The 144,179-nt window shown below is 44.3% G+C and overlaps 1 protein-coding gene across 1 annotated transcript; it reads right to left on the bottom strand.

Annotated features, from left to right (window-relative positions):
- Positions 1-54,281: 54,281 nt before the first annotated feature.
- Positions 54,282-122,815, bottom strand: UBE2N (ubiquitin conjugating enzyme E2 N). Its single transcript, XM_073620177.1, has 4 exons — positions 122,664-122,815; positions 73,144-73,390; positions 65,005-65,145; positions 54,282-64,182 (listed from the first exon to the last, which is right to left on the bottom strand). Exons 1-4 carry the CDS (start codon positions 122,691-122,693, stop codon positions 64,142-64,144), a joined length of 459 nt encoding a protein of 152 aa, XP_073476278.1. The 5' UTR covers positions 122,694-122,815; the 3' UTR covers positions 54,282-64,141.
- Positions 122,816-144,179: the final 21,364 nt, after the last annotated feature.

Below are 144,179 nucleotides of genomic sequence, written 5' to 3'. Positions count from 1 at the left end.
CTGCGTCCCGTGATGTACTTCAAAGAAAAGGATTTTACAGGTAAGCTGTTATAAAAATCCTATTATTTGGATGAAACACCTGTTGCTTACAGATACCTTTTACAGATGACAGCCGCTCTATTATTATTATTATTATACAGGATTTATATAGCGCCAACAGTTTGCGCAGCACTTTACAACATGAGGGCAGACAGTACACTTACAATACAAATCCATACAGGAGGGATCAGATATCCCTGCTCGTTAGAGCTTACAATCTAGAAGGGCTATCTCCTTATGTTAAATATATTGGTCATCTGCGGTAACAACCAGGGCCACGGTGATATAAAAAGCGGCCATCTGTAAAATTAACTTACAGTGATATTTTTATTGCTCAAGCTTGTTTATAATAAGTTTTTGTTTTTACAGTCATATCCAGGTAGATTACATTTTATGTAATTAATGAATTGCATAACAACAGTTTTAAAATAACGCATTTTGCTCTTGACCTATTTTCCTGATGTAAATTAATAAGTGACATCACAGATCATATACTAAAATGCTTACGTTCCTCTCAGTTGTGTAACACATAGTTAGAATGTGTCGCATAGTTGCAAGTAAAAAGTGACTGCTCTTTAACTCTGACTGCCAAAAACTTATCTGGTAAGTCATGGCAGTGAAAGGCTCATGAAGTCACCATCTTTGTATACTGTCACAAAGGGGGGCTAGTTTCAGCACTTGGATTGTTTATTTAGACAACCACCATAGTATCAAGAAAGGGTGCTGGCAAGGGAGCGCTGTATTACCTTACCTGTTCCCCCAAGAGGGTGCCTTTCCCCTTCTTTGTGGGAGGATTCAATATGATAGCAGGTATGATATGATTAAAAGTAAAAAGTGAGCCCATTACAGGAAATTTGGGAGCTATCTTTGGTGAACGTTTTCTGAAAATACTACCTGTTTTTTTCTGAGTAACCACCTCTACCTCCAACAAGCTCTTCTTTTAGAAATACCTTTATTCTTAATGTAACCTAATTAAATTGTTCTTGCTTTATTAGAAAGGTTGAACTAGTTTGGGCTATAAGCTGATCTTACCTCTATTGCAGGGGTCTCCAAACTTTCTAAGCATAGGGCCAGTTTACTGTCCTGTGAACTTTAGGGGGACCAGACTGTGGCATGCAGGAGTAGAAAATGTCCTGGTGTCAGTGTGAGTAAGCAGTGTCCCCTCTTTTGTATTGGGTGGAGGAATAAAGCCCCCATCATTGGTGTCAGTGAGAGGAATTGTGCCCCATCGTTGGTGTCAGTGGGAGGAATAGTGCCCCATCGTTGGTGTCAGTGGGAAGAATAGTGCCCCATCGTTGGTGTTAGTGGGAAGAATAGTGCCCCATTGTTGGTGCTAATGAGAGGAATAGAGCCCCATCGTTGGTGTCAGTGGGATGAATAGAGCCCCATCGTTGGTGTCAGTGGGATGAATAGTGCCCCAACCTTGGTGTCAGTGGGAGGAATTGTGCCCCTTCTTTGGTGTCAGTGGGAGGAATAGTGCCCCATCTTTGGTGTCAGTGGGAAGAATATTGCCCCATCGTTGGTGTCAGTGGGAGGAATAGTGCCCCATCATTGGTGTCAGTGGGAGGAATAGTGCCCCACCCATCATTGGAGCACAGGTGTGTCAGGAGGAGGCTGTCTCTCTGGAGCTGCTGCAGATCCGTGTGAGAGGGGACTGGTGAGGAAATCTATCCCAGCTCTCCTGGCCCCTTTCTGGGGAAGCCATGGAGGCCAGCAGGGCCTCTCCTGCTGGAAGCTCTCAGCCATCTCCTGGGCCATCAGGTAACATGCCTTCCTCTGTACAAGCCATGGCTTGTGATCTCTCTGCCCCTGGTAAGGATGAAGGCTCAGAGGCAATTCAGGAGCGAGTGGTGGCCGGGATTAAAGCCCTGAATAGGGAAAGAGACAAGCTCTATAAACTGAGAGCGGAGCTGAAGCGCTTGAGAAGGCAGCGTGAGGGCTTACACAGCCAGAAACGAGGGTCCATGGATCCGGAGATCCAACTGGCCAAGGTCCGGGTGGAACATCAGGAGACCATTGTGTCCATCATGGAAGGAAGAGATGGGCCATTTAAGGAAAAGTTCTGCAATGACAGAAGGTTTGCCAGGATGACAAAAATGGAGGTGGAGGAGGAGACCCCCAGTTCTGACCCCCTGCCCCCTCAGGGAGAGGTAAGCAGCCCCATGCCTTCCCAGGACTCAGGAGGCATGCTCAGGGCCATCCAGGCAATGGAGTCTCCTATACGGGAAGATCAGTTGGTGTTCCATGAGGAGGACATTACTGATAACATGCCTGACAAGGTAAAGCCTGTCAAGCCCCATGTGGTGCATAAAACTGTTTTTGTGAACACTGTGACTGATACAGACAATGTGCCCAGTGACAATCAGGCTGCTAATCCCATTTGTAGCAATGCTGTACCTGCTGATGCTACAGTACAGCAAAGTTTGCATTTAAAAAATGACATTCCTGCAGATGAACTGCAGCATTCAGCAGAGCCAATTAGCCCCCCTTCAGCTGAGTCTAATGCTGTTTGCCCCACAGCTGCTGAGGACTCTACAGCACAGCTTCAGGAGACAGCTGGTATTGCAGCAGAAACTGTGATTATTCCTGATGGGAATGTGAATGTTTGTGTGACTGATAAAAATCATCCCAGTACAAGTGTGATGAATAATGGTCCCAGTTCAAGTGTGATGGACAGTCCTACCAACTCCGTTCCAGCAGATAATAATAATTGTAATGTACAGACTAATGTAACATCAGTGTGGGGCCTTGGCCCTGATAAGCCTACATTTGCCCAGGTGGTACGTTCTGCTCCTGGTAGCTCCGCCCCCAAGAGGGTTTTCCCCCTGCGACCTACCACCTTGAGCACCCTGGGATCTGGTCTTGGGTCTCTGGCTTCTGCTGGGGGTCCAAGAAGAAATGTAGTGATTCTTAAATGGGAAGGTGGTGCAACCCCTCCAGCACGGCGTGCAGTGGTGGACATGATTTTGGAGATGGGTTTTGGGGCAAACGATCTGTATGCCCTAATACATGTTGCTGGGAGCCGGGAATATACTATTAGTTTCACCAGGCCAGAGGGTCTTGACCTGTTCTGGGAGAGATATGAGGCTCGGTGCAGGTCAAGACCCGAATGGGAAGGTCTGACTCCAGTTGCAGTTTCACAAAGGTCTACAGTGAAAAAAATCACAATTATTCTCACTAATGAGAGTGTTCCTGCTCGAGATCTAGAGGTCTGGTTAAAGAATTATGGTGAGGTATTGACTAAGCCCGATAAAATACTTGATGAGCGTAACATCTGGACTGGGGGTTGGTCGGTTACAGTCAGGTTGGCCAGGGATGGGAATGTTGTCCGTCACCTGCCCTCCTCAGCTTTTATAGGGAGGGATAGGATGACTATTTTCTACCCTGGTCAGCCGAAGCTGTGTCACCGCTGTGGAGAAAAGGGACATTTGAGCTCCTCCTGTTCAACCTTGATATGTTCAGTGTGTCGGGGTCAGGGTCATATGGCCAAGGACTGCACCGAGATGATCAGGTGCAACCTGTGCCTGCGCCTTGGCCACCCCTATAGCAGATGTCCTGAAGCCTGGCACAATATGGAGAAGGAGGTAATTGATGACATGTCAAGGCTGGACAGGATGGAGGGTGATGCCCCTGGTGTACCATCCTCCTCTGTGGTGACCGACTCCCCTGGTCCTGCTCAGGATCCCTCTCCAGTTCCTGTGGCCACCCCTCCTGTGTCTGTAAGTATTCCTTCTGTATCTGTCTCTGTGTCCCCCCAGCCTACTGTATCCCCTCCTCTTGTGTCAGAACCTTCCAAGTCTGTGCCCCCCGAGTCAGTTACCCCCCAGGAGTCTACCCCTCCTAAGTCTGATTCAAAGGGAGCACCCCCCCCACCAGGAGTGGTAGCGGGTACTAAAAAGGTTGCTTCTTCCTCTATAAAGAAGTCTTCTGTAAAGACTTCACAGAAAAAAGTAAGAGATGAGGGCATCTCTGAAGCTGACCTGCAGTACCTGGAGGAGAGAAGGAAGGTTGGGAAGCGGAAGAAGCAGGTGGTGAGGACAGAACAGGCTCCAGTGCCTGTCTCCAACCGTTATAGGTCCTATAATTGGGAAATTTCTTCATCTGGAGCTTCTTCGGAGCGAAGTTCTGATTCTGAGATGGAGTTTGAGGCGGCCTCAAGAAAGAGAGAGGCTTCTGGTGATGAGCAGCAGAGGGGAGCTAAGAAGCAATCCACCCAATAACCCAAATGGCGGTTCCCCCTCCGTTAAAAGTGGTGACAATAAATGTCGCCAGCATTAAGTCAGTAAGAGCTCGTTCTATGGCCTTCTTTTTGTTCAGCCAATTAGATGCTGAAATTTTATTTTTGCAAGAGACTAGGCTCACCTCCTTGGCAGATATTCATATGGCCAAGAGAGAGTGGAGGTATGGTCCATCTTACTGGTCTCTTGCGGCCGAGCCTTACGGCGGTGTGGCGGTGTTGTTTAAAACCGGCATGGTAACTGTCCGGCGGGTTATTGAGGTGGAGATTGGGAGATGTATGGTCTTAGACGTCCTTGTGGGAGGGCAGGACCTGCGCCTAATTAATGTTTATGGGCCGCACACAAAGTGGGACAGGAAATGCCTTTTTACAAGGATCAAGCCATTTCTTTTTACATCCCGGCAAGTGGTCTTTGGAGGTGACTTTAATACAGTAACTAGGCCCAAGGACAGGAAGGACTTCAAGGACAGGCTGGGATATGATAGCGTTTTTTTAAATAGTATGGTTAGGGATGCTGGTCTTGTGGATGTGCACATTAAGCACCTCCCGGATGACACTGGGTTCACCTTTCATCGAGGTAATAGTCAGAGTAGAATAGATAGGTTTTTTTTGAAGGAGACCTCTGCTTTCTCACCCCCAGTGGTGCAGACAGTGGAGTTCTCTGATCACTGTATGCTATCTGTGGTCCTGAATGCTTCAGACGCCCCTCAGAGGGGTAAGGGCATCTGGAGATTGAATTCGACTCTACTCAAGGAAGAACATGTTAGACAATCCTTTGAGGAATTCTTTCAGGCACAGGTGACCATCCTGGACTTTTGTAGCAGCAAGGCTGAGTGGTGGGAGCTGACCAAAAAGAGGATTGCTGGATTCTTCAGGGGCCTAGCCAATAGAAAGCAGTTTAATAAATACATGACCTACCAACGTTTACGGAGGAAGCTGGATATTCTTGTCTCGAGAGGAGGAGATCCTGGGGCAATCTCCGAAGTGAAACTCCTTCTCAGGAAGTGTCAATATGACCGGCATGCCTCTTTGGTTCTGGAGAGGGACTATGGGAAGTACCACTCGCCTGACCCTTACCAGAACTGCAAACAAGGTGTAGCTGTTAAAACGGTCGTTGGCCTTAAGGACAGTACAGGTTCCTTGACAAAGTCCAGGTCAGGGATTCTGGAGGTCGTGAGGTCCTTTTATGCTGACCTTCTTGGGAGGAAAGAGCTTGACCGTGACAAGATGGAAAGCTTTTTGGACTCTACTCCAGGTCTAAATGATGAAGATGTCCCATTGATGAATTTGACAGAGGAGATCACAGTTGAAGAGGTGATGAGGGCAATTGAACAGCTTGCCATCAAAAAGTCACCTGGACCGGATGGCTTGACGGCTGAGTTTTACAAAGCTTTTAAGCCTATTCTGGCCCCACATTTGGTAGAGGTTTTTAACAGTTGCCTTGCAGAGGGGGTACTTCCCCCTTCCATGAGGCACTCAGCTGTGATTCTTCTTTCAAAGGGTAAAGATCCTTCGATGATTGAGAATTGGCGCCCCATCAGCCTTCTTAATGTCGATAGAAAGATACTGGCAAAGATCATTTTCTGGCGCCTATCGTCAGTAGCAGAGTCTTTGCTTTCTCGTCATCAGCACTGTTCGGTCCAGGGTAGGTGCACCTTCACAGCAGTTTTAGCTGTCCGGGAGGCCTTGGAGCGATGCAGGGCTGCAGGCTGGGGAAAGTATTTGCTGACATTGGATCAGGCAAAAGCTTTTGATCGTGTTAACCACGAGTACCTGTGGTTGCTCCTTAGTAAGTACGGTCTGCCGGGTGGTTTTGTCAATTGGTTAAAAGTCTTGTATAAGGGGGCAGAAAGCTTTCCTCTTGTTAATGGTTGGGTTGGGCAGTCCTTTGAGGTTGGCTCCGGGGTGCGCCAGGGTTGTCCCCTGAGTCCCTTGCTCTATGTGTTTGCAATCGACCCCTTCATCAGGAGGCTAGAGAGCGGCATGTTGTGTGGGGTGCCAGTGGGGCTCCCAGGTGAGCAGCCTTTGAGGGTTGTTGCCTATGCGGACGATGTGTCCGTGATTGTCACTGGGGCGGATGAAGCAGAGGAGGTGGTCTCTCTGACATCACGGTATTCTGAAGCATCAGGCTCCAAGATCAATCAGGAAAAGACTGAAGTTTTCTGGATGGGAAAGGAAGGTGAGGGTTTTGATCTCCCGGACACCTTTCCAGTGCCCCAGGAAAGAATTAAGATTCTAGGCATTGAATTTGGACCTGGTGATTATGGCCTCAAAAACTGGGAAGGCAGACTGGAAATTGCCAATACTAAGGTGGTCAGCTGGAAGAGATGGAAGTTATCTATGAGGGAAAGGGTTGATCTGATTAAGACTTACCTGATTCCGATCTTCTTGTATGTCAGCTTTGTCTGCATCTTGCCAGTGTCTCTCTATGCTAGGGTCAGTAGTGTGTTCTTCCAGATGTTGTGGGGGAACAGACTGAACCCCATCAAGAGGAATGTCACCTATCTATCCAGGAGGGAGGGTGGCTTAGGTATGGTCAACCCAGTTCTTTTCTTTTCACTGCTTTTTCTCAAGTTTAACATTGGTAATATGCTTGCAGTGGAACCTCCTGGATGGGTAGGCATCTTTAGATCTTGGTTTAGGCCTTTTCTGCGACTTTGGGAAGAGGGTGGCCAAGTGAAGAATCTCAGGGGTCATCGTGGTCAGCTACCAGCCTATGTCGCTCCGTGCCTGAAGTTACTACGGCAGTGGCGATTGTCGGCTGAAGATCTCAGATCGGTTCCGAGGAAAGTCCTTATGAGTCGAGTCTTGAGCGAAGTCTTTCATGACCCACTGGCCTTAAGGGATTGCCCAGGCCCAGTTTTGAGGGCAGGGTTAAGACTGATTAATTTGGACAGAGTACCTCCTAAATTTAGGGATCTGGCCTGGTTGTGCTTCCATGGGAGGCTCTATGTTAGGGGCAATTTGAAATTCCGCAGTGGGGTGGATCGTAGCTGTCCTCGGGAGGAGTGTGCAGGTGAGGAGGAGACTATGGACCATTTTCTGCTTCATTGCCCCTTTAACATAGAAGTGTACAAACAGGTGGGGCGGGCCCTCGGTGTCCCTTTCCTCTCCAGGCTGGGTTATGCTGAGTGGGTGTATGGAGCATTCAATACTGGTGGGCTTTTTTGTTTAGATACACTTTTTCTAGTTAGCCTAGTAGTCCGTTATTTCACTTGGAACGCACGGTGTCAGGTCTGCATTCGGCGTAAAATCCTTCCTGTTCAGGTGGTGGTGTATGACATTCTGCATGAGGTGGAGAAGATTCGGGTGCTCGAGAGAGACAAGCGGAGTCAGGGGGCTTGGTTGAAGGCGTGGAGGGGTTTCAAGCCTCCCTGACTGCCAGGAGTCTCTTTCCCGGGTGTGGCTGTCTGTCTCTTATCACCCTAGATTATTATTATTTGGATTTATTTTTTGATAAATGGCTGCGTACATAGGTGATGGGTTGTGCCTCTTAGGCCCTCTCTGCTGCTTTATGTAAATAATTTTGGTAGTGGATTATGTATATATTGTATATATTCTGAACATGGATGTGTATTCCTTGGATTTATGTTGAAGTTTTGTACTATGGTTTTGTTTTTTACTTTTGTATAAAATTGGTTGCTTGATTCTTTTTAATAAAAGATCAATAGTGCCCCATCGTTGGTGTCAGTGGGAAGAATAGTGCCCCATCGTTGGTGTTAGTGGGAAGAATAGTGCCCCATTGTTGGTGCTAATGAGAGGAATAGAGCCCCATCGTTGGTGTCAGTGGGATGAATAGAGCCCCATCGTTGGTGTCAGTGGGATGAATAGTGCCCCAACCTTGGTGTCAGTGGGAGGAATTGTGCCCCTTCTTTGGTGTCAGTGGGAGGAATAGTGCCCCATCTTTGGTGTCAGTGGGAAGAATATTGCCCCATCGTTGGTGTCAGTGGGAGGAATAGTGCCCCATCATTGGTGTCAGTGGGAGGAATAGTGCCCCACCCATCATTGGAGCACAGGTGTGTCAGGAGGAGGCTGTCTCTCTGGAGCTGCTGCAGATCCGTGTGAGAGGGGACTGGTGAGGAAATCTATCCCAGCTCTCCTGGCCCCTTTCTGGGGAAGCCATGGAGGCCAGCAGGGCCTCTCCTGCTGGAATCTCACAGCCATCTCCTGGGCCGTCGGGTGACATGCCTGCCCCTGTACAAGCTGATCTCTCTACCCCTGGTGGGGATGAAGGTTCCGAAGCCATTCGGGAGCGAGTGGTGGCCGGGATTAAGGTCCTAAATAGGGAGAGGGATAAGCTTTACAAGCTACGAGCGGAGCTGAAGCGTCTGCGAAGGCAGCGTGAGGGCTTACACAGCCAGAAGCGTGGATCCATGGATCCGGAGATCCAGTTGGCCAAAGTCCGTGTGGACCATCAGGAGACCATTGTGGCCATGATGGAAGGCAGAGATGGGCCATTTAAGGAGAAGTTTGGAAATGACAGGAGGTTTGGAAGGATGACAAAGATGGAGGTGGAGGAGGAGAAGGAGACCCCCAGTTCTGACCCCCTGCCCCCTCAGGGAGAGGTAAGCAGCCCCATGCCTTCCCAGGACTCAGGAGGCATGCTCAGGGCCATCCAGGTAATGGAGTCTCCTATGCGGAGGAATCAGTTAATGTTTAATGAGGAGGACATTACGGATGATGTACCTGATAAGGTAAAGACTGCCAAGTCCCATGTTGTGGATAAGACTGTTTTTGTGCCTTTCAACACCGACAATGTGCCTAATGACAATCAGGCTGCTGATCCTGTGTGCAGCAATGTTGTGCCTGCTGATGCTGCAATGCAGCAAGAGTTACTTTTAAAAAATGTCATTTCTGTAGAAGAACCACAGGTGTCAGCAGAGCCCATTAACCCTCCTTTAGCTGAGTCCAAAGCTGTTTGCCCCACAGCTGCTGAGGACTCTACAGCACAGCTTCAGGAGACAGCTGGTATTGCAGCAGAAACTGTGATTATTCCTGATGGGAATGTGAATGTTTGTGTGACTGATAACAATCACCCCAGTATCAGTGTGATGGACAATCGTCCTGCTATGGATTCTTCCAGTTCAGTTCAGAGAGTTGATAATGATGTACAGACTAATGTGACTTCAGTGTGGGGCCTTGGCCCTGATAAACCTACCTTTGCTCAGGTGGTACGCTCTGCTCCTGGTAGCTCTGCTCCCAAGCGGGGTTTTCCCCTACAGGCTACCACTTTGAGCACCCCAGGATCTGGTCTTGGGTCTCTGGCTTCTGCTGGGGGTCCCAGACGTAATGTTGTTATTCTGAAATGGGAAGGTGGTGCGATCCCTCCAGCACGGCGTGCAGTGGTGGATTTGATTTTGGAGATGGGTTTTGGGGCAAATGATCTGTATGCCTTTATACATGTAGCTGGGAGCCGGGATTATACAGTTAGCTTCACCAGGCCAGAGGGTCTTGACCTGTTCTGGGAGAGATATGAGGCTCGGTGCAGGTCAAGACCTGAATGGGAAGGTCTGGCCCCAGTTGCAGTTTCTCAGAGGTCTACAGTAAAAAAAATCACAATTATCCTCACTAATGAGAGTGTCCCTGCCCGGGATCTAGAGGTTTGGTTAAGGAACTATGGGGAGGTTTTGACCAAGCCCAATAAAATCCTTGATGAGCGTAACATCTGGACTGGGGGTTGGTCAGTTACAGTCAGGTTGGCCAGGGATGGGAATGTTGTCCGTCACCTGCCCTCCTCAGCTTTTATAGGGAGGGATAGGATGACTGTTTTTTACCCTGGTCAGCCGAAGCTGTGTCACCGCTGTGGAGAAAAGGGGCATTTGAGTTCCTCCTGTTCAGCCTTGATATGTTCAGTGTGTCGGGGTCAGGGTCATATGGCTAAGGACTGCACCGAAATGATCAGGTGCAACCTGTGCCTGCGCCTTGGCCACCCCTACAGCAGATGTCCTGAATCCTGGCACAATATGGAGAAGGAGGTAATTGATGACATGTCAAGGTTGGACAGGATGGAGGGTGAGGCCCCTGGTGTACCATCTTCCTCTGCGGTGACTGACTCCCCTGGTCCTGCTCAGGATCCCTCTCCAGTTCCTGTGGCCACCCCTCATGTGTCTGTAAGTATTCCTTCTGTATCTGTATCTGTCTCCCCCCAGCCTACTGTACCCTCTCCTCATGTGTCAGAACCTTCCAAGTCTGTGCCCCCCGAGTCAGTTCCCCCCCAGGAGTCTACCCCTCCTAAGTCTGATTCAAAGGGAGCACCCCCCCCACCAGCAGTGGTAATGGGTACTAAAAAGGTTGCTTCTTCCTCTGTAAAGAAGTCTTCTGTAAAGACTTCACAGAAAAAAGTAAGAGATGAGGGCATCTCTGAAGCTGACCTGCAGTACCTGGAGGAGAGAAGGAAGGTTGGGAAGCGGAAGAAGCAGGTGGTGAGGACAGAACAGGCTCCAGTGCCTGTCTCCAACCGGTATAGGTCCTCTAATTGGGATATCTCTTCATCTGGAGCTTCTTCGGAGCGAAGTTCTGATTCCGAAATGGAGTTTGAGGCGGCCTCAAGAAAGAGAGAGGCTTCTGGTGATGAGCAGCAGAGGGGAGCTAAGAAGCAATCCACCCAATAACCCAAATGGCGGTTCCCCCTCCGTTAAAAGTGGTGACAATAAATGTCGCTAGCATTAAGTCAGTAAGAGCTCGTTCTATGGCCTTCTTTTTGTTCAGCCAATTAGATGCTGAAATTTTATTTTTGCAAGAGACTAGGCTCACCTCCTTGGCAGATATTCATATGGCCAAGAGAGAGTGGAGGTATGGTCCATCTTACTGGTCTCTTGCGGCCGAGCCTTACGGCGGTGTGGCGGTGTTGTTTAAAACCGGCATGGTAACTGTCCGGCGGGTTATTGAGGTGGAGATTGGGAGATGTATGGTCTTAGACGTCCTTGTGGGAGGGCAGGACCTGCGCCTAATTAATGTTTATGGACCGCACACAAAGTGGGACAGGAAATGCCTTTTTACAAGGATCAAGCCATTTCTTTTTACATCCCGGCAAGTGGTCTTTGGAGGTGACTTTAATACAGTAACTAGGCCCAAGGACAGGAAGGACTTCAAGGACAGGCTGGGATATGATAGCGTTTTTTTAAATAGTATGGTTAGGGATGCTGGTCTTGTGGATGTGCACATTAAGCACCTCCCGGATGACACTGGGTTCACCTTTCATCGAGGTAATAGTCAGAGTAGAATAGATAGGTTTTTTTTGAAGGAGACCTCTGCTTTCTCACCCCCAGTGGTGCAGGCAGTAGAGTTCTCTGATCACTGTATGCTATCTGTGGTCCTGAATGCTTCAGACGCCCCTCAGAGGGGCAAGGGCATCTGGAGATTGAATTCGACTCTACTCAAGGAAGAACATGTTAGACAATCCTTTGAGGAATTCTTTCAGGCACAGGTGACCATCCTGGACTTTTGTAGCAGCAAGGCTGAGTGGTGGGAGCTGACCAAAAAGAGGATTGCTGGATTCTTCAGGGGCCTAGCCAATAGAAAGCAGTTTAATAAATACATGACCTACCAACGTTTACGGAGGAAGCTGGATATTCTTGTCTCGAGAGGAGGAGATCCTGGGGCAATCTCCGAAGTGAAACTCCTTCTCAGGAAGTGTCAATATGACCGGCATGCCTCTTTGGTTCTGGAGAGGGACTATGGGAAGTACCACTCGCCTGACCCTTACCAGAACTGCAAACAAGGTGTAGCTGTTAAAACGGTCGTTGGCCTTAAGGACAGTACAGGTTCCTTGACAAAGTCCAGGTCAGGGATTCTGGAGGTCGTGAGGTCCTTTTATGCTGACCTTCTTGGGAGGAAAGAGCTTGACCGTGACAAGATGGAAAGCTTTTTGGACTCTACTCCAGGTCTAAATGATGAAGATGTCCCATTGATGAATTTGACAGAGGAGATCACAGTTGAAGAGGTGATAAGGGCAATTGAACAGCTTGCCATCAAAAAGTCACCTGGACCGGATGGCTTGACGGCTGAGTTTTACAAAGCTTTTAAGTCTATTCTGGCCCCACATTTGGTAGAGGTTTTTAACAGTTGCCTTGCTGAGGGGGTACTTCCCTCTTCCATGAGGCACTCAGCTGTGATTCTTCTTTCAAAGGGTAAAGATCCTTCGATGATTGAGAATTGGCGCCCCATCAGCCTTCTTAATGTCGATAGAAAGATACTGGCAAAGATCATTTTCTGGCGCCTATCGTCAGTAGCAGAGTCTTTGCTTTCTCGCCATCAGCACTGTTCGGTCCAGGGTAGGTGCACCTTCACAGCAGTTTTAGCTGTCCGGGAGGCCTTGGAGCGGTGCAGGGCTGCAGGCTGGGGAAAGTATTTGCTGACATTGGATCAGGCAAAGGCTTTTGATCGTGTTAACCATGAGTACCTGTGGTTGCTCCTTAGTAAGTACGGTCTGCCGGGTGGTTTTGTCGATTGGTTAAAAGTCTTGTATGAGGGGGCAGAGAGCTTTCCTCTTGTTAATGGTTGGGTTGGGCAGTCCTTTGAGGTTGGCTCCGGGGTGCGCCAGGGTTGTCCCCTGAGTCCCCTGCTCTATGTGTTTGCAATCGACCCCTTCATCAGGAGGCTAGAGAGCGGCATGTTGTGTGGGGTGCCAGTGGGGCTTCCGGGTGAGCCGCCTTTGAGGGTTGTTGCCTATGCGGACGATGTGTCGGTGATTGTCACTGGGGCGGATGAAGCAGAGGAGGTGGTCTCTCTGACATCACGGTATTCTGAAGCATCAGGCTCCAAGATCAATCAGGAAAAGAGTGAAGTTTTCTGGATGGGAAAGGAAGGTGAGGGGTTTGATCTCCCGGACACCTTTCCAGTGCCCCAGGAAAGAATTAAGATTTTAGGCATTGAATTTGGACCTGGCGATTATGGCCTCAAAAACTGGGAAGGCAGACTGGAAATTGCCAATACTAAGGTGGTCAGCTGGAAGAGATGGAAGTTATCTATGAGGGAAAGGGTTGATCTGATTAAGACTTACCTGATTCCGATCTTCTTGTATGTCAGCTTTGTCTGCATCTTGCCAGTGTCTCTCTATGCTAGGGTCAGTAGTGTGTTCTTCCAGATGTTGTGGGGGAACAGACTGAACCCCATCAAGAGGAATGTCACCTATCTATCCAGGAGGGAGGGTGGCTTAGGTATGGTCAACCCAGTTCTTTTCTTTTCACTGCTTTTTCTCAAGTTTAATATTGGTAATATGCTTGCAGTGGAACCTCCTGGATGGGCAGGCATATTTAGATCTTGGTTTAGGCCTTTTCTACGACTTTGGGAAGAAGGTGGCCAAGTGAAGAATCTCAGGGGTCATCGTGGTCAGCTACCAGCCTATGTCGCTCCGTGCCTGAAGTTACTACGGCAGTGGCGATTGTCGGCTGAAGATCTCAGATCGGTTCCGAGGAAAGTCCTTATGAGTCGAGTCTTGAGCGAAGTCTTTCATGACCCACTGGCCTTAAGGGATTGCCCAGGCCCAGTTTTGAGGGCAGGGTTGAGACTTATTAATTTGGACAGAGTACCCCCTAAATTCAGGGATCTGGCCTGGTTGTGCTTCCATGGGAGACTCTATGTTAGGGGCAATTTGAAATTCCGCAGTGGGGTGGATCGTAGCTGTCCTCGGGAGGAGTGTGCAGGTGAGGAGGAGACTATGGACCATTTTCTGCTTCATTGCCCTTTTAACATAGAGGTGTACAAACAGGTGGGGCGGGCCCTCGGTGTCCCTTTCCTCTCCAGGCTGGGTTATGCTGAGTGGGTGTACGGAGCATTCAATACTGGTGGGGTTTTTTGTTTAGATACACTTTTTCTAGTTAGCCTAGTAGTCCGTTATTTCACTTGGAACGCACGGTGTCAGGTCTGCATTCGGCGTAAAATCCTTCCTGTTCAGGTGGTGGTGTATGACATTCTGCATGAGGTGGAGAAGATTCGGGTACTTGAGAGAGACAAGCGGAGTCAGGGGGCTTGGTTGAAGGCGTGGAGGGGTTTCAAGCCTCCCTGACTGCCAGGAGTCTCTTTCCCGGGTGTGGCTGTCTGTCTCTTATCACCCTAGATTATTATTTTTTTGGATTAATTTTTGATAAATGGCTGCGTACATAGGTGATGGGTTGTGCCTCTTAGGCCCTCTCTGCTGCTTTATGTAAATAATTTTGGTAGTGGATTATGTATATATTGTATATATTCTGAACATGAATGTGTATTCCTTGGATTTCTGTTGAAGTTTTGTACTTTGGTTTTGTTTTTTACTTTTGTATAAAATTGGTTGCTTGATTCTTTTAATAAAAGATCAATAGTGCCCCACCCATCATTGGAGCACAGGTGTGTCAGGAGGAGGCTGTCTCTCTGGAGCTGCTGCAGATCTGTGTGAGAGGGGACTGGTGAGGAAATCTCTCCCAGCTCTCCTGGCCCCTTTCTGGGGAAGCCATGGAGGCCAGCAGGGCCTCTCCTGCTGGAAGCTCACAGCCATCTCCTGGGCCGTCGGGTGACATGCCTGCCCCTGTACAAGCTGATCTCTCTACCCCTGGTGGGGATGAAGGTTCCGAAGCCATTCGGGAGCGAGTGGTGGCCGGGATTAAGGCCCTAAATAGGGAGAGGGATAAGCTTTACAAGCTACGAGCGGAGCTGAAGCGTCTGCGAAGGCAGCGTGAGGGCTTACACAGCCAGAAGCGTGGATCCATGGATCCGGAGATCCAGTTGGCCAAAGTCCGTGTGGACCATCAGGAGACCATTGTGGCCATGATGGAAGGCAGAGATGGGCCATTTAAGGAGAAGTTTGGAAATGACAGGAGGTTTGGAAGGATGACAAAGATGGAGGTGGAGGAGGAGACCCCCAGTTCTGACCCCCTGCCCCCTCAGGGAGAGGTAAGCAGCCCCATGCCTTCCCAGGACTCAGGAGGCATGCTCAGGGCCATCCAGGTAATGGAGTCTCCTATGCGGAGGAATCAGTTAATGTTTAATGTGGAGGACATTACAGATGATGTACCTGATAAGGTAAAGACTGCCAAGTCCCATGTTGTGGATAAGACTGTTTTTGTGTCTTTTAACACCGACAATGTGCCTAATGACAATCAGGCTGCTGATCCTGTGTGCAGCAATGTTGTGCCTGCTGATGCTGCAATGCAGCAAGAGTTACTTTTAAAAAATGTAATTTCTGTAGAAGAACCACAGGTGTCAGCAGAGCCCATTAACCCCCCTTTAGCTGAGTCCAAAGCTGTTTGCCCCACTGCTGCTGAGGACTCTACAGCGCAGCATCAGGAGACAGCTGGTATTGCAGCAGAAACTGTGACCTTTCCTGATGGGAAATTGAATATTGCTGTGACTGATAACAATCACCCCAGTATCAGTGTGATGGACAATCGTCCTGCTATGGATTCTTCCAGTTCAGTTCAGAGAGTTGATAATGATGTACAGACTAATGTGACTTCAGTGTGGGGCCTTGGCCCTGATAAACCTACCTTTGCTCAGGTGGTACGCTCTGCTCCTGGTAGCTCTGCTCCCAAGCGGGGTTTTCCCCTACAGGCTACCACTTTGAGCACCCCAGGATCTGGTCTTGGGTCTCTGGCTTCTGCTGGGGGTCCCAGACGTAATGTTGTTATTCTGAAATGGGAAGGTGGTGCGATCCCTCCAGCACGGCGTGCAGTGGTGGATTTGATTTTGGAGATGGGTTTTGGGGCAAATGATCTGTATGCCTTTATACATGTAGCTGGGAGCCGGGATTATACAGTTAGCTTCACCAGGCCAGAGGGTCTTGACCTGTTCTGGGAGAGATATGAGGCTCGGTGCAGGTCAAGACCTGAATGGGAAGGTCTGGCCCCAGTTGCAGTTTCTCAGAGGTCTACAGTAAAAAAAATCACAATTATCCTCACTAATGAGAGTGTCCCTGCCCGGGATCTAGAGGTTTGGTTAAGGAACTATGGGGAGGTTTTGACCAAGCCCAATAAAATCCTTGATGAGCGTAACATCTGGACTGGGGGTTGGTCAGTTACAGTCAGGTTGGCCAGGGATGGGAATGTTGTCCGTCACCTGCCCTCCTCAGCTTTTATAGGGAGGGATAGGATGACTGTTTTTTACCCTGGTCAGCCGAAGCTGTGTCACCGCTGTGGAGAAAAGGGGCATTTGAGTTCCTCCTGTTCAGCCTTGATATGTTCAGTGTGTCGGGGTCAGGGTCATATGGCTAAGGACTGCACCGAAATGATCAGGTGCAACCTGTGCCTGCGCCTTGGCCCCCCCTACAGCAGATGTCCTGAAGCCTGGCACAATATGGAGAAGGAGGTAATTGATGACATGTCAAGGTTGGACAGGATGGAGGGTGAGGCCCCTGGTGTACCATCCTCCTCTGCGGTGACCGACTCCCCTGGTCCTGCTCAGGATCCCTCTCCAGTTCCTGTGGCCACCCCTCATGTGTCTGTAAGTATTCCTTCTGTATCTGTATCTGTCTCCCCCCAGCCTACTGTACCCTCTCCTCATGTGTCAGAACCTTCCAAGTCTGTGCCCCCCGAGTCAGTTCCCCCCCAGGAGTCTACCCCTCCTAAGTCTGATTCAAAGGGAGCACCCCCCCCACCAGCAGTGGTAGTGGGTACTAAAAAGGTTGCTTCTTCCTCTGTAAAGAAGTCTTCTGTAAAGACTTCACAGAAAAAAGTAAGAGATGAGGGCATCTCTGAAGCTGACCTGCAGTACCTGGAGGAGAGAAGGAAGGTTGGGAAGCGGAAGAAGCAGGTGGTGAGGACAGAACAGGCTCCAGTGCCTGTCTCCAACCGGTATAGGTCCTCTAATTGGGATATCTCTTCATCTGGAGCTTCTTCGGAGCGAAGTTCTGATTCCGAAATGGAGTTTGAGGCGGCCTCAAGAAAGAGAGAGGCTTCTGGTGATGAGCAGCAGAGGGGAGCTAAGAAGCAATCCACCCAATAACCCAAATGGCGGTTCCCCCTCCGTTAAAAGTGGTGACAATAAATGTCGCTAGCATTAAGTCAGTAAGAGCTCGTTCTATGGCCTTCTTTTTGTTCAGCCAATTAGATGCTGAAATTTTATTTTTGCAAGAGACTAGGCTCACCTCCTTGGCAGATATTCATATGGCCAAGAGAGAGTGGAGGTATGGTCCATCTTACTGGTCTCTTGCGGCCGAGCCTTACGGCGGTGTGGCGGTGTTGTTTAAAACCGGCATGGTAACTGTCCGGCGGGTTATTGAGGTGGAGATTGGGAGATGTATGGTCTTAGACGTCCTTGTGGGAGGGCAGGACCTGCGCCTAATTAATGTTTATGGACCGCACACAAAGTGGGACAGGAAATGCCTTTTTACAAGGATCAAGCCATTTCTTTTTACATCCCGGCAAGTGGTCTTTGGAGGTGACTTTAATACAGTAACTAGGCCCAAGGACAGGAAGGACTTCAAGGACAGGCTGGGATATGATAGCGTTTTTTTAAATAGTATGGTTAGGGATGCTGGTCTTATGGATGTGCACATTAAGCACCTCCCGGATGACACTGGGTTCACCTTTCATCGAGGTAATAGTCAGAGTAGAATAGATAGGTTTTTTTTTAAGGAGACCTCTGCTTTCTCACCCCCAGTGGTGCAGGCAGTAGAGTTCTCTGATCACTGTATGCTATCTGTGGTCCTGAATGCTTCAGACGCCCCTCAGAGGGGCAAGGGCATCTGGAGATTGAATTCGACTCTACTCAAGGAAGAACATGTTAGACAATCCTTTGAGGAATTCTTTCAGGCACAGGTGACCATCCTGGACTTTTGTAGCAGCAAGGCTGAGTGGTGGGAGCTGACCAAAAAGAGGATTGCTGGATTCTTCAGGGGCCTAGCCAATAGAAAGCAGTTTAATAAATACATGACCTACCAACGTTTACGGAGGAAGCTGGATATTCTTGTCTCGAGAGGAGGAGATCCTGGGGCAATCTCCGAAGTGAAACTCCTTCTCAGGAAGTGTCAATATGACCGGCATGCCTCTTTGGTTCTGGAGAGGGACTATGGGAAGTACCACTCGCCTGACCCTTACCAGAACTGCAAACAAGGTGTAGCTGTTAAAACGGTCGTTGGCCTTAAGGACAGTACAGGTTCCTTGACAAAGTCCAGGTCAGGGATTCTGGAGGTCGTGAGGTCCTTTTATGCTGACCTTCTTGGGAGGAAAGAGCTTGACCGTGACAAGATGGAAAGCTTTTTGGACTCTACTCCAGGTCTAAATGATGAAGATGTCCCATTGATGAATTTGACAGAGGAGATCACAGTTGAAGAGGTGATAAGGGCAATTGAACAGCTTGCCATCAAAAAGTCACCTGGACCGGATGGCTTGACGGCTGAGTTTTACAAAGCTTTTAAGTCTATTCTGGCCCCACATTTGGTAGTGGTTTTTAACAGTTGCCTTGCTGAGGGGGTACTTCCCTCTTCCATGAGGCACTCAGCTGTGATTCTTCTTTCAAAGGGTAAAGATCCTTCGATGATTGAGAATTGGCGCCCCATCAGCCTTCTTAATGTCGATAGAAAGATACTGGCAAAGATCATTTTCTGGCGCCTATCGTCAGTAGCAGAGTCTTTGCTTTCTCGCCATCAGCACTGTTCGGTCCAGGGTAGGTGCACCTTCACAGCAGTTTTAGCTGTCCGGGAGGCCTTGGAGCGGTGCAGGGCTGCAGGCTGGGGAAAGTATTTGCTGACATTGGATCAGGCAAAGGCTTTTGATCGTGTTAACCATGAGTACCTGTGGTTGCTCCTTAGTAAGTACGGTCTGCCGGGTGGTTTTGTCGATTGGTTAAAAGTCTTGTATGAGGGGGCAGAGAGCTTTCCTCTTGTTAATGGTTGGGTTGGGCAGTCCTTTGAGGTTGGCTCCGGGGTGCGCCAGGGTTGTCCCCTGAGTCCCCTGCTCTATGTGTTTGCAATCGACCCCTTCATCAGGAGGCTAGAGAGCAGCATGTTGTGTGGGGTGCCAGTGGGGCTTCCGGGTGAGCCGCCTTTGAGGGTTGTTGCCTATGCGGACGATGTGTCGGTGATTGTCACTGGGGCGGATGAAGCAGAGGAGGTGGTCTCTCTGACATCACGGTATTCTGAAGCATCAGGCTCCAAGATCAATCAGGAAAAGAGTGAAGTTTTCTGGATGGGAAAGGAAGGTGAGGGGTTTGATCTCCCGGACACCTTTCCAGTGCCCCAGGAAAGAATTAAGATTTTAGGCATTGAATTTGGACCTGGCGATTATGGCCTCAAAAACTGGGAAGGCAGACTGGAAATTGCCAATACTAAGGTGGTCAGCTGGAAGAGATGGAAGTTATCTATGAGGGAAAGGGTTGATCTGATTAAGACTTACCTGATTCCGATCTTCTTGTATGTCAGCTTTGTCTGCATCTTGCCAGTGTCTCTCTATGCTAGGGTCAGTAGTGTGTTCTTCCAGATGTTGTGGGGGAACAGACTGAACCCCATCAAGAGGAATGTCACCTATCTATCCAGGAGGGAGGGTGGCTTAGGTATGGTCAACCCAGTTCTTTTCTTTTCACTGCTTTTTCTCAAGTTTAATATTGGTAATATGCTTGCAGTGGAACCTCCTGGATGGGCAGGCATATTTAGATCTTGGTTTAGGCCTTTTCTACGACTTTGGGAAGAAGGTGGCCAAGTGAAGAATCTCAGGGGTCATCGTGGTCAGCTACCAGCCTATGTCGCTCCGTGCCTGAAGTTACTACGGCAGTGGCGATTGTCGGCTGAAGATCTCAGATCGGTTCCGAGGAAAGTCCTTATGAGTCGAGTCTTGAGCGAAGTCTTTCATGACCCACTGGCCTTAAGGGATTGCCCAGGCCCAGTTTTGAGGGCAGGGTTGAGACTTATTAATTTGGACAGAGTACCCCCTAAATTCAGGGATCTGGCCTGGTTGTGCTTCCATGGGAGACTCTATGTTAGGGGCAATTTGAAATTCCGCAGTGGGGTGGATCGTAGCTGTCCTCGGGAGGAGTGTGCAGGTGAGGAGGAGACTATGGACCATTTTCTGCTTCATTGCCCTTTTAACATAGAGGTGTACAAACAGGTGGGGCGGGCCCTCGGTGTCCCTTTCCTCTCCAGGCTGGGTTATGCTGAGTGGGTGTACGGAGCATTCAATACTGGTGGGGTTTTTTGTTTAGATACACTTTTTCTAGTTAGCCTAGTAGTCCGTTATTTCACTTGGAACGCACGGTGTCAGGTCTGCATTCGGCGTAAAATCCTTCCTGTTCAGGTGGTGGTGTATGACATTCTGCATGAGGTGGAGAAGATTCGGGTACTTGAGAGAGACAAGCGGAGTCAGGGGGCTTGGTTGAAGGCGTGGAGGGGTTTCAAGCCTCCCTGACTGCCAGGAGTCTCTTTCCCGGGTGTGGCTGTCTGTCTCTTATCACCCTAGATTATTATTTTTTTGGATTAATTTTTGATAAATGGCTGCGTACATAGGTGATGGGTTGTGCCTCTTAGGCCCTCTCTGCTGCTTTATGTAAATAATTTTGGTAGTGGATTATGTATATATTGTATATATTCTGAACATGAATGTGTATTCCTTGGATTTCTGTTGAAGTTTTGTACTATGGTTTTGTTTTTTACTTTTGTATAAAATTGGTTGCTTGATTCTTTTAATAAAAGATCAATAGTGCCCCATTGTTGGTGTTAGTGGGAGGAATAGTGCCCCATTGTTGATGTTAGTGGGAGGAATAATGCCCCATCGTTGGTATTAGTGGGAGGAATAGTGCCCCATCTTTGATGTTAGCGGGAGGAATGGTTCCCCATCTTTGTTGTCAGTGGGGGGAATAGTGCCCCATTGTAGGTGTCAGTGGGAGGAATAGTGCCCCATCATTAGTATCAGTGGGAGGAATAGTGCCCCATCTTTGTTGTCAGTGGGAGGAATAGTGCCCCCTCATTGATAACAGTGGGAGAAATGGTGCCCTGTTGTTGGTGTCAGTGGCAGGAACTATGCTGAGCCAGATAAAGCAAGCAAAGGGCAGCATCTGGCCTCCGCGCCATAGTTTGGAGACCACTGCTCTAGTTGCTTGATACAGTTGCCTGACATTCACAGACTTCCACAATATAAACATGATGAAAGTGACCATTCAATCCTGTATAAATATGCTCCTTAGTGTATTTTGTTTGTTTATTGCACATTTTTTATTAACTTTTTAACAAGTAGTGTGATGCAAACAAAATCAAAAATTAAAATTCTTTCTATCCTATGCTATTTAGAATGGTATGGTTTGGGATAAGGTTATCAGTGAATTATCACTTCTACGGTGTGCATTACACTGTGCATGTAAAAAATGAAAACAAATTGCCCAGCAGCAGAAGCATAAATGCGTCATACACTGACAATGTGCAACTTGAAACGTCTACTACTTATGTAAATTAAAACAGATTAGTTGTAGTTCAATGTACATAAAGTCATAATTACATTTATCATATACTGTTTGTGAGTCATAAAACATGAATCATTTGAGATCTATGCCAAATGGGTGTAAAGCCACTGATACTGATACAGGTTGCAGCTGTCTTTCTTGTTCTTTGTGAATAAGTAGAGTATAGCAAAGGTGCTAGTGTGACACCTATATGTATGACATAGAACTGCAATTCCCAAAAATAATCTGTGATCACCTACTGCGCTACAGATGATACAAATGTACAGGTTATGTGTTTGAAACTGAAAAAACATAGCTCTCTTTGGGCTAGCTCTAAGCAGCAACACATAAATGTGTTCCTAAAAGATTTTGCAGGTAACCACTTGACCTACGGAAGATTTACCCCCCCCCCACCTTTATGACCAAGCCATTTTTTGGGATACTGCACTGTGTTGCTTTAACTGACAATTGCGTGGTCGTGCGATGCTGTACTCAAATAGAATGTATGTCCTTTTTCTCCACAAATAAAGCTTTCTTTTGGTGGTATTTGATCACCTCTGTGGTTTTTATTTTTTTGTGCTATAAACAAAAAAACCCTGACAATTTTGAAAAAAAGAAAAAAACATTTTCTACTTTCTGCTATAAAACATAGCCAATCAAAAAACTGAAAAAAATCAAACGTCCTCATAAATTTAGGCCAATATGTATTCTGCTACATATTTTTGGAAAAAAATCCCACTAAGGCTATATTGATTGGTTTGTGCAAAAGTTATAGCAAACACAAACTATGGGATATTTTTATGCATTTCTTTTTTGCTAGTAATCAGCAACTTATAGCGGGACTTTGATATTGCGGCGGACAGTTGGACACTAACTGACACTTTTGACACTTTTTGGGGACCAGTGATACTAATGCAATGTAATCAGTGCTAAAAAAAATATGCACTGTCTCTGTACTAATGACACTGGCTGGGAAGGGGTTAAACATCAGGGGCAATCAAAGGGTTAAATGTGTGCCTAGCCAGTGTTTTATTGTACTGTGGGGGGGTGCTTTTACTAGGGGAAGATGTGGATTCTAGTCCCTGCTTTGCAGAGACACAGAATCAATGCCTTCCCTCTTGTCAGAATGGACAGCTGCCTTATTTACATAGGCAGACCGCCGTTCTGGCTCTCTGCCGAACGATCGGCAGGTGCCGGCAGACATTGATCAGCTCCAGCTGCTGTATAATCACGGCAGGAGCTGGCCGCTGGTGGCGCGCATACATGTCCCTTACAAACTAGGTACATGATCTGGTGCAGCAGAGCCACCTTGCCACCATATATGTTAGCTATACGGTTGGCAAGTGCTTAAAAAAAATGTTTTAAATCTATATCTGCTGTATTTCACCGATACCTTCCTACAATTCTGATTGGAGACTGGCTTTCATAGTTACGTAGTTAGTCAGACTGAAAAAAAAAAACACACAAATGCATCTAGTAAAACCAATAGGGGACCCCCCCCCCCAAAAAAAAAACAACCTCTGTATATAAAAACTTATACCCACAGTTGATCTGTGGACATTATTTCACTCTACAGCTTGGTGTCATGTACAAACACAGAAATGGTACTTTTAATCCCAAACTCTATATATCATTTATAAATATGGTAAAAATTAAGTTTCCCAACACTAACAACTTTAGACCATTCAGAGTATTATTCAATAATACAGTGGCGGCCGGTGGTAATTTTTTTTTTTATTGGGTGGGGGGGGGGGGCAACAATGCTTTGCCCCCCGAGCCCACCCTATTTTGAAGCCTATTAAAGTCTCTGGCTCTAATCGGGAGCTTCAGAAAAACGCAACCCAACCAATTCCTTCCCCCCCCCTTGGAATTCATGTATCCGGCGTCCTACAAGTGGCCGGATGCATGGATAGACGGAGCGGCCGTGGCCATTTACAAACTGAATTTACACATTAGCTGTGTATGGGGAACTGTGTCAAACACTTTTACAAAGTCCAAGTATGCTATATCCACAGCCATTCCTTTGTCTACGTTTTTACTTCTTCAAAAAAGGAAATTACATTTGTTTGACAACTTCAGTGTTTCGTGAATCCATGCCGATTATTGCTCAAAATATTGTTTTCTAGCAAAAACTATTCTATGTGATCTTTTATCAAATTATCAAGTAGAGATGCCCTGATTATAGAAGTTAAACTAACCAGTCTGTAGTAACTAGGTAAAGACTTTGATCCCTTTTTAACCACTTCAAGTCTGGACTGTTTCACCCCGCCGTCCAATCCTGCCCATTTTTCAGATTTTGGTGCTATCACACTTTGAATGACAAATAACTCAGTCATGCAATATTGTACCAAATTAATTTTATATAATTTTGTAAAACCTATAGCATTTTCTTTTAGTTATATTTAATCACCATTTTTTTAAATATGTTGCTATATAAAGAAAATAAATTTTTCTTAGTTTTTGTTATAACATTTTGAAAAAAAATAATCTTTCTTTATAAATTTAAGCCAAAATGTATTCTGCTACATTTCTTTGGTAAAAAAAATAACCAAAATCAGCGTGTATTTGTGTGAAAGGTATACAAACAAGGTGCATCTCCACAAATGTAAATATCATCAAAAATGTAATTCATTTCAATAATTAAATTCAAAAAGGGAAACAAAGTGATATATTTCAAGCATTTTTTCTTTTAATTTTGATGATTATGGCTTACAGCTAGTAAAAACCCAAAATTCAGTATCTAGAGAATATTTTATATTACATAAGACCAAAAAACAAGGATTTTTATTACAGAAATGTTGGCTTACTGAAAAGTATGTCCATGTACAGTATAGTATGCACCCAATACTTGGTCGAGGCTCCTTTTGCCTTAATTACTGCATCAATGTGGCGTGGCATGGAGGCAATCAGCCTGTGGCACTGCTGAGGTGTTATGGAAGCCCAGGTTGCTTTGATAGTGGCCTTCAGCTTGTCTGCATTGTTGGGTCTTGTGTCTCTCATCTTCCTCTTCACAATACATGGCAGATTCTCTATGGGGTTTAGGTCAGACGTGTTTGCTGGCCAATCAAGCACAGTGATACCATGATCATTAAACCAGGTATTGGAACTTTTGGCAGTGTGGGCAGGTGCCAAGTCCTGCTGGAAAATGAAATCAGCATCTCCATAAAGCTGGTCAGCAGAGAGAAGCATGACGTGCTCTAGAATTTCCTGCTAGAGGGCTGCGCTAACTTTGGACTTGGTAAAACACAGTGGCCCTGTACCCCTATCTGTGATCCCCTGTGACTGAGAGGCACAGCAGTAAAAGAAGTATTACACCCGTGGGACTTTGAATGAGGTGAGCACAAAAGGGGTAATGAGAGTATACAATGTAAATATGGTTTATAAATTTATTAAAATTGTATAACATGACCAAGTGGCCACATACATATATATTTAGAATTGTTGATGTACAGTAAGGCCCCTTTCACACGGGACGGATCCGTGTTGATCCGCCCCGTGTTTATCCGCTGCTCAGCGGGGATCGCTCCGCTTTCCCCAGCTGAGCAGGCAGATGACAGGGCGGGACCCGCACACTGTGCAGGGACCGCCCTGTCAGATCTCCGCTCTCCCCTATGGGGGATCGGAGGAACACGGACCGTCTGTCCGTGTTCCTCCGATCCGCTCTGCAGACGGATAGAAAAATAGGATTTTCTTCCGTCCGCAGAATCGGACGAGAGCGGAGGCGGACGACATCGGGTGTTAGCGGATGTACATCCGCTGACACCCGCTATCCCATAGGGATGCATGTATGTCCGTATTTCATCCGAAAACGGATGGATGAAATACGGACATACGGTCCGCATGTGTGAAAGGGGCCTAATAGGCAGGCATCGTATAACTTGATGCGTTTCACGGGTCGCTGCTCACTTCTTTAGGAGTAGATGTAAATGCAGTGTATCTACAATAAAATAAAAATGTCAATGAGAAATATATAACATAAAAATTAATACCATACAGCAAATATGAGGGACTTTACACAAAGGAGATCCCATACTCACATATTGACTGAGCCAACGTCTCAAAAGCCTTTAAACCCAACAGTGGTCCCAGATTGCTCTGCATGAGCGGGCCGATGTGGGACAACTTATGTCCACTCGCATAAGCACTGCTCCTGTCCTGCCGTTTATCTACATGGGCCGTCTGGGACACAATTAAATATAGGCACTACATAGGCCCTGCATCGTTCTGTGGTACTGAGCCAGTCATTAAAGAGTCTTAAAAAGTTAATAACAATGCCGCTGAAATAACAGAGGTTAACTCTTTGAGGAAACAAAAGTGCAAGCCATTTGGATCAGGTGCTTTATTCACCTTTTTTTTTGTCTTAATTTTTCTTGACTATGTCAATTATGCGCCATTTGGGTCCTATTGGGGCTTTGCTAATACTACCCTCATTATGGACTTGAGACCCCCCCCCCCCCAAATTTCCTTTGTATACATAGAGCTAAAGAAGGTATTTAATACATTTGCTTACCAGATCGATAGACCTATCAAGGTCTGTACTCGCATTTGTGAGCTTTACCCCTCACACTATGTACAGTGGAAACTGATGATGGAAATCACCAAACATATATGCCTTTAAGGTATCCTCAGGAACCAGTCATGTGATATAACAATGAGAAAAGAGAAAACTCATTGCGCAGCGTCCAGCTAAAAAAAAACACCTCAATACAGGGCACTTTCACCCCCTTCCTGCCCAAACCATTTTTCAGCTTTCAGCACTGTTGCATTTTGAATGACAATTGCACGGTCATGTTACACTGCACCCTAATGAAATTTTTATCATTTTTTTCCCACAAATATAGCTTTCTTTTGGTGGTATTTGATCACCTCTGCGGTTTTTATTTATTGCGCTATAAACAAAAGAAGAGGGACAAGTTTAAAAAAAACACAATATTTTTTACTTTTTGCATTAATAAATATCCAATTTTTATTTATTTATTTTTTTAAATTTTTCCTCAGTTTAGGCAAATACGTATTCTTCTACATATTTTTGGTAAAAAAAAAAACGCAATAAGCGTATATTGATTGGTTTGCACAAAAGTTATAGCGTCTCCAAATAGGGGATAGATTTATAGCATTTTTATTATTTTTTTTTTACTAGTAATGGCGGCGATCTGCGATTTTTATTGTGACTGCGATATTGCGGCAGACATATCGGACACTTTTGACACATTTTTGAGACCATTCACATTTATACAGCGATCCGTGCTATAAAAATGCATTGATTACTGTGTAAGTGTGACTGGCAGGGAAGGGGTTAACACTAGGGGGTGATCGAGGGGTTAATGTGTGTCCTAGGGAGGTGATTCTAACTGTGGGGGGAGGGGACTGACTGGGGGAGGTGACCGATCGGTGTCCCTATGTACAAGAGACACACATCGGTCTCCTCTCTGACAGGATGTGGATCTGTGTGTTTACACACACAGATCCACGGTCCTGCTCAGTTGCTGGGCAACCGCGGGTGCCTGGTGGACATGGCGGCTGCCAGGCATGCACATCGGGTCACCAGTGAAGCGGCAGGCGCGCGCACGTCCCCTAGTGGCTCGGGAAGGTGGTCACATCATATGACGTCCGCCCAGAACGAGAGCTGCCTCGTCCCGCAGTCGTATGACAGTGGGCGGGCAGCTAGTAGTTAATAAAGGTTCTACTTAAAACAGCAAAGTAAAAACAGGCATTTGGAAATTGAACAATCGTCCCTCACCCACCATGGGCGTCACGGCATCACCGCTATTTCCTTGCCTTGCCTAATGTATGTTTCGTCTGAATGGACGTCTTCTGTTAGGCAGTAGGGTGACAGTCCCCCCCGCCTTTACACATGGCACAGAAAAAGGAACAATGCAGAGCTGTGTTGTGAATAGATAAGCTGTGTGATAAGCTCTCCTCCCCCGTCACCATTTTATTTCTGGTGTACTGACAACTTGTCAGAAGTGGCACATGCTGATAACAAAGAAACAAAGCAGCAGAGAGAAATTATATTTAGAGCTTTGGAGATAGACAAGTAAACACTACAGATATATGTGCTTTGTTCAGATTTCCTGACTGAGGTTTACAACCACTTTAAATGAAATCACGTTTATGGTCACTGCTACTCAGATGTTCTTTTATTTAAACATTAGTAATAAGCTTTGCATGGTTTGAGATAACCAGACACATCATTTCTAGTTGATGTTTGTATAAACTGTACCATAAAATTGTTATGTAAACGTTTTAGAAATGTCTGCCTTTTTACTGTTCCAGCAGTGTCATTACTCTAGTCAGTTTCAGAATAGTTAAATTCTGCTATTTATTACAATTGTACCAGCCCTTGCAGCCCTTTCTATCTCTGTAAGGAGCTGAGTTTCCACGTCCTCAACACTTAACACTAGGTGGCCTTTGTGACAGATCAATCGTGGGCCCTGGCATTTGGGGGAACGGTGCTTTTTGGGAGCTGTATTCCTGGGGACCCTTGAGGTGGTAGTACTGTGGATTCGGGTCCTGGTCCCCCAGGACACACAGACTCTGGGGACCCTGGGGTTGGTGTTACTTTGGATTCAGCTCCATGTCCCCCCAAGACACAAGACTCTGGGAACCCTTTATATGCCATATTAGAATAGTGACTGATTCATACCGTTAGGACTCCTACTGTTAAATGCTAATGTCATCAATTCCAGCTACCTGTCTGTTGTCTGCTAGAGCAGGAGGTATACACCTCCTCTTTTACTGTATAAAAGAGCCTGTATTTTGCAATAAAAGAGATTCCTGGTTGAACTTACATACAGCCTGCCTTGTGTTTGTTCTGAGCTACACAACTGGATTAGAATGGCACATAGCTGTAGTTCTAGTCCCGGAGCATCGGATGACCGAACCATCAGATGTTGCGATCTGCAATCTGATTCTATAGCAGCAGAGGAGTGTCGGGAGAGTGGAACCGAGCGAGCAAGGGGCTCGTTACAGCCTTTAACCACTTCAGCCCCGGAAGGATTTGCCCCTGACCAGGCCATTTTTTGTGATACGGCACTGCGTCGCTTTAACTGACAATTGCGCTTTCAATAGAGCTTTCTTTTGGTGACATTTGATCACCTCTGTGGTTTTTATTTTTTGCGCTATAAACAAAAAAAGAGCAGCCAATTTTACAAAAAACACAATATTTTGTAGTTTTTGCTGTAATAAATATCCCCAATTTAAAAAAAAAAAAACTAATTTTTTCCTCAGTTTAGGCCGATATGTATTCTTCTACATATTTTTGGTAAAAAAAATATCGCAATAAGCGTACATTGAGTGGTTTGCTCAAAAGTTATAGCGTCTATAAAATAGGGGATAGTTTTATGGCATTTTTATTATTTATTTATTTATTTTTTACTTTTTTAATTTTTAATTTTTTTTTTTTTTAGTATTGACGGTGATCTGCGATATTGATCAGGACTGACATTGGGGCAGACAGAACGGACACTTTTGACACTATTTTCGGACCATTGACATTTATACAGCGATCAGAGCTTAAAATAGCCATTGATTACTGTATAAATGACACTGGCATGGAAGGGGTAACTGTGTTCCCTCCATGTGTTCTAACTGTAGGGGGGATGGGACTGACTAGGGGAGGAGAGAGATCGGTGTTCATACGTAGTATGAACACACAATCTCTCTCCTCTTCCCTGAGAGAACCAGGATTTGTGTGTTTACACACACAGATACCGGTTCTCGCTCTGTCACAAGCGATCACGGGTGCCTGAAGACCAACGTGCCCGCCGGGCACGTGCATCGGCTCCGGGACGCTCGGCGGGTGTGTGCGTGCACCTGCTGCGTCGTCTTAAAGGAGTGACGTACAGCTACAGCGATTTGCCCAGCTGAGCCAACCTGCCGCAGTATAACTTTTTTTCCTTATTCATTATTTGTGAGTAATGACCTAAGACTCCTTTAAGGAACATTGGTTTCTCTCATAAATGCCTTTGTGCATCCTTCTAAAGTATAGGTTGCGCTTTCCACATTATGATGATATTTCACTGCTGTTTATTGTGGCATATCACAGTGGAAGCAGGTTCTTAATAAAGTACTGTTGTTGCCTGTTGTAACTGGGTTAAGTGTATTTTCTGCTGTGTCAATTGCACTGCATAGTTAATTTTGCCAAGCAGAAGTGGTGCAGAGAGGTAAGGGTTAACATGCTGTTCAGGTTTTCCCGGGCTTTTCTAAGAACTACCTCTCCTCTACATCAGCTGGACAAAACATAAAAGGGGTAGACTGTACCTGGGTCTAGGGTCCTTTACTCTCTGCATGGGAAGGGAAAGAGAGTGCTGCAGAGGATCAAATTACCACTTGCTTTCTCACCCAAATAAAGCATGACTACCCAATGAGCACAAGGGAGCACCAGGGACACACCAAAATGGCACTAAAAGGACTTGTGCAGGAATGTGTATGAAAGATGTTTCTGAGAACTGTTCTTCTGTATGACTTAACCACTTTGGTAAAAGAAACATGTTGTTCAGTCAATCTGAAGTCACTAAAGGGGTACATGCATGGCGTATCAAAGAACTAGGGCTTGAAACAGGGAATGAGGGGAGTGGAGGAAGGAACTGTATCTATGTCTAATAGGCAGAAAGCTATTCAGGAGTAGCTGCAGAAATGTTGCTAATGACAACCAGAACAGCTCTAGGTGCATATGCAGCCAGCCAGACAAGATTTGGCCCAGGTGATGGGTGCCCTTGTAATGAAGAATCTTATGAGCTTGGCTCCTTCCCTAGAGATGGATTCCCCACAAACCGAGCATGATATTGCGGCGTGGTGTGCCCTGTATGTCACGGTGAAATTCAGGAGTGAGGTTTGGTGCACGCTCAGCAGCACCAATCCAGAAATGATGCATCAATCAAGGGAGAATCTGTGTAAATATTTAGGGCACTGTGTTGTATTGGAGTCTAAAGAGTTAAACATGCGACTGAGCCTCGCTTTTAAGATGAAGTGCTACCTTAATGATGATTTCACCTGACAGCAGCCTCAGTCTGTCATTGGGGGCACTAGTGAAAGCTCACTCAGGGTTCCCCAACTGAGCGTGTTAAGCCCAGACCACATCTATGATAATTGATGCCCTTAAACAGGATCAAAAGATGAACAACGATAATACAAGCAATATCGCAGTTTATTAAACTGACACCTTAGACTTTTTAGTCTTCACTGGCTGCATGCACATTCCAGGACATTCACTGACTCACTGGGTAATTAGGTCAGGATTAGGATGATAGGACTAAGGCTGGGTTCATACTCCTGCAAATTGAATGCGGGTTTCCCTGCATCCAATTTGCATTAAAGAAGACTGTTACCAGCTCTCAATGGAGCTGGTTCACACAGCTCCGGGGCAGCCGCGGAGCGTACTGGAAAAGGGTCCTGTGCGTCTTTGGCTCCATTTTAGGTGCGAAATCAGCCAAAAATTCGGACCTGATTCACACCTGAAATGGTGTACAAGGACGCACCGGACCCCTGCTGTGAGCCGTGGTCGCAGCTAGTGTGAACCCAGCCTAAAGCTGACCTTTCTAAATATAAAGTCAGCAGCAGCTCCTCTATAACTATATTCTCACAACTTCACTTTAAGAAATGTCATACTTGGGTTATAAGCAGAATATGGTACTTTGCAGAGACGGCTCTCTAATTAGGCAAATTAGGTGGTCGCCTAAGGCCTCACTCTCCTAGGGGCCTCGTGGCCGCCTAATTTGCTTACTGTGCGTGGGAGTGAATGTCCACTGGTTTGTACCCTCAGAGCCTTTAATGCGGGGAAAAAGCCTGCGGTGCTCACAACTAGTTTTCCCCGGCCACTTGAGCACTGCCCGAGAGACCAGGATTACTGAGTGGCTAAATGTATTCTTCCAACTCCTCCCCTTCTGCCACGCTCTGAGGATCTGACATGTGCAGACACAGCAGTATAATGCCCACAGCGGCTGAGCAGCTCCCTGATCTAATCCGTAATGAAGGACCTGCCAGAGCTGGCGCCTGCCGATCACAGAGCCTCAAGGTACTACACATGACACTCCTGCTGGACACTAACAGCATCCCATGTGGGGCACCCCGAAAATCACCGCTGCCAGCCACCTGTGACCTCACTCACACACAGAGCACTGATGACATGTATGCCGTCCAGCATATGATGCCACCTACTCATCCCCTGTCAACATCATTATTATCCTCCTCATCATCCCCTGTTCCTGAAATCCCACCACCCTACCTCCTGTCATCATACTTTTTATCATTCACCTGTACCCCACTGCCAGCTTCCTACCACCTCATCTCCTGTCATCTTCATCCCCCCTGCCAGCTTCCTACCACCCACCCCCTGTCATCCTCACCCCCCTCCTCATCACAATCCCCCTGTCCCTGGTATCCTACCACCCCACTCCCATGTCATCTTCAACCCCCCCTGTACCCCACCTCTGACATCCTATCACCCTGCCTCCTGTCATCAACATCCCCATGTACCCTACCTCTAACCCTACCCCCATTATCATCATCCTTATCTTGATCCCCACTGCCAGCTTCCTACCACCCCACCCCCTGCCATCTTCATCCCCCCTGCACCCCTCTGCCAGCTTCCTACCACCCAACCCCGTCATCATAATCCCCCTCCTCATCACAATCCCCCCTGTCGCTGGTATCCTACAACCCCAACCCACGTTATCTTCATCTCCCTGTACCCCACCTCTGACATCCTGTCACTCCACCCCAATGTCATCTTCACCCCCCTATACCCCACCTCTAACTCTACCCCAATGTTATCATCCTTATCTTCATCCCCCTGTACCCCACTGCCAGCCTCCTACCACCTGACCCCCTGTCATCTTCACCCCCCTGCACCCCTCTGCCAGCTTCCTAATACCCCACCCCCTGTCATCATCATCATCCTCCCTGTGCTCCACTGCCAGATTCCTACCACCCCACCCCCTGTCATCATCATCCCCCTCCTCATGACAATCCCCCTGTTCCTGGTATCCTACCACCCTGTCCCCATATCATTTCATCCCCCCTGTACCCCACCTCTGACATCCTATCTACCCACTCCCGTCATCTTCAACCTCCCCCGGTACCCCTCTGCTAGCTTCCTTCCACCCCTCTGCCAGCTTCCTACCACCGCACCTAATATAATCATCATCATCATCCCCATAACTCACCTCTGACATCCTACCACCCTGCCATCAACATCCCCATCATCCACCTGTACCCTACCTCTAGCATCCAACCATCCTATCCCCATCATCCTTATCTTCACCCCCCCTGTTCCCCACTGCCAGCTTCCTACCACCCCATCCACTGTTATAACCATCCCCCTCTGCTGACATCCTACCACCCCACCCCCTGTCATCATCATCCCCCTGCACACCGCCTCTGGCATCCTACCTCCTGTCGTTATCATCCACATCCCTCCAAAACCCCACCTCTGGCATTCTATCACCCAGACCCCTTTTCATTATAGGGGAGATATAATCTCAGCCTCTCACCCCAATGCTGCCGCCATCACCATAAATTGCATCCTGTCATCCAACCAACTGTACCCCAACAGTTGCATCACACACCACAATACTGCTCTGCCACCCAGTGAGAGGTAATGATGTGCTGTAATCCCTAGCAAACAATCAGTGACTGGTAATAAGGTGCAGTAACCTCTAGCAACCAATCAGTGAGTGATAATGATAAGCAGTTACCTATAGCAACCAATCAGTGAGCAGTAGTAATGTGCAGTAACCTCTAGCAACCAATCAGTGAACAGTAATTCTGTGCAGTAACCTCTAGCAACCAATCAGTGAGCGGTAATGGTGTGCAGTAACCTCTAGCAACCAATGGGTAAGCAGTAATGATGTGCAGTATCCTCTAGCAACCAGTGAGCAGTAACGATGTGCAGTAACCTCTAGCAACCAATGGGTACGTGGTAATGATGTGCAGTAACCTTTAGCAACCAATCATTGAGTGGTAATATTGTGCAGTAACTTCTAGCAACCAGTGAGTGGTAATGATGTGCAGTAACTTCTAGCAGCCAATCAGTGAGCCTAAAGCAACCTGTGAGTGTGAACCAGATTTTTATGTTTACATTATTAACCACTTCCCGCCCGCCCTATGGCGGATTGACGTCTGGGAAGTGGTTCTGTTATCCTGACTGGACGTCATATGACGTCCAGCAGGATAACATGCCGCAGCGCGCCCCCGAGGGCGTGCACCGCGGCGATAGGTGGAGCGGTGTGTCAGTCTGACACACTGCTACACCAATCTTGGTAAAGAGCCTCCGGCGGAGGCTCTTTACCACGTGATCAGCCGTGTCCAATCACGTCTGATCACGCTGTCAATAGGAAGAGCCGTTGATCGGCTCTTCCTCACTCGCGTCTGACAGACGCGAGTAGAGGAGAGCCGATCGGCGGCTCTCCTGGCAGGGGGGTCTGCACTGATTGTTTATCAGCGCAGCCCCCCCGCAGATCACCACACTGGACCACCAGGGATCGCCACTAGGACCACCAGGGAAGGGGCAACATGTGGATGGCCAGGTATGTACCCCATGGCCATCCACATGTGCCCAGTGTGCCAAATCTGTGCCAATCAGTGCCCACAAATGGGCACTGATTGGCACCATTATGTTGCAGTGATGCCCAGCAATGCCATCCTTAGGGGCATCACTGCAAACAAGCAGTGCCATCAGTGCCACCCATCAGTGTCCATTCATGCCACCTGTCAGTGCCCATCCGTGCCCATCAGTGCCCATCTATCAGTGCCCATCTGTGCCCATCTGTGCCAACTATCAGTGCCACCCATAAGTAACCATCAATGCCACCTATGAGTGCCCATCAATGCCACCTATGAGTGCCCATCAGTGCCGCCTATAAGTGCCCATCCGTGCCACCTATGAGTGCCCATCAGTGCCGCATACCAGTGGCACCTATCAGTGCCCATCAGTGCCGCCTATCAGTGCCCATCATCAGTGCCCGTCAGTGCCACCTCATTAGTGCCACCTCATTGGTGCCACCTCATCGGTGCCCATCAGTGCCGCCGTATCAGTGCCCGTCATTGAAGAAGAAAATGTACTTATTTACAAAAAGTTTTAACAGAAACAAAGAAAAACTTGTTTTTTTTTCAAAATTTTCGGTCTTTTTTATTTGTTGCGCAAAAAATAAAAACCGCAGAGGTGATCAAATACCACCAAAAGAAAGCTCTATTTGTGGGAACAAAATGATAAAAAATTTGTTTGGGTGCAGTGTAGCATGACCGCGCAATCGTCATTCAAATTGCGACAGCGCTGAAAGCTGAAAATTGGTCTGGGCGGGAAGGTGTCTAAGTGCCTGGTATTGAAGTGGTTAAAGTTTTTTGGTTTTTTTTAGATAATTCTATCTGCGTGCTTGTTTTTTGGGATGTTGGGCTGGAGAGTGAAATTGCTGGAGTGGGGGGGGGGGGGGGGGGTCAGCAACATTTTTGCCCAGGGTCCAATCAATAATAAAGATGGCCCTGGGTGTCCCCAGGCTGGCGGGGTGAGTGAGCCGGCCCACACTGGCAGTCTCTGGCCATCTCTTGTATTATGTCTGCGGTCTCTGACCATCCCCTGTATCATGTCTGCAGTCTTTTCTGCAGTAATTTCTATTTCCGTTGTGGGAGTGAGTGGGGCCTCATGTCTAAGGTTTCCCTAAGGCCTCACAAAGCCTAGAGCCACCACTGGTACATTGTGATGGGAAGGGGCTCTTTATGAGCGCAACCCAACCACAAAGTGTACCTAGGTTTTTACAATACAGGCACGTATGATACTATAGTATTTACAATTCAGTTGAATCGTGCTGTCTGGTTCAATGACTCAGAGTGTTAAAATCAGAGGATTGATTTTTTTGGGTGGTTCACTGTTTATTGGCTGAAAGCTGAAGGAAGTGTCTCCAAAGCAACGTAAACTCTTGTGTGATATGTTTCCTTTTGTATTCTTCCTGTTTATATTTCCTTTACTGCATGTATTATGCTCATTATATCCAGTCACCTAATGTATACTGTGTGGATAGGCCCACTGTTCTTGTCACTTGTCCCTAACACTATTTTTTCAGGTTCTCAAACTGCACTTGTCTATAAAACCCTTGTTTGTCTTCCATATGGGCCAAACTGTGTCTGACTCAGAAAGATACAGAAGCTGTCTCTCAAAGGAAAGCAGCAAAGTCAATACTTTGGAAACAGCCTAAAATAAATAAATATACAAGTACCTATTATTTAAAGTGAACAAGAGGCTATAAGAAGCACTGAAGTCATGCAAGTTGTTCTCTCAGCAACACAGCTTACTCCATGCCCCCATCCCAGATTACTGATTGTATTTATATTACACCATCCTTTTCCAGCCTCTATTTCCTAGTGGAACCCTTAGAGCAGGGGTGTCCAACCTTTTGACCTTCCTGAGCCACATTGGAAAAAGATAACTCCAAAAGAATATATTTCACCATAAGAGGACTAATTTGTTACCACCATTCCAAACAATAATATGTGAGAAAGGGTCCCCCCAAGGAGGATTGGGATTTTAACGGCAACTGAGTAATGGTACAAAACCAAGTATTGATTTATAACAAATTGTAATTTATTAAATATTATAAAAAGCCAATATCTGCATAGAAATTGCGATTTGACTATTTAGGAATAACATCAGAATGTACAACAAATACACTAAATACAAGTATTGTCTCCTAGATGGAAATTACACCCGATGCGTTTCAGGAACTTGTCCTTTCCTCAGGGGCGGTTCCTTGTGGAAGACAAATGTACATCTATAATAAAACATAAATCAACATTGAGAATCATGTAAACAGAATGCATGAAGTGAGCATCGTTAAGGGCAGGGGAGTGCAAGAAAATCATGATCCCAACACATGCAAGATTATACCCACCTCCAAAAAAAAAAACAAAAACAACTGGAGGTTGGTCTTAATCTGCTATTATGATCCATCAATTTATATCTTGCTGTTTGTTGTTGTTTTTCTTTTGTATTTCTCTGACTGTAAGAATACCATCAATTTGTTATGTGTGCCAGGCTTGCCAATGATAGCTGTATAATCCCTTGAGAGTGGTGGAGTGTCTGGTTCATCATCCCTGCCCATTTCGGTCTCCTACCTCCAGTTTTTTTTTTTTTTATTCTATATATGTGTATATATATATATATATATTGTTTATCCGTTGTCATGGCGCCCTTGCTGTATCTTTCTTGAGCGTGCTGTTCCTGACACCTGACTGGTCATGTGATCCATGTGTTGTTGCTGCCGTCCTGTTCATGTCCTCATTATGTTGCAATTGACCACAGCTGTTATCTGATCCACACGGCACAGACACCCACCTATTTGGAGTCTATATAACTTTGGTATCTCTAACATTCATTGTCATCACTGCTTCCTGATGTCTGGTCTTCCTGATACACTGCTTAAGAGATTCTAAGGTATTGCTATTGACGCTAGACTCTATTTGTTTGTGTTAGGTTATATTATGCTGTTTGGAGGCTTTAAATCTAGTCTATTGCAATCAAAATTAATTTTGGGATATCATCACCATTAATTCATTCTGAAAAATCTTATTGTTTGGATTACCGATAATATAGATTTATTTTAATTTCCCGAGGTATTTTTGTAAATTGTTAGTTTGCAACAAACACAGAGGCCATTATTACTTTCTGTCCTCTTTGCTTGATGTTTGTTTGCAACCTTGGTACTGACTTTACACACAGCAACTTAAGGTTGTGTCTTATACGTTTAGTGTATTATATGTGTGGTTGGTGGACTACCAATTGACACACATCATACGTTGGGGTTTTTCTGTGTGACTATATATAGTAATACAGCACAGTATGTGTTTATACTTATTTGTCATGTTTATCCTTTAGCACCTGCATTGGCGTCCATCATGCACTCTGACAACTTTAATTTGTTATTTCCTAGCCATATTTTCTGGCTTCTGACTACCGCTTAACAGCCACTTCCTCAACTTATTGGTGTTGTGATCACTATGCTGTGCTAATCAGAAGTTTTTCATCTCTATGTTTTGGATTCCATCTTCATTTCAAGTCAGGTTGTAGCCAGCAGTGAAGCTATTTTAAAATCCCAATCCTCCTTGGGGGAACCTTTCTCACACATTGGAAAAAGAGGAATTGTCCTGGGCAGCATATAAAATACACTAACAATAAGGATAGCTGATGAGTAGAAAAAGTCAGAAAGATCACAAGTTGACAATCGCTGATATAGTTAATTTACCTACCTTAGTAATAAAAAAACTTCATTTTATTGTGTATTTTTTTTATTATAAAAGTAAAAGAGGGCAACATAAAACTAGTGTAATATTGTAAACAGTTTTTGATAAATGAACGCATCAATATCTGGTTTGATGGATGTAGCAGCAATTCTCATTGAATTCTCAAGATTCTCTTCAGATATTTCGGTTCTAATTTTGCCCTTTGTGTGCTTCACCCTTGAAAATATTTGCTCAGAAATATAGGTGCTGCCGAAAACTGGTGACATGAATATGAAGAGTGGGATATTTTTCTTTGGGAAGATACAACTTGTAAGAGTTCAATAATATAGACTTCACTCGCATGCGTTCACTAAAATGAACATTTTTAAGTAAGTTTGTGATTTTGTGTTGGGCCGCATTCATAGTGGTCTTAGGCTGCAGGTTGGAAACCTTTGCCATAAAGCTTAATTTTAGTGATTTTTATGTTTAATGACAGCACCAGGGACAGTACAGTGCCTTTCAAAAAGTATTCATACTCCTTGAGGTTTTCCATTTTCAAAAACATAAATAAATTTTATTGGTATTTTATGTGATAGACCAACACAACGTGGTACATAATTGTGAAGTGGAAGGGAAATGATAAATGGTTTTCAAAATGTTTTACAAATAAATATCTGAAAGGTACATTTGTGTTCAGCCCACCTGAGTCAATACCACCTTTTGCTGCAATTACAGCGAAAACATCTTTTTGGGGATGTCTCTACCAGCTTTGCACAGCTAGAGAGTGAAATTTTTGCCCATTCTTTGCAAAATAGTTCATGCTCTGTCAGATTGGATGGAGAATGTCTGTGAACAGCAATTTTCAAGTCTTGCCACAGAGTCTCAATTGGATTTAGGTCTGGAATGGCCCAAACACATAAATATGCCTTCATCTAAACCATTTCATTGTAGCTCTGGCTGTATATTAAGGGTCGTTGTCCTGCTGGAAGGTGAACCTCCGCCCCAGTCTCAAGTCTTGTGCAGACTCTAACAGGTTTTCTTCTAAGATTGCCTTGGGGGGCAGGAGGATTTTCTGAGAATTTATGTTGGGAGGTAGTATTGGGGGTGGGGGTTAGTACTAGAAAGGTGGAATTTAGAGGGGAGGAAATTCATGCTGAGAAGTGGAATGATGGGGGGGTGGGGGGCCTTTGTACTAAGAGGTTACTCCTGACCTCTGCACATTACACACCTGACATTTTGTGCACTACATATGCCTGACACCTGCACTGACCTGATTATACTAGTTCAGCCGGGACCAGCTAAACTTCAATTTGTGTGTGGCTGCCACCATTAGACAGTTGATTGCTCAACTTCTGTTGAAGACACGTTGGAAAAATTATCTTCGATCAGCGACTGCATCCAATCAGCTGCAGCCACCGATTAGTGTATTCTGATGTTGTTTGGTGCCACTCTTAGATTGCAATATCCTAGTGGGGAGATTGCTCCTGTCAGTTTGTTTATGTGGATGAAGGAATCGGTTAGTATTTTTTGTTCAGCCTGCACTACATACACTATCTTGTTAATGACATACTTATGATCAAAGTGTTTATTGTTTCAACAATTGCTGGTTGCTAAGCAGTCCCTGAATAATTGAATGAAGTTCTTCTTTAAGGTAGACTCAGACAAAGTGTCAGCTCTCTGCCTATATTCAGTTTACACAAAGTAATATGTAATTGGAGTTTCATTTAAAAAAAATATTGTGCCAATTTTTATACGTCTGTGAGACACTTACCTGTGCCACATAAATCAAAGCATATCTGATAGGTACAAAAGGGTGTTTGTTTTTATTTAATCATGTTCCTTCAAGCCCCTCCCATTGTTAAAATTTGTCCACACCCACCCCGACACACTACTGCTCTACTTGGATTGCTGGAGGTGCCCCAGGTCTTTACAATCCTAGCAACGCATCTGCAGCTGTGATTTTCTGGTGCTGCAGGGGTTAATGCAAGTGGCTGGACTTGTCACAGGCATTCATCAAAAGTGCCGACTATGCCCACACTTTCTGTCCCCGTTCCCTTCCTAGAAGCTGTGTTATTGGTTTTCACAGTGAATAGCGTTCTATGAATGGAGGAGGCGGACCTTTCATTCATCTGCTTGTCCTCCATTTAGAGAGTGCTTTTACTGTGGAAAGCAATAGTACAGCAAATGGAGCAGGGTGGGAGAAAGGGGTAAGTATGGTCAGCACTTTTGACATGTTTCAGGTCGAGCTGCTCCTATTAATCACACAGTACAGGAAGATCACAGCTGGGGGGGTATCCGGCCTGGGGCAGAGGAATGAAGATTTCAATGAACAAAGCAGCCACCAGCACAGGGACACATTTCATTGTATGTACTGTCCCTGGTACAAATAAAAAAAAATAAAAAAAACCTTAGTTACTTACCGGTAACGTTATTATTATTATACAGGATTTATATAGTGCCAACAGTTTGTGCAGCGCTTTACAACATGAGGGCAGACAGTACACTTACAATACAAATCAATACAGGAGGGATCAGAGGGCTCTGCTCGTTAGAGCTTACAATCTAGAAATTATTTCTATGAGCCTTTCAGAACAGCACCTTGGAGAGAGCGTAGCTCCATCCTTCAGGACACACTGCAGTGACAATGCTCTTTAAATGCAACTGCTTCCACCATGCCATCAGTCGTCCCCGAAAATTCCTCCGAAATACTGGAAGATATAAGCATAGAAAACACCAACCACCAGAGACACTATATAAATGCATATAATAACCACTTCAGCCCCAGGCCACTTTTTTGCGATTCGGCACTGCGTCGCTTTAACTGACAATTGCGCGGTTGTGCGACGTGGCTCCCAAACAAAATTGACGTCCTTTTTTTCCCACAAATAGAGCTTTCTTTTGGTGGTATTTGATCACCTCTGCGTTTTTTATTTTTTGCGCTACAAACAAAAATAGAGCGACAATTTTGAAAAAAAAGCAATATTTTTTACTTTTTGCTATAATAAATATATAAAAAAACCTATTTTTTTCCTCAGTTTAGGCCGATATGTATTCTTCTACATATTTTTGGTAAAAAAAAAAAAAAAATAGCAATAAGCGTTTATTGATTGATTTGCGCAAAAGTTATAGCGTCTACAAAATAGGGGATAGTTTTATGGCATTTTTATTATTTTTTTTTTTTACTAGTAATGGCAGCGATCAGCAATTTGGACATTTTGGACAATTCTGACACATTTTTGGAACCATTGGTATTAATACAGCGATCAATGCTATAAAATTGCATTGATTACTGTAAAAATGTCATTGGCAGTGAAGGGGTTAAGTGTGTCCTAGGGAGTGATTCTAACTGTCTGGGGGATGGGCTAGCAGTGACATGACACTGATCGCCGCTCCCGATGAGAGGGAGCAGACGATCAGTGTCCTGTTACTAGGCAGAACGGGGAGATGTGTTTACACTGGCATCTCCCCGTTCTGCAGCTCTGTGACACGATTGCAGGCACCCAGAGGACATCGAGTCCGCGGGTCCCGCGGGCACAGTCACGGAGCTCGCGGCGGGAATTTCAAAGTAACGTACAGGTACGTTACTTTGCCCAGCCGTGCCATTCTGAAGACATATCTACAGGAGGCGGTCGGCAAGCGGATAAGCAAGGGAGGGAAGTAGCTGCTGTCCTGAAATGCTCATAGAAATAACGTTACCGGTAAGTAACTAGGGTTTTCTCCCCTCATCTTTCAGGACAGCACCTTGGTGATGATAACAGAGTACTTACTTCAGGGTGGGACCATAGCTTATAAGACCTTCCTTCCAAAAGATTGATCCAAGTCAGACAGCAGATCTAACCTGTAGTGCCTTATAAATGCCAGGTAAGCTTCTTTGATAGCCTGCTTTTAGCCCCCTTCCCAAAGTACTTCTGGAAGCTTTCTCCCCTTTGCGTGCTTCTGTTGCCAGGGTGAACCGGGTGATAGACTTTGAGGTGTTTCTTTACTTCAAGATATTTTAAAAGACATCTTCTGACGTCTCCCGGGCCAGAGGGAGCTAGACAGAATGTGGGCAGTATAATTTTTTGCATACAGTGGAATGCTGTAGACATTTTTTGGAAGAAAATCTGTCCCTAAGATTATTTTGTCTAGAGAACATCTCAGGAAAGGCTCAGCATAGGTCTACCCCTAGCCATAGCTCTAAGAAAAAAACAAAACAAATTAAATGGCTCTAGATAAGGTTTTTTCTAGAAACACCAACAGCGCTGCCCTGTCCACCTCAAGGGTGCTCGCTGCTAATCCCTTCCCCATTCCTTCATGGAGAAATTCGGAACAGAAATTAAACTATTGAAATCAAAGTTTTTTTCTGGAACACCAGGAGTTTATAATACTTCCAAACTTTGGAATAAAATTGCCCTGGTTACCTTTTTCCTGCTTGATAAAAGGGTGTTGAAAAGCTTTTGTGACAGGCTTCTGCATCTTAGTAGGTCCTCCACAGAAAAAAGGCCGTCAGGGTGAGATATGCTGGGTCCGGATGAATGATGGATCCTTGACTCGGTAAGTCTCTTCTGACTGGTAATCTCCAGGGGGCTTTGCTGATAAGTTCAGCGGGGCTGAAAACCAAGGTCTTTTTACCTAAAGGGTGTGATTAAAATCAGATCCGTGGATTCCATTATGAACTTCGCTAGCATCTGCGGGATCAGCTAGACGGGGGAACACGTAAGACATGGGGAAGTCCCATTTGTGAACCAAGGCATCTAACAGCATAGCCTGACCCACTCTGTAGAGCAAAAAAGAAGGCAGGTGTCTTCGTGTTTCTCTGGTCTGCAAATAAATCTACTTGAGTTAGGCCCCACTTCTCGGAGATCATCCAAAAGATCTCCTGATTCAATAACCATTCAGACATTTTGTGTGTTCTTCAAGTACACTGCTGACAGCGAAGCTAGATTTTGATTTTCGCCTTGCCCTGTTTTTTCAGGTATAAAACTGCTGACATGTTGTCTGACAGAACCTGAATATGCTGATATTCTAAGGACCGCCGGAAGAACAAAAGACATAGTTGAATCGCCCTTCGTTCTCTCCCATTGAAGGATCTTCCTTTTATAATTTAAGGAAGTCCCTGAGTCAGGAGCTATGTTTAACAACATAGAAAGAACAGAACTTCTGGTGGCATGTTTGGGCTGCGAACCCAGACCCTCATTGTTTGTAGGTGGAAATACTAACCTCTAAGCCACTGTGCTGCCAGTTGTTCTTGTAGCATTCTTGAACTTTTCCATTTAGTCCTGATACGACCACTTCTGGAGTCTATCCTATGGCACACGTGGGATTTGAACTCGCAACCTCATGGTTACTAGCAGGGCGCATTTGTCCACTTTTCCTATTCTTTCTTGCAGAAGGAAAAATCTGTGTCGAGTCCCTCTCATGACCCAGGAATCTTACTTGCTGTGCCATCCCAAATTGTTTAGGTGCCGAGTCATCTGCAGATTGTCTGCTAACTGAATTTTTGGACTCTGCAAATATTAGCAGATCGTCCAAATAGGGTACTTTGGTGACCACTCTCTTAGGGGTTCTAAGGCTTTCTTTGGTAAAACTCTGGGGGAGGAGAAAAGACCAAGAGTTAGAGCCCTGATCTGCCCTATTATTTCCCAGATTGACTGCCAAACTGCCGAAACTCTTGAGAGGAGCTTGCAATTGGGATGTGTAGATATGTGTCTCACAAGTCGATTGACACCATGAAACAATTGGAATGAGCAGATTCCTTAGAGAAAAGATCTTGTCCACCCGAACCCTTTCGTACCTGATGGATCTGTTTAGGATCTTCAAATTCAGGATAAGCCAAAATTTTCCTGAAGGTTTTTTGGCTAGAAAGATGTGGGAATAGAAGCCTTCTGCCTCCTGCTCCCTCGGAACCCCTGTTGAATCAGTTCCCTTAAAAGGGACATCATGGCCAGGGCTTTCTCTTGATTCTTTGGGAGAATAGAAACGATCTCACAGTTTCTGCAGTTCTTGTGTCATTGATGTTAGACATCGAGCTCTTTACTACCACCTCTGGCTACTTTGTGCATGTGCACCCTTCGTGTGACAGTGATCTGCCTGTACTATGCTTCTCAGCAACATGTCAGCTTTGTAAAAACGAGCTGGGACCAGGTGGGAAGTTACAAGTAGGGGCTGTGAAGGAAAGGGAGGGGGGCTGTTTGTGTACAGGGAGCGGCCAGAGGCTTGTATGTGTACAGATTTGTGTATGTGGGGCTGCCATATATACAGGGCCTGTGTGTGGGGGGCGCTGACATATATACAGGTGTGTGTGGGGGGGGCGGTGACATATATACAGGTGTGTGTGGGGGGGGCGCTGACATATATACAGGTGTGTGGGGGGCGCTGACATATATACAGGTGTGTGAGTGTGTGGGAGGGGCACTGATATATATGCAGGTGTGTGTGTGTGTGTGTGTGTGTGTGGGGGGGATGATCTATACACAGGTGTGTGTGTGGGGGGGCGCTGATATATATATATACAGGTGTGTGTGTGGGGGGGGCGCTGATATATATACAGGTTGTGAGGGGGCTGACATATATACAGGGGTGTGTGTGTGTGTATGGGGGGCTGACCTATATACAGGTATGTGTGAGGGGGGCTGCCATATATAAAGGTGTGTGAGGGGGTTGACATATATACAGGTTTGGGGGGGCGGACAAATATACAGGTGCGTGGGGGCGGACAAATATACAGGTGCGTGGGGGGGCGGACAAATATACAGGTGCGTGGGGGGGCGGACAAATATACAGGTGCGTGGGGGGGCTGACATATATACAGGTGCGTGTGGGGGGCTGACATATATACAGGATTGAGGGGAGGGGGCTGAGTGTGTACAGGTGAGGTGGCCAGTGTGCGGATTCAGTAGGATAGCCCATAGGCAAGCCCTGGGGAATATTGGTGGTCAGGCTGGGAGGGGGGGGGGGGGGCAGGTCTAAAGCTGTGTAAGTGGCCCAAAAATTTCTGATGGCTGCCCTGGCCCTGAGTCAGGAGTTATGTTTAGCCACATAACTCAAATTCAGGAAGAACAGAACCTCTTACATGAAGTGATATGTTTGGGATGAAAACCCAGAAAGTCAGTGCTGCTAGGCGGAAATGCTAACCTGTTAGCCACTGCTTGAATATCAAGGGTGGTATAAATTGCCTTTAGAAGATTGTCCACCTCTTTCCAGGACAATTTGTAATGGGAGGTCCTCATCTCTTCTCCCTCATCATCCTCTGAGTCCAGCATAGGAGGGGGGGTACTTTTTTTTCTTCCTGATTCACTCTCAGCTTTTTGAGGTGGGTGGCAGAGGGTTGGAGGGGAAGCTCTGTTGCTGACCTGAACTCCTCTTCAACCGAGAGCCTACATACCCCACGGTTTCCGCATGCTCCTCACTGAGAAGAGTTCTATGCATTGTTGTGCGGATTCCCTCACTAGCCCTGCAATACCCCACAAAGTGGTTTAAGCCAGGAGTTCCTCAGCGGATTCTTAAAGGAGGGGCTTTTTGCCCCTAGAAGGACCTCTCTCTGATTTGGCAGTGGTTTTCAACCCCGGGTGCCACAGAGCCTTTAATTAAGGCAGACAGAGAGACGTACCCAGGAAACACCCCATTCTGCTGTACTGCTAAAAGAACATGAAAGCTCTAGCAGACAGCACAGGAAAGCAAACACCCAGTAAATAAGCTTACAGGCACCTCTTTACCTCTCTTACCTGGGACTGGCTGGTGCACTGGGCACCTGTATCCATCCCCAACTGCTGTGGCAATACCTCCATTGCAGGGTACACAGCGGTTGCGCTGCTGCCATTCCGGCTCTTTAAAAAGTTATCCTTCCGGCGTCCTCTCCTTCCTGCTCTAGGGCCGGAAGGATGCACCATCGATAACCCGCCTCTTCCTCCTGCGTTTCAACAGCCAGAACCACTTGCCATATGCCCACCTCAGAGGTCCCGCCTACTGGAATGGCACCACCCACCCTCCAGGACTCGGATCTGACATGTCGAGAGCTCTCAGCATGCACGCTGCCTGCACTCCCACGGCCTCCCCCTGGGTGGCAATCACCCTCATGAGCTGGAGAAGGAAGAAAGCACCGGGACACCCTTTTCCCACGTGCAGGGGTACTGGGCTGGTCACAGACGATTCCTGGAGGTACTGCCACCCCCTCTCCCTCAGAAAATTTCTTGGAGAAAGCGTAGCCCCCATCAGTGCTTCCACCATGGCGGGGGAAACACGAAGACTGATGGCATAGTGGAAGCAACTGCATTTAAAGGGTGTTGTCACGGCAGTGTTTCCTGTGAAGGGTGGAGCTACGCTCTCTCCAAGGTGCTGTCCTGAAAGGCGAGGGGACAAAAAATATTTCACTAAAGTTAGTGATATTAAAGTCTCATTTTTTTTTTGTCTAAAAAAAAAATGACAAACATGTTATACTTACCTACTCCATGCAGTGGTTTTGCACAGAGCAGGCCAGATCCTCCTTTTCTCAGGTCCCTCCCCAGCGCTCCTGGCCCCTCGCTCCTGTTGAGTGACTAGTGGTCAGTGGAGAAGTGCCCCTTATACAGGAGTTCAGTAGTGTAGTGTCCCCTTACATTGGGGCCACCATGGCCAATGGTGAATTTCCTTCTTACATTGGTGGTGTTAAAGTACCGCCTTACATTAGTAATTAATGATGAAACAACATTTACTTTGGTGATCAGTATTGAAGTGCCTTCATACACTGGTAGTTGAGTCACTACTAGAAAAAGGAAGGGGGGCAGCATGAGCTGCGCTGCTGAGAACAATTTTAGTGCTTCTGCTGTAAACTTTATACAATAATTGCTCCATAGTGCCTACAGCTCAGCTTTGTTTTAACCACTTGAGCCCCGGACCATTATGCTGCCTAAGGACCAGAGGTCTTTTTCCAATTTGGCACTGCGTCGCTTTAACTGCTAATTGCGCGGTCATGCAATGCTGTACCCAAACGAAATTTGCGTCCTTTTCTTCCCACAAATAGAGCTTTCTTTTGATGGTATTTGATCACCTCTGCAGTTTTTATTTTTTGCGCTATAAACGGAAAAAGACCAAAAATTTTGAAAAAAAATGATATTTTCTACTTTTTGTTATAAAAAAAATCCAATAAACTAAATTTTAGTCATACATTTAGGCCAAAATGTATTCGGCCACATGTCTTTGGTAAAAAAAATGTCAATAAGCATATATTTATTGGTTTGCGCAAAAGTTATAGCGTCTGCAAACTAGGGTACATTTTCTGTAATTTACACAGCTTTTAGTTTATGACTGCCTATGTCATTTCTTGAGGTGCTAAAATGGCAGGGCAGTACAAACCCCCCCCCCCCCCCCCAAATGACCCCATTTTGGAAAGTAGACACCCCAAGGAAATTGCTGAGAGGCATGTTGAACCCATTGAATATTTATTTTTTTTGTCCCAAGTGATTGAATAATGACAAAAAAAAAAAAAAAAAAATATTTACAAAAAGTTGTCACTAAATGATATATTGCTCACACAGGCCATGGGCCTATGTGGAATTGCACCCCAAAATACATTCAGCTGCTTCTCCTGAGTATGGGGATACCACATGTGTGGGACTTTTTGGGAGCTTAGCCGCGTACGCGAGAGCAGGGGGCGACAGGGGTGCTTTTTTTTTTTTTTTTCTTTATAATTTTTTTTGCTTTTTTATCTTATTTTTAAACTGTTCCTTTCATTTTTTTTAAATCATTTTTATTGTTATCTCGGGGAATGTAAATATCCCCTATGATAGCAATAGGTAGTGACAGGTACTCTTTTTTGAAAAAATTGGTGTCTATTAGACCCTAGATCTCTCCTCTGCCCTCAAAGCATCTGATGACACCAAGATCGGTGTGATAAAATGCTTCCCCAATTTCCCAATGGCGCTATTTACATCCGGCGAAATCTAAGTCATAACATTCTCAGGTTCCCTGTTGAGACAGGAGAGCCAGAGAAAAACACGGAAGACGGTGGGGGGGGGGGGGGCTTTCCCTCCCACGGCTTGTAAAAGCAGTCTAGAGGCTAATTAGCCACTAGGATTGCTTTTACATGAAAGCCGACCGCTGGCTGAAAAGAATGATACCAAGATGATACCTAAACCTGCAGGCATCATTCTGGTATAACCATTCAAAGTCATGAATGGCGTACCTGAAGACAAAAAAATGGTTAACAATAAGGCACAGTAAACGGTAAAGTATAAAAAATTGCATACCTGAAAAGCAAACATGATAAAACATAATAACAATAAAACATTGCAGAATAGAATACAGTAAAAAAGAGCAGAACAAGAGAGAGAGAATAGAGAGAGAGAGAACAATAAAACGACAACTATTTTTTATTTTATATATATATTTTTTTTTTTTTTTTACACTTTTTTTGTAACTAACTTTTATAACGGTAACCGGTTCCAGGTTCGGGTCTCTCAAAATGCGATGGCATCTTGGGAGACCCTGTGAAAGTGTGCCTAGTCTGTGCAATGCTGTACCCTACGCTAATACTCAACTAATGAATGGTAGCGTTCAAAACATTCACCAATGCAAAGACCAGGATTGTCAGGACAGGAGGGACAATAATAGAGGGTGTTACGCCTATATTCGCGCTTGCTGCAGACACAACATCTTTTTTGGGGGTTCGTTGGGTAGGGGTACTCGGGAGGACATAAAGAAAATGCCTCTCATGCAGCCGACTGCATTTGGTTGGGGATGTGAATGGGGGAAGTACGGGCGCTGCAGAAGCGGTGGGTTCCCAATTAGGATTGGCGAATGCAGCAGGAAGGGCACTATGGGCACGACGGGCCTGTGTTTGTCTTCTTGGTGGCAGCAGGACACTACTTGTGCTTGCCACCTCACCAGCTTGAACTGCACTTATGGGACTCGCCACGTCACCAAGTGTTACTGCAGTGCTGGTTTGACTACGACCGGGGTGTACTAGGCCGCTGGCGCTTGCCAGTTCAATAAAAAGCTACCAAAAAAACTGTTAGCGATCGCAGGGATCAGGCCTGACTCTGCGAATGCTGCAGTTATGCGTTAAGTGTTTTGTAAGTGTCAGTGATCGATCGATACTGCACTTGGGTGGGCTGGGCCGGGCTGAGGGGCAAAACGCAGGTGCTAGCAGGTATCTGGGCTGATCCCGCTAACACTGCGTTTTTGGGAACCCTAAACTGCTGGGGACGCTAGTATAGATCTGATCGGATCAGATATTGATCCGATCAGATACTATACCACTAAGGGAGCTGTACGGTGCGTGCGTGGGTGTTAGCGCTACTGGCGCTAACCTGACGCTGCCTGGGGCTGGTGCTTGCCAGTTCACCAAAATGCTACCAAAAAAACTGTTAGCGATCGCAGGGATCAGGCCTGACTCTGCGAACGCTGCAGTTATGCGTTTAGTGTTTTGTAAGTGACAGTGATCGATCGATACTGCACTTGGGCTGGGCCGGGCGGAGGGGCAAAACGCAGGTGCTAGCAGGTATCTGGGCTGATCCCGCTAACACTGTGTTTTTGGGAACCCTAAACTGCTGGGGACGCTAGTATAGATCTGATCGGATCAGATATTGATCCGATCAGATACTATACCACTAAGAGAGGCGTATGCTGCGTGCGTGGGCGTTAGCGGTACTGGCGCTAATCTGACGCTGCCTGGGGCGACGCATATCACCGCCGGGCGATCAGGGGGCTAAACCTTTATTCGGTAATAAACGGCGGGTGCCCTGACACTATAAAATATAAACAAACTAACCAGCGTCACCCGTAACAGTTATACGGTGATCAGTGGTGAAAGGGCCCTGTCGCTATAAAACGCTGATGGCGAACCTAAATATTTAGGTCCCTAACTAGCGTCACCAGCGACACTAATACATCGATCAGAAAAATGATCGCTTAGCGACACTGGTGACAGGGGGTGATCAAGGGGTTAAAACTTTATTAGGGGGGGTATCCTAGACCTACAGGGGGGTAATACTAACTGTCCCAACACTGTAACTGTCACAAACTGACACCAATGCAGTAATCAGAAAAAAAAAAAAAAAAAACTGCTGGTGTCAGTTTGTGACGGGGGGGGGGGGGGGGGGGGAAATCGGGGTGTTTTGTGTGCCTGGCATGTTCTACTGTGTTGTGTAGTGTTGTGCACTCACATACCTGTCTTCTCTCCTCGGGCCGGAACGGAAATTACCGAGCCGAGGAGAGATGACATCATTTCCTTTGCTGCTGTTTAGCATACAGCAGCAAAGGAATGATGTGATTGGCCGGAGCGATCGCGAGGGGGGGGCCACGAACGGATGGCCTCCCCCTCACCTCTGATCGCCGCTGGACAAAAGACGACCACCTCGGGCACCGGGGGGGGGGGGGGGGGGGGTCCGCGGAAGGCAAATCATGTATATCTACAATGTGATTAGATTAGATTACAATTAGGTTTCCAGATGTCAGACTATACTAACATAAGCTTAGGCCACCCAAGCTTCTTTTTTGACCTAGTGTTGAGTAATCCCATATCCCACATTTTTTTTTTTTTTTTTTTTAGAAACATTAGATAGGGCAGCATTAAAATTGGAACATTTGTTATCAAAAACAAGCATCTGTCAAAAAAAATATTTTTTTTTAAAGATCTAGTAAAGACAGGCCTTTCTGTCTGGGTCATACTGTTCTTTGAAGATTACATACATGATGGCTTCTGCACTGGAAAGAGGTGGGCATTTTTAAGGTCTACAGATACCATTTTCCAGCAACAAGAATTTGGAGTGTTCTTAAAGTGTGTGTTAACCCCACCAAAAAAAAAAAAAAAAAAGTACAGATCCTGGTCCCTTACAGCAGATTACACAGCACAGTGCTCATGCTGTGTAATCTGCCCCCCTCTAAACTGTAAAAAAAAAAAAAAAAAAAAAAAAACCTCTGAATCTGCCACTTCCTGTATGCCCTCTCTGCGCTGACCAAGAAAATCAGGGCTGCTGATCCCTGACCACCTGGGTCAGAGTGCGTCCCTGCATCATACCCTGCTATTCCCTCTGCTCTCCTCCTTATCCCCTCCTTCCTGCCTGTCCGCTCCCTCTCTGTGTCCGTCTCCGCTCCGCCATTATTCTTGGGGAAAGAAAGTAAAATAGTCACTGCCTGCCCCTCCATTAGAGGCTGGCATAGCACACTATGTAAGTTGTTTTAAATTTGAGCTGTCTTCAGTCACGTGACTAGCGGCCGCTTTACAGCTATGAGACAGAGCTTCTGCGGGAGGAGACAAGCGGCCATGTGATCTCACCGGCTGAGGTCAGAGGGAGATCACAGCCCCACCCGCAGAAGCCATCCAATCGAAGCTGTAAAGAGGCCGTGAGTCATGTGACCGGCCTGAAGACAGCTCAAATTCGGTATTTACAACGCTCGTTATTTAAAACCACTTAAAGTCTGCTATGCCAGCCTCTAATAGAGGGGCTGGCATAGACTTATAAGAACGGGTTAACAAATACTTTAAGCCTTTAAACCACTTTTCTTGACCACTCTATTTCTGAAAGACAGCTACAGTGCAGTTGTCCTCCTAACACAGCTGATCACAGATCAGGGTAAAGGGCCAATCACAGTGGCTCTTTACCATGTGATCAGTTGTGTCCAATCATAGCTGATCACATGTAAACAAACTTGCCGCTTATCGGCTTTCCCTTCCTCGCGCACTGTCACAGCGTGAGGAGAGCCGGTAACCAGCAAGTGTGACAGGACTTTTACACTAAAAATCAGGGCTTTGACTATCAGTGCTGCTTGTGTAATGGTATTCCTCTATCTCCTGTTGGAAATAAAATATGCTATACATTCATCTTCAGAATAAATACATTCATCTTCAGAAAAAAAATGCTCTAAATATGATGCCAGAAAAAAATGCTGCATTTTTACAAACTTATGAATGTAAACTCATTCTACTGGCTAGAACAGGGTTCTCCAAAGTATGGCCCGTAGGCCACATTCAGGTAGAGCTTTTGGCCCTACTTCTCCTGGAGATCAAACAAGTACACTTCGTTGTGCACTCACTCATATGCAGCCAACAGTGGGCTAAAACCAGCTGACTTCACTCAGTCAGTCCAGACTCTGGAATGATCCCGACTTTAATGTTGGGATCCACCCAGATGCCTGTACCAGAAGCTGGCTCAGCTTCTCAGCTAACCGTTGGGAGACTGAGCCAGCCACTCCCACCCTCTCCACAGCTGGGGCTCCTGTGAGCATAGGAGGGGCAACGCAAAGAGCACAGAGCTGGTAAATAACAGTTACTGACTCTGAAGACAGAGACCTGACCAATGGCCTTTAATCTCTCAGTTCTCGGTGTAGAGGTAGCAGGAGACAGATGCAGCATCGGATCCATGGTGCAGCCACCTAGGTTAGAATAAACGTTTGCCTTTTTTTTTTTTATAAAGATGTTCAGGATTGGTACTTTGATAGTCCTGAAGCTTGCCCTCCTATCCTGTATGTTCCAATTGGTCAGTGAGATTACCCACCACAGAGATGGACCAATAGGAATGTTTGTGGGGTTTACAGGCAAGCTCCAACCCTACCCAAAAGTGATTAGCTTTGCTGTGACAAGAGGGTGTGGGAGGCTACAGTGGGAATTCTTAGATGCCTTAATATTAAAACCTGTAGCTTTTTTTTTTTTTAATTAGAGTCTTCATAACCACTTCAGACCTGGAAGATTTTACCCCCCTGACCAGAGCACTTTTTTCAATTTGGCACTGCGTCGTTTTAACTGACAACTGCACAGTTGTTCGAAGCTGTACCCAAACAAAATTTGCGTCCTTTTTAAATAGAGCTTTCTTTTGGAGGTATTTGATCACCTCTGCAGTTTTTATTTCTTGCACTATAAAAGAAAAGAGAGCGAAAATTTTGAAAGTTAAAAAAAAATTTTTTTTACATTTTGCTATAATAAATATCCCCAAAATTGTCTTCATCAATTTAGGCCAATATATATTTTCTACATATTTTTGGTAAAAAAATAAATAAAATCGCACTAAGCGTATATTGATTGGTTTGCGCAAAAGATATAGCGTCTGCAAACTATGGGAAAGATTTATGGCATTTTTATAACTTTTTACTAGTGGTGGCGATCTGTGATTTTTAGTGGTATTGCGACAGACATATCGGAGACTTTTGACGCTTTTTTTGGGACCATTGGCATTTAAACAGCGATCAGTGCTATAAAAATGCACAGAATACTGTGTAAATGTCCATGGGCAGGGAAGGGGTTAACACCGAGGGCGATCAAGGGGTTGTGTGTTCCCTCACTGTGTTCTGTGTGGGGATGGGAGTGACTAGGAGAGGAGACATCGTTTTTCCTACTTTGTAGGAACAAACAATATGGCTCCTCTGACAGCACAGGGATTTGTGTTTACACATACAAATCCCAGTGCTGTCACTCGTGCACGCAATCGTGCATGGCAGGCAGCGATCGTGCCCAGCGGGCATGCGCCCTCTGGTGGCCGAAAAAGGGTAGGACATACCCGTATGGGATTTCGCCCAGGAGAGCCATTGTGCCACCGTATATCTGCGTGGCATGGTCGGGAAGCAGTTAAAGTGTTACTAAAACCACAACAGTAAAAATAAGTCTGTATATGCAGTAAAGCATGCTTGTTATACTCATTGTTTAAAAATTCTGTTTGATCCTCCTCCTTCTACAGTCCCCAAGCCTTGGGGGCACTCTGCACATGCTCAGTTTGGTGTGTATTGCCAAAAGTTTTTTTTCCCCCCTTGGGAGCTTGTATGTGATCAGCACTGTCCAGACAGAGGGTCAAAGGACCTGCAACCTCATAGGACAGTCAGAGAATGAAAACTCTTCCTACAAAAACTTTAACCAGTGCTCAGCCTGATACTGATAGAAGTCACAAGACTATTATATAGTGCTGATGAGAAAAGGTATTTAGCAGTTTATATTTACTAAGGCTGCATTCACACCTGAGCATATCCTTTTCAGGCAGAAAGATTTTACTGCCATTTTGTACAGGTCAAAAGGTCACCAATGAAAAAAGCAGAAAATGCCTGTAAGCTGCCTAAAAAGCTCATGTACTTTTTTGAGCTTCAGGCGACAGAATGCTCAGATGTGAACAGGGGCCATTCAAATGAATGGGATTTTGCTTGTTGGGCGTTTTGGAACTTTTTGAGATGAACGTTTTACAAGCTGAAAAACACTCAGGTGTGAATGGGCCCTAAAATATTTGCATTTCCATGTTCTGTGTACTGTGGGAGACCAGATATAGTGAATGCAGGGTCCTGGGTTTAGTAACACTTTAGGGACTACTTTCCATCACAACATAGAACTTTGGATGTGACCGTAGGCTCACAAAAGTTGTTTGAACATCTGACTGACCTGTAAAAAAAAAAAAAAATATAAAATTTCCACCGCTGCTTCTGAAAAACCATGCTATGTTTATTATGGACCGCAAAGATGACCATTTACCAAAGCAAACTGCATTTCTACAAAAGAAAAGTTGAAATCCCTGGAAGAAAAGCAGGACTCAAACCATGTTCTTCCTTTTTATTTATAATGTTATCTTACATTGAGACATGCCATTATAAGAGAAGTTCTAAAACATTCATAATGAACTGTCACAGAGTGTTACATTAATTTAAAGAATTATAAACATATATAGGTCTGCATGAGCAAGTTAGAATCTCAGGACCATTTCACAGGACACTTGTGTGTATGAAAAATGCTTTCTTGGAACACTGTTCCAGACTGGACAAAGATAAAAAATCTATTGCGTTCAGCGCTCAGATAACCGGTGTTGACTTGCATGCAGAAAAACACATTCAACTCACTGGTCAACTACTTTTTAGGTTACAAATCTCTATGAACTATTTACAAACTATTTGGAGTGTGAGGTTTTCTCCATACAAATAAGAAAAACAGCCTTGCAGGTGTTCTGCACAAGTAACATTTGCAAAGAGGACTAGTGATAAATTCAGTTAGCCCATACTGTAGATGTTTCTATGTGATGTGTAAGGATTATTTTCAAGTGCAACAAACTGATTTATATAAAAGAAGTGGATGCCGGTTTTACTTGCCAAGCTACACCAACAAATATTTCTATAAAAAGCTAAGAAGTTCACCCATAAAACGTTGCAGAACCAGGTTTACACCGTCTACAGTTTATAAGTTCTTAAGATATAGTTAAACTCTTTCTACTTATTCACAAACAAAAAAAAAAGCCAAAAGGTTGTGTCAAGAACTCCAAGTCCTGGTTTGTAATCCATTGTGCTGACAGACTGGTTGTTAGAGAAGGGTATACCACAGATGTTCATAGAACTGAACAGATATCTGTGGCAGCACTTTCACCTATCAATTAGCTTGTCTCAAGACAGCCGATATAGTATAAGAGCCTCACTTTCACAATGACCTTGGCTTTTTTATGCAAGTTAACAAGCTGAGGGCTGTAAATAACCGAACTGCCACCCTCTATGTAGGTGAAAATTCAATTCAATCAGTGAAGAAATAGAGTTAGTTGTCACTATTGTCCTTCCTTCACTACACAGAAAGTCTCTGACCTAGGACAACCGTGTGTACATATCACGTGCCCTATACCTCAATGGCTGAATCTTTGTCAATGACTAAGTAGTGACAGGGGGGACAAAGAAGTCTCAAAGCTTGAAAATTAAAAAACTAAAGTCAGCTGTGGCAAATTGCATATTTTTATCCTGATGGGTTCCTGTTACCCAAATCAAATCTGTACTGTACCTCTGTGGGAATTCAAATGACCATGCTGAGAATACAAAGTTTTACCCATTTAAATTGATACTCTGACAAGACAGGATGAGAGAAAAAAAATAAAAAATATATATATAAGCACTGTAGGTACACTTGAATTTTTTTACTAATCTAAGGGTTTTGTATAGAGGTTTTCTCTTTCTATTAAATTTTTATTTCCACTATTACAAGTTCTAAGCCACACATCAATAGGCTCACAATACACAAACATCAGATGTTTTCATGCATTGCTCCACCAAACATGCAGATGCTCCAAACACCAAGCTGGAGTGCCTACTTAAATAGGATTAAACAGTTTCTTCACCAACCTAGAAGGCCTTGTTAAGGCTACATGTACACTAGCCTTCCTGGACCGTGGTAAAAACGCAAACCGTGTTGCCACGTTTTACATTTTCCCATGGCGGGTAGACAAAACTTTCCTATCCTAAACTCGTTTCTTCCACGTTCAGGAGAGGTAGGTTTACCTTAACCTAAATACGGCAGCTCCTAAACTCTGCTAAAAGCCTATGTGTGCATGGACACAGCTTTGGCAAAAAAAAACAAAAAATGCCAAAAGCTCCTAAACTCAAGTTTAGGAACTGCCAGGTGTACATGAAGCCCTTACACCAATGCAGAGGACCATAGAGTTTGAAGGTGTTTACATGGCCAGGAACGGCAGATATTTGCCTACAGCTGCCTGTATGACTATGGGGTTGATTTGCTAAAACTGGAGTGCGCAAAATTTGGTGCAGTTCTGCATAGAAACCAATCCGCTTCCAGTTTTTTTGTTTTGCTAAAGTTTAATTGAACAAGCTGAAGTTAGAATCTGACTGGCCAACATGCACAGCAGCACCAGATTTTGCACTCTCCAGTTTTAGTAAATCAATACCTATGACAGGCTGTAGCTGTACGCATGTCGCCACACACCCGGCTTTTGCATGAGTACTGGTACAGATAAGCAACCCTTAACGCAATCTGTCTGCATTCAGGGTTGCTCATCCATGCCTGTACACATTCAAGTACTTTACAGAACATTTAAAAGCAATTTCAACTACTTGTTGACCATTGCATCATTTGCAATATATTGACTATGACAGATAACAGATAACAAATGAAATCATATGAAGCACTGGTTTAAAGTTAAAAGGAACTATCAATAACACCATACACATGTTTCAAGGGACAGCTTAGAAAACAAAATGGACAGAATTAAGGCTGTAAGGGAGAGAAATGAAAGAACAGTAAAGTTCAAGAAAATATACAAAAACTAAAACCACTTAAAATGTGTGCAAACTTGAATAGGTCTGTCAACTTGCCATTTTAGTGGTGCAAAGCCATATCTTAAGCTACAAAAAAACACAGCTTGGGCAAGCAGGTTAAAGCAATGGTTAGCAGCACACTAATACAAATGGTTATTTTTCACATTACCCAACCAGAGCACCCTATGACTGTAAACTGGTAGGTGAAAGAAAAGAAACACCTCACTCCAGATTTCATTATTTATGGCACACCATTTAGTAAAAAATATTATGGTCATTACAGTATGCCATATCTTTACTATAAATTGATACTGATAGATTGAACTTTCGTCAAAACTAATTTAAAATTGTGGCTTTCAACGTTTCCTTCAGGTTACAATCAGTTTAGTTAAGCCGCTTACATGTATGCCGGGATTTTGCCTCTAACAGCAGATCTAAATATAGTGCAACTTCAGGAACGTTTTAGGCTGTCATGATACTAGCTAGTTTCAATTTACAACCCAGGAATATATGTGTAAACATGGTCACCCCTTAATTGTTCCCACTAAGGCAAGTGCCAATGGGATTGCACCCCTACATAGAACCCACGCATCAGCTCATTGTTATGTTAAAGTGGTTGCAACCCCTTATATATACCCAGTGAAGTGACTGCCTCAGGTGATACACAGAGATGAAACAAATCCTGCTACATTAGGTTATACCTGGTTATCTACAGCTGTCTTTCCCCTACACATTCAAAGTGCAGAGTTTACACAGGATCTCTCAGCCCTGAAAAGCCGGGGGTGGGGAGCTAATTATATCAGTTAGGGGGACACCCCCTTTCACACAGCACACAGGAACAGAGCCAGGGCTGTCAGTCATCTGAAGGTACCTACCCTGTCACCTTTTTTCTCTTGGTGTCAAGAAAATTCATCAGAAGGGACTTCTGCTGATTGAGAAATTAAGCAGCAGACAGAAATGGCACTTAGTCCTCATGCACACAGGGCATTTGAAAAAACGGGCTGCAAAGCCAGTTCTGATGCCAGGAAAAAGCAGCTGTAAAAAAGGTGCTTTTAGAAAGATTTTGTATTGGCGTTAATGCGCGTTTAGTTTAGCAGCCTCTTTCTGCCCTCTTTTTTTCTACTCTCAAATCCAATTACTACAGCTTAAAAATGCTTGATGCCGTATACAGCGTTAACACGCGTCAGTTTAACACTGCTGCTCCAGGAAAGCACTGGCCCTGAGTTTTTTTTAATTTTAGCAGCTTATGCTTAAGGCCTATGCCACTTACAGCTCCTAAAAGCCTGTGTGTGCACGCGCATGAGGCCATAGAATAACAGAGGCGTTTTTAAGCTGTAAAAAAAAACAAAACAAAAAAAAACAAAACAAAACAAAACAAAACAAAACAAAACAAAAAACACGTCCGACGCTGCTAAAAGCAGCTGTAAAAACACCCTGTGTGCATGAGGCCTTAGTGGTTTTAACTGAGACAAAGTACACACTATAAGAGGGATAGCCTATGTTCATATTGCATGTCTAAGTTTACAACCACTTTAAGGGCCAGAGTATCTGATCCTTATAAAATTGACTACCTCATGAAAACTGAAACATGAAAAAGGAAATCTCACTAGAGTACCTGATTGCTATACCCAAAATCAAAGATGTTTTTCAGTCTAAAGAAAAAGATATAGTGACCCCCGCCGAAACAGCTCAGCATCAGTTTCATCTGTGATGGGAAAAATATAGGGCCTGCCATTGCTGAATTAGGAATGCTTGCCAATTGTTAATCTGCCTATAGGATTTTAATATTTTGAGTCACTGACATGCAGGTCAGGAGAGTCAGAGAATTCATTAGTCCTTATTCACAATCTTGCACTTGGAAAGATTCAAACTACTGAGGAATAAGGGTGGCATGATAGCCAAGAAACTAGAACTACCCAAATAAGAGCTCAACAGGGGTAGCCTCTTCCTCATCTAATAAGAGGTATTAGTACTCTTCTGTATTTATGGCTCACATGTCAATCCATGACTACAGCTTGTTCGACATGAAATGTCACCGACAACGGAATGCATCACAAGACTTCATACCACCAGCCACATGTTTCTAGTGAACACCTTTTATCTCCAATTACATTACACATGCTTACCCAACAGACAGTACACCTAAAACTTTTTTTTACATAATTTTAGATATATACATGAATGTGATCAGCTTAATGTAAATCTTACTGTTATGAAGGTTTTTTGTTACATATACAGTGCGGGGAAAAAAAAGTATTTGATCCCCTGATTTTGTACATTTGCCCACTGACAAAGAAATGATCAATCTATAATTTTAATGGTAGGTTTATTTTAACAGTGAGAGACAGAACAAAAATATCCAGAAAAACGCATTTCAAAAAAGTTATAAATTGATTTGCATTCTAAGTGAGTGAAATAAGTATTTGATCCCCTATCAATCAGCAAGACTTCTGGCTCCCAGGTATCTTCTCAGAGTGCTCCTAATCTCAGCTTGTTACCTGTATAAGACACCTGTCCACAGAAGCAAATTAATTCGATTCCAATCTCTCCACCATGGCCAAGACCAAAGAGCTATCAAAGAATGTCAGGGACAAGACTGTAGACCTACACAAGGCTGGAATGGGCTACAAGACCATCGGCAAGCAGCTTTGAGAGAGGGTGAGAACAGTTTGTGCGTTTATTATTGGCAAATGAAAGAAACACAAAAGAACCGTAAATCTCCCTCGGTCTGGGGCTCCATGCAAGATCTCGTCTTGTGGAGTTTAAATGATCATGAGAAGGGTGAGGAATCAGCCCAGAAGGACACACGAGAATCTTGTCAATGATTTCAAGGCAGATGGGACCATAATCACCAAGAAAACAATTGGTAACATACTACGCCACGAAGGACTGAAATCGTGTAGCGCCCACAAGGTTCCCCTGCTCAAGAAAGCACATGTACAGGCCCGTCTGAAGCTTGCTAATGAACATCTGAATGATTCAGAGGAGAACTGGGTTAAAGTGTTGTGGTCAGATGAGACCAAAATCAAGCTCTTTGGCATCAACTCATTGCGCCGTGCTTGGGGTAGGAGGAATGCTGGCTATGACCCCAAGAACACCGTCAAACATGGGGGTGGAAACATTATGTTTTGGGGGGGGGGGTTTCTGCTAAGGGGACAGGACAACTAGGACAACTTCACCGCATTAAAAGGGATGATGGACAGGGCCATGTACTGTCAAATCTTGGGTGAGAATCTCCTTCCCTCAGCCAGGGCATTGAAAATGGGTCCTGGATGGGTATTCCAGCATGACAATAAGTAAATTAAGGTCCTGGAGTGGCCTAGCCAGTCTCCAGACCTTAATACCATAGAAAATATGTGGAGGGAGCTGAAGGTTCGAGTTACCAAACGTCAGCCTCGAAACCTTAATGACTTGGAGAGGATCTGCAAAGAGGAGTGGGACAAAATCCCTCCAGAGATGTGTGCAAACATGGTGGCCAACGACAAGAAACGTCTGACCTCTGATTGCCAACAAGGGTTTTGCCACCAAGTACTAAGTCGTGTTTTGCGAAGGGGTCAAATACTTATATCACTCATTAAAATGCAAATCAATTTATATCTTTTTAGAAATGCGTTTTTCTGGATTTGTTTGTTATTCTGTCTCTCACTGTTAAAATAAACCTACCATTAAAATTATAGACTGATCATTTGTCAGTGGTAAAATGTACAAAATCAGCAGGGGATCAAATACTTTTTTCCCCTCACTGTATACAGTTAGCAATTATACATGTACATAGGAGTAGAGCCATCTGCTCATTCTATCTGCCTTCTGCTTTTCAAAGCCACACAACTGGTTGTGATTTACAAATCCATCACACAAATTAAATATATGGGTCTGCCAACCTACCAAAAACAGTGCACACCTCATGGTGAGCAGAATGATAAATATGTGCCCACCTAAAATACACTATAGTTTCCCTGTGAGTGGTAAAAAGATTCCCAAGGATGAGGGTAAGGGTATTTTGTATTTTCATTGTTGCAGTTTTGTGTGGGAACCATATTTAAAAGACATGTTTTAATCCCAAGGATCCCTGTGAAACAGGAGCCGATTTGTCAATTCAGCATCGCAGAGCATCATTATCAATAGCACTAAACTCTTCCCACTAACAGATGGCTTTAGAGAGGCCATATAGAAAAGTGATGGTGCTTAAAGGCAATGGGGTGGGTTCTGTTAACAAAGGTGAGCTGTTTGCAAGACAGAGCTTACTATAACCCTATGCAAATGTCCCGAAACCAGAACTAGGAAAAAGTAATATCCTTTTACACTCACAGTGCTCTAGAAGGGCAGAGGCTTGGAAAGTAAACTCCAGTGGATAAAGGGTTGCGAGTCATTCGAGAGCCCGTTAATGCATGGTTTGAATTTAATTCTACATTTCCAACAAATTTTAAAGAAAATTGGTCTTGAGAAACATGAAAGTTGCGATTATTGATGCCTCTGAAAATTCTACTAGCCTGGCTGTCTTGCTGAATCTCCGGCTTCAAATGTAAATATGGGAATCTACTTTTGTCGGAGGTTTTGACCTACTATACATTGTTCCAGGCCAAGTATTGAAGCCACTAGTTCAGCATGAAAGCTAAGCATCTACCATTTCTGAAGTCAGTCAGCAATGCAGCCCTCATCTCTCTCGTGACATGTTTGCATTTTGGTTTGGGATGCAACAACATAACTTCAAGAGTGCTGCAAAATGCTTGGAAGCAAATTTCACCTAGGCACATTGGGTAGAGGTTTCTACACAGGTTCATGTGAGGAAATGCATTTTAGTCCTATGCCATAAGTGGCCAATGACTGGCAGATAAGTTATATTCGAAAGGAAAATGGGAAGACTAAATGGCAAGAAATATTTACACCCCTACCCCATCCCAGCAATAGGTTTACATGGAGCTCCTGATAAATGAACAGGGACTTCTTAAAATTTACCATATGCCAAATATTAGCCGAGTTCATGAACATAAATGGTTACAATTCGCCTGCCACCACCTGCTCATGTTCTCATATTACGTACCTGTTCTATAAAGAATGACTCTTCCTTAAGGCTCCGTTCATACATAGGCATTTTGAATCGCCGGGCCGAATCGCCACGATTCAGCCCGCGATTTCAAAAGGCGCTGTTAAAATGTCAAAATGCACATCAGCCTGTTCAGGTGCCATTTATTTTAATGGCACCTAAAAACGCAGTACAATTCTGCCGCGATTGTTGCCCAAAAGAAGTTCCTTTCAAAACGCCTGTGTGTGAACAGAGCCTTATGCCTCATTCACACTTGAGCTTTTTGAAGCTCAAAAACACTCGAACAAACAAAAATCGATCGTTTTTAATAGCCTTTGTTCACATCTGGAGCGTCCTGTTGCTTGTAGCAAAACGCCTGCTGCTCAAAAAAGTACACAAACTACTTTTCAGGCAGAAACAAAACGTTTTTTGTCCCCATACACTTCAATGGAAATGCCTAAAAAGCACAACATGAGCTTTTAAGCGTTTTGTCATGCGTTTTCTGCTAAAACAGCAGCTTTCTGCCCCCTTTTCATGCAGCATTCCACATGCCTCAAAAAACGCCTGACAAAAGCTGCAAAAACTTTCAATTCTGCTCCAAAAAACGTTTGAAAAAAAAAAAAACACTTGAAAAAATGGGACACTTGGGTGTAAATGTGGACTAAAGGAAACTTCTCTGGATAGCAAGATAGCATCTGAGATTATTGATTTTCTTTTAAAGATGCAAGACTTGGGTCTGTCAACCTCCTCTTTGCTTCCCTAAATAGCGAGTCGCTAACCCTGAACAAAAAAAGGTGCAGATTGGACACAGACTTGCTGGCTGTAAAATTAGATGGCAGATTCCATATTATAACCCTGAAAAAACCTTTAAAAGCATACAGATGTTACAGTAGAATATCTCTGCAGCATGCTCCACTACTAGAAATGAAATCATGTCTTACCTATGCTGATTTGATCATATCCACAACTATCTTTCATAGATCACTGATTAGAAGCCAAGCTAGGTTATGCCAATTTACATTCTGAAAGTGAGAAGTACACTTCAGGCTGCAATGACATGTCATCTGATAAGTTAGCAATCAGAGGTGCATTGAAAGACTTTGTAAATACAAAGAAAAAAATTGAAAACTCTATACAAGAGTACATTTAATTCTCTGAGTTAATACCATAAAAGAAGACATTTTTTATAGTTATTCCATGTTTAAATTTGTTCATGAGGATGTTGGGGTTTGAGGGCTTCTCCTAATGTACACTTAATTCTATGTACAGGGAATTTGTGACAAGGCAAGACAAATGTGTGAGGCCTTATGTGAAAGGGGCCAGTCTCTAAATCTGGACCACACATGAGTTCTTGGGAAGTGGACACTAGACCTCCCTACTCTATGGAGTCACTTTAGGAAAGACAGGAAGTGGACTGCAGCTCATTACATACCAGGAAGAGATCTCCAATGCCCTAAAATAGGTGGCATTCTTCTGTAAAATTCACATTTGAACATAGCACCCTGATTGGAGGACTATTCAGCAAATCATCTCACTGTTATGCCAAGGTAATTAGAATTCGAACAAACCTAACAATATTCACAGCTCAGCAACAAAATACAGGTCTGCTTTGCTGAGCATCCCTTTTACACTTAATATAATATTTGTCAAGTTTGTATACGTTAAAGAAAAATAAGGAAAAAAAAAAAAAAAAAAAACTGTACAAAGGCAAAAGTAGAATAACAAAAAAAAATATTTTACTAAAACATAAGATTTACAGATTTCCAAGACAAGCCATACAAAATGGTCACAAGCTTTGGATGGTTTAACACTCAAAAAGAGAAGTTAGTTATAATTTAATAGGAGTCACACTGGATTCACAACTTTTTTTTTGTGTCTTCGGGAAAGCTTGTCTGTCTACAGAAGCGAGCTAGGGGGCCAACATACTACAGACAAGTTAGCCTTTTTCAAACAATATTAATAAAAAGGAGGTATCCATTTGTTAAAAGGGGAAGAAAAAAAAATAGGATACTGCAACAACCCTAGACTATTTCCATTCACAGTGCTCACACTGAAATTATGATGCTAAAATGGAAAGTTACAGAGGTCTTGCCACCTCTTAAATGTTAAGGAACATGCTGATGATAATCTACTGCCTCTGCTCATGCGCTACAAGTGAATCAGAACAAGACATGAGATCTGCTATTGTGCACTTAATCACCAAAGACTGACCATGTCTGGGCTTTTTTTTTTATTCTGTATTTTTATTTATTTTTTTCTTTTTAAGACTGTGTCCATTGAACGCAAAGAAAAATATAAGGAAGAAATCTTGGCAGAACCGAAGAAGTGATGCACACCTGAAGAGCAAGAGGAGTTTAAACGTTATTCGTGGCGTATAGCCTAGTCCATGCTCTGGCTGCAAGGAATAAAAAGAAGAAAGGAAAAATGTGTTACCATCAATATCACAATAGGACCATTCATCAAACCAAGTGTATTATGATCAAGATTGAAAAAAAGACATTATGCGGTTTAAGTTATGGTTATTTGCATTGTTCTGTCTGGCCTATAGCATCTCTCTAGTAACTTGCTATTCAACAGGAAAACTTAGTACTTGAAAAAGATTTCTTCAAATTGTAAAATTACCATAAAATTATCACCTAACACCAGGTCACATGACCCTGCTTCATCATTTTAAACTCAGGGATATGCAATTAGCAGACCTCCAGCTGTTGCAAAACTACAAGTCTCATCATGCCTCTGCCTCTGGGTGTCATGCTTGTGGCTGTCAGAGTCTTGCAATGCCTCATGGGACCTGTAGTTCTGCAACAGCTGGAGGTCTGCTAATTGCATATCCCTGCTTTAAATGATATCTCCTAGGGAGGGGAGTACTATTCTGTGAACCAGCTTTTATAGGTGGGGGGAGTGGCGCTATGTCACAGGAAGATTCACTGGAAGTGGCAGAATCACTCCATTGCAGTGTCGCCATTACAGCCTAGAACACTTGGGCATATCAGGACAGTATGCATGTATAAAAATGATGGCACGATTAGGGGTAAAGTTTAATACAGGAAGAGTTACTCTATATGGCAAAATCAGCAGGGTGACCACTCAGCAGCAAGGTAAGTTAAATATGATTAATATGTGCAAATCAAGGGATTTCTAAGACAAAGCAAGCAGCAAGACTATAGTTAATCTGTGGCTCTAATAAACTAGAAATTATGCCCTTGTGCAAGTATACCTGTCTCGATAGCTTGGGCTTCATTTGTCTTCCACTGCTCAGCTACATCGTTTGCTAATGGATCGTCTGGATTGGGTGCGCTTAACAAAGCCTGAATTGATAGAAGCACTGTACGGATCTGCAGAGCTGGAGACCATTTATCTACAGACAAATGAGAACAAAAAGACACTCAATGCACTGTCAGAGAGAAAAATAAACATGGTCTTCATACACATAAATGCTAAACAGTCAAACACTGTATTCTTCAAATCAACATTAATACACTTCCTACAAAAACAATGTTTAGAATAGTCCTAACAGCTTAAAGTGGTTCTAAAGGCTAAGAGAGTTTTTTTTACCTTAATGCATGCAATTGTCCCTTCTGGCTTTAGATATACTTTGTTTTTGAAGAGCATTTTACTAATGGAATATTTTGAATTGGAGTAGTATGAATCTTCATATAGGACTAGTTTGTATTCTGGAAAGGCCTCCTTACTGCTCCAGTTCAATTATACCTTCTAGCAGACAAGTCTCTCAGCTCTACATTTTCAGCCCATGACAGGAACCAGCAGTTCACATTTCAAAACAACACACGCAGGCAGGACATTTTTATAGTAGATTTGTAGACAGCAGGGAGATTTACAATATCTATGCCTACAAGTTCATTCTTCTCACAGAAAACACACAAAGCAGGTTCTCCTGATAGTTATTTTGAACATTTCTAAAGAAAAATTGGCTCAGAATTATGCAGGCTGTCATAACAGAACTGAATGCTAGATTCCTGGATGTCATGCTCATCCTATGTTTTTATTATTTTGAGCCACTGACCAAGAAGACTAAGACAACTAGCGTTCTAATAACTATGGCTCGCCAGCAGGAATTCCTGGACAAGGATCATCCAAGGAAGCAGCGATCAGAGGTGAGAAACCCATTGCCTGCCTGATCTTGCCCACACACTCCAATGTCCATGACCAAGCTTTATGCTTCAAATGAAAACTCTCTCTGCAAAAATTAACAATCACTTTACTGCAGGTTTGAACTTTACCCTATGAGCTCAAGAAAGGCATTTCATGTCAGTTAGGCAGCCCATAGGAAGAAATAGTTATTTTTTGTTCAACCGGCAGATTCCCCGCCATCAGAATACACTGATGAGTGGTGCAGACTATAGCCCGTGGTGCTAATCGAGCAGCCAAGCGTCAGTCAGGGAGGCTGTACAGAAGTCAGGGTGGATATTAATTATTTTTTTGATTATAATTTTTTTTTAAATAAAATGCTTTTGGAGTAGAAATCTAAAAGATCTTTTTCAATTTAAGATACATTAATAAGTTCATTTATTAAGCATGAAATGGAGCTTAGTTATGTAGCATGAGGCTGTATATTCTGCAATATTTACATTTTTGGTAAACTCATTCAATTAATTCAAGCTCTGCAAGCTGAGATAACATGCACTGCATTGATGCATTCACACAATTTCACAGTAACCATGAGATAAAACAAAGTTCAGGAATATTCCTTTATACCATTGTTTTGCAAATCTATGTACACTACAAACTGTATGATTGAATCGGTTCTGATATCGCTGTTTTACTAACCTGACGGCTTATTATTCTAATTTTGTTTGAAAATATTAAAGGTTCTAACTACCAGCAAGAATAAGTCCATGCATTTAAAAAGAGCACCTGTCATTTCAGATCCATCATGGCAGCGCCTGTTAGTGGGCAGCCACTCAACTGCTGCCGCCATCTCTCCCTCACCTTGTTGTGTCACTGCTGCATCACCAGTCGTCCCATTAAAGTGAATGGGTAGGTGAGTCAACAGCAGGTCGGAGGAGATGCTGCGGGACAGAGATGACAGTTGCTCCTTAAAAATTATGATTTAAATCAAGCCTTTTTACTAGTGATTTAAATCAAATCCACCCTGACAGAAGTCATTCGACAGATCAACTTTCACCCTTACAAGGATCAAAACACGGCCAGTTCCTACTGAACCAGCCACATTTTGATACACGTACACTACCGTTCAAAAGTTTGGGGTCACCCAAACAATTTTGTGTTTTCCATGAAAAGTCACACTTATTCACCACCATACGTTGTGAAATGAATAGAAAATAGAGTCAAGACATTGACAAGGTTAGAAATAATGATTTGTATTTGAAATAACATTGTTTTTACATCAAACTTTGCTTTCATCAAAGAATCCTCCTTTTGCAGCAATTACAGCATTGCACACCTTTGGCATCCGTCCACAACACTTTTTTCCAGTCTTCCTCTGTCCAATGTCTGTGTTCTTTTGCCCATCTTAATCTTTTTCTTTTATTGGCCAGTCTCAGATATGGCTTTTTCTTTGCCACTCTGCCCTGAAGCCCAAAATCCCGCAGCCGCCTCTTCACTGTAGATGTTGACACTGGTGTTTTGCGGGTACTATTTAATGAAGATGCCAGTTGGGGACCTGTGAGGCGTCTGTTTCTCAAACTAGAGACTCTAATGTGCTTATCTTCTTGCTTAGTTGTGCAACGCGGCCTCCCACTTCTTTTTCTACTCTGGTTAGAGCCTGTTTGTGCTGTCCTCTGAAGGGAGTAGTACACACCGTTGTAGGAAATCTTCAATTTCTTTGCAATTTCTCGCATGGAATAGCCTTCATTTCTAAGAACAAGAATAGACTGTCGAGTTTCAGATGAAAGTTCTCTTTTTCTGGCCATTTTGAGCGTTTAATTGACCCCACAAATGTGATGCTCCAGAAACTCAATCTGCTCACAGGAAGGTCAGTTTTGTAGCTTCTGGAAGGAGCTAGACTGTTTTTAGATGTGTGAACATGATTGCACAAGGGTTTGCTAATCATCAATTAGCCTTCTGAGCCAATGAGCAAACACATTGTACCATTAGAACACTGGAGTGATAGTTGCTGGAAATGGGCCTCTATACACCTATGTAGATATTGCACCAAAAACTAGACATTTGCAGTTAGAATAGTCATTTACCACATTAGCAATGTATAGAGTATATTTGTTTAAAGTTAGGACTAGTTTAAAGTTAGCTTCATTTAAAAGTACAGTGCTTTTCCTTCAAAAATAAGGACATTTCAATGTGACCCCAAACTTTTGAACGGTAGTGTATGGCCGGCTTTAGTTTCTCAATAGCCAGTCTTTCTACATGTACATGGATTGCATTTGAATTAGCTACTCAGAATTCAACCTCTAGATGTAACCAAATACAGCTAAATACCATAATGGAAAGGAGAAGCAGGACAAACAAAGCTACTAGGTTATGGAGAGTGGTAGCATAATAAAGCAATGCAGGCAAGAAATTCTAGGGGTATGGACCAGGATTTTGGAAGTGGTATGACCAGATAAATTTGGATTTGAGGAGTAAAAGGGCTAACACCATGGCAGTGATCCATTAACATAAGAAGGAGATACGAGTACTAGTGACAAACTCACTAAATAAAAGAGCCTGTATCTAATTCACGGATACATAGGATGTCATTTATTCTGCAACCAACATAGCTTTCCTTTACGTCCAGCTCTGGACACCATGACTTCTATAGCTTATTATAACCTTCCAGATGTCTTCATATTTTGTACCTAAACCCATTTATACACAGTTTGCTTTGATAAAAACCTATTCAAAAAACGGAGTCTACCTGCTGCAGCTCCTTTACATGCAGTGCTCTGTGTAAGGTAAAGCACAGATAAAGGGGAGAGGCAAAACACCATTAACTGGCATCCATCATAATGTTCTTTCAGCTAAGGGGAGGAGGCAGAAGTACAGCTCCCACCGGACATTCTGGGACCAGCTAAATACAGGGTTTACAATAGTTTTCATCAAAACAAAATGTACATAAAAAAAAAGGCATAGCTAAAAATTGCTAAGACATTGGAAATTATGAAAATCAAGCTACTCAGACTTGGGCTTTGAAGTGGATAACACCCTGTAGTAAGGAAGGATTTGTGGCTTATTTGTGCCTGGTCCATCTGGGAAGAAGCACTGGAAGGAACCCCTGGGAGTATTCCCTCAGTACTGGTGTCCCCGTTGCTGCGGACCAACCGTTTGGCGAGGAGACCGGTAGGACAGCCTAAGGAATCCATTGTGAGACGTTCCCGGGAGTCCATCTTCCACTACTAAGGCTGTTTTGACCCCCCCTGAGTAAGGGCGGTCGCAGGCTCTCTGGTTAGCCTCCAACTTTACCATCTGGTAGCGGGCTGAACTAGTGGTGGACCACGTAATCCCGCACCCAGCAGTGGCTTTTTTGTGGACTTATTTTTCACTTATGACACTTATAAACTTTATTTTTATTATTTTGCACTTATGAATTTTATTTTTTATTATTTTGCACTTGTGCCTTTTTCTTGCATACACCCTTTTGGGGTACAGATTCACACTAGCTAATACTACTTAATTTTCACCATTTTATTTTTATTTTATAACTGAATAATTTTAGGTCATGATATAATAATTTACATGTGTTTATAACATATATGTTCACTATATCACTAGTCCAGCGCTACACTGTCCTTTGAGATATATTTTTCATGTCCCCGTGTATTGGGGTTATGGTGTTTTAGCTGCAGGATTTCCCTCACAGTGTTTTATTTTCATTATTATCATCATTTTTGTTTAGCACCTAGCGCAATTTCTTTTTTATTTTTATTTGGGCTATGAAGTGATCTCTTAGGATTCAGCCCTGTGTCACTAACTGGCAATTGCTCGGTCAGGAAACACTGTACGCAAATAAAAATGTTTTTGTTTTTTTTTTTTTACACAAAAAGGATGGATTTAGTTAAAAGAAAGGTACAAACATCTGAATGATGTGTACAGATAAAATGTGATCACTAGAAAAACTGACGCGTTTTGCCCCACTGGACTTCAACTGGAGTTTAATTTTTGAACCTGTGATCACATTTTATCTGCACACATCATTCAGATGTTTGTACCGTTCTTTTAAATAAAGCCATCCTTTTTGATCTACGCTATGCAGAGGCATTCTTTCTGTTTATGGCCCCCACATTTGAATATCTATTGGATGGGATCTTTGCATGCTGTGCCAGGACACTCGGTGATCAGTACTGGAGTTCCAGTTTCCTACCGCTAAGCTTGGCTGACTCACTGCCAAGTGGATCCACAGTTTCTGGTAAGAGTACCCATTCCTTACCCCAAGTGGAAGACACACTATCCCGGGTGATCTGACACCAACCTAGGTTTATCTTTTGCTTTTAGGTTCCAGACTAAAGCCTCCTACACACGGTACAATTGTTGGCAGGGGATTGTCTGTTGACAGACTGTTGTCCTAAAATCTTAGCGTTAGTACGCACCTTTTGACAATTGTCCAACTTTTGGCCAACAAATGTTGGATGACAGGCTAGTAAATGTTCAGCGGACAAGAGTTTGACATCAGATTTTTGAATTGTCAGTACACAAATCCATCACACAAAAGTCGAAAGCACAAACACGCATGCTCGGAATCAATGTTCACCAAACACAAAATTAGCAGAAGGGGCCCAAAGGGTGGCGTCAAAATCAGATGCTCGAATGGCCAACAATCATACTATGTGTACGAGGCTTTAGATCCTACTTATCGGCTCACAGTGTGGACTATGCAGCAGACCACGTTGGGTCTTCAACTGAACTTACCCATATTCATCCCAATGACTTTATATCATTGCATGCATTTGTATCATATTTTGAATTAAGTTTGCGCACAATTGTTTACAATTATGCACTTTAATATATATATATATATATATATATATATATATATATATATATATATATATATATATATATATATATATATATATATATATATATATTACATATTTTGTTATCTAGCGCTGCATTTTATATTATTTAATTGATGTGAAAGCTATAGTGCACGGGTCTCAAACTGGCGGGCCTCCAGCTGTTGCAAAACTATAAGTGGGCGGCACAGTGGTGTAGTGGGTAGCACTTTCGCCTAGCAGTAAGAAGGGTCGCTGGTTCGAATCCCAACCACGACACTACCTGCCTGGGGTTTGCATGTTCTCCCTGTGTGGGTTTCAGGTTTACTCCCACACTCCAAAGACATGCTGGTAGGTGAATTGCATCCTGTCTAAATTGTCCCTAGTGTGTATAAATGTGAGTAGGGACCTTAGATTGTAAGCTCCTTGAGGGTTTCGCAATAGCTGGAAGGCTGCCAGTTTGAGACCCCGTCTTCAAACTAAGCGATAGATAGAAATATATATATATATATATATATATTTGAAAATTCATCAATCCTGATGTTTTGAAGGCCTCTCTCATTTCTTGGGGCCCTTAAAATGCAAGGACAGTACAAATACCCACAAAATTACCTTTTTGGAATGTAGACAGTCAGACATTTGGTTAGAGGCATGGCGAGTTTGTCACTTTTTAATACTTTGATTGCAGTTACAATGATACTGTCATGAATGGGTTATATTCATAACAGCTGTGATTACTAGTAAACACAATAAGCACTAAAAATGCCTTGGAGTCAATATTCGAAAAGGGTTTCAGAGAGTGCCCTAGGTTACTACCACTTACATTTAGAAGGGGGGGGGGGGGGGGGTCGGGTGGTGCTGTTTGGATAAAACAACTTGATAAACTCTGACCCTGTTGCATATAGGGAACCCTTGATAACAAAAAATGATCCATTATGAAACACAGTATGACAACACATAGGAGTCTATTATAAAGCAGAGAATGTGATTTCACAAACATTCTCCGGTTGAGAACTATCCATATTGATTTTTAAATGGAAGCAATTGATTTAAACAAGACCCAATAATGTAGACCATAAACAAAAAAAACCAAAAAGCCACTAACCATAGCAGTCAAAAGATTTATTCTTTGAAATAAAACCATGAATTTGAATGCTTACTATAAACAAAGGTAATCCATCCAAAAAAGAAGAAAGCTGCGCTCAAACAAAACAGTCTATGTAATGACATCAGAGAGGTTTTAAAATCCTTCCAGAATAAACAGCACCGCCACCGTGTACTTTGAAGCAATAGTGACAATCCACCCTAGAAGTTAAAACCTGCTTACCAGATGGCAAGCATAAAAGGGCAGGTGGCTATAGCCCAGCCAAGGCCTTTTAGCTTGCTGGCACTCCCGGTGTTCGTGTGGGGGGTAAAACTCCAAATTCACTTGCGTTGCCACATGTCACCATTCACCACGAAAACCACGGATGACCCAGAAGGAAGAAGAACTCACCATAGTATAAAAATCCTTAGTTGTATAGTAGCGTTCGGTGTTTGTCAAATCTACGATCAATCCAAGTTCTTCATTTTGGTTGCGAATTGCTGTCACCAAATCCTTAGGGGTAAATTTCTGGGTCTGTGTCACACGTTGATTTGTGGCCCCTTTCAGAGGTACTTTGAAGGCAATAAACCGGGATCCTGGAACTCGAGTGCCAATGGCTGTCAGAGAGCGCCACCGGACTGCCACCTCTCCGCCACTCAGCACTGCCAAAGGAATGCTAGGCCTTGGATTGATCGTAGATTTGACAAACACCGAACGCTACTATACAACTAAGGATTTTTATACTATGGTGAGTTCTTCTTCCTTCTGGGTCATCCGTGGTTTTCGTTGTGAATGGTGACATGTGGCAATGCAAGTGAATTTGGAGTTTTACCCCCCATACGAACACCGGGAGTGCCAGCAAGCTAAAAGGCCTTGGCTGGGCTATAGCCACCTGCCCTTTTATGCTTGCCATCTGGTAAGCAGGTTTTAACTTCTAGGGTGGATTGTCACTATTGCTTCAAAGTACACGGTGGCGGTGCTGTTTATTCTGGAAGGATTTTAAAACCTCTCTGATGTCATTACATAGACTGTTTTGTTTGAGCGCAGCTTTCTTCTTTTTTGGACTATTTATTTTGGTGTGATCGCACTATAAGCTGCTGCTAGTTATATATTTTTAGGTCAAGCGCGGTTCTTTTTATTTACACAAAGGTAATCCATCCGCCAGTGATGTCTCATGACTTTTTAACAGTCCATGGACAGTACAAGGATATCTGCCTGATAATGCTACAAAATAAAAAAGTTACTGAATATAACAAAGGACCTGAAAGGAAACAATGCACCGCCCTTGGTTAGGAGTTTGCATTTGCTGTATATAAAAAGAAAAGAGCACTCAATTGGAGCAATGCAGTAAATAAAGCCTTACCTTTCAATATATCTAAACATATTCTTCCCAACTTGTCTACATTCGGATGATAGATTTTGGTCATGAAACGTACTTTAGGAGCTGCCATTGGGTACTCTTCAGGAAGGAATAGTTCAAGTTTAAATGTTCCTCCTTCAAATGGTGAATCCTGTGGACCTGCAATTACAACATGGAAATACCGTGCGTTGCTGTCATCTGGTTCAGCTTTTATTCCAGGAACTGGTTCTGCCATTAAGCGCTGGGTTTCCTGTAAAACAAGGAGCAACTAATATAACATGTATATTTTATGCGCTTGGCAAAGAAAACCAAGGTCTAGAAACATTCATATCAAAACATCAGGGGACTTCAATTTTACTTAGAAGTATTGAAATCAAACAGCCAGGTAATTAGCATTTTCAGGAGTCCAGCAATGTGTTTGTTACCCCAGCATTTTATATTCCTGATATGTGCCTGTTGTACCATGTACTTGTTTAAAAAAGTATTTTGTTCTCTTTGTAAGGCTTCCTTTGTGTGAAATCCCTGGTGTTCCCGCCAGTCCCTCAGCTTTCCTATTAAACACTGACCAAACTAAGCAGGAGAGCACAGCCTGGTCAGTTCTCTAGCTATGCTGGGAACTCAGCATGCTCTCATACAACGATTAGACTTGTCCTGACACGCCCCCTCTGCACAGTCTTTCACCAAGAAGCTGTGTCTTTCCTTCTCCTCCCCACAGCTCTTATGGCAGCTGAGAACAGAGGGAATGTGATCACTTAAAAAAAAAAAGGAGGGGGGGGGTGGGGGGAGATCATCCAAGATCACCGAGTGTGGGTATGGAACACTATATAATGAAATGGACGTACTTGACTTCCATTTGCTCCCTCAATGCACTTTCCAGCTACTGGGAGTCAGAGAGAGCCAACCTCATGTATGCTCCAAATTGTGACTTGCAGAGGGTTGATGACTCTTCACTTTCCTCAATTTACCAGGGGGGGGGGGGGGATGATTAATTTACACATGGCCCATACCCTTAAGTTTTGGGCATTTTTCTTTGCATCTGGGAGCCGAAAAAAGCAGCAGGGGAGGGAAGGAAAAGCGAATATATGTGCTGCAGATGGGAGGATGCCATCAACCATTTGAAGACCAAACCTTTTCTGGCATTAGTATTTTTTGATAGAAAATTAATTATAACCCCCAAACATTATATATATAGAAGGCTTGGCACCCCAGAGGTTTTGGAACTACATTTCCCATGATGCTCATGCACTCTGCAGTGTAGCTGAGCATCATGGGAAATGTAGTTCCAAAAATTCTGGGGTGGCAGGCGCGTATCATCACAGTCACGTGACTTCATTATTCCCTGATGAAGTCACGTGACTGACAATACACATTGGGACAGACAGGCACCAGAAGTGACGTCAGCGTACAAGCTTGCCACTCGCGGTGTATTGATTTTAATATGTATAGAGATGCGAGTACCCTAGCTGTTTAAGAATAAAATATTGGATTTAAATATTACACTATCCGGCATCCCCACTACTTCTTCCTCCTATATTGCATATACATTCACTGGGAGAAAAAACAAACAAACAAAAAAAAAAAAAACCCACCATTGCCATCATCAGCTACAAAGAATATAGATATAAATACAGATATAAAGTAGTGAGTGTACAGCTTGTATAACAGTGTAAATTTTCTGTCCCCTCAAAATAACTCAACCCACAGCCATTAATGTCTAAACCACTGGCAACAAAAGTGAGTACACCCCTAAGTGAAAATGTCCAAACTGGGCCCAAAGTGTCAATTTTGTGTGGCCACCATTATTTTCCAGCACTGCCTCAACCCTTTGGGCATGGAGTTCACCAGAGCTTCACAGGTTGTCACTGGAGACCTCTTAGACTCCTCCATGCCCCACAGATGCGCAATAGGGTTTAGGTCTGGAGACATGCTTGGTCAGTCCATCACTTTTACCCTCAGCTTCTTTAGCAAGGCAGCGGTAGTCTTGGAGGTGCGTTTGGGGTCATTATGTTGGAATACTACCCTGCGGCCCAGTCTCTTAAGGGAGGGGATCATGCTGTACTCCTCACCTGGTTGCTGCCACACACACTTAACACCATCTGAACCAAATACGTTTATCTTGGTCTCATCAGACCACAGGACATGGATTACTGGAACCATGTCCTTAGTCTGCTTGTCTTCAAAGTGTTTTGGGGCTTTCTTGTGCATCATCTTTAGAAGAGGCTTCCTTCTGGGACGACAGCCATGCAGACCAGTCTGATGCAGTGGGGGATGTCTGAGCACTGACAGGCTGACCCCTTCAATCTCTGCAGCAATGCTGGCAGGACTTATGCGTCTATTTCCCAAAGACAACCTCAGGATGTGGACGCTGAGCATGTGTACGAGACTTCTTTGGTCGACCATGGCAAGGCCTGTTCCGAGTGGAACCTATCCTGTTAAACCGCTGCATGGTCTTGGCCACTGTGCCGCAGTTTCTTGGCAATCTTCTTATAGCCTAGGCCATATTTATGTAGAGCAACAATCATTTTTTTCAGATCCTCAGAGAGTTCTTTGCCATGGGGTGCCATGTTGAACGTCCAGTGACCAGTATGAGACAGTGAGAGCGATAACACCAAATTTAACACACCTGCTCCCCACTCACACATGAGACCTTTTAACACCAACGAGTCACATGACACCGGGGAGGGAAAATGGCTAATTGGGCCCAATCTGGACATTTTCACTTAGGGGGTGTGCGCACTATTGTTGTCAGCTGTTTAGACAGTAATGGCTGTGTGTTGCTTTATTTTGAGGGGACAGCAAGTGACGTCATGATGTCGCTCCTGTCCTCCAAGGCTATATCGGTGATCAAAGACGATCTACTATTTTTATTGCCTCTGGGAGTGCACTCCCAGAGGCAATAAAACACTTTCAGAACACTTTCAAGAGCAAGCAAGCCAGCCGCAGGCTGGGAAAAAAAAATAAATAAAAAACACCTGGGTTATGGCCAATAGCTTCAGCCACAACCCCAGTAAACTAATTGCAAACCACAACGTATATATATATGTATTGTGGTTGGCAAGTGTTTAAAGTAAACTAGTCTTTTGCCCTGCACATGGAGTACAAAGACAGCCAGGCAATTATTTTTAGTAAAGCTGCGAATGGCAGTCCCTCCAAACAGTTTATTTTATAAGGTGCCAGCAGATGACTATCCTTTTATTACTGACCACTTTGGAGCAGCCCCCACCACCACAACTGTGTCTAGGCAAAAATGAACTCGCTCAAAAACTGTATTTGTATAGGCAGGCTCTTCAGTCCCTCCTACACAGCAATGCCAAGGCATGTTACAACGTCACTAAAGGATCACACTAATTGGGGTCCAAAGGGGTATTCTCTACCTTAAACGGAGGAAGGTTGGGAAGGTTGCTGGTTCACTTGTAGTGACATTTTACAGCCACACACTGCTGTACTCCTCCAATCCACCAGACTCCTTTCTCCACTAATCCGTTCATCTTGAGAACTCGGCTTGTGATTCAGGAAATTGATTTCTAAGGCCCCTTTCACACTGGGGCGGTTTGCAGGCGTTATTGCGCTAAAAATAGCGCCTGCAAACCGACCTAAAACTGCCACTACGGTTTCTCCAGTGTGAAAGCCCGAGGGCTTTCACACTGAAGCGGTGCGCTGGCAGGAGAGAAAAAAAACTCCTGCAAACAGCATCTTTGGAGCGGTGAAGGAGCGGTGTATTCACCGCTCCTGTCCATTGAAATCAATGGGGCAGCGCGGCTATACCGCCGATGTAGCGGTGCTATGCGAGCGGTTGTAACCCTTTTTCGGCCGCCAGCGGGGGTTAAAACTGCACAGCTGGCGGCCGAATACCGCCACTTAAACGACCGCTGACGCCCCCACCGCCCCAGTGTGAAAGGGGCCTAACGCTCTCTCACTGCAGACATCTTGCGGCTTCTCATATAAAATTTTATATTAATGTTCAAAAATGGCAGTAATTAGAAGTTTTGCACAGCTACCAATGAAACTCATACTTGGCTTGGAATTTTAAATAGGATTTATGATACAGGAAGCAGTGAGAAAGAGTAAGCTGCACAGCAGAGGCATTGGAAAGTGTATTCCCAGCCATCCTGTGATGTGTGCTCTGTATTTTGGATATAGCGTTGGGATGAACCAGAATAGGGGATATTGAGTGACTTTAGCAAAGCTGTAGTGTTTGCAGAATAACAGTAGTAGCCCACTGACTTCATTGCTGGTTAACCGACACTTTTGAATCCATTCACTGTACACATTAGCTTTAAATACAAGGGAAATTATACAAACTTAGAACTGTTATGCGCTGAACAGTACAGACCCGATATGTTAAAATTCAGGCTGATGACCTCCACCATACAACTCACGCATCGTAAATGACGCACATCATCGATAATCCACTTATACTTATCAAAGAAGCACGTCAAACGCTCAAGTACCACAAGTGGCAAGAAATATTTTACTGCAAAAAACTGGCTGACCTCCTAGCTTTCACAGGTGACATCCAGGCACAAGATAATGGACTCAGCCCATATTAGGCTGGCATTATATATGCTTCCAAAAAGTGTGCAATAAAACATCTACTCAATATATACAAAGTGCATTTTCCCCGTCATGCTCCTTTTTAAGTGCAAGCACCTTGTAGTATTTGCAGGTGTTCATCTTCAAATCGATTTGAAGCCAACATGTGTGTGTGTGTTGAATGTGCAACTGTCTACTGCTTCCAACTGGCTGTGCAGCACAGTGTATCCTTGTAGCATTGAGTTACTGAACTAATTCAAACCCAGACCTCACATTGATAGAGATTCTTCCAGCTGCTCCAATTTCTTTTCATGACTGTTTACACCTGTACAACTATGGTACTGACAATGGATTGTAAATTATGAAAGCACTGTAAAACATAGCTGCTACAAGCCATTTTTTGTACTAAATGGACCTTGCCTCCCCACCCTCCTCTCAAAAATAGAAATTAACCACTTAAGGACCGGAAGGATTTGCCCCCTTAACCACTTCAGCCCCAGAAGGATTTACCCCCTTCCTGACCAGAGCACTTTTTGCGATACGGCACTGCGGCGGTTTGACAATTGCGCGGTCGTGCGACGTTGCACCCAAACAAAGTTGACAAAAAAAGAGCGACAATTTTGAAAAAAAAATTTTTTTTTTTCTTTTTTTTTACTAGTAATGGCGATGAGCAGCAATTTTTAGCAGGACCAAGACATTGCGGCGGACAGATCGTACACTTTTTTAGGACCACTGACATTTATACAGTGATCAGAGCTAAAAATAGCCACCGATTACTGTATAAATGTCATTAGCAGGGAAGGGGTTAACACTAGGGGTTAAATGTGTGTCCTAGGGAGTGTTTCTAACTGTCGGGGGTGGGACTGCCTGGAGGAGACTGATTGCTGTTCCTAATCAGTAGGAACAACAGATCTGTCTCCTCTCTCCTGACAGAACAGAAATGTCTGTTTACATTGACAGATCTCCATTCCGTCTCTTTTAGGAGCAATTGTAGGTTCCCAGCAGACATCACGGCCACCGGGCATGCGCATCGGCTCCGTCGTCGCGCAGTGGGCGCATGCTCCCTAGTGCTCTTAAACCAGCCGATGTACCACGACGATGATTCGTGCAGGGGAGCCAACCTGCCGGTTATAACTGCGGCGGCTGGTCCTTAAGCAGTTAAACATTAGAAGAATGAAAAATTTAATTTGACTTTCCTGTAAATTACATATCATGAAGTACAGTACGGGACACAGGCTTGTTATTCATAGAGCTGGAACCAGTGCATGGACACTGGCAAATCATTTGAAGACAGAGTAACACAGAGGGGAGGGGGGGGGGCCTGTGTCCTGTACTTCAGGATATGGAATTAAAGTAATATTAAACATAAACGCAAACATTACATTGCAGCTTACCAATACTCCAATGTGATGACTGCATTCGTTTTCAGGTTTTTTAGGCTTTATTTCTTCTATTTGCATCTAGTGATCCAAGTCTGCATCATTTCAACAGAACAGCTCTCTTGCAGTTACAGGGTGAGAAACCATGTAATACTGACAGGAATGCTCAAAATGATCAGCTTTTATTATGTAAAACCTATATCCCAAAAGGAAAAAAAAAAAAAAAATCTATGCTGTAACTTATAAAGTATTAGCTGGAGTTCAGCTTTATCCGCTTCCCGACCGCCTCATGCAAATATACTGCGGCAAAAGGGCACGTAGAGGCAGATTAATGTACTTGTACGTTGCCCTCTAAGAGGCAGCTTGCGGGTGCGCCCGCTGGGAGCTCCGTGATCGCGGGTCCCGTAGACTTGATGTCCGCGGGCATACCCGCAATCGTCTCACGGTGAGGAAGAACGGGGAGATGCTAATGTAAACAAGCATCTCCCTGTTCTGCCTAATGACACACTCACTGATCACAGCTCGCTGTAATCGGGAGCGGTGATCAGTTTCGTGTCACACAATGCCCCTCCCCCTCACAGTTAGAATCACTCCCTAGGACACACTTAACCCCTACATCGCCACCTAGTGGTTAACCCATTCACTGCCAGTCACATTTACACAGTAATCAATGCATTTTTAATCGCACTGATCGATGTATAAAATGTGAATGGTCCCAAAATCGCGCGAAAATTGTCCGGTGTGTCCATTTTTAATGTCGCAGTCACAATAAAAATCGCGGCTCGCCGCCATTACTAGTGAAAAAAATTATCAATAAAAATGCCATAAAACTATCCCCTATTTTGTAGACGCTATAACTTTTGCGCAAACCAAACGCTTATTGCGATTTTTTTTACCAAAATTATGTAGAAGAATATGTAGAAGAATATGTATCGGCCTAAACTGAGGAAAATTTTTTTTTTTTTGTATATATTTTTTGGGGATATTTATTATAGCAAAAAGTAAAAAATAATGTGTTTTTTCAAAATTGTCGCTATTTTTTTGTTTATAGTGCAAAAAATAAAAACCGCAGAGATGATCAAATACCACCAAAAGAAAGCTCTATTTGTGGGGAAAATAGGACATCAATTTTGTTTGGGAGCCACATCACACGACCGTGCAATTGTCAGTTAAAGCGATGCAGTGCCAAATCGAAAAAAGTGCTCTGGTCTTTGGCCAGCCAAATGGTCCGGGGCTTAAGTGGTTAAAGTGTTACTAAGCACACAACAGCAAAATCAGCCTCTATATGCAGTACAGCATGCTTGTTATACTCACTGTGGAACCTAAGGGGTTAAGCCTCTGCATTGTGTAAAAAATCTGCTCGATCCTGGCTTCTCTGATCCTCCCCTTCTTCCACCGACTCCGACTCCAAAATAAATAACCTGATATTTACAGAGCCAGGGGACATCCTCAACACCTTACGTTTAGTAACACTTTGTTACTGTATTTAAATCTGCTAGTACATCTAACACTCCCCCCCAGCTCCTTCATCCAGATTGGGGGCACTCTAATACAAGAGTTGCGTTACTGGCCAGATCACCAGGTGAAAACAGAGGGAAAAAAACCTAAAAGAAAACAAATGTAGCCACCACATCAAATAATTGGTAAGCTGCAATATATTAGATTTTGGGTTTGTTTAATGCCGCTTTAAAAGGCAGGTCAAAAAAACTCCTTTTATCCTAATTATACAGTACAGGACAGGACACAGGCTTTAGCTTTGTGGGGGGAAAAAAAACACGGACAAGGCCAAAACCTGTTCCTTAAGTGTACTTAAGTAGAACTATAGGCAAAACTTTTCATTTGGCTAGAGAAGACATAACTAGTCTTCATTTGTATGCCATCTGTTTCCCATTGGGGAGATGGGAATTGGGGGTCGCCAGAATTAGTGTCTCCATTGGAAAATTCCCACTCTATTAGTTTTCTAGGGCCTCTTTCTATGATAATGGTAAACAGGAAAAAATAGAGATTGAATCTCCCAAACAGTGGCAGAGACCCCAATAAAAACCGACTAATCCATCTCCTCTGTCCAAAACTAAAAACGGATGGCAGAACCTTGGCTGGATAGTAGCATAGACAGGTCAAGAGAGGCGAGCATATTTGTTCCATGCCATCAAGATATTGTGTTGGATAGGCCTTGAATGAAACAGCCTCAAAAGACGACCAACACAAGACCCAGACCTGTCAGAGAATGTCACAGAGGGATACTTCTTTGATCTCAAGGCCTGAGCGAGATATCTGAAACAGTTTTGTTTTCTTGAAGAAAGACTTTTGCTTCGGGTGTTTCTAGAATGAGACCCAAGTACTTAAAAAGGGGTTATAAAGTCAGAAGGTTTTTTATCTTAATGCATTCTATGCATTAGGATAAAAAGCCTTCCGTGTGCAGCTCCCCCCCTGAGCCCCATTCTCTGTCCAGTGATGTCCACGAGTGCCTCAGCTGTCCAGGACGGAGGAAGAGGGGGAAGGGGAGAAGGAGAAGGAGGGCCTGAACAGCTGCTCTGTGTCTGAATGGATACATGAAGCTGCAGCTCGGCTCGCGTGCCCCCATAGCAAGCTGATTGCCGTAAGGGCACTCAAAAGGAGGGAGGGGCCAGGAGCTCCAGCCAGGGACCAGAGAAGAGGAGGATCTGGGCTGCCCTGTGCAAAACCACTGCACAGAGCAGGTAAGTATAAACATGTTTGTTATTTTTGTAGAAAAAAAAAAAAACCCCTAAGACTTTACAATCACTTTAGGGTGTAGGAAAGAGTGGATATCTGGAAGTTGATTACTTAAAGTGGTGTTCCGGCCCAAATTATACTTTTTAAATAAAAATACCTCTATAATACACAAGCTTAATGTATTCTAGTAAAGTTAGTCTGTAAACTAAGGTCTGTTTTGTTAGTTTATAGCAGTAGTTTGTTATTTTATAAACTTACAGCAGGCCGTGGCCATCTTAAGTGTGGGCATCTGAAGCCAGACTGTATTTCTTCCTGGATCTCATCCTTGCAGATCTCGCACATGCTCAGTGCAGCACAAGCAGTGTAATAGGTTTCAGGTCAGGTTTCCATAGCAACGGCAGTTTCAGAGGAAGTTGCCGCCCCTTCCCAGAAGGCATTGCAAACAGGAAATGATGCGATGGGCCACGGCCAGGGAGGAGGAAGTGAAAAATGAATACAGCAGATATACAGTAGGTGGTGAGAAAAAAAAAAAATCCAATTTTTTTTACAGTGCACAGTTTAGTGAGGGATGCTGAAGAGTTGTAAAAGTGGGTGGAACTCCACTTTAACCAAAAGCCTGAGTATTCAAATATTCCTATGGACATTTGGGCATAGCTGCAAGGGAGGAGTCCATCAGAAGATTATCTAGATACCCTGAGTGCCCTGATTTAAGAAGGCAGGAAGGGGTTTGAGCACCTTTGTGAATGCTCTGGAAGCAGAGGATAGGCCAAACGGCAATTTGGCAAACTGGAAAAACATTTGTGATGCACAGAGAAATAGCAAGGCATGCCTGTGAACTGAAAGAAGTTGCTTGTCTCTCTGATCCCCCATATGTCCATCTATGGATCCACCTACCTTGTTCCTATTCATCAATCAGCCATGACATTACAAACAATGGAAAGTATATAACCCAAGCACATCGGTTTGATGAAAGCCCTCACACGGACATTATAAAATCCCCTATGCAAAACAGCAGATTCTAAATCAGGTTATAAGCAAGATACGTTTCTCATACAAAGCTTTCTATATGAATAGGAAAGCTTAATTTTTCACATTCTTAATAGGCTAAACTACCTTAACCACTACAACTCCAGGGGATTTTACCCACTTCATGACCGGGCCATATTTTGCTCTTTAACACTGCGCTGATCATGCAATGTTGTACCCAAACAAAATGTAATTTTTTTTCTTCACACAAATAGAGCTTGATTTGCTTGGTTTGACTGATTGAGATTATATATATATATATATATATATATATATATATATATATATATATATATATATATATATATATATATATATATATATATATATATATATATACACACACACACACACCTCTCTGACACTTTGGGCCGTACTCACTTTTGTTGCCAGTGGTTATATATATATATATATATATAATATAACACACGCCTTCCTTTTTTACCCGTGGTCCTATAACTATTGGTTGCAAAAACCTTCAAAACATGATTTTACAATGATATTCTCTGGTACCAAAAGAATTAAGTTTTGCTTACTGATCAACTGTACTAGCCAATCTAGATCAAGCAGATTACTGTTGGCACACTGCTCTAAGCTCAAAGCTCTTGGGCCTATTCTTTTGAGTCAATCCTGTCTGCCCAATTTACTTGTACAAGCTGATTAGACTGACTGGCAACAAAGTTATATACCTGCACTTTTCAACCCAACAGAACAATGATTCTGTGTTAGAATGTGAACACAGGACATGCTCTGAATGCTCAAATGATGGCAATGCACCGACATACTTCTACTTAATTTTTCAAAACAGCCAGCACAGCTACATAATCATGTATTGCAGAGGTCCCCAACACCCGGATCACAGAAAGCTAGCGGTCCCTGGTCTTTTGGTAACTGGGCCCCACAGCAGGAGGCGGAAAGCAGCGACTGTGTTCTCTGTCCTCTACCGAGTTTCCCGCCCACTGCCAATCTGGACAGAGAGCGGGAGTCTTTTCATATTTACAAGCGGGTAATTGTTGAGAATAAGAGGAAAGGAGGGAGCCATGACGGCAAGGGTCACGGTGATGGGTGGGGGGCTGTGGTTAGAAGCCGGCCGATATATCAGCCGATATTTGGGGTTTTTAATTAAACAGCATCGGCCGATTGTGCTGATAAAAAAGGCCGATTATAACTTCAGCGCGACTTGTAAATGACTTCTGTAATAGAAGTCAATGCAAGTTGCCTGAAGTCTTTGTGGAGTGACTTCTCTCCTCTCTGGGCAGCCTGCCAAGTCTGATAAAAGAAGCTAAAAAGAAACAATGTTTCTACTTATCAATGAACTGAACTCCTGTGTTAGGAGTTCTCAATTTAACCATTTAAAGACTAAGGCCCCTGTCACAAGATCGGACCGTTCAGGTCCGCCTGTCAGTTTTGACGGCGGACCTGAACGGGCGCTCCATGTTAGCCTATGGAGCGACGGATGTCAGCGGAGACATGTCCGCTGACATCCGACCCCGTCCGATTCGCTAAAAGCAGACGGATGGCTCTACGTCCAGGTCCTTCGCTGGCGGATCAGATGAGATCTGATGAAAACGGACATGCTGTCCGTTTTCATCCGATCCCTCCATAGGCGGCAGCGGCGTCTGACAAGCCCCTCCCCACTCAGTGTGCAGAGAGAGACCTGTCATCCACCGGCTCAGCAGAGATCAACGGACAGATCTCCCGCTGAGCCGGCGGACCGAGGCGGGCTCCGTAGAAACGGAGTCCGCCTCGTGTGAAAGGGGCCTAAATCTTTTCTGACATTTGTTGCTTACAAGTAAAAATCCTGTATTTTCTGGCAGAACCTAACACAACAAGCAAACTGATGGTGTTTATAGACGCCTTCTCTACCTTTAATGCAACCTCACACATAATGATAACACAATAAAAATGCACATAACATGTTAAAAGCAGATACAATACTGCATACTCATGTTCTAAATGAGCAGTACTGCTTCAACATACTTTTGAAGCAGCAAAAAGATGTACGTTCTGATTAACCACCTCACGACCGCGCTATAGCGGAAAAATGGCTGCAATGGGGCTCTCTCATTCTGGGAGGGTGTCCAGGTGTCCATGGATGTCCTCCCAGAACCACGCCCCCCTCAAAATTTTGGGTCTCTGTTTATTTAGCAAAAAAAAAAAAAACAAAATAAAAACCGGTAAATATATAGAACAGTGGCGATTAAATACCACCAAAAGAAGAAAAAAAAAAAATAATAATAATAATATTATTTTTGGGTACAGTTTTGCACAACCATGCAATTGACAATCAAAGTGCAACAGCACTGAAAACTTAAAATTGGCCTGAGCAGGAAGGGAGTTAAAGTGCCCAGTATTGAAGTGGTTAAAATCGCCCTTCTGTAAAATTGGATTTTTATAACACGATTCTGGAAAAAATGAAAAGTGAGCAGAGAACGGCTCTGCACTTGTTACATAAAATGAATCATGGAAATGCCGGATTAAGATCGTAAGGGGGATTGAATCGATTAATCGCGCAGCTCCAGCTTGTGTACAGGGACGTATGCTGCAAACACAGAAAGTCCATGTTCAGGGTATACGTCCCTGCTAGCAAAAAGAAATGCATGATGTAAAAGATATGCCTGTGCCAAGATCTGTCTCATTCACCTGCCTTTGAAGTTCAAATGTAACTGGTTACGCGGGAAGCAGAAACAAAAAATTATAGGAGCACAGACTTCAAAAAGCAAACACCTACTGCCCTCCTACTGAACTTGGAGATGGTCAGTGTGCTGTAAATAGAATGGATTTTAGAGACCTCAATATATAGTTAACCACTTTCCGTCTGGCTCACGCCGATATACGTCCGCAGAATGGCACCACTGTGCAAACCGCCATTACTGTACGGTGGCTCCTTTAAGAGCTGCAGGCTGCGCTTGACCGGTGGGCATGATTGCCGCTGGTCACCTGTGATTGTGGGCACGAGAGCCAGATCGGGGATTTGTGTGTGTAAACAAAAAAGCATGACATGTTTGGTACCAATTTATGTGGCACACCACCATATTTTATATTTTTCCAGAAATTTGGGTATTAGATTGTCTTTGTGTGTATTGAAACTCATTAAAGTGTATTTATGCGTTAGTGTGTGAAATTGCGTTTGAAAAATCGCAAAATACCATGGTGATATAAAAATATGTGGTCAGGCTGTCAAAGTCTCGCACATGTGGTATCATCATACTCAGGAGGAGTAGCCGAATATATTTTGGGGTGTAATTGCAAGTATGCCTATGCCATGTGTGAGAAATAACTTAATTACTTTTTTTTTCCCCCTCACAAAAACACACATTTAAATTCTTAATTTTCCTAAGAATTGTGGGAAATAATTACAACTACAAAAAATTTGCCATTTTGCCTACTAAATATCTTCGATGGTCTACTTTCCAAAAAGGGGTCATTTGGGGGGCATTTGTACTGTATTGGCACGTTAGGGCCTCAATAAATGATAGGCTGTCAGTACATTAGGTGTGATAAAATTTCAATAATTGGCGCTATAGTTTTAAGACCCCTTTCACACTGGGGCGGTGCAGGTGTTAGCGGTAAATCGCCGCTAGCTTTAGCGGCACTTTTCAGCCGCTAGTGGGGCACTTTTAACCGCTGCTAGTGGCCCGAAGGGTTAATAGTAGGGCCGAAACAACTAATCGATTAATCGACAACTAATCGATTATGCAAATAGTAATCGATTAATCGGCCAGTAACATAAGGGGGTTAAAAAAATAAAATTAGCCCTTTATAGTACAAAAAGAGCAAATAATCGCTACAGCAAATATTACTTTCACTGTTCCTCAGTAGAAAAAAAAAAAAATTAACCCCTTACAGTAGCAATTTGCTCTTTTTGTACTATAAAAGGGTTCATTTTAGTTTAACCCCATTATTTTACTAAACGTTTTAGTCCTGGTTCACACCTAGGTGTTTTTTTTTGGTGCTTTTTGCAGGAACACACTACAGTTCATTTAACATGGTTCTATATGGGACACATTCACATCGAGGCTTTTTTTCGTATTTGGAAAGGGTCAAGGACTTTTTTCAATGCAAAACTGTGCTTTTTTTGGTTCAATATACTTTAATAGAGAGGCTGCAAAAAAGCATGTAACGTGGTTTTGCGATTTTTTTAATCTGCCCAACAACAAATTGGCCAAAAAAAAAAAAAAAGCATTAAAAAAAAAATGCAAAAAACGCAAATAGCAGCAAAATCACGTTTGCAAAAATCAAAACGCACAACAAAAAGCACAGCAGAAGCAGATCAAAAGCAAACTGCATAGGTGTGTAGCGAGCCTTATTCTGGCCACACGGATCAATTTTCAGACAAGAATATTCATACTAGGGCTGAAACAACTAATCGATTAATCGACAACGAATCAATTATGCAATTAATCGATTACCATTTTCATAATCGATTAATCGGCCAGTAACATAATAGGGTTAAATCCCTAAAATGAGCCCTTTATAGAAGAGCAAATAATCGCTACTACAGTTCATTTACATGTTTTCCTATGGGACACACGTTCACGCAAAACGGTGCTTTTTTGGTTCAATATACTTCAATTGAAAAGCTGCAGAAAAGCATGTAATGCGTTTTTGCAGCAATTTGTGTTTTTTAATCTGCCCAACAACAAATTGGCCAAAAAAATGCAAATCGCAGCAAAATCACGTGCACAGAAATCAAAACGCACAGCAAAAAGCATTGCAGAAACAGATCAAAAGCAAACTGCATAGGTGTGTACTGAGCCTTATGCTGGCCACACGGATCAATTTTCAGACGAGAATATTCAGACAAAAAATCTTTGTACATTCGCTGAATGAAAGAACAAACGTTCTTAAAATGACATTATTTTTGAAGGAAGACATTGTTTTTGTTTTTAACCACTTCCCGACCGCCGCACGACTATATACGTCCTAAGTTTGAACGGGGATATCGTTGTTATAGCAGCAGCTAGCTGCCATAACCCCGGTATCCCCATTTTCGTGCGGCGGCCGGCTTTCAGATAAAAGTGGTCCCTGCGGCGGATTCGCCGCGAGATCACTTTTATCGGTGGCGGGAGAGGGGCCCCCCCCCTCCCGCCGCGATCTGGTGCCCTCCGCCGCTTACCGGAGCCGTCGGTAGCGGCGGAGGCGATCGCGTCCTCTTCCGTTGTGTGTCAGGAGACAAGTAAGGCCAAGATGGCGCTCACTCGTCTCCAAGATACTGCTGGGCGGAAGCGACGTCAAAACGTCACTTCCGTCCACGCCTCTTAAAGGCATATTTTTTCAAATGTCATTTTTCTAAATGACTTTTTTTTTTTTTTTTTTATTGCATTTTAGTGTAAATATGAGATCTGAGGTCTTTTTGACCCCAGATCTCATATTTAAGAGGTCCTGCCATGCTTTTTTCTATTACAAGGGATGTTTACATTCCTTGTAATAGGAATAAAAGTGAAACAATTTTTTTTTTTTTTTAAACAGTGTAAAAATAAAATATTTTAAAATAAATAAAAAAAAAATTTTTTAAAACCCCCCTGTCCCGACGAGCTCGCGCGCAGAAGCATACGCGAGTAGCGCCCGCATATGAAAACGGTGGTCAAACCACTCATGTGAGGTATCACAGCGACCGGTAGAGCGAGAGCAATAATTCTAGCCCTAGACCTCCTCTGTAGCGCAAAATATGCAACCTGTAGAATTTTTTAAACGTCGCCTATGGAAATTTTTGAGGGTAAAAGTTTGACGCCATTCCACGAGCGGGCGCAATTTTCAAGCATGACATGTTGGGTATCAATTTACTTGACGTAACATTATATTTCACAATATTAAAAAAATTTGGGCTAACTTTACTGTTGTTTTATTTTTTTATTCAAAAAAGTGAATTTTTTCCAAAAAAAGTGCGCTTATAAGACCGCTGCGCAAATACGGTGCAAAAAAAGTATTGCAATGACCGCCATTGTATTCTCTAGGGTGTTAGAAGAAAACAGAGTTAGGTACCTGGTAACTCTTTTTCTAAGAAGTCTTCCAGGGCAGCATCCGAGATAGGCTCCTCCTCCCTAAAACAGGAAACACATTAGTCCACCATTATAAATTTCACACTCTTACCTGTGTGCCTCAGTTATGTTAAAGCACCGAAGGAATTCCCTGTAAGCTGCAAGCTCCCCCTCTGTACCTGGTTTTTGTTGTTTCAAGGGTGGGAACTAGTGCTGCCCTGGAAGACTTCTTAGAAAAAGAGTTACCAGGTACCTAACTCTGTTTTCTCGAATCGTCTTCCAGGGCAGCATCCGAGAGGATATATCAAGCAATACTTACTAGGGTGGGGTTAGAGACTGGAGCACTTTACGACCAAATGCTTGGTCTTGGTCAGACAGCTGGTCTATGCGGTAGTGCTTAGCGAAAGTACTGAAGCTCGACCATGTCGCTGCCCTGCAGATCTGCTCCGGAGTTGCCCCTGCTTTCTCTGCGGCCGAGGTTGCCCAGGCTCTAGTTGAGTGCGCTCTGATTTCACTAGGTGGAGTGAGATTCTGTGCCTTATAGGTAATCTGTATGGCCATCCTTATCCATCTGCTGATGGTGCTTTTTGAAGCTGGTTTCCCTCTGTTGATTCCTGCATAGAGGATGAAGAGGGAGGTCGTTCTACGCCATTCTTTTGTTCTTTCGAGATACGCTATGAGCGTGTTCCTTACATCAAGTTTGCTGTAAATGTTTCTTTTCCTACTATCCATGGTTGTTGGAAGTGAGGGTATGACGATGTTTTGGGTTCTGTGAAATGTAGAAGAGACCTTGGGTAGAAAGGCCGGATCTGGAGAGAGAATTATCTTGTCCAGATGTATTAGACAAAATGGTTCTATTGAAGATAGAGCTTGGATCTCACTCACTCTTCTGGCGGATACTAAGGCCAGAAGGAGCGCAGTTTTTAACGTGAGGTTTTTGTCTGAGCTGTCCTCGATAGGTTCAAACGGAGGGGAGAGAAAGCCCTTAAGTACTGTGCCCATGTCCCAGGTGGGAGTTTTGTACAATTTGGCTGGTTTGGATCTTTTAAGAGCTATGAGGAATCGTCTTATCAGCGGGTCTTCCGCTAGTCTAGTATCCATGACCGAGGAAAGTGCTGCAACTTGTACTTTCAGGGTACTTGGTGATATGTTTTTGTCTGCACCATCTTGTAGGAAGTCCAAAACTATTGGAATTATCCCACCGTTGGAGATTGGTCTGTCTTCGTACCAAGAAACAAATTTTTTCCTTATTTTCTCATAGATGGCTCTCGTTACCGGCTTTCTGCTGTTTAAGATGGTGTTGATTACTCTGTCCGACAGGCCTTTGTTCTGGAGTTTTACCCTCTCAGTAACCAAGCCGAGAGCTTCAAGATTTTGTGGTTCGGATGGTTGACTGGGCCTTGTGACAGTAGATCCGGGCGGTCCGTCAGTGTCAGCTGAGGTTGTATGCTGAGATTTTTTAAATGACTGAACCATGCTCTCTGGGGCCAGTGTGGTGCTATTAGTATTACTGTTGTTTTCTCTGCCTTGATTTTTTGGATTACTTTTGGGATTATGGCAGTTGGAGGGAATGCATAGCACAGATGCCATTTCCAGTTTTGGTTGAAAGCATCCACCCCGCTGTTGCCATCTGTAGGGTCCAGGGAGAAAAATATCAGAGATTTTGCGTTCGCCCTGGAAGCAAATAGGTCTACTTCGGGTATTCCCCACTTCTGGGTGATTTGAGTGAAGGTTGTTTGGTTTAGTGACCATTCCGTGTGTTTTATCGTTTTCCGGCTCAGGAAATCTGCCACTGTATTGTCTGTTCCTTTTAGATGAATACCGGATATCGATCTTATGTTCACTTCTGTCCACAGTAGGATAGATTGTGTCAGTCTCATCAGATTTTGGGATTTTGTGCCCCCTTGTCTGTTTAGGTATGCGACTGTCGTTGCGTTGTCTGATTGTATCTTTACATCCTTCCCCTGTAATGCTGGCTTGAAGGTTTTTAGCGCTTCCCCCACAGCTTTCAGCTCTCTCAAGTTTGAGGAGGCTTGTGCCCATTTGGGTGTCCATTTCCCTTGCGAGAACCGCCCTTCCATGTGGGCTCCCCATCCTAGGGCGCTTGCATCGGTGGTGATGCTGACTGGATTGACTTGAGCCCATCTGCGCCCCTCGATGACCCGAAGTGGGTTGAGCCACCAGTAGAGTGTTTGTTTGACTGTGGCGGGGACGGGAATGGATTTTTCTAGGGATGCTTGCCTGCCATCCCATTGGGACAGAATGTAGTTCTGTAAGGGTCGCATGTGAATTTGTGCCCAGGTGATGGCTGGAATGGAAGACGTCATCAGTCCTAGTACGGACATTCCGTGCCTGATCGTTGTGGAATGGTTCCTTAGCAGGGACGTAATTGCTTGTGTCATTTTTACGTCTTTTTCCTTTGTTAGGAAAATTTTTGACAGTCTGGAGTCCAGCACGTATCCCAGGTACACTACTCTCTGGCTTGGGATCATTTGCGATTTCTCTGCGTTTATTAACCATCCCAGGTTTTGCAGATAGATCATACTCTTGCGCAGGTTGTTTTCTAGGATTGCTGCTGAGTCCGCAAAGAACAGGAGGTCGTCTAAGTATGGTATTATTCCAATACCCTCCTGTCTTAGACCTTTTAGTGCTTCCGCCATTATTTTTGAGAATATTCTTGGAGCCGAGGAGATTCCGAAGGGGAGAGCTGTGTACTGTAGGTGCAGCGTAGCTGCTGGCCCCTGGATTGCGAACCTTAGAAACTTTTGGTGATCCTTCCTTATGGGGACATGTAGGTAGGCATCCTGTAAGTCTAGTGTTGCCATGAATGTCTCCTGCGGTAGGATGTTCCTGATTGAATAGATAGATTCCATTCTGAATCTCTTGTATCTTATTCCTCGGTTGAGTGGTTTGAGGTTTAGTATCAGCCTTAGTTTGCCTGATGGTTTTCTTTTTGCGAAGATGTGTGAGTAGAAGCCCTTTTGTTCCTCCTCTTGGGGAACGTGACAAATCACCTTCTGATCTAATAGTTTCTGTAGGGATTCTAGAAACACCTTTGCTTGATTGCTGTCCTTGGGTAGCATGGTCGCTAAGTATTTGGTTGGGGGGCGGTTGGAGAATTCTATTGCATAACCATCCGTTATGGTGCGCAGTATGAATTTGTTTTCTGTTATCTCCTCCCATTGGTGGGAGAAAGCCGCCAATCTGCCCCCCACCTGAAGGCAGTCATTGTTTTTTGTTCTTTTGGGTATTAGGCTTGAGGATGAATTCACTTTTGCCTTTCTTGTTTTGTTGACCCCAGTGCTTTTTTACCCCTGGCTTATTGAATTTCTTGAAATGCCGAAAGGGCGCCTTCCCTTGTCTCTTCTTGGTTTGAGGGAACCCCTTATTTTTTGCTGCAGTCCTATCCAGGACTGTTTCTAGTTCGGGACCAAACAGTAGGTCTCCAGTGAATGGTATGCCACATAAACGGTTCTTGGAAGGTGCATCCCCCCCCCAGGATTTTAACCACAGGGCTCTGCGGGCCGAGTTTAGTAGTGCCGTGGTCCTAGAGGATATTCTGACAGTTTCTGCTGAAGCATCTGCCAAGAAAGCTGCCGCTCTAGTTAGTGTGGGGATGGTTTTAATTAGTTCCTCCCTGGGTGTGTCGTTCTCCAATAGATCTTGCAGCTGGGTTAGCCAGATTAGCAAGGTTCGGGCTGTGCAGGTGGAAGCAATAGCCGGATTTAGGTTTGCCGCCCCTGCTTCCCATGCCCTTTTCAGGAGAGCTTCTATTTTCTTGTCCATGGGGTCGCTGAGGGTACCTGCGTCATCAAAAGCCAAGTCCGATTTGTTCGTGATTTTTGCCAGAGAGGCATCCACCTTGGGGCATTTAGCCCAGGTTTTGGTGTCTGCTTCCGCAAACGGGTATCTGCGTTTGATTGTGGCGGGGATGAAAAGCTTTTTCTCTGGGTCTTCCCATTCCTTTTTGACTATGTCTTTAAGTGTTTGGTGTACCGGGAACGTTCTTGGCTTCTTGGGCTGGAGCCCTTTGTACATTCTGTCATGCATAGTGAGTTCTGCGGTTTTCTGTTCTTTAATGCCTAGAGTGTCAGTGATGGCTTTGAGAAGACTGTCTGTGTCCTCAGAAGGAAACAGGTTGCAGTCTGTCGTGTCATCTTCCTCCTCTGAGTCTGAACAGATACCGTCTTCTGATTCAGATTCATCTGAATCCACCTCTTGTTCTGCCTGTACCTTGTTCTCCCTTGGAATGTGTGTTCCGCTGGTAGATGGGATACTGGCCTGAGCGACACTTGCTGGCGTTTCTAATTTCTCTATAGCTGAGCGTAGTGGTGCCATGGTGCTCTGAATTTCTTTCTTAAAAGAATTGAGCAGGTCTTTCAAAAATCCCTGTGGATTCTTTTGCCACCATTTTGTCTAAGCATTTCTGACACAGGGGCTTTTTCCAATCTGGGGAAAGCCTGTGGCTGCATGAGGCACATGTTTTGCCTTTAGCCTTCCTTTCCTCAGGGGTCTTTGCCTGCAAGCGAGCATAGAGAACAACAAAGAAAAACCCCGTGAGTCAAAGGAACTGCCTGTAGATAGGCAGTAAAGAGGTTAAGACAGAGATAATTCAAGAATATTCTGGCTTACCTTGGAGCTGTCCTGATTTGCAGGATCTGCAGGGCAGGGTGGGGAAGCGTCAGACATGATCAGCCACCAGGATCCTCTGCTTAGAGGCCTTTTTATCTGCTTCCTGCATAAGCTCCGGCCCCGCCCCCGGCTGACCCCGTGCAGGTTGGTGGACACACCTGCACATGCCGCTGTATTGTAGAGTAACTGTGCTGGTAGTGAAGGGTAGCATTGAACAAATTTGCTATTTGTATTCTGTTTTCTCTTTTTTTTTTTTTTTTAAACTTCCCGCCCCTAGGAGTCCCTGCTCTATCTCCGCAGTAGATAGACTACGGGAAAATGGCCGCCAACCCGGAAGCGGAACTTCCTCGGCGCCATCTTGGTACACCCCCGACTTCCTGTAGCGGCCTGTGGCGGTGAGGACGCTGCTGCGCCGCCCGGAGAGCGGCGGATTCGTTTGGGGGGACAGCCGCAGCCACCAGGGACCTAATTTAGAAGGTGCAAACCCCTCCCTGCTAGACCCTCTGCTGCTGAGGATTTCGGCAGCGGTCGGCGGCGGCGGTGGGGGGGGGGGGCGCCCATCTATGCATGTATCCATCCCCCCTGGCGGGCTCCAGATTCTGCGGAAAGCCAGAGGGGGGTGCTTGCGGAAGCATACACAGGCCTAAACAGCGGCATGGGGTGGGGATGACAGAGTCCTCCTGCAGCCTGGGGGGATGATTGCAGACCCCTCAGTAGGGGCGAAATCTCAGGCTTTGAGCAATGTTGCCCAGTGCTGCGCCTGCTCGCCCTCCCAAAGCCCCTTGGGCTGTATGGGATGCTGGCAGGGGGTCTCCTGCAACAAGCACAGAGACAGGTGAAAATAAAATAACAAACGTTCTTGCAGCTCCTGTGGGTCCGGAGGAAACACAAACAACTGAGGCACACAGGTAAGAGTGTGAAATTTATAATGGTGGACTAATGTGTTTCCTGTTTTAGGGAGGAGGAGCCTATCTCTCTCGGATGCTGCCCTGGAAGACGATTCGAGAAAAACCATATATAATGTTTGGGGGTTCTAAGTAATTTTCTAGCAGAAAAACCTGTTTTAAACATGTAAACACCTAAAATCCAAAACGAGGCTGGTCCTTAAGTGGTTAATAAAAAAATGTGATCACTGAGTCTGATATTTACCAGATTCACCCTTTAACCACTTGACAACTGGGCACTTAAACCCCCTTCCTAACCAGACCAATTTTCAGCTTTTGGTGCTCTCACATTTTGAATGACAATTACTCAGTCATGCAACACTGTATCTATATGAAATTTTTGTCCTTTTTTTTCACACAAATGGAGCTTTCTTTTGGTGGTATTTAATCACCGCTGGGTTCTTTATTTTTTGCGCCGTAAAAGAAAAAAGACCGAAAAATCTGTAAAAAAATACATTTTTCTTCATTTCTGTTATAATATTTTGCAAATTAGTAATTTTTCTTCATATATTTTGGCCAAAATTTATACCGCTACATATCTTTGGTAAAATTAACCCAAATCGGTGGATATTATTTGGTCTTTTTGAAAGTTATAGAGTCCAAAAGCTATGGTGCGAATATCTGAAAATTGATCACACCTGAAGTACTGACGGCCTATCTAATTTCTTGAGACCCTAACATGCCAGAAAAGTACAAATACCCCCCAAATGACCCCTTTTTGGAAAGAAGACATTCCAAGGTATTTAGAAAGATGCATGGTGAGTTTTTTGAAGTTGTCATTTTTTCCCCACAATTCTTTGCAAAATCAAGGTTTTTTTTCCCACAAAATTGTCATATTGGCAGGTTATTTCTCACACACTGCATATGCATACCACAAATTACACCCCAAAACACATTTTGCTATTACTCCCGAGTACGGCAATACCACATGTGTGAGAATTTTACATAGCCTGGCCACATACAGAGGCTCAACATGCACGGAGCACCTTCAGGCATTCTGGAGCACCCAGGCCAATTCTGACATTTGTCTCCTACATGTAAAAATCATCATTTATTAGCTAGAAAATTACATAGAACCCCAAAACATTATATATGTTTTTTTAGCAAAGACCCTAGAGAATACAATGGCGGTCGTTGCAACTTTTTATCTCGCACGGTATTTGCGCAGCAATTTTTTTAACGCGTTTGTTTTGGAAAAAAAACTGTTTTGTGCTTTACAAAAAACAAAAAACAGTAAAGTTAGCCCAATGTTTTTGCATAATGTGAAAGATGAAGTTACGCCGAGTAAATAGATACCCAACATGTCACCTTTCAAAATTGCACACGCTTGTGGAATGGCGCCAAACTTTGCTACTCAAAAATCCCCATAGGCGACGCTTTAAAATTTTTTACTGGTTACATGTTTTTTGAGTTACAGAGGAGGTCTAGGGCCAAAATTATTGCTCTCGCTCTACCGATCGCAGCGATACCTCACATGTGTGGTTTGAACACCGTTTTCATATGTGGGCGGGACTTACGTATGCGTTCGCTTCTGCATGCGAGCTCACAGGGACAGGGGCGCTTTAAATTTTTTTTTTTTTTTTTTTTTTATTGTTCATTTTACTTTATTTTAGTTTGATGCTTTTTTCCAAAAAAAAAAATTTTTGACCACTTTTATTCCTATTACAAGGAATATAAACATTAAAAAAAAAAAAAAAAAAAAAAAAAGGACATCCCCTCTCGCCTCCCGTAAGAACGATCAAGCAGTGGAACAGCTGCTATGATCATTCTCATGGTGTAGGGAATCGCTGGCTGAAAAAGCTGATATCTGAATGATGCCTGTAGCTGCAACCATCATTCAGATATCCCCGCACAAAGTCAAGGATGTTGTATGATGGCCGGCGGGCAGGAAGTGGTTAAAACGCTTTTTTTTTTTTTTTTTTAACACAAAGTTGTCCATTTATACAATATTTCTACCACATAACATGTACATACCAAAAATGACACCCCAAAATAGATTCTCCTGCTCCTCCTGAGTACGGCGATACCACGTGTGAGACTTCCACAGCCTGGCCACATACAGAGGGCGAGTACGGCGGAGCATGGCGGGGGCATGGCAGAGCATGGCGGGGGCATGGCAGAGCATGGCGGGGGGCATGGCAGAGCATGGCGGGGGGCATGGCAGAGCATGGCGGGGGGCATTGCAGAGCATGGCGGGGGGCATTGCAGAGCATGGCGGGGGGCATTGCAGAGTATTGCACAGCATTGCAGAGTATTGCACAGCATTGCAGAGTATTGTGGGGGCATTGCAGAGTATTGTGGGGGCATTGCAGAGTATTGTGGAGGCATTGCAGAGTATTGTGGGGGCATTGCAGAGTATTGCACAGCATTGCAGAGTATTGTGGGGGTATTGCAGAGTATTGCACAGCATTGCATAGTAGTGAGGGATGGCTGAGCATGGATGGATGGATGGATGGATGTCTCTGTGCAGCGCTGTGGGCACTACACATACAGCCCACAGCGCTGCAGACATCCATCCATCCCCCTCCCCGCTCACTGTGTACCGATCGGTACACAGGAGGGGAGGAGAGGAACCGGCGTCATCAGATGACGCCGGTCCGTTTACATGTGATCGCGCCGTCATTTGACGGCGCGATCACATGGTAAACGGCCGCGATCAGCGGACATTTACCGGGATCCGTGATGCGCCGGGTCCTCTGGACCCGGCGGTCACGGATGTGTTCAGGTGCGCGCCCCAGGTGGCGCGCGAGAGGGGAATTCTGGGAGGACGTCATAGTACGTCCACCCAGAGTTATCCAACCGCCCTGCAGCCGTCATTCGGCTATGGGCTGGTTGGTAAGTGGTTAATAGTATATGCAGTATATCTCCTCTAATAGTTTATACAGTGTATCTCTGTCTGTGTTATTCTCAGAGTGGATTAGATACTTTGCTTCCTAACCATATAGTTGGTTATTTATATTTACCACTGCATAGAAATATTTAAGAATAAATGACCTTTTTTTAAAACTTTACACATTAACCCTTTTATGACTAAGCCTATTTTTGAAATTTGGTGTTTACAAGTTAAAATCCGTATTTTTTGCTAGAAAATGACTTAGAACCCCCAAACATTATATATATTTTTTTAGCAGAGAATCTAGAGAATAAAATGGCGATTGTTGCAATATTTTTTATCACACGGTATTTGTGCAGCGGTGTTTTAAACGCAAATTTTTGGAAAAGTGACACTTTCATGAATTTTAAAAAATCCAAACAGTAAAGTTACCCCAATTTTTTTGTATAATGTGAAAGATGATGTTACGCCGAGTAAATAGATACCAAACATGTCACCCTTTATAATTGCACGCACTTGTGGAATGGCGACGAACTACGGTACCTTTGAAATTCCATAGGCGACGATTTAAAACATTTTTACGGTTACCAGGTTTAAGCTACAGAGGAGGTCTAGGGCTAGAATTATTGCTCTTGCTCTGACGATCGCGGCGATACCTCACATGTGTGGTTTGAACACCGTTTACATATGCGGGAGCGACTTCCGTATGCGTTTTCTTCGCTGCGCGAGCTCGCGGGGACAGGGGCACTTTAAAAAAAATGTTTTTTTTATTTAATTTATTTATTTTTGTACTTTATAATTTGTGTTTAAAATTTTTTTTTTTTTTTTTACTACAGGTACTCTTTATGGAGGGATGGGGGGTCTAAAAGACCCCCCATCCCTCCTTTACACTTCAAAGTATTCAGATCGCCGAAAACGGCGATTCTGAATACTGTGTACTTTTTTAAATTCGGCGCCATTGGCAGCCGAGTAAACGGGAAGTGACGTCATGACGTCGCTTCCGCATTTACAAGAAGAAGGCTGGAACGAAGCCGCTCGCAGCTTCGTTCCAGTCCGCCCCCAGCCGCCGAAGGCAGCCGAACGGACACCGGGCCTCCCGATCGCACGGGAGGCCCGGTAACAGCGGCGGGAGGGGGGGGGGGGATGTCCCCTCCCGCTCCTCCGGTATAACAGCCGAGCGGCTTTTAGCCGCATCGGTTGTTATACTCGGGTAGCCGATCGCCCGCTGAAAACAACGGTACCGGGATGATGCCTGTAGCTGCGGGCATCATCCCGGTATAACCCCGGAAAGCCAAGTACGCATATGTGCGTTCGGTCGGCGGGAAGGGGTTAACTAAATTATACACCACACTTTTTTTTTTTTTTTTTTTTTTTTAAGGTTATTAACTGAATAATCGATTAATCGAAAGAATAATCGGCCAACTAATCGATTATGAAAATAATCGTTAGTTGCAGCCCTAATTCATACGAAAAAGCTTTACACATTCGCTGAATGAAAGAATGTTATTCGAAAATTTCACTTGCTTTTAACATTCTATTTTAACCACTTCGCATCCAGGCCATTTCTGACACTTCGCTCCTACATGTCAAAAATCATAATTTCTTTGCTATAAAATTAGATAGAACCCCCAAACATTATATATGTTTTTTTAGCAGAGACCCTAGAGAATACAATGGCAGTCATTGCAACTTTTTATCTTGCACGACGGTATTTGCGCAGCAATTTTTCAAACTCGTTTTTTTAAAAAAAAAAAAAAAACAAAACAGCAAAGTTAGCCAAATTTTTTTGCATTGTGTGAAAGATGAAGTTATGCCGAGTAAATAGATACCTAACATGTCACGCTTGAAAATTGCACACGCTCATGGAATGGCGCCAAACTTTGGTACTTAAAAATCCCCATAGGCGACGCTTTAACATTTTTTACTGGTTACATGTTTTGAGTTACAGAGGAGGTCTAGGGCCAAAATTATTGCTCTCGCTCTAACGTTCGCGGCGATACCTCACATGTGTGGTTTGAACACCGTTTTCATATGTGGGCGGGACTTACGTATGCGTTCGCTTCTGCGTGCGAGCTCACGGGGACAGGGGCGCTTTAAAAATTTTTTTTTTTTTTTTTTTATTGTTAATTTTACTTAAAAATTTTTATTTTTACACTTTAAAAAAAATTTTTTTTTTTGATCACTTTTATTCCTATTACAAGGAATGTAAACATCCCTTGTAATAGGAAAATGACACGATCAGTCCTCTTTACAGTGAGATATGGGGTCAATAAGACCCCACATCTCACCTCTAGGCTGGGAAGCCTAAAATAAAAAAAAATAAATAAAACGATCGCCGCTTCACAGCCGAAGCGGCGCCGTTTTTTTGAATGCAGAGGCCGGGCGTGACGTCATAACATCGCGCCCGGCCTCTGAACGACCATAGAGACTCCGGCGACCATCTGGTTCGCCGGAAATCTCTATGGTGAACATCCGGCGCATCCACTATCCGACTCACCGATCACTGAGGTGAGTCGGTAGTAGCACCGGAGGGCGGCGGGAGGGGGGGGGACGTCCCCTCTCGCCGCCCGTAAGAACGATCATGCGGCGGAACAGCCGCTATGAACGTTCTTATGGTGTACGGAATCGCCGGCTGAAAATGCCGGTATCTGAATGATGTCTGTAGCCTCAGACATCATTCAGATATAAGCCCCGAAAGTCGAGGACGTCATATGACGTCCTCCGGATGTCAAGCGGTTAAAATGAATGTAATTTCTGAACGAAAACTAAATACACGATCTGAAAATTCCTTTGATCAAGAAGTTTTCTATTACTTCTAAATTTTCCGTCACTGTGGTTGAAAACAAACATCGATTTTACCCTACTAATGATTAGAAAATCGAACGAACGTTCTTAAAATTACATTTTTTTTTTGAAGGAAGACATTGTTTGTTTTTGTATGGCCAGCATATAATATATTACAGTTCTGTTTGACAATCTGCAAAACAGTCTAACTTTTTTTTTCTTTAAATAAAAAAAATTTGATCTCAGAGTCTGAAATTTACCAGCTTCAACCTCTAATATATACAGTATATCTCTTCTGTCTGTTACTCTCAGAGTGGATTAGAGATTTTGCTCCCTAACCATATAGTTGCTTATTTATATTTACCACTGCATAGAGACATTTAAGAATACATTGCCTTTTTTTTTTTTTAAATTTCACATACTAACTACATTTTTTCGCTCAACTAATCGATTATGAAAACAATCGTTAGTTGCAGCCCTAGTAAATAGTGCCCGTGTTGTGGCGCTGCCGAAGCGCTGCCTTATTTCAATGAGCAGGGCGTTTTGGGAGCGGTGTATACCCCAAAGATGCTGCTTGCAGGACTTTTTTCCCGTCCTGCAAGCGCACCCCCCCAATGTGAAAGCACTCGGGCTTTCACACTGAGGTGGCTTTTCAGGTGCTTCACAGGAGCTATTTTTAGCACTAAAATGCCAGAAAAGCACCCCAGTGTGAAAGGGGTCTTAGACCAACTTTCACACAGACCAAATATACACTGATTTGGGATATTTTTAACAAAGAATTGTAGCAGTATACATTTTGGTTAAAATTTATGAAGAAAAATTACTTATTTGCAAAATGTTATAAACAAAAAAAGGGGGTGATGATTAACCACTTGCCGCCCGCAATATAGCAAAATCACGGCGGCAAAATGGTTGTGTTACCCTGACGGACGTCATATGACGTCGCCAGGATAACAAGCCACTGCACGCCCCCGCAATCATTGTTGCGGTGTGTTAGTCTGCCATGACCACAAGGGATAACAATCAGTGCCCACAATAGATGCCAGCCAATCAGCGATGCCCATCAGTATCATCCAGTAGTGTACATCAGTGCCACCTATCAGTGCCCATCCATGCCACCTCCTCAGTGCCCGTCAGTGCCGCCCCATCAGTGAAGGAGAAAACTTATTTACATTTTGTAACAAAAACAAGAAAAAAGAAAAAAAAAAAAAAAATGTTCTCTTCAAATATTTTTCAGTCTTTTTTATTTGTTTAGCAGAAAAAAAAATCCCAGAGGTGATCAAATACCACAAAAAGAAAGCTCTATTTGTGGGAACAAAATCATAAAAATGTACTTTGGGTACAGTGTAGCATGACCGTGCAATAGTCATACAAATTGCGACAGCGCTGAAAGCTGAAAATTAGTCTGGGCAGGAAGGTGTATAAGTGCCTTGTATTGAAGTGATTAAATACCACCAAAAGAAAGCTCATTTGTGAGAAATAAAATTATAAAAATGTCATATGGGTATAGTGTTGCATGACCGAGTAATTATCAAAGTGTGACAGCACTAAAAGCTTAAAATTGGCCTGGGGAGGAAGGGGGTTAAAGTGCCAGTATGGAGGTGCTCAGGGTAAAAAAAAAAAAACAAAAAAACAAAACAAACCTTTTGAGTGCAGCTCTGCCCCCCAAGCCCCTCCCTTATACTTAACGGAGTCTGATCTCGATCCAGAGCTGTGCATGAGAGCAGCGGCTTGATGCTCTCTCCCTCCTCATAGGCTCAGAGACAGAAGTGGGAGACAATGGCCCCCACTGTTGTCAATCACAGCCAGTGAGGAGGGAATGGGCCCGAACCACACTGTGCGTCAATGGACACAGTAAATGGTTCTGGAGTGAGTCCTCCCAAGTGCCCCACATAACAAGCAGCTTGCTATGGTGGGGACTCGCGGGGGGGGGGGGGGGGGGGGCCTGAAGGATTGGGGGTGTTTTGTGCAAAACCATTGCACACAGCAGGTAAGTAGGACTAGTTTATTTACAACCACTTTAACCACAATAAGATGCATGACATATGAAGATCCATTAGTCAATAACGTAAGGCAATTACCAACTAGACAGAACAATGTAATGATTTATACGTACATTTCTAAAGCATTGATTAGCAATTACATAGCCGTTCAGTGGCAACTATTTGTGCTCCAATATTGCAAAGCTTGGGCAATGTAAACTAAGAAAGCATATGTTCAAAAAAAAAAAAAAAGGCATATGCAGAGGTAACCTAAAGTGAAATCCACATGTCAAAAACAGTAGATCTTGAATTTTGTTTCAGTCATCCAGAGGAAGGCATTTTTTGATGCGTTTCCGGATGCATTCCAGATGCTCCTTTTCTTTTTTCCCTTGTCTTTTCACTGTACTGGGGTCTGGTGCATTCTTTGAAGCGTTCCAGTGCATTGCATATGCCTTTTTACCGCATTAAAGTACAGTCCAGTGCCATGCAGGAAAAATGCAGCATTTTTCTTGAATTGGAATGCACTGGTGTGAACTATGCCAATGGAAACAATATAACCTACTTGCCATGCGTTTTTGATGCAGAGAGGAAAAAAACTGCATGTGGTGTGAACTGGCCCTGAATGTCGATTGAGCAGTCATGCAACACTGTACGCAAACTATTTTTATACTTTTTTTTGAGAGATAGAACTTTTAGGTAGTATTTAATCACCACTGGATATTTTATTTTTTGCTAAACAAACGAAAAAAGACAAAATTTTGGGGGGAAAAAAAAAAAAAAAGTTTGTTATAAAATATTCCAAATAAGTAAATTTTTCTCCTTCACTTACATGCGCTAATGAGGCTGCACTAATGGGCACCGATGGGTTGCACTAAAGAGGTGGCACTTGTGGGCACAGATTGGGGCTGCACTAGCAATCAGGACAAGGCCGATCAGTGCCCCAATTATCAGTGAAGTCTCCTGTGTGGATTTGCCACTTCTGCTCTCCTCGTGCGCTGTCAGCGTGAGGAGAGGACTCCTGATAACTGGCAAAACCTGTTATTGGACACAGCTGGTCACATTGTAAAGAACCACTGTAATTGGCTCTTTACCCAGATCTGTGATCAGCTGTGTATGAAGGACACGGCAATCACAGATCCGTGCCGATGCGCGCAGCAGAGGGTGTGCAGGAAGCGTGATCACGGGAGGCTGTCCATAGACGCCTCCCGGCAATGTGAGCCCACGCTTTTGTCTTTCAGCTATACCGTGGGTGGGAGGTGGTTAACCACTTGCCGACCGCCTAACGACTATATACGTCAACACAATGGCACGGGCAGGCAAAATCATGTACCTAGTACGTGATTGCCTTCCCGCGGGCGGGGGGTCCGATCGCCCCCCCCCCCCCGGGGTGCCAGAGATGAGGGGGAGGCCATCCGATCGTGGCCCCCCCCTCGCGATCGCTCCCAGCCAATGACAATCATCCCCTGCCTCTGTGTAGTATGCCTCTCAGCAAATAGCTTGGGGTGTCTACTTTCCAAAATGGGGTCATTTGGGAGGGGGGGTTGTGCCACCTGGGCATTCCATGGCCTCCAAAACTGTGATAGGCAGTGAAGAGTGAAATCAAAAATTTACACCCTTAGAAATCCTGAAGGCGTTGATTGGTTTTCGGGGCCCCGTACGCGGCTAGGCTCCTAAAAAGTCCCACACATGTGGTATCCTCATACTCAGGAGAAGCAGCTAAATGTATTTTGGGGTGTAATTTCACATATGCCCATGGCCTGTGTGAGCAATATATCATTTAGTGACAACTTTGTGCAAAAAAAAAAAAAAATTTGTCACTTTCACTTTCCTTGTGTCAAAATATAAAATATTCCATGGACTCAACATGCCTCAAAGCAAATAGCTTGGGGTGTCTACTTTCCAAAATGGGGTCATTTGGGGGGGGGGGTTATGCCATCTGGGCATTTTATGGCCTTCAAAACTGTGATGGGTAGTGAGGAGTAAAATCAAAAATGTACGCCCTTAGAAATCCTGAAGGCAGTGATTGGTTTTCGGGGCCCCGTACGCAGCTAGGCTCCCAAAAAGTCCCACACATGTGGTATCCCCATACTCAGGAGAAGCAGCTGAATGTATTTTGGGGTGCAATTCCACATATGCCCATGGCCTGTGTGAGCAATATATCATTTAGTGACAACTTTTTGTAATTTTTTTTTTTTTTTGTCATTATTCAATCACTTGGGACAAAAAAAATAAATATTCAATGGGCTCAACATGCCTCTCAGCAAATTCCTTGGGGTGTCTACTTTCCAAAATGGGGTCATTTGTGGGGGTTTGTACTGCCCTGCCATTTTAGCACCTCAAGAAACGACATAGGCAGTCATAAATTAAAGGCTGTGTAAATTCTGGAAAATGTACCCTAGTTTGTAGACGCTATAACTTTTGCGCAAACCAATAAATTTACACTTGACATTTTTTTTTTACCAAAGACATGTGGCCGAATACATTTTGGCCTAAATGTATGACTAAAATTGAGTTTATTGGATTTTTTTTAGAACAAAAAGTAGAATATATATCCGTGTATAGCGCAAAAAATAAAAACAGCAGAGGTGATCAAATACCATCAAAAGAAAGCTCTATTTGTGGGAAGAAAAGGACGCAAATTTCGTTTGGGTACAGCATTGCATGACCACGCAATTAGCAGTTAAAGCGACGCAGTGCCAAATTGTAAAAAGTGCTCTGGTCAGGAAGGGGGTAAATCCTTCCGGGGCTGAAGTGGTTAAAGCAATAATAAACCCAAAGGCAAACATTTACTATATTGCAGCTTACCAATTTGTGATGGCTGCTTTTTGAGGTTTTCTTTCCTTTACTTGCATCTGGTGATTCAGCCAGTTTTTCAAAAGAACAAGCTCTCTTGCAGAATGTATCAGGTACAGGGATGAGACAAACCATTTAGTACTGACAGGGGTGCTTACAATGATCAGCTTTTATGTAAAACTTTTATCCCAAAAGAAAAAAAAAAAAAAAGAAAAAAAGAAAAACAGCTGTAACTGCTTATAAAGTGTGAGCTGGAATTTTGGCTTCAATGTGTTAGTGTATCTAAATCTGCTAGTACATCTAACATTCTTCTCCCCCCAGATTGACAATGCTGCAATCCAAAAGGTGCCCCCTGTGCTCCTCCATCCAGAAATTAACATAGGTGGCGTGTCCCTGGCCAGATCACCAGGTGAAAATCTTTACCCCAAAAAGAAAAAAAATCTGCTTGCTGTAACTGATTATAAAGTATTAGCTGGAGTTAAGCTTCAATTTGTTAGTGTATTTAAATGTTCAAAGTATCCAACCTGCCCCTAGACTGACAACGCTGCTGGCCAACTCTGCCACCTGTGCTCATTCATCCAAAGTAGTGTCTATAAACTGACAGGAAGGTGTGTTACCGGCCAGATAGCCAGGAGAAAAAACAGAAAAGACTACAAAAGAAAACAAATGCAGGACCACATTGAATGATTTGTAAGCTGAAATGTAGTACATTTTTGGTTCTGGGTTTAAAGTAGAACTGTAGGTAATTTTGTTTTCATTTTGAATAGAGTAACGAATGGTTCACACCCGTCAGCTTTTTTTTTTTTTTTTTTGGGTCATCTGTTTCCTACTGTGGAGATTTCCCTTCACGTCCTGTCCCATAGCCAACGCAGGAAGTGAGAGCAAATCCTTCCAATATGAGGGAATGCTTGGTTGTCACCAGAACTAGTGCCCCCATTAGGAAGAGGTCCCCTCTATTCCTTTGTGATTTTATTTTAACAACAGCAATCAATTCAACCGAGAGAGTTAATCTCCCTAATGGAGGAAAAGGCAGCAATAAACACCTGACAGGTATTCCAATCTCCCTTCACTCTATCCGAAATATATAGTTAGTTATACTGTAAGGTTCCTCAAGAAGGGGTTTCTTGAGCAATTTCGGACCCTCAGCTATGTAATCACTGACTTCAACCTTTCCAGCAGTCTCTCTAAAAGGAGGAGATTCTTTTCACTGACAACCACAAGGAGCATCCTTCCCACTGACCAGCAGAGTAATGGGGCTCTTCTCCAATTGATCACCAATCTAAGGGACCCAGTCTTCACTGACCATCTATCTCAGGGGTGCCCAACCAGTGGCTCGGGCCACATGTGGCCGGCGACCTCCTGCTAGCCCAGATTGTGGGTTGCCAACCCGCCATCCTAGAGCATCAGTGTTGTGAATGGAGCAGGCAGTAGAGGAAGCAAGCAGCTGCGGAGCAGAGCCGCATAAGCCAATGCTTCCTATATAGCACCGGCTCCTGTCATAGGCGGAGTGATAACAAATGCCTGAGAAAGCAACAGCCAGCGATACCTGAATAGAAGACTGTTATTAAAGGCAAGTTTATTACTAAAATCACAGTGTATATATGGCATATCTCTTCTGCAGCGGTTACTGGGCTGCTTTCAAACTGTTAGCTGCACTGTGCCATAGACTTCTGTTATTACCTGCATGTTTGGTGCACTTTCAGAAAGTGCACCACATCTGCAGGATATAATAGAAGTCTATAGTAAAGCTAATCCACAGGTGAACTGCTCTGTACCTGTGGTGCGGGTAAACTGCAGCGCATCATTGTGAAAGCAACTTTAGACCCCTTTCACATACATAGTTACATAGTAGGTGAGGTTGAAAAAAGACACAAGTCCATCAAGTCCAACCTATGTGTGTGATTATGTGTCAGTATTGCATTGTATATCCCTGTATGTTGTGGTCATTCAGGTGCTTATCTAATAGTTTCTTGAAGCTATCAATGCTCCCCGCTGAGACCACCGCCTGTGGAAGGGACTTCCACATCCTTGCCGCTCTTACAGTAAAGAACCCTCTACGTAGTTTAAGATTAAACCTCTTTTCTTCTAATTGTAATGAGTGGCCACGAGTCTTGGTAAACTCTCTTCTGCGAAAAAGTTTTATCCCTATTGAGGGGTCACCAGTCCGGTATTTGTAAATTGAAATCATATCCCCTCTCAAGCGTCTCTTCTCCAGAGAGAATAAGTTCAGTGCTCGCAACCTTTCCTCATAACGAAGATCCTCCAGACCCTTTATTAGCTTTGTTGCCCTTCTTTGTACTCGCTCCATTTCCAGTACATCCTTCCTGAGGACTGGTGCCCAGAACTGGACAGCATACTCTAGGTGCGGCCGGACCAGAGTCTTGTAGAGCGGAGAATTATCGTTTTATCTTTGGAGTTGATCCCCTTTTTAATGCATGCCAATATTCTGTTTGCTTTGTTAGCAGCAGCTTGGCATTGCCTGCCATTGCTGAGCCTATCATCTACTAGGACCCCCAGGTCCTTTTCCATCCTAGATTCCCCCAGAGGTTCTCCCCCAGTGTATAGATTGCATTCATATTTTTGCCACCCAAATGCATTATTTTACATTTTTCTACATTGAACCTCATTTGCCATGTAGTCGCCCACCCCATTAATTTGTTCAGGTCATTTTGCAAGGTTTCCACGTCCTGCGGAGAAGTTATTGCCCTGCTTAGCTTAGTATCGTCTGCAAATACAGAGATTGAACTGTTTATCCCATCCTCCAGATCGTTTATGAACAAATTAAATAGGATTGGTCCCAGCACAGAACCTTGGGGAACCCCACTACCCACCCCTGACCATTCTGAGTACTCCCCATTTATCACCACCCTCTGAACTCGCCCTTGTAGCCAGTTTTCAATCCATGTACTCACCCTATGGTCCATGCCAACAGACCTTATTTTGTACAGTAAACGTTTATGGGGAACTGTGTCAAATGCTTTTGCAAAATCCAGATACACCACGTCTACAGGCCTTCCTTTATCTAGATGGCAACTCACCTCCTCATAGAAGGTTAATAGATTGGTTTGGCAAGAACGATTCTTCATGAATCCATGCTGATTACTGCTAATGATATCGTTCGTATTACTAAAATCCTGTATATAGTCCCTTATCATCCCCTCCAAGAGTTTACATACTATCGATGTTAGGCTAACTGGTCTGTAATTCCCAGGGATGTATTTTGGGCCCTTTTTAAATATAGGAGCTACATTGGCTTTTCTCCAATCAGCTGGTACCATTCCAGTCAGTAGACTATCTGTAAAAATTAGGAACAACGGTCTGGCAATCACTTGACTGAGTTCCCTAAGTACCCTCGGATGCAAGCCATCTGGTCCCGGTGATTTATTAATGTTAAGTTTCTCAAGTCTAATTTCAATTCCGTCCTCTGTTAACCATGGAGGTGCTTCCTGTTTTGGGTCATGAGGATAAACACTGCAGTTTTGGTTACTGAAGCCCCCCGATTCACTCGTGAAGACTGAGGAGAAGAATAAATTCAATACCTTCGCCATCTCCCCATCCTTTGTAACCAGATGTCCTTCCTCATTCTTTATGGGGCCAATATGGTCTGTCCTCCCTTTTTTACTGTTTACATACTTAAAGAATTTCTTGGGATTTTTTTTTGCTCTCCTCCGCTATGTGTCTTTCATGTTCTATCTTAGCTGTCCTAATTGCACCTTTACATATCCTGTTGCATTCTTTATAAAGTCTGAATGCTGAGGATGATCCCTCAACCTTGTATTTTTTGAAGGCCTTCTCCTTTGCTTTTATATGCATTTTTACATTGGAGTTAAGCCATCCAGGACTTTTGTTCGCTCTTTTAAATTTATTACCCAATGGGATACATTGGCTAATGCCCTTATTTAATATGCTCTTAAAGCAAACCCATCTCTCCTCTGTATTCTTTGTTTCTAATATTTTATCCCAGTTTATGCCTTTTAGCAAGGTTTGTAGTTTAGGGAAGTTGGCTCTTTTTGAAATTCAGTGTCTTTGTATTCCCTTTATGTTTCCTATTTGTGTGATTTATACTGAAACTAAATTGACCTGTGATCGCGGTTACCTAAATTGCCCCGCATTTCCACATCCGTGATCAGGTCTGTATTGTTGGTAATCAGTAGATCCAGTAATGTTTTATTTCTAGTTGGTGCGTCTACCATCTGACCCATAAAATTGTCCTGCAAGACATTAAGGAACTGGCGAGCCTTAAATGAATGCGTGGTTCCCTCCGCCCAATCTATGTCTGGATAATTAAAATCCCCCATTATGATAACACTTCCCATCCTTGCTGCTACTCCACATGATTGGCCCGACTCAATCGGACCCTCAATTCACCTATATGGAGCGGCAGATGTAACCCTACTTATGTCCGAGGACTGCATATTAGTGTATGGTCGGCGTGAAGGGGTTAAGCAAAACAGTGCATTTTTGCTTCAATAGATTTCAATGGAGAAGCTGCAGAAAAGCACGTAGTGCGTTTTTGCCGCAATTTTAATTTTTAAGCACGTGTGCAAAAACGCAAAACACACCACAAAAATGGATCAAAAGCAAACTGCATAGGTGTGACCAAGAGGAGAGCTGTATATTATTCATTTGTTAAACTCCAAGGATAAAGCATATCCCAGGGCAAAAAAAATCATAAATATATGTTGAACATCTCCGCAATACATGCACGTTTCTTCACGTGTTATTCTTTTAAAGATGCTGCAAGTACAGAAAAAGAGCTCTTGCACATGTCTGTACAGAGTAAAATATGCTTCTTGTTGTAGCTCCCAGAAGCCATAGCTGCAGCGCATTTGCTCACTGACATAAAACAGGAAATGCTGTATGCAACTATTCATGCACAAGTGCCAGCACTGTGGTATTTTTCAAAATGATATATTTTACATTTTGAAAAGTACGCCTGTGTATGCAAGTGGCGGCGTTTAGATTTATGTGTGCACCATGTTTTTTGTAATGTATGTCTAAGTGAAAAAAAATGCTGCAGCTGTGGCACCCTGGAGTCACAGCAAAAGACTAGATAAATGCTAGTCACTGCAAGCGCACATAGAAAACAACTTTATGTGCCCTGAACATAACAACACAACACTGGTGTAGTGCAGTCTGTTGTAGGACAATGCAGCATTTTTCTGCAGTGCAGTGAACAGCAGTGCATATCACCACACCTCACTGCTGTGTAGAGATTTGACTAAAGTATCACTATGTGGCACTTCAAATAAGCAACTGCAAAAAATGTACATTGCAACGCTCTGCTGTCCATGAGGTAATATGATGTGTTAAACCGTGCAGAGCTGTGCAAGATTAATCGTTAAGAAAAAACACAAATATCTCAATTCAAACACCCCCCCCCAACTTAATCCAGCATTACCACAATTCATGTAACAAGTACAGACAGAGCCGTTCTCTGCTCAGAGCCGTCACAAATATAAAAAGCCAGCAAAGTTTATCACAACATTGCTCAGCCTTGAGAGGTAAAAAAGAAACATTGTATCATTTGGCTCTTTTAGATCAGGGATTACCTTAGGTCAGTCTAACCACTTAAAGACTAAGGCTGCATTCACACCTGAGCATGGCGTTTTTGAGCGTTTCTTCCGGCGTTTTGTTGCGCGTTTTTTCGGGCATATTTGCATGTTTCCATGCAGGGTTGTCCGGCGTTTTTGAGCTTTGGCATTTTTTTTATTAGCCAATAGGAAAAATGATCATCTGTTTCATCATTTGTTGCTATGTTGTTAGATTTTGTCATCTGCTTCCTGCTCCAAAAACACCCAAATCTGCCCGACAAAAAAGGGTCCAGAACTTGTTAGAGCTTCAGACGACTTGGAGTGGAGATGTGAACCATCTCCATAGAGAATAATGGATTTTTTTCCCCCTCAAGCGTTTTGTAGCTTCAAGCTACAAAACGCTCAGGTGTGAATGGGCTCTTAGGCTTAATGTACACGGGATGCTTTTACAACCTCTCCTGAATGATTTAACTTGACAGATAGTAACCCACGCTTAAAACGTCTGTTTTGCCGCATTTACGTTTAAAAGCGTTTGAAAAAAAAAAAAAAAATTTTTTTTTTTTTTCAAAATAGCCAAAAATGAAAAAATGCTTGTCAACAAAACGCGGCTAAACGTGAATTACCGCGTTCGGCGCTTGAAATGCCTCTAAACTCAGCGTCTGAACTAATTTTTTTGCTTTCCAAAAAAGGCCTCTAAACACAACATTAAACGAACATGTACACATAAGATAACATTGGAGGAGTTCAGGAGCAGCTGAAAAAAAAAAAAAAAAAGCATCCAACTGCCTCTCTGGACGTCTGTTTACCAGCAGCAGTGTACATGAGGCCTTAGCCTTTATCTGACACTTGTTGCTTACAAGTTAAAATCTGTATTTTTTTTCTAGACACACACAATATTATATTTATATATATATATATATATATATATATATATATATATATATATATATATATATATATATATATATATATATATATATATATATATATATACATACATACATACATACACACACACACACACATACCTCCCATTTTTGTAAATATTTTATTATACCTTTTCACGTGACAACACTGAAGAAATGACACTTTGCTACAATGTAAAGTAGTGAGTGTACAGCTTGTATAACCGTGAACATTTGCGGTCTCCTCAAAATAACTCAACACCCAGCCATTAATGTCTAAACCGCTGGCAACCAAAGTGAGTACACGCCTGTGAAAATGTCCAAATTGTGCCCAATTAGTCATTTTTCCTCCAGTGTGTCATGTGACTCATTAGTGTTACAAGGTCTCAGGTGTAAATGGGGAGTAGGTGTGTAAAATTTGGTGTTATCGCTCTCACTCTCTCATACTGCTCACTGGAAGTTCAACATGGCACCTCATGGCAAAAAATGGAGGATCTGAAGAAAGGAATAATTGTTCTACATAAAGCTGTGAAAAATTAAAAGGTTACGGCGCCAATAACTAAATATTCCAGTGCTGCACCTAAAATTAGTGGTATACTAATTATTCATGAAAAAGTGTGTATAAAGGGCGTTAACTGGATAAAACTATATAAGTGATAAATTAATAAATTCCTTATATAAATACAAGTGACAAAAAAAAAAAAAAATCATCAATTTACATCAAAATCCATAAATGTCCATATAGACAATTCTTCAATATAGGCTCCAACATTCCTGATAACGCACGCTTGAGCGTGAAATGCATAGAAAAGAGGCTTGACACGCAAATTAAAAGCAGCCCTCCACTTCCGCTGGGTAGTTGGAATGCACGCCGCACATCACACAGCGGTGCGGGACCAGTTCTACACACCCGTGAGCTGCTTTTGTGCTTCTCTGCATCCGAATGGACATATGCAAGTGCACCTTTTAAAATAAAAAGGAACATTACACTATACTTGCCTTCTGTGGCTCTTTGTGGCTGAGCCAATTCCACAGAGTCTGATGGGAGACAGATGATATTTGATACTGGAAAGAGTTTCTTCCACATACCACTGCATATCCGACTTTGATCGTATTGGTATCCACACATGGAGGAGTGAAATAGACATGGAGCTATACCTATGTACTGAGGAGGTTCTCACATTACATGCTTTATGGTCACTTGTGGAACCCCTGAAAGAATAGGCCTGAGTCACCGTCTTTCTGATCTATCTAGAAATGGTCGCTGAGGAAGCAGACAGCCCCTTCTTTGGCCCGTCCGCGATCACGAATAGGGAGTCTGACCTCCGAAAGGACTCAGAGGCTGCCAATGCACCCTGATCGCCCAAACCACATCCAAGTGTGCAAGGCAAATTCCCTCGGATGTTGCGGCCCGAGACACAGGTAAGACAACACAATTCTTAATTTAAACGGAAATCAGAAACAACTTTTGGAAGGAACAAAGGACAAGGATGAAGCACCACCTTGTCCCTATGAATCACCAGGTAGGGTATGCAACAGGATAGCGCTGCCAATTTCGACACCCTGCGAGCAGAAGGGATAGCCACCAAGAAGGCCACCATCTTTGACAGTGAGCAGGGGAATTTCTAAAATTTTCAAACGGAGGCTTCTGTAGAACCGAAAGCACCAGATTTAAGTCCCACGGTGGCAAGGGAGATTGCACCAGTGGAACCACAAGTCGCACCCCCCTGAATGAAGGTACGCACCAAGGAATGTGAAGCCAGGAGGCATTGAAAGCAAACCGCCAAAACCAACATCTGGCCCTTGATAGTACTCAAGGCCAAATTCTTTTCAACGCCCCTCTGAAGAAAAGTCAAAATCCGAGCCACCGAAAAAGGAATGATATACCTTCCTGGAAGTAGATTTCCTAGCTTTGTGTAGTGCCAGCATCACCGACGCAAGTAAGTCTCTATCCTTCAACACCTGGCTTTCAACAGCCAGGCCGTTAAAGCAAGGTGGAAGATCGGCCCTTGGGATAGCAGATCCTGCCTGAGAGGTAGCCGCCAGGGGGCGCCTGCTACCAGACGCACCAGGTCGGCGTACCAGGGCTGACAAGGCCAGTCCTGGGCCACTACAATGACCGGAATTTCTTTGGCCTCGATCCTGCGTAACAGTCGAGGCAGAAGCTTGAGGCGGAAAGGCGTAGATCAGACAATACTGGCCCCATGGAGCTACCAGAGCGACTGAGGCGTCCACCAGAGGGTCCCGAGACTGGCCACAAACCTCTGCACCTTCCTGTTGATCCGGGATGCCATCAGATCTACCTCTGGAGAGCCTCAACGCAGACATATCTGTTGAAATACCTCCTGATGAAGGGTCCACTCCCCTTGGTCCAACACTTGTCGACTGAGGTAATACGCCTGCCAGTTGCCCACCCCTGGAATGTGGACGGCGGAGATGGCCAGGACGAAACGCTCTGCCCACTGGAGAATGCCGGCTACTTCTCAGGACTCCTCCCCACCCAGACAGACTGGCATCGGGTGGTGACCACCGTCCAGTACAGAGGGAGAAACGATTTCCCCTGCCGAAGAGCCGGGGGAACGAAGCCATCAGATCAGGGACCCTTTGGTTCCTTGGCTCAGCTGAATCTGACTGTCCAGAGACCCTGGACATTTGACCCATCTTAAACAAGATCTCCTTTTGCAGGGGTCTCGTATGGAACTGAGCAAACGGGACTGTCTTGAACGTAGACAACCATCAGACCTAGCACCCACATGCAAGTCCGGAGACCTACCTGCTGGACAGCAGTAAGCAGGTTGCCGCCTGTAACCTCTAGAGTTTGTCCTGCAGGAAGGAACACTCTGGCCATAGCGGAATCCAGAGTCAGACCCAGATAAACCAATTTCTGAACTGGAATCAATGCAGACTTTTGGTAATTTAACAGCCACCCAAAATCTGCCAGAGTCTGAATGGCGATCTCTAGGTCACCCCTCAGGGTCGCTGGGGACTATGCTCGCAGCAGAGGCTAACACCTTGGTGAAGACCCGAGGAGTGGGCAAGACCAAAGGGTAATGCAGCGAACTGATAATGCTTCTCTCCCACAGCAAAGCAGAGGAACCGCTGGTGTTGTGCACATATTGGAATGTGCAGGTAGGCATCCTTGATGGTCGATGGAGGCAAGAAAGTCCCCCTGATAGAATTAAATACAAAGAGCTGCGCTTAGAACACTGAATTAGGTATGCTGCCTCCCTTAAAAGAGCTTCCCTAGGGATTCTCTACTGACTAAGAATATATTAACAAGGGTTATGGCGCTTCCTATGGGGTAATAAATGGGAGGGGTGGTTTGCACAGGTGATTTCCCTCAGTAGATCCTAATAGAGGTACCTGGTGCCTGCCAGGGAAAACTTAGTTACCATAAGGGTATATATGTCTATGCCTGCACACATAACATATATATCAGCAGAGATAATTAGTATCTTCAGTGGTGGTTCACTCAGAACCTTATATTAAAGGGGTGTGGGCTGAGGCCCCTACTAATGTGATAAATCTGCACCATATGCCACCACTAGGTGAAACACCTATACCATATATGTGTAAACCTTATATATACTCTCCTGATCCAAAATAATTCAAACCATCAAAATAAAACTCTACTCCCCGTGCAAAATAAGCATATATAGAACTAAGTTACCAAAACATTACATATTATAATCAAAATTAGTGCAAATAAACGTATTGTAATCAAAATGAGTCCAAAGGAAACCAAGGTTAACAGTTTTTCAGTGATTATAGTCCTTAAAGTGAAAAAACTTGTTCAGACCCAGTGTTCCAAACAATTTCGTGACTTGAGTGCTCTCGGATAATTCCTGTGACTTTTGTGCACCCCCTTGCGGGTCCCCACTCACCAGATCCAACAGCCCCAAAAGGGGCGACCAGCATAAGATGTCTCAATCACGGTCTCCTCTCCGCGGCAGTTATGCGGGCTATTCAGGATGATTTCCGTGCCGTTGGTTTTCCCAATGGATTCCTCCAGCCTCAGATGGAACAGGTTGCATGGGGAATTGCGATCCCAATTTTCTCTCCCCCACCGTCCTACCGAGCATCCAGGTAGTTTCCTACTATTGGGTTCAATGTTCACAGTGGCTCCCTTATCACAGATTCTGGGTAACCCTCAACCGATACAAAAAGTCACCGACCACCAAATCGCAATCAGCACACCGCACAACCCATGTGCACACTACGGCCAGCCATATTCACAGACTGCGCATGCGCACCCTCCGCCCATGGGCCTATTTTTTAAAATTACATTTTTTTTTTTAAATTGCATTTTAGTGTAAATATGAGATCTGAGGTGTTTTTGACCCCAGATCTCATATTTAAAGAGGTCCTGTCATGCTTTTTTTCTATTACAAGGGATGTTTACATTCAAAATACAAGTGTATTTTTCTCCAAATAAAGTGCGCTTTTAAGACCGCTGCGCAAATACGTTGTGACAGAAAGTATTGCAACGATCGCCATTTTATTCTCTAGGGTGTTAGAAAAAAAAAAAAAAAAACAAAACTATTTTTAACTTGTAAACAACAAATCTCAGAAAGAGGCTTGGTCCTTAAGTGGTTAATGATTATCATCCAGAGTGGCCCAAACAAACAATCTCCTTTCTAGGGATTTTTTAGAGGCCTGGTTCGCAGTCCAACACTTCAGCCACAATACCCGCCGAAGCACTAACGCTGAAACAGACAGCTTAAAAAGCAGGGGAGCTGCGTCCAAAAAGGCATCGCAGACAAACTGCAGCCCCTGGACCAGCTGGACCGCCTATTCAGTGAAGGCAGGAGGAAACTGAACACCCTCCAGGTCAAGGCGCAACAGCGTCGCCCACTCTGTCAGCGTTTGAGACACCAGGGCAATGGCCAAGACCGGCCGAAGCGCCGAACCCGCAATAGGGAATGTAGTACGGCTCAGAGACTCTGCTTTCCTGTCAGCCGGATCTTTAAAAGCCGGAGAGTCTTCAACCGGAATCATGGTGGCTTTGCTCAATCGAGAGGCCGGAGGATCCACCACAGGTGGAGTCGTCCACTTCTTGAGAAGACCCTCCTCAAAAGGATAATGCACAGCAAAGCACTTTGGAACCGCAAAGGGACGTTTTGGACGCTCCCATTCCTTATAGACAAACTTGTCAAAGAAGGAGGGATAAGGGAACACTTTTGCTGCGCGAGACGGCTTGTGAGTGCCAAAAGGGATCGGCACCTCCACCGCAGCCTCCATTTTTAAAGTTTCCCGCACAGATGCAATCAGTGCGTCCACCAGCACCTTCTCACACGCAGCCACGGCCGGAGGGAAACCTGCAGGACCAACCTGGGGGAGGGGGCCACGTCCACCTCAAAACCACCAAGGGGAGAGGGGGGACATTTACTCAACATACCAGGACCAGGCGGGCACCGCTCCAGACAGAACCTCCTCGCCACCGAAGTGGGGGGGGGGGGGGGGTCTGTCAGCCATGAGGGACGCTGCAACTCGAGCCAAGACCCGGTCGTATGCGACCTCGCGAGACGTTTAACTCGCAGGATGAGCCCCCATATAGTGGGGCTATGTCGCAGCTGACCTAGCGAGCTGCAGGCAGGAGTTTTTAGGCGAGGCGGCTTTGGCCTAGTCCGCGGCGTCCGGCCTCGCGGACTAGGCCGAAGCCTCGCCTAAAAACTCCATCCCGCAGCTCCTCAGGACCGGCGCGGTGTCAGCGATCCTGGTGAAAAAGAAAAATCTAAAAAAATCCATTTGCTAAAATGTTTATATCGATTTGACCTCTAAACTGGATTCAAAATTATTTTTTCCCCAGCCCTACTTCAAGGTTCGATGTGTTGTGCATTCAGAAATGGTATTCTGCATACCTTGGTTGTAACGAGTAGTTATTTGAGTTACTGTTGCCTTTCATCTGGAAGTCTGCCCATCCGCCTCTGACAAGGCATTTTCATCTACATAACTTCTGCTCACTGGATATTTTCTCTTTTTCGAACCATTCTCTGTAAACCCTAGAGATGGTTGTGTGTGAAAATCCCAGTAGATCATCAGTTTTTGAAATACTCAGACCAGCCCACCTGGCACAAACAGCCATGACACATTTAAGGTCACTTAAATCCCCTTTCTTCCCCATTCTGATGCTCGATTTGAACTTTAGCAAGTCATCCTCACCACGTCTAGATGCCTAAATGCTGCCATGTGATTTGTGTTGCCAAGCCATTAAACAGGTGTACCTAATAAAGTGGCCGGTGAGTGCATAGATCTATAGCATACCTTGTGTACTTTTTATTGTTTGCTGTAAAGACAAAAGGGAACAGCGACTGTATGACACTGTTATTAGTCTGGGGCTTTACAGCAGAATTTATGTCGTCGTTATTTTCACCTATAGGGTGCCTACGCTCCCGTGCAGGGTCTCCATGGAGCCCCAGTGTAGCCACACTGGCATGCTTACTCTATGAGAACAGGCATGTATGTATATTGTAGGCTGGGTACAAGGAATTATTAGACATGTAGTCCTGACACAGGTAGCCACCTGACTATTAATGTTATATTAACCACGAGCTACCCATGCCAATTCTGACACATCTCTCATACATGTACATTTTTTTTTTTAAATTATAGAATTATTTATAACCCCAAAACACATAATATTTTCTGAAAGCAAAGACCCGGGAGAAAAAAAACCCAAAAAAGTTGGTTGTGCAATATTTGCAAAGCACTTTTTTAAAAAGCATATTTTTTGGAAAAATACACTTTAATGGATGTTAAAGAAGTTGTAAAGGCAGGAGGTATTTTATCTTAATGGATTTCTGTATGTAGCAGCCCCCCTCAGCACCCACTAATACTTAACTGAGCCCATCTCTGTTCAGTGATGTCCACAAATCCCTCGGCTGCCTGGGACTCTTCCTTCCGATTGGCTGAAACACAGCAGTCGCGCCATTGGCTCCCACGGCTGTCAAAGTCAGTTAGCCAATCAAGGGGGAGGGGCCAAATGGCAGCTTAGTGTCTGAATAGACACATGGAGCTGCAGCTCACCTCGGAAGCCCCCATACCAAGCTGCTTGCTGTGGAAGCACTTGACAGGAGGGAGGGGCCAGGAGCAGCAAAGAGACACTGGAGAAGAGGAAGATCCAGGCTGCCCTGTGCAAAACCAACTGCACAGAGCAGGTAAGCATACCAGGTTTGTTTTTGTTTTTTAACCACTTCAATACCGGGCACTTAGACACCTGTCTGCCCAGACCAATTTTCAGCGCTATCACATTTTGAATGACAATTGCGTGGCCATGCGATGCTCTAACCCAAAGAAATTTTTATCTTTTTTTCCCCACAAATAGAGCTTTCTTTTGGTGGTATTTGATCACCTCTGAGTTTTTATTTTTCGTTCCACAAATAAAAAAAAATAAATAAAAATAAATAAAAAAAAAAAAAAAAAAAAAAAGACCAAAAATTTGGGAAAAAAAAAAGGTTTTTTGTTTCTGTGAAAAAAACTTTGTAAATACTGTATTTATCGGTGTATAACACGCACCCCAATTTTAGGAGGGAAGTTTAACGAAAAAAAATTAAATTTTACATAAAGAACTTTGAAGCAAAATTAGGGTCACAGCTCATCAATGCACCCTACTCAGTACCCATTTGCAGCCATTAAATTACCCAACAATGCAGCCTGTTTGGTGCCCATCTGCAGCCTCATCTTTCCCATAATTGCAGCCTCACCAGTGTTGGATTATCCCTGTGTCTCCGAGGGAAGAGGAGGAGCAAGCGCCACTGAATTACACAGAGCCGGGATCTCCTGTGTACCTGGAGCAATGTCACTCACAGCCACGCCTCCTGGCCCTGCTCATATAATACGCAGAACAGTGGCCCAACAGTGGCGCTCGCTCCACCTCCCTCAGCGACAGCAGCGATCGGTGTAGACACGCACCCATGATTTTCTCCGATTTTAAGGGGAAAAAAGTGCATATTATACGCCGATAAATACGTTTTTTCCTTCACTGATTGGCACTGATGAGCTGGCACTGATAAAAAGCACTGATGGGTGGCACTGATCAGAGGCGCTGGCTGGCATCACTAATGGGCACACGGTGCCACCCTGTCAGGAGAGCAGTCTGTCAGCGCGAGTAGAGGAAAAGACGATACATGGCTTTTCCTGTTTACACTGATCAGCTGTGATTGGACACAGCTGACCACGTGGTAAAGAGCCTCTGTCAGAGATTGGAGATGCAGTGTGTCAGACTGACACGCCACACCACCGATAGCCCCGTACCCCACGGGTGTGGCTTATCCTGCTGGACGTCACATGATGCCCAGTCAGGATAACAGAACCACTTTACGACCATCATTTTGCTATATGGTGGGCAGGAAGTGGTTAAACAAGACTTTACAATTGCTTTACAGGCAAAAAAAAAAAAAAAAAAAAAAAAAAAAACACAGCATCCACTTTTTTTGTAAAATATAAAGTTACACTGAGTAAAGATACCCAACATGTAACTCTTTTAAATTGCACATGATCATGGAAAGAAAAACTACAGTACTTAAGACTATCCACAGGTGATGCTTTAAAGGCCTTTATAGGTTACCAGTTTAGTAGTTAAGAGTTACACAGGAAAGCTGGTTATAGAATTACTGCTCTCGCTCTGATGTTCGCAGCAATACCTCATGTGTGGTGCGATAACCATTTACATATGCGTTCATGACTTGCTCGTGCACAGTCGCATCTGTGCACGAGCACGGGGAGCTTTAAATTTATTTTTTGTTATTGTACTTACTTTTTGGGGGGGGGTGGAATCAACTTTGCTATCACAAGGGATGAACAACATCCCTTGTGATAGCATGAGCCATGACAGATCCTCTTTATGGAGAGATCTATGTTGTATTAGGCGCCATCTCTCTCCTCTGGCCTCAAAAGCATCTGATAAAACCAAGATCAGTTTGATCAGATGTCTTCACAAACCAGTAACCGCTTGTTTACAACAAACCGAAGTGACAAAATCCTTGCGGGTTTCAGAGACCATAGAGATGATCAAGAAACTTCCGTTCCTTCCTCATCTCTATAGTCAGCTGGTAGAACCACTGACTTCAGGCCTGGGCTCTCTGGTGGAACAGGAAAGCCCAGGAAGGCATCAGGGTGGTAAACCACTTCCATGTAAAAAAAGTGATTCAGCGGCTGCATAGTGGCTTGGATTACCTGTACATTACAGAGCATCACCAGCTCTTAAAAAAAAAAAAAAAAAAAAAAAAAAAGATACTGGGGTCATGAGTTCAGCTGCAGTCATGGCCACGAGATAACCACTTAGTCCCAAAGATGTACAGGTACGATCTAAGGGCAGTAAATAGTTAAAGCCTGTTTACAGTTTATTTAAAGTGGGAGTCTGGCGACCAATCTTTTTTTTTTTTTTTTTTTTTTGTCAGGTCATTGAGACACTTTGCTAATCCCAAAATAATACTCACAGTTTGGGTGTAATATTTCCACCTCTGTCCGTTTTCGTAGTGAAGAATAACTTAAAAAATGTGATGCTGGCTGTTTCCATCTTGCTTGTGGGCATGTGAAGCCCACAAGCATTGATTTCCTGGATGCGGTGAATGCTGTTCATTTACAGCTTGTTCACACGCATGATCATTGTTTCCGCGATGAATCTTGGGAAGCCTGACACTAAGCTCCCAGGAGACAGTGCGGCGCCGGGGAAAGGCAATAAACACGCCTACTCCCATGGGAGGAGAGACAGGAAGTACCACAATAAAGTACAATATAAAGGTAATTACAGCGATAAAAAAAATTTTCGTGCGGCATTTGAACATCTATACAATTAACTGAAGGGGGCAAGATTAAGTTAAAAATTTGAGTGGAACCCCGCTTTAATCACCTACTGAGTATACAGCTTCTTTATTTTTATGATCCTTGTCTATGTTCCTGTTTAAGCTGGTGCCATGACCACTGCCCAGGCTTTCCAGGTTTAGGGTAGCCACCTTCGCATGCAGGAGCTAGAGGTGTATCTCCCTACACTGTGTGCATCAATAGAAACACACAGGCCCACAGCTTAGGATGGCAAAGCTCCTCTTCTCCAAACTAACATTGGCTGGAGACTGCACTGTCCACAGATAATTCTTTCCTGTGAAGACTGGAAGTTTAGGGAAGCAGCACAGAGAGAGCAGCAACCAGCAGCATTGAAGGTCATAAACAAAAAAACTGGTAGTGCATCCCTAGTCCACTTTGTCTTTACAGCGCAATGTATGTCACTGTTGCTTCCACCTAGGGTCTGCCATGCAGGGTCTCACTGGAGCCCCAGTGTAACCATCCTGATCTTTAAGGATGAGCTCCAGCGTGTTCGCACAGCCCACATGAGCCCGCCAGGAAGTCGGCACTCCGCTAATCACAGGCAAACATTGTCCCGATGTGCGGCTACAGAGATCGGGAAATGTCTCACTGCCTGTGATTAGCGCAGTGCTGACTTCCTGGCGGGCTCATGTGGGCTGTGCGAACACGCTGGAGCTCATCCTTACTGATCTTGTTCTATTACAATGGATGTGTGTGCACATCATAGGCTGGGTGCAAGGAATCACAGGACATGTAGCCCTGACACAGGAGGCCACCTGATTACGATACTACGCTCACTTTGTGTTCCCCTAAACTGGCTGCTCCTCCCCTTCAGCAAATTGCACACAAAAATAACGTATTTGGGAATCCTGTTTTCAGCCAGTATTGCAACCTCTCTTACCTAGGCTAGAATGATGCTCTCCCTCAGCTGAAGCATCCTGGATCCCAAGAGGTCATGGGACTATGTATAATCCCACCGCACATGCGCAATGCAGCGTCATCAGGAGGCCGGCTGTTGGACAATCTCCTGATGATGTCACAAACAAGGGGGACAAAACCTGATCTGGCCGCTTTTGACGGATTACAGTATGTTATTTTACCGCCCCCTGCAGATCAGGTAAAAGAGGGGGTTACCACTAAAGTCAGGTTCCACTTTAAGCTTCATAAAGAGTGCACAGAAGCTTAGGGAGGCACATCAATGATATACACACTTATAGCAGACAGGAGGAACTGGGGAAAATCTTGCTATATAACTGTCAATGATAATTGGGGTGAAGGAGAAGAATGGGTTAATAGTGATGTGAAGCTGGGGGTCATCTATGGGGATCATTGCAGTGTGATGTATATCCTGGTCATAGATGCGGCAGTGACCAGGCTCCGGGGTGCTGTGTGGAGGGCGGGATGTCTGTGGCGGGGGTGGGTGTGGCCCCCACACACATTCAATGACTAGAAGGCCCGGGCAAGGCTCTGCTCTGTCCGGCCTCGTGGTCACCACAATGCGGAGAGCGCCCGCTGTCCCCCCACTGCAGTCCGAACTTCCTCCTGACAAGCCAGTCATAGCGGCGAGCAGGCCGCCCCACCACTCGGCGGCTGCCATATTGGAGGGAAACACTGGCCGGGACGGTCCGAGCACGGCGCCTGAGACACCCAGTACAGGGAGCCCCCAGCACTCAGCCCACTTCCCTCCCTTTCACACTTTTACCTTGACGATCCTGCGAGGAAGCCCGGCCATCTTATCTTATAGCGAATGCAGCCTCGACTCTCTCTGCGTGCCGCCGGATCCTCCTGTCACGCACAAGTGAGAGCCCGACGTTCGCTTCCGAAGACGTCATGACGGCGGCCCTGGGGGATGCTGGGAAAAGTAGTTTCTGGGCGGCTGCTGCTGCAGTGCGTGCTAATGATGTAACCAGGTCCAGAAAGTGCAGGCTCATTCATAGAACACAGAGCTGGGGGAACCACCTCAATAACAACATGTTACAGCATTGTCATAGTTTGACTGACAATTAAGATGTGGGCTTCCATGCAACACCGTATCCAAATTAATTAGATATCATTTTTAAAGTGATTGGAACTGCTAGATTTTTTTTTAATTAACCACTTAAAGTGGTTGTAAACCCATCCAAAAAAAACCCTGCAAGACAAAGGCATAATGAGCTAGTATGCATCACATACTAGCTCATTATAAAATCCTAATTATGTGGGGGTCTTAGGGGGTCCTATAGGGGATATATCTGTTTTTTTCAGCGCAGGCACGTTTATTTTATTTTTTTTTTATTTATATTTTTTAGCTCATTATAAAATACCTTAGATTGAAGCCTCCGTAGCGTTTTTCGTACACCGCTGTGACCGGCGACATGTCTCCGGAATGTCACTTATGGGTTCGCGGGCTCTGGTGCTGTGATTGGCCGGAGCCGTGATAACGTTTCTCACATGCCAACAGTTATGGCACATCAGCTGAAGCATGGCACATCAGCCTAGGGTTGCCACCTGTCCGGGACTCACCTGGACAGTTTGGGTTTGGAATCATGCGTCCGGGTGTCAGACTGCCTAAAACCCGGACACATTATTCAGACTGGACTACGGCCTCCCAGCAGGGTTGCTGGCTGCAGTTTTCTAAGCTTATGCCCTGTACACACGACCGGTTTTCCAGTCGGAATAAACTCTGAAGGTTTTTCCAACAGAGTTCCGACGGAATTCCGCTGAAACTGTCTTGCCTACACACGATCACACCAAAGTTCGACCGTCCAGAACGCGGTGACGTACAACACGTACGACGGGACTAGAAAAAAGAAAGTTCAATAGCCAGTAGCCAATAGCTTCGGTCTCATACTTGCTTCAGAGCATGCGTCGTTTTTGGTCCGTCGGAACAGCATACAGACAATCGGTTTTCCCAATAGGAATTGGTTATATTGGAAATATTTAGAACATGTTCCATTTCTAGGTCCGTCAGAATTTTCGAAAAAAAAAAGTCCGATGAGGCATACACACGATCAGAATAGACGATGAAAAGCTTCCGTCTGACTTTTTTTGCCGGACATCCTGCTCGTGTGTACGCGGCTTTAGAGTGTCTATTACACTCCTTTTCACATTGCCCAAAGCCAGCACTAACAGTTCCCCCCACATACAGATGGGAGAGGAGAGAAGAGAGGGCTTGATCTGCTCCTCTTCCTCCCGCCCCTACCCCTCTGTGTCTGCCCACACTCCAATCCCCAGCGCTGTGCCTCAGAAAAGGGAAGTGGGGGGCCGGAAATTTGAAGTCCAGCAGCCTCAGATACAGCTGGATGAGAGGTGCTGACTGCCAAGGGGTGAGTGAACTCACCATCCATCCCTGTCTGTGACTGAACTCTCCCCTCTTCTCTCTCTCCTGCCTCTGAGTGAGTACACAAAGGTAAATCAGGGTTCTCAGAGCACCCCTTACATCAGAGTTCCCCTTTACACCAGAAGCCACAGTGTTCCCCCCTACATCAGAGTCCTCACCATGCATCAGAGTTCTCAGTGTTCCCCTTTAAATCAGGGTTCCCAGAGCCTCCCTTATGTTAGAATCCCCAGAATCCACCCTTACAGTGAAAGGAAACTCTGCGAGTTCAGATGTAAAAGAGGAACTCTGTGGATTCAGATGTAAAAGGGGGACTCTTGTTATTAACTTCATATGATTAGAAATGTTATTTAATATCAAAATATATGTATAGTTTATACTATAAAAAAAAAAAATTGCTGTGCGCCGCTAAAGCGTTCGGGTTTGACTTGAAGAAAAGGTGGAAACCCTGCATCAGCCTTGCATGCCGCCGGTCATGGCACATCAGCTGAAGCAACTGTGTGAATGAGCCGTTTCTTCAGTGCGCATTTTCCAATCACGTTGGCACATGCTGATACAGGGGATATCTCCTAAACCATGCAAGTTTAGGAGATCTCCACAGTACCTGCAGGTAAGTCTTATTAATTATTATAGGCTTACCTGCATACCTCCCAACTTTTGAACTTCAGAATGAGGGACACTTGAGGAAGGAAGTAACCTTGCATAGCGCGCTGCGGCAAATGTGGGCGTGGTCAAACTTTTGACAGTGGGAGGAGCTTAATGGGCATCATTAAACAAAACTTGGGCTTCCTTGTATCTATAAAATATGCTTTTATTATTGTTCCACAAGCAAGAGTCTCATGGATACATACATACCCCAGCACATTAATTTAAAAAAAAAGGATAAAAGAATGCAGTGTGTGGAGCGCATTACGTACAAAGTGCAGGGTTGTAGGATGAGCTATATACAGAGTGCAGGGTTCTGGCATGAGCTATATACAGAGTGCAGGGTTGTAGGATGAGCTATGTACAAAGTGCAGGGTTCTGGCATGAGCTATGTACAGAGTGCAGGGTTCTGGCATGAGCTATGTACAGAGTGCAGGGTTCTGGCATGAGCTGTGTACAGAGTGCAGGGTTCTGGCATGAGCTGTGTACAGAGTGCAGGGTTCTGGCATGAGCTGTGTACAGAGTGCAGGGTTCTGGCATGAGCTGTGTACAGAGTGCAGGGTTCTTGCATGAGCTGTGTACAGAGTGCAGGGTTCTAGCATGAGCTGTGTGTGTACAGAGTGCAGGGTTCTGGCATGAGCTGTGTGTGTACAGAGTGCAGGGTTCTGGCATGAGCTGTGTACAGAGTGCAGGGTTCTGGGGTGAGCTGCATTCAGAGTGCAGGGTTCTGGAGTGAGCTGCATGCAGAGTGCAGGGTTCTGGGTTGAGCTATGTACAGAGTGCAGGGTTCTGGGATGAGCTATGTACAGAGAGCAGGGTTCTGGGGTGAGCTATGTACAGAGTGCAGGGTTCTGAGATGAGCTATGTACAGAGTGCAGGGTTCTGAGATGAGCTATGCACAGAGTGCAGGGTTCTGAGATGAGCTATGCACAGAGTGCAGGGTTCTGGGATGAGCTATGCACAGAGTGCAGGGTTCTGGGATGAGCTATGCACAGAGTGCAGGGTTCTGGGATGAGCTATGCACAGAGTGCAGGGTTCTGGGATGAGCTATGTACAGAGTGCAGGGTTCTGGGATGAGCCATGTAAAGAGTGCAGGGTTCTGGAATGAGCTATGTAAACAGTGCAGGGTTCTGGAATGAGCTATGTGCAGAGTGCAGGGTTCTGGAATGAGCAATGTGCAGAGTGCAGGGTTCTGGAATGAGCTATGCGCAGAGTGCAGGGTTTTGGAATGAGCTATGCGCAGAGTGCAGGGTTCTGGGATGAGCTATGTGCAGAGTGCAGGGTTCTGGAATGAGCTATGTGCAGAGTGCAGGGTTCTGGAATGAGCTATGTGCAGAGTGCAGGGTTCTGGAATGAGCTATGTGCAGAGTGCAGGGTTCTGGGATGAGCTATGTGCAGAGTGCAGGGTTCTGGGATGAGCTATGTGCAGAGTGCAGGGTTCTGGGATGAGCTATGTGCAGAGTGCAGGGTTCTGAGATGAGCATATATACAGGGTGCATGGTTCTGGGATGAGCTATATACAGGGTCCAGGGATCTGAGATGAGCTATATACAGGGTTCTAGGATGAGCTATATACAGGGTGTAGGGTTCTGGGAGGAGATATATACAGGGTGCAGGGTTCTTGGATGAGCTATATACAGGGTGCTGGGATGAGCTATATACAGGGTGCAGGGTTCTGGGATGAGCTATATACAGGGCACAGGGTACTGGATGAGCTATATACAGGGTGCAGCAGAGGCGTAATTAGAACCTTCAGGGGCCCTGGTGCAAGAAACCATGAAGGGCCCCCCGACCTCCAGCCTGGGCCATTCCCTTCGAGCCCAGAGCCCTTCCCACTGATCCCATCACCCTTCATGGTCCCACAGCAGATTGGGCCCGGCCATGGTAGCAGAAGGCCAGGGCCTAGTTGCAAGTGCAACCTTTGCTGGTAGTTCCACCAGTGGTGTCAGTGTGGACTGTGAATGGTGTCAGTCAGTAGAGCAGTGGAAATGGTCAGTATGGCAGAGAAAGTGGTCAGTATGGCAGAGAAGGTGGTCAGTAAGGTAGTGGACATGGTCAGTAGGGCAGTGGACATGGTCAGTAGGGCAGTGGACATGGTCAGTAGGGCAGTGGACGTGGTCAGTAGAGCAGTGGACGTGGTCAGTAGGGCAGTAGACAGGATCAGTAGTTTTTTTTTATTGTTGTTATTTTATTTTTCTTATTATTTTTTACCATTATATTTTATCCATTTTATTTTTTAGAGTTTTTTTTACAGTTTTTGATGGGAGTTGGTGGAAGTGGAGGGCAGTATGATGGGGTGGAGGGCAGTATGATGGGAGGGGGTTTCAGTGGAGGGCAGTATGATGGGAGGGGTGGCAGTGGAAGGCAGTATGTTGGGGGCGGAGGCAGTGGAAGGCATTATGATGGGAGGGGAGGCAGCGGAGGGCAGTATGATGGGGTGGAGGGCAGTATGATGGGAGAGGAGGTAGTGGAGGGCAGTATGATGGGAGGAGGCGGTAGTGGAGGGCAGTATCATGGGAGGGGGGGTTAGTGCAGGGCAGTATGATGGGAGGGATGGTAGTGGAGGGCAATATAATGGGAGGGGGTTTAGTGGAGGGCAGTATTATGGGAGGGGTGGTAGTGGAGGGCAGTATGATGGGAGGGAGAGCAGTATGATGGGAAGGGTGGTAGTGGAGGGCAGTATGATGGGAGGGGTGGTAGTGGAGGGCAGTATAATGGGAGGGGGGTTAGTGGAGGGCAGTATAATAGGAGGAGTAGCAGTGGAGGGCAGTATAATTGGAGGGGGGCAGTATGATGGGTGGGGGTGGCAGTGAAAGGCAATATAATGGGGGGTTAGTGGAGGGCAGTATAATAGGAGGGGTGGCAGTATGATGGGATTGGGGCAGTATGATGGGAGGGGTGGTAGTAGAGGGCAGTATATTGGGGGGGGTAGTGGAGGGCAGTATAATAGGAGGGGGGGCAGTATGATGGGATTGGGGCAGTATGATGGGAGGGGTGGTAGTAGAGGGCAGTATATTGGGGGGGTAGTGGAGGGCAGTATAATAGGAGGGGGGGCAGTATGATGGGATTGGGGCAGTATGATGGGAGGGGTGGTAGTAGAGGGCAGTATATTGGGGGTATGGTGGAGGGCAGTAAAATGGGAGGGGGGCAGTATAATGGGGGGGTAGTGGAGAGCAGTATGGGGGGACTGTACAGCATGACTGGAGAGGGGCAGTGTATGGGAGGGAGCAGAGTGACCATGAGTGTACTCAGAGTCAGGGCAGTGCAGGGAGCATTTCTCCTACCGTTCATCCAGCGCAGGAACAGCCTTTGGGGAAGACCTGGAGTCAGGGGCGGAGTCAGGGGCGGAGCCGGGGGCGGAGCTTAGGCGCGAAGAGGAATCCTCCTTTGGCTAAATGCTGGGGCTCCACTCAGGAAAGACCCGGAGCCGGGGGCGGAGTCAGGGGCGGAGCTGGGGGCGGCGCTTAGGCGCGAAGAGGACTCCTCCTTTGGCTAAATGCTGGGGCTCCACTCTCCTCCTTGTCGTGACGTCACTGGTTGTTAGACGCCAGGCGGGCCATGCCTAGCAACCAGTTGTTTTGGCAGTGTGCCAGGCAGCGTCTAGGGGTGAAATGAAGCGGTCTCGGCCAAAACTAGTACAACGGGCAGTGAGGGACAGCGGCAATGCGGCGGCAATTTTTAGGGGGGCATCAGATCGGCCAGTGGGGCAATTCCGGGACATTGTATTGTCCCGGAATGAAGGTCCCGGAATGAAGGTGAATGAAGGTGTGGGACAGACCTCCCACAGCGGGACTTTCACGGGCAATCCGGGACGGTTGGGAGGTATGTTACCTGTAGTGAAAAGTGGTTTGTAAGAATTTACAACCACTTTAAGGACCAAGCCTCTTTTTGACACTTCTTGTTTACAAGTTAAAATCATTTTTTTTTTTTTTGCTAGAAAATTACTTAGAACCCCCAAACATTATATATTTTTTTCAGACACCCTAGAGAAAAAAATGGCAGTCGTTGCAATACTTTATGTCACACCGTATTTGCGCAGTGGTCTTACAAGCACAATTTTTTGGGAACAGATACACTTTTTTGACTTAATAAGACAACAGTTAGCCCAAATTCTTTTTTTTATTTTGTGAAAAATAATGTTACGCCGAGTAAATTGATACCCAACATGTCACGCTTCAAAATTGCGCCCGCTTGTGGAATGGCAACAAACTTTAACCTTTAAAAATCTCCATAGGCGGCGTTTAAAAATTTCTACAGGTTACCAGTTTTAAGGTTAACGAGAAGAGGTCTTGGGCTAGAATTATTGCTCTCACTCTAATGCCGCGTACACACGGTCGGACTTTTCGTCTACAAAAGTCCAACGGACGCCGACGGACTAAAGCTGGCTGGTAATCCGATCGTGTGTGGGCTTCTCCGGACTTTCAGCAGACTTTTTCAGCCTCAAATCCGACGGACTTTAGATTTGAAACATGCTTCAAATCTTTACGTCGTAACTACGACGGACCCCGAAATCCGCTCGTCTGTGTGCTAGTCCGACGGACAAAAACCCATGCTAGGGCAGCTATTGGCTACTGGCTATGAACTTCCTTATTTTAGTCCGGTGTACGTCATCACGTACGAATCCGTCGGACTTTTGTGTGGTCGTGTGTAGGCAAGTCCGTTCGTTAGAAAGTCTGCTGCAAGTCCGCCGAAAGTCCGCCGGAAGTCTGTCGGACAGGCTGTCGGACTTTTGTAGACGAAAAGTCCGACCGTGTGTACGCGGCATAACAATAGCGGCAATACCTCACACCGTTTTCATATGCGGGCGCAATTTACGTACGCGTTCGATTCTGCGCGCGAGCTCGGCGGGACGGGACGCTTTAAACATTTTTCTTTTTCTTAATTATTTTACTTTTTATTTTTTATTTTTACACTGTCCTTTTTTAAAAAAATGGGTCACTTTTATTCCTATTACACGGAATGTAAACATCCCTTGTAATAGAAAAAAAGCATGACAGGACATCTTAAATATGAGATCTGGGGTCAAAAAGACCCCAGATCTCATATTTACACTAAAATGCAATTGAAAAAAAAAATCAAATGTAATTTTTTTTTTTGTGCAAAATTTCCCCTTTAAGACCGTTCGGCGGAAGTGACGTTTGACCTGCTGTGAGTCGTCACGGTGGTAACATTTTTTGGTGGTAATGTATCACCTCTGTATTTTCTATTCATTTTTACTATATCAAGAAAAAAAGACCAAACGTTTTCAAAGCAAAAAATGTTTCCATCACTTTTTTAAAACGGCGTTCCAGGCTTTTTTCAGTATATTAAAAGTCAGCAGCTACAAAAAGTATAGCTGCTGACTTTTAATAAACAGACACTCAGCTGTTCTACAGTCCAGCGATGTGCCCGCCCAAAGCCCCGCCCCCCCTCAACCATAGAAACTGTGGGTACCCGGCCATGACAGCTTGCGGCTTCATGCACGAGTCGCGCTGCGCTGAGTTACAAGCGATCTTCTGGGACCTGTGACGTGTCCCAGAAGATTGCCAAGAGGGAGAGGCCGCCTAGGGGGAGAGAAGGAGTCACCTAAGCGGCCTGAAGTCGGAAGCAGGAGGTGGGACAGGAAGTCCCAAGGGGATCTGACATTTTGGCACAATTTTTTGGAAAATGAAGAAACATGCAGGTATTAGGAGGGTTAAAACATGGAGCTTGGTAATGGAGCACTAGATACAGTAAACACAGGTCATACACAGAAGGATAAGGAGGTGAAGGGGTTAATATAAAGGTCACATACAACGGGAAGATGGAGATGAAGGGGTTAATGTATAGCTCTGCAGGATAAGGGAGATGAGGGGTTAATATACAGGTGGATCAGGGACAGAATGAGGTTGGCATATATTGTAGAACAGTGGTTGTCAATTTTTGAGCTAAGGGCCGGTTCACAATATGCCCATATCAGAATCGCGCAGCAACATGCTGTGCAGCCCTGTGTGATTTGCATGCGGTTCTGTGTGATGAGATTTCAAGCCCATTCATTTAGAATGGGCTAAAATCGCACTGCACCTTTCATTGACACCCGCTGCCGATTGCAAAAGAAGTGTGTTTTTCATGCGGGTTGAATGATCCTAGTGCGGGCATGGTGTGAACAAGCACTAAGAGCCCTTTCACACCGACAGCGTGGCGGCGTTAGTGGTAAAGCTCCGGTAGTTTTAGCGGCACTTTATCGTTGTTTTAGAGGCTCTTTTTGGCCGCTAGAGGGGTGCTTTTAACCCCCACTAGCGGCCGAATAAAGGGTTAAACGCGCCGATGCCGAGGCGCTTTGCAGGTGATTCGGCGGCGCTGCCCATTGATTCAAATGGGCAGGGGCGCTTTAAGAGCGATGTATACACTGCTCCCAAAGCACCGCAAAGATGCTGCTTGCAGGGCTTTTTTTAACATCCTGCCAGCGCAGCGCCCCAGTGTGAAAGCACTCGGGGTTTCACACTGGGACTGCAGATGAGGCATTTTCTAGGCGCTATTTTTTAGCAATAAAGCGCCTGAAAAATGCCTCCAGTGTGAAAGGGGTCTAAGGGCAGGTTCACACCACATGCAGTCCGGTGCATTTTTTTTCAAAAACACATGGATAGTAGGTTATATGGTTTTCAATGGCATAGTTCACACCCGTGCGGTCAGTTCCAGTGTGTGGAACGTGGTTGAGAGCATAAAAAAAATGCACTGGAACGTACCTAAGCGCACCGTAATGCACATGTCCCTAATATAAGGTGGATAAAAAAAGTGAGGAAAATATGCTCCAGAACACATCAAAAACATGTCCAGACTGCATTTCTATGGTGTGAACAGGCCCTAAAGGGGGCCTGAAATGCGGCCCCTGACATCACCGCACAATGTTCAATATGTGTAATGCTTGTGAGGACTGTGAGAGACTACAGATCTAATAGAGGAAAGGAGGGTCAGAGAATGTGGACATGATACATTGTTGGCTGGGGATACGCTGGAAGAGAAAATATGCAATGGAGAACATGTTACATGAGGCTAGGAGAGATCAATGCTATCACCCAAATCAATGTTCCCACTACAGACTGCTGAGGTCTGAGGGCCGCACATCATATACCAGGGGGACACACCTCATATATCAAAAGGACTGCAGGTTGGGCACCAGGGATGTAGAGGGTTGAATGTCAGTGCAATGGTGGACTGTGATACTGTTGGCGATGTTATTGGTGCTGGGCTGGCTGGTGGTCAGGAGGCTTTCTTTCCTTTCACACCAATCAGTGTATGGGAGCTTCATGATCGCCCTACATTTGCATCGCGTGATGCTGTGATTGCTCACAGCAATCATGTGGTACAAAACTCTATACTCTTTGCCTTTGGTCCGTTGTGTCCAATCACAAAGTAATCACAGGAGCACAGTTCCTTGGAGGACTTATGGCAGCGTTTCTCAAACTTTTTTTGTCTTGCGGCACACCAAAAAGATCAAAAAAATTTTGCGGCACACCTGAAAAGATTTTTTTTTTTTATTATTATTTATTTAATCATAGGACACATTCGAGAACATACATAGGAGAAAAAAAAAAAACATGACATAACATTAAATTGAACATCGCAATTTTAAGACCCAACATTATATCAACCAAAAAAACAAAAATAAAAACACCCAAATTATCTCCTATACCTTAACTCTATAATCCTCCAGAACCCCTATATACTGCTTCCCCTATAGTCTCGAACCTGTCCCACTTAATTTTCTACCGTTATAAATTAACATCCAACCCAAACAAGCCCCCCCGCCCTAAAGCACCCACTCCCCCATGTTGAGGGCATGTGGCCTGGTATGGTTCAAGAGGGGGGGGGGGCGCTCGTTCGTCCCCTCCCTTTCCTGACCTACCGGGCTGCATGCTCGTATAAGGGTCTGGTATGGATCTTGGGGGGGGCAAGCCATTTTTTAAAACATTTTGGTGTGGGGGTTTCCCCTCCAAATCCATACCAGACTTCGGTCTGCTATGGTCTTGGGGGGGGGGGGGAGGGCAACCTACGCTGTTTTTTTCATGAATTTTTTTAGCCAGCAATTTTTTTTTTACATTCAGCTGTCAGCGGGGAAGCCTTAATGCATTCCCCCCTGATTGGCTGAGACACAGCAGCGGCGCCATTGGCTCCCACGGCTGTCAAATAATGTCAGCCAGCCAATCAAGGGAGAGAGGGGGGTGGGGCTGCATCGGGGCCCCGTGTCTGAATGGACACAGGGAGCTGTGACTTGGGTCAGGTGCCCCCATAGCAAGCTGCATGCTGTGGGGGCACTGAACAGGAGGAAGGGGCCAGACTCACAGAAGAGGGACCCGGGAAGAGGAAGATCTGGGCTGCTCTGTGCAAATCCACTGCAACAGAGCAGGTAAGTATAACATGTTTGTTATTTTAATGGGAAAAAACACAAGACTTTACAATCACTTTAAGCAGATTTAAACAAATGCACATCCATTTACATCTGGTCGCTCATAGACTGAGATGGACCTTCTGTTGAAATCAAAACTGACAGGTTGTTCTGATCAGACCACCCGTGTTAAAGTGGACTTTGTGTACTATGATCCAAAACCTACTGAAATCTACTCACTCAGTTTTGGTGAGAGAAACAGCTATCCAGTTACACACAAGATGGTACATAACCACGTATAAAATAAACTTGTTTTATCCATTGGTATCTCCCACATGCTTCAGGGGATGCCCAGATCAAGGTACCATTTTACATACCTTCTGGAACTGCAAAATTTTGAAACTTGTATGGCTACAAGCAGCTGCTAAGATTGAGCATATTATAGGCAAAAAAAATTCCCCTCACCCCTCAGATGTGTCAATTGTTTGCATCTATACCTAATTGTACCCATACATAATATTAGACTAATGCACACGCTGTTTAACTCAATTCGGATGATAGCTTTTAATTGGCATTCATCAACGGTTCCTTTGCCCCAGGTGTTCAAAAAAAATGGAACAAATAAGACTACCACAGCGTATCCACTATACACTCTTTGACACCATGCACATTTTTTTTTTTAAAATGGTCCCCTTGGGACATACCACCACCCTAAAATAACACCTTTATACTATACAACCTTATCGGACAAATTATTCTCATATCTTATTCTTATTGCTCTATTGTGGTATTGCTATGTTTTTCTAATTATGTTGTTTTTTTTTTTATTATATACTATACACCTTATATTAATTTCATATTTGATATACTTCCTGTACCTTTGTTTCTTTTACACATTTGTACTAAACTATGACCTTCTACAATAATAAAAATAGTTTGTAAACAAAAAGTGGTCTTTGTGAGCATGATAAAAAGTGGTCTTTGTGAACATGTGTGTATAAGAAAGGTCCCATGATATATTAGCGATTCTGTTAGTGGCAACAACTTATCTTCCCCTAATAGTGTTATAGTGTAGCTCCCTATTTGTATATTACTTATGGTAATTACCATCCAGGCCAATTCTGACACTTCTCTCCTACATGTAAAAATCATAATTTTTTTTTATAGAAAATTACTCAGAACACCTAGAGTAAGAGGGTGCCACAGAAGGACAAGAAACTGACAGTCATGTATTACAGCAGGGCCCATTTCCTGTGCCCAACAAGAGTATCTGTGAGGGGTTACACTGTTGTGGCACCACCACCACCCAAGGCCCAATTTTTCTGCCCCTGTTTAACGGGGGCATGTAAATACAATTCTTGATATAATATTTCACAGCAGGGCCCATTCCTGCGGCCAACAAGAGTAACTGTGAGGGCTTACAGTGTTCTGGTATCACCAACACCTAAGGCCCAATCTTCTGCAAAGTAAATAGGGCAGGCCGTAAAGTATATCTACTGCTTTTCAGAGTATATAGTGCCTGGGGGACCCCCACGCCATTTTTTGGTATTTTTATCTATATTACCGGGATTTGACAATACATTACAGCCGCGAGCAGTTTTGAATGACGTTTTTTCCTTTAGAAATGTCATTTTGTTGTGGCACTGTTATATCCATTGGAAAGATGCGCTACTTTACAGGCATACTAAGGACACCCCCCAGGCATGATATTTAAAGGAATATTTCATTTTTAGTGTTTCACTTTAAGCATTATTAAAATCACTGCTCCTGAAAAAATGTCTGTTTTTAAAACTTTTTTTTTGCATTGATACCTGTCCCCTGGGGCAGGACCCGGGTCCCCAAACACTTTTTATGGCAATAACTTGCATATAAGCCTTTAAAATGAGCACTTGATTTTTAACGTTCGTGTCCCATAGACTTTAACAGTGTTTGCATGTTCAAACAAATTTTTTGCCTGTTCGCATGCTCTGCTGCAAACCGAACGGGGGTTTTTCGGCTCATCCCTACTAGCCACTGCCTCACCAACCACTGACCTCACCGCAGGTCCCTGCTCCATTGTGTACACTCAGGTGGCCAGACCATTTTTGCAATTTTTTCTTTGCTTTTTTATTTTTCACCTATAGCTTTTACAGTTTGTTAAATACCCCCCAAACCATATATTTTCTGAAAGCACATGACCAGTAGAATAAAAAGAAGGTGCTATTGATTTCTAAGGTCCCACGATATTTGCGCAAATGTTTATCAAAACAATATTTTTGCTAAAAATCCACTAAAATCATGATTAGCCGATAAATACATAGCAAATTTTACAAAATTCCTACTAAATATAAAAGCTTAACCTGTATTGAGTTAATAAATAACAAATATTTGTAACTTTCAAATTGCGTCTTTTTGCGAAATGGTGAAAACTGAACAGACACAAAAGTGTAAATATCCAAATTTCTCTAAAAATCTGAAGGTTTTCATTTTTTCCCTTACAGCTTTCAGAATTTGTGAAAGACCCAGAATCATAGGTTTGTATGAGGTTTTTTTTTTTTTCAAGCCACATGATTAGAGCCTCGGGCTCTAATTGGCTTGAAAAAGGTTGGGCTCGGGGCGGAGAGCATTGCACCCCAAACCCAACCACTTGTGACATTAGCGAATTAATATTTGCTATTGTCTTCCGGCTTCTCCTTCTGGCCAATCAGAATGGATTGAGGTCCAGGTCCAGAGCTGAGGAAGCCGTGGAGGGGTGACTGCAGGTCCACTGTCACTGTGGAGGGGCTAAGTGCAGGTTTGTTTGCCGCCCCCCCCCCCCCAAAAAAAAAGTTTAGCACCAGCCGCCACTGGGTCTTACTATGTTTTTGTTTTGAATTTTTTTTTTACTTTTTTTAGTTTCCTTTTTTTTATGGGGGGGGGGGTTGGGGGGTCTTTGGTGAGATATCAGAGGTCTAAACAGACCCCCATATCTCTTTTTTTGAGACAGAGAAAGGGACTGAAGATAGTACACGGGGGGTCTTGGTAAACACATGTTTACCAAGCTCCCCCCAAGCCCCAACTTCACCCCTATCCGCACCGCTCCCCCCCGCCGCAATCCCCAGCCTGACAGCCTGCCGGAGCTAAGTGCAGGGAGAACATACAAGTGGCAGGAGAGGAAGCAGGGATGAATCAGGGGTGCGAGGGCAGTTGGGGAGTGATCTGACTGGCAGGGGGAGACATCTGGACCCCCCAAACCCCCTTGCAGCACCTGAAGCCAACGGGAGTGGAAGAGGAGGGATGCCGGATAATGATGGTGGCTGCGGGGGTCCAGTTTGCGGGGGGGTAATAAGTGCTGGGGGTGAAGAGGATAGGGGAGGAGAGTGGGGGGGGCAGTTTTAGGTGAAATTTAGTGGCGGGAGGTGGAGAGGCAGGGAACAGGGAAGCGGCCGCATGGGTGGGTGGGGGGTGGTCATATTTTAGGCTATTAACTCTGATCATCTGGATGTAATTCGCTAATCAGAGTTATAGAATTGTTCAGCAGAGTCTTCTGAACAATTCTGCTATAAGTTTATGGTCATTGAAGTGACCATGAGCTAATAGAATAGGGGGAAATGAGGTCCATCCGGACTTGGCCACTTGCAAGCACTTCTGTAGGTCCGTACGGCATAGGGACAAGGCAGTGAAAGGATTAAAAGAGAAGTAAAGGATTTTTTTCCCCCCAATTATACTTACCTAGGTGGATGCAACATGGCTCTGATGCTGCATCTGTCCCCGGCGCCTCTACACTGAGAACCGAGTGATCAAACAACGCCAATCACTCGGTTCTGACAGCTCCCCGAGCAGAAAGCTGCTGACTGTCAATCAGCAGCTCTCCGCTCTGCCTCTTCCTTTCTCACTGGACCGCTGAGCTGTGGAGGGGGCGGGGAGCTGGCTCAGGCTCTTAGCGGCTCGCTGAGCTGCAGAGCGGGGCTGTCAGTCCAGGCACCTGGCGGATCCAGACTCCCAATGCCAGGATGACGCAGAGCCTGGACTAATTTCTGTGACGTCAGCAGAGAGCGGAATTCAGAGAGCTCGCTGCTGAAAACAGGTCTCAGGAGTGCAAAACGAATTGCACTCCTGTGATCCGTAAGAGAAGTACAGCCAAATGAGCTTTGGCTATACTTCTCTTTGGTTACAAAGCTAACAACAGGTAGTTGTTGCTGCAGGAATACTCTTTGGGTCACTAGGTGCCTCCCAAATGAAATATGCAAACAGTGATATTATCAAAGTCACATCAATGTCCATGCCTGCTGCTCAGGAACCAAGCATGGAATTGTACTTAGGGAAAGGACAGATGACTAAAATCAAAATTCAAACAAACATGTCTGCCATTTTACCTGCCATAACATTTGTAATTTTGTACAGCTAATCTTGTGATTTACCCTTATATACTGTATACTGTCTACTCTTCACAGCCAGATGGGTTACACATAAAGTTTCTAATAAAGCAATTTGTGTTCTGGTTTAACAATTTAGCTTCCTAAGTCACCTTTCCAGCCTCCTAATTGGATAGTGAACCAGCATAACCACTTCTGCCCAGTAAACAGAAATGATAAATGAGGAAATAGCAGAATGCATCAGCTAGAACAGGTTTTTGTATCACAACAATGGCTTACAGGCAAAACAGTACACATATGGGTTGATTTACTAAAACTTCAAAGTGCAAAACCTGGTGCAGCTCTGCATAGAAACCAATCCGTTTCCAGGTTTTTTTTTTTTTGGTCAAAGCTTAATTGAAAAACTGAAGTTAGAAGCTGATTGGCTACCATGCACAGCTGAATCAGATTTTGCACTCTCCAGTTTTAGTAAATCGACCCTATAGTGTACAGTATATGCATTTTAACCATATTTCATTCTTGTCCATTAGGGGACACAGGAAGTATATTGCCACAGCATAACAGGATTGTACACTGGCAAACAAAAACGTTGTAGGCCAGCCCAAAATAACCCCTCCCACTGCCAATGTGCCTCAATTTTTAAAGTAAGTGCCTAAAATGCCTTTGAAAAGGCATTTTGTGTGTTCTTTTCATGTGATATTGCTCCACTTAGTGGTAGTAATTGGTAGAGGCAGCAGTTCTATTAACCCCCTCCAACCTTTTATTCAGTACCTAGTCCTTTGCGCAGAGATTTTTTCTTTTTTTCTCTGGTTAAATGCCTTTGCCCAACCTTACATGACGATTAGCTTAGTATGTGGTAATGTGAACAGCTATCACTTGTTGCAGTTTTTGCAAATATGTGTTTTTTTTTCATCTGCAAATTTAAGGCAAATCAGTATTAAATACAAAAGAAAATCACTTGAGGGCAGGAGTACCATTTACCCAGAGTTGCCTCTGCATAGGCTAGAACATGACGCCTTTTGCACCCAGGGCCGGTGCAAGGATTTTTGACACCTTAGGCGAAACCTCATTTTGCCGCCCCCCCCTGGCTCCACTTCTGACTCCACCCCCCTTTCCCTGCCCATGTAAACCCCACCTTTTTAATGAAGTGCCTATCAAATGCAACCTCACCAGCACCCATCAAATGCAACCTCACCAGCGCCCATCAATTCAGCCTCACCAGTGCCCAACAATGCAGCCTCACCAGCGCCCATCAAATACAGCCTACCAGTGCCCATCAATGCAGCCTACCAGTGCCTATCAATGAATGTTTGCTTGCTTCCATTCATTCGGGAGTCGGGACACAGACACAGTCCTCCACCGCAGCTGCGCCTATGACACTATTTGCGAATGGGGCAGTGGCTGCCTGCTGATGCTGAGACTTGCTTGCTGCAGAGAGAAGAGTAGGAACACCAGTGGCCGGGCGCCCTAGGCAGAAGTGCGCCCTAGGCGGCTGCCTAGTTTGCCTAGTGGTAGCACCGGCCCTGTTTGCACCTAATGGTGTTTCTGTATTCTGGCACTCTTTGTATGTGTCCATATACTTTGAATAAAGCTCCTGATCGCTGGATACTCCTTTGTTGACCATATTGCAACCTACGAAAAACTGGGACTCTGTGGAGCTGTGCTAGGTGGATTTTTTTTACCAGTTAGCCACACTATTTTGCATGAATGTGTGTTTGTACATACAGTGAGGGGAAAAAAGTATTCGATCCACTGCTGATTTTGTACGTTTGCCCACTGGCAAAAAAAAATTATCAGTCTATGATTTTAATGGCAGGTTTATTTTAACAGTGAGAGACAGAATAACAACAAAAATATCCAGAAAAACGCATTTAAAAAAAGTTATACAGTAAATTTTTTATTTTATTTAAATGAGTGAAATAAGTATTTGACCCCTTCGCAAAACATAACTTAGTACTTGATGGCAAAACCCTTGTTGGCAATCACAGAGGTCAGACGTTTCTTGTAGTTGGCCACCAGGTTTGCACACATCTCAGGAGAGATTTTGTCCCACTCCTCTTTGCAGATCCTCTTCAACCTTAACATTAAAGTTTTGAGGCTGACATTTGGTAACTCGAACCTTCAGCTCCTTTCACATATTTTCTAGGGAATTAAGGTCTGGAGACTGGCTAGGCCACTCCAGGACCTTAACCTCCCTGGCGGTATGATTATTTCAGATTTTAGGTGCTGAAAGCGGTACAATTATTTTGCACAGAAATTTGGCGTTTTATATTGTAGGCCTGTAATTCTTAGGAATAGTTCACTTAAATCTGTCCAAACAAGAGTCTAGTAGACATCCCGGGTATGATAAAGTTTGAAAAACGAAATAAAAAATTATAATATAATAAATAACTATAAATAATTAAAACACATAATAATATAATAATAATAAAAATTATATAATAATGTAATCAAATCAAAAACACTGAAATTTGCACAGTTGCAGAATTTTAGCTTTTATTACTTTTAGTGTTTGATGACGGATCTCCCCACAAATCACTATCGCTCAATTCTGCAAGTGATTATAATTTATTATCGCTTTTTTCTAGCTGGTCTAAAACCACTTTTGATGTAAAGGAACAGTTTTGGTTGCTATGGACAATCTCCAGTTTCCTGGCAGAAAGAACAGTTTTATATATATAAAACTGCATGCAGGACACTAGGCAGACCACTAGGGACAAAGGGGATGTGTAGTTATTTGATACAGTACTGTAATCTGTAAGATTACAGTATGCTGTATCTATACTATGTGTTTCACTTTTGAATTTACAGCCGAACTCCGTCCCCGTGCGTCGCAACGCTCGCAGGGAACGGAGCTCGGCACTGTGAATCGAGCGTGACACAGCGGCTCGCCGATCACAGCGGGGAGACATCGCAGGATCCAGGGGACAAGGTAAGTAAACTCTTCCTGGATCCTGCGATGCAAGCCCGAGTCTGGCTCGGGGATACCGCTTTTGGTATGTAAAATCCACCCCGAGCCAGACTCAGGAATACCGCCAGGGAGGTTAATGTGCTTCTTCTTGAGCCACTTCTTTGTTGACTTGGCCATGTGTTTTGGCTCATGGTCATGCTGGAATACCCATCCACAACCCATTTTCAATGCCCTGGCTGAGGGAAGGAGGTTCTCACCCAAGATTTGACGGTACATGGCCCTTGTCCATTGTCCCTTTGATGCAGTGAAGTTGTCGTGTCCCCTTAGCAGAAAAACATCCCCAAAGCATAATGTTTCCACCTCCATGTGGGGATGGTGTTCTTGGTGTCATAGGCAGCATTCCTCTTCCTCCAAACACGGTGAGTTGAGTTGATGCCAAAGAGCTTGATTTTGGTCTCATCTGACCACACTTTCACTCAGTTCTCCTCCGAATCATTCCGATGGTTATTAGAATTTAATTTCAAAAGAGCAAACTTCCCCAAACTACGAACCTTGCTAGAAGATATAAATTGGAATAAAATCTTAGGAACAAAGAACACGGAGGAGAGATGGGTTTGCTTTAAGAGCATATTAAAAAAGGGCATTAGCCAGTGCATCCCATTGGGAAATAAATGTAACAGAGCGAACAAAAGTCCTGGATGGCTTAACTTCAATGTAAAAATGCTTATAAAAGCAAAGGAGAAAGCCTTTAAAAAATACAAGGCTGAGGGATCATAATCAGCATTCAGACTCTACAAAGAATGCAACAAGAAATGTAAGGGTGCAATTAAGGCAGCAAAGATAGAACACGAAAGACACATAGCGGAGAAGAGCAAAGAAAACCCCAAGAAATTCTTTAAGTATATAAACAGTAAAAAGGGAGGACAGACCATATTGTCCCCATAAAGAATGAGGAAGGAAATTTGGTTACAAAGGATGGGGAGATGGCGAAGGTATTGGATTTATTCTTCTCCTCAGTCTTAATGAGGGAATCGGGGGGGCTTCAGTAACCAAAACTGCAGTGTTTATCCTCACGACACATCATAGGAAGCACCCTCATGGCTAACAGAGGACAGAATTAGAAATGGACATGGAAAAACTTAACATTAATAAGTCACCAGGACCAGATGGCTTGCACCCGAGGGTCCTTTGGGAACTCAGTCAAGTAATTGCCAGACCATTGTTCCTAATTTTACTGACAGTCTACTGACTGGAATGATACCAGCTGATTGGAGAAAAGCCAATATAGCTCCAATATTTAAAAAAGGGCCAAATACATCCCTGGGAATTACAGACCAGTTAGCCTAACATCAATAGTATGCAAGCTCTTGGAGGGGAGGATAAGGGACTATATACAAGATTTTAGTAATGAAAACTGTATTATTAGCATTAGCAGTAATCAGCATGGATTCATGAAGAATCGTTCTTGCCGAACCAATTTATAATGGGGGTCCTAGTAGATGATAAATTTAGCAATGGCATGCAATGCCAAGCTACTGCTAACAAAGCAAACAGAATATTGGCATGCATTAAAAAGGCAATTAACTCAAGAGATAAAGCGATAATTCTCCTACTCTACAAGACTCTAGTCCGGCCTCACCTGGAGTATGCTGTCCAGTTATGGGCACCAGTCCTCAGGAAGGATGCACTAGAAATGGAGCGAGTACAGAGAAGGGCAACAAAGCTAATAAGGGACTGGGGGATATTAGTTATGAAGAAAGGTTATGAGCACTGAACTTATTCTCTCTGGAGAAGAGACGCTTGAGAGGGGATACGATTTTAATTTACAAATACCATACCGGTGACCCCACAATAGGGATAAACTCTTTACGTGGAAGGGAGTTTAATAAGACACATGGCTACGCATTAAGATTAGAAGAAAAGAGGTTTAACTTTAGACTGCGTAGAGCGACAAGGATGTGGAATTCACTTCCACAGGCGGTGGCTTCAGCGGGGAGCATCGATGGTTTCAAAAAACTATTAGATAAGCACCTGAACTACCACAACATACAGGGATATACTATGTAATACTGACATATAATCACACATAGGTTGGATGTCTTTTTTCAACCTCACCTACTATGTAACTATTAGAAAACTTCAGAGGGGCCTGTACATGTGCTTTCTTGAGCAGGGGGACCTTGCGGGCGCTGCAGGATTTCAGTCCTTCATGGCATAGTCTGTTACCAATTGTTTTCTTGGTGATGATGGTCCCAGATGCCTTGAGATCATTGACGAGATTCTCCCATGTAGTTCTGGGCTGATTCCTAACCGTTCTCATGATTATTGAAACTCCACAAGGTGAGATCTTGCATGGAGCCCCAGACCGAGGGAGATAGAAGAAACAAAATAACTGTCAATTTGCAAATAATCACACCAACTGTTGTCACCCTTTCACCAAGCTGCTTGGCGATGGTCTTGTAGCCCATTCCAGCCTTGTGTAGGTCTACAATCTTGTCCCTAACATCCTTGGACAGCTCTTTGTTTTTGGCCATGGTAAAGAGATTGGAATCTGATTGCTTCTGTGGACAGGTGTCTTTTCTACAGGTAACAAGCTGAGATTAGGAGCACTCCCTTTAAGAGAGTACTCCTAATCTCAGCTTGTTACCTGTATAGAAGACACCTGTGTAATCGATGTGATTATGAGTGTTATGGTGAAATGCCTATTTCAAATATAACCATATAGATATAAGTGCTTATCTCTCTCTCAGCTATCAGCCTTAACCATATTCAATTAGATGTCTGCCAGCTTACCCCCCCCCCCCCGATGTGGAACAGAACTGTAAGTTAAGAACAAGTTAAAGAACATTGCGCATGTTTTCAAGACTTTGAGACTACACCCAAGAACTGGAAACAAGACCCCCTATTTAGCTATGATAGTTTGCTATTCCCTTATATAGATATAATCCAGCTGAAGGCTTATACTTTGTCACAGTAATGAATATGTATATTTAGTGGTCTATATACGCTTGCCTTTTTGATAACGAAACATCCGGCTCACGGTATATTAGCCACTCGAGCAGGAAGTAATAAAGGAAAAGTATCAAACTACTGAACTTGTGTATGTCTCAGTAATTTACTTCAAGTGTGCACACTTTTACATTGAAGGTTAATTTGGCCAGGGGGACAGAAACAAAAGTACCGAACGGTTCTCGTTCGGTCCAAAACATTTGGCGCCCAACCTGGGGCTCGAGATTGGCCCAAAAGGATAGCCAAACTAGAGGACACTGAAAGGACCAATACGGGCGGACCGGAGCCTGATCAACTCTGGAGAAAACGGTAAGACATTTTCCTTTATAATTTGTCTGCTGTTTGATCCACATCCGTATTTGGTTAATTTGTCTCCGCATCGGCTTCCTGCGGTCCACAAAGACAGGTATATATCTTGTCTCGAGCCTATTTATATAGTACGAACCTGCAATTGTTTCTAACCCACCTGTATTTGGAGTGTTTTGTTTTGTTGGAGTCTGTCTTGTGACGGCTGTTGGGAAAAAGGGATTGATTATATAGTCACAGATGAAATTAGTTGACGTGGTTAAACTTCTCCTGAGGATCTGAATCAGGAGAGGGCGTCAGGACATGGTTAAACTTCTCCTGGGGAATAGGGATCAGGAGGGGGCGCCAGGAAT

The sequence above is a fragment of the Aquarana catesbeiana genome, linkage group LG03 (assembly GCF_042186555.1).
Source record: "Aquarana catesbeiana isolate 2022-GZ linkage group LG03, ASM4218655v1, whole genome shotgun sequence".
In the NCBI taxonomy this organism is placed as follows: domain Eukaryota; kingdom Metazoa; phylum Chordata; class Amphibia; order Anura; family Ranidae; genus Aquarana; species Aquarana catesbeiana.
Note: the sequence above shows the minus strand (reverse complement) of the source record. Positions and strands in the feature narration are given on the sequence as shown.

Excerpts from the sequence above, each read along its gene's own strand:
- UBE2N (XM_073620177.1), bottom strand. The coding sequence starts at position 122,693 with ATGGCCGGGCTTCCTCGCAGGATCGTCAAG. Across the intron at positions 73,391-122,663 it reads TTCCTCGCAGGATCGTCAAG|GAAACCCAGCGCTTAATGGC; the intron begins GTAAAAGTGTGA and ends CTTGTTTTACAG. Across the intron at positions 64,183-65,004 it reads AGCCCAAGCTATCGAGACAG|CCAGAGCATGGACTAGGCTA; the intron begins GTATACTTGCAC and ends TATTCCTTGCAG.